This window comes from Canis lupus, chromosome 20 (assembly GCF_048164855.1).
Source record: "Canis lupus baileyi chromosome 20, mCanLup2.hap1, whole genome shotgun sequence".
NCBI classification, from domain to species: Eukaryota; Metazoa; Chordata; class Mammalia; order Carnivora; family Canidae; genus Canis; species Canis lupus.
Genome location: NC_132857.1, coordinates 46,612,329 through 46,725,693, shown reverse-complemented (window position 1 = coordinate 46,725,693; position 113,365 = coordinate 46,612,329). Strand labels below are relative to the sequence as shown.

The 113,365-nt window shown below is 38.7% G+C and overlaps 3 long non-coding RNA genes across 9 annotated transcripts; 2 read left to right on the top strand and 1 right to left on the bottom strand.

Moving 5' to 3' along the window:
* The first annotated feature begins 7,425 nt into the window (after nucleotides 1-7,425).
* On the top strand, nucleotides 7,426-32,964 carry LOC140611939 (uncharacterized). 7 transcript variants are annotated; one of them, XR_012013244.1, is made up of 10 exons: nucleotides 7,426-7,572; nucleotides 8,725-8,825; nucleotides 8,938-9,025; nucleotides 10,414-10,612; nucleotides 15,383-15,507; nucleotides 17,892-18,009; nucleotides 28,441-28,528; nucleotides 29,262-29,340; nucleotides 32,401-32,486; nucleotides 32,585-32,964. It is a non-coding gene; the product is annotated as an uncharacterized lncRNA (long non-coding RNA). The 7 variants fall into 7 exon arrangements; XR_012013246.1 differs by having other exon boundaries at nucleotides 32,705-32,962; XR_012013245.1 differs by lacking the exons at nucleotides 28,441-28,528; nucleotides 29,262-29,340; nucleotides 32,401-32,486; nucleotides 32,585-32,964 and adding an exon at nucleotides 23,912-24,562.
* Nucleotides 24,608-71,312, bottom strand: LOC140611940 (uncharacterized). Its single transcript, XR_012013249.1, has 3 exons — nucleotides 71,024-71,312; nucleotides 58,749-58,786; nucleotides 24,608-24,824 (listed from the first exon to the last, which is right to left on the bottom strand). It is a non-coding gene; the product is annotated as an uncharacterized lncRNA (long non-coding RNA).
* Nucleotides 33,162-35,068, top strand: LOC140612117 (uncharacterized). The gene is made up of 3 exons (XR_012013426.1): nucleotides 33,162-33,461; nucleotides 34,328-34,406; nucleotides 34,961-35,068. It is a non-coding gene; the product is annotated as an uncharacterized lncRNA (long non-coding RNA).
* Nucleotides 71,313-113,365: the final 42,053 nt, after the last annotated feature.

Below are 113,365 nucleotides of genomic sequence, written 5' to 3'. Positions count from 1 at the left end.
TTTTGGAGACATGTTTATGGATTTCAGTTTCATTTGTCAGCTAATAAAATCCTCTATTCTATATTTTTGGTGTTCCTATAATAACAAATTCTTTCTGGACCCTTGAGAAAAAAAAATGTAAAATAGATTCCAAAAACATTTTGACTGTCAGTTATGTTCTGAGAAAGTACAGATTAATCCCCACAGACCTCACAGTTGACAAAGTCCTCATTTAATGTGTTTAGCTATAGTGCTAAGAGGAATTTTGATAACAACACCCTGGATGCCTCATTGCTGTTACATGAAATAATTATCACCCTGGGGTACTGAAGGTAATCAGATACACTGGGTCCCTGATCCTCAAGAAGAAAAGGGACAAGGATGATTATCTGTCTATAATACTAACACCTATTATGTGTCATTTCTTAAATTCATTTTAATAAAATGACACTGTTTTTGTTTTCCTTAAGTGACCATTATTTTTCCCTAGTCTCTACTTTTTTGTTTCATTTTGTTTTGTTTTCAACATGAAGAGAGCCAATTTGCTATTCACAAATTTGACTGTGAAAGAGGAAACCCTGGTGAGTACATGGGACAAGAGGAAGTCTCCTACACTGCCAGTGGGAGTACCAAGGGTTCAAAACACCTGGGAAACATTTTAGGATTACCTAGTGCTAAAAAAGAAACGTCAGGTCCAAAGTGGAGTCAGTTTTCCTAGTCCCCACCAAGACTTCATCCTGAACCTAACTGTAGCTTCAGCCTCTTGAAGGAATGGAATTTTAAACCAGTCTGGAATTTCCTGATCAGCACTAGTGAGATAAGGACAAGATACTCTGCACTTCCCTCTAAGGTAAGGTCACGCAGTGTGAAAGAATTCTTTTTTTTCTTTTGCTAATTATCTCCTTGCTTTGCCATGTTTCTGCCTATAAAACCCTCCCATTTTGTACAGCTCCTCACAGCTCCCTTCTATTTGCTAGATGGGATGTGCCTAATTCATGAATCATTGAATAAAGCCAATTAGAACTTTAAATTTACTCGGTTGATTTTTTTTTTTTGACATAGTAAATTTCATGATATGCATATCTACTCCTAAGGATATACCCCAAAAAGGGGGAAGGGGGTGCTATACATGTACTCCAAGAGACAAATGTGAGAATAAGGATGAGAGTATTATTCATAACGTCCCCACATTGGAGGGAAAGTGTCCCATCAGGAATAGATTCCATTATTTGTAATTACATTCATCATTTGGGGTGTTAAATTGCAACTAAAAGGAGTAAGTGCAGATGATGTATGCAACAGTGTGGAAAACTTTCAAATATGTAACTTTACATAAGAGAAATTAGACCCTCAAAAATACATACCGGGTGGCTCAGTCCGTTAAGGTTCCACACTTTGCTTGATTTCTGCACAGGTCATGATCTCAGGGTTGTGAGATTGAGCTCACATTGGGCTCCATGCTAGACATGGGGCCTGTTTAAAATTCTCTCCCTCTCCCACCCTCTACCCTCCACTCCCTCTTCCTTCTTTAAAAAAAAAAAAAAGGAAAGAAAGAGAGAATGCATACTACCTGTTTCCATTTAACAATGTTCAAAAACATGCACAAGTAAACTTTAGTGTTGGAGGTTTGCATTCTTAGGCTTTAAACTCCAAGAAAAGGAAATTACCATGGAAGTCAAAGTAGAAGTGACTATTTGAGAGTGAAATGATTGACCAAGAATGGGTCTGCCAGGAACCACCAGTGATGTTTAATTCTGGACATGGTACTCAATGTATTAATTTGTTAGTCAATTCATAAACAGTTAAGCTGTACGGTTTTGTCTTATGCACTTTTCCACTTCACAATAAAGATGGTTGTTTTTGTTAAGCAATTTTCCCTAAACAGAGGAAAAGGTATTGACACTTACTGGGTCCTTATTGATCTTTCATATGTACAATTTTTCCTAATTTTAATGGATTGTAATAACTCAGTAAGGGAGTTATCATCTTCCTCACTGAGCAGACAGGGAAAGCAGCTCATGGAGACTCTGGAATTTGCCCAGGGACACAGAGCCAGTGACAGCAGATTTAGTAACTGAACTCAAAGCTTTGATCCAAAGTCCATGTTTTTTATACTCCATCATGCTGATTATATCCACACTCTGCATAATTTTATCAATAAAAATTTCAGATTTTCTAATCAGCAACCTAACTAAACACATACCCAGGATTTGAATATAGATGAACAAACTTATCTTTAAATATTTTAAGTCAAATCCAAGAGATAATTATTTCAAAATATATGTAGCTAATCCTGCTCTAAAGTCAGACCATTCTTTAGAGTAAATATGTTATTTATTGGGCTAAATTATGTATATATTGTTCCTGTTCAAATGGTAAACAATTTTATGAGTCTCTCACTCATACAAAGAAGGTTCAGGAAAGAAGAGTGCAAAGTCAGAATCTCAACTTCTATTCCAACATCTTCTTTATAGTCATTGGCCAGAGAAATAAAAGAAACGAAGACAGAAGAAAAGCTGAAATTTGTACCCTTGTCAGGCTAAGAGAGGCTCCAGATTTCATTAATTTATTCCATGCATTCTTACTGAGTGCTTACTGTCACAATTAGTTCTTGGCCCTAGAGATACAATGACGAACCCATGTGCAAGGTGCTGGTAATTATATTCAATGAGAGAAACTGAGGATAAGCAAGTAAACATGAGGAATCTTCAAGAGTGATAAATGGATATTCCAAAGCAAACAAGAGGTAATAGGATAGACAGAGATCGCAGTCACAATGCAGGTGGGTGGGTAGGTCTGTAGCACTAGCCAAGTCCTCTTTCAAGAGGCAATACAGAGGCCAAAGCCAGAAAGAATACTACCCAGGAATAGAGGGGGAATACTTCAGGCAGAGGCAACAGCAAGTACAAATTCTTGAGTTCAAATTATACTTGATGTTTTCAAAAACAGAGGAGCACAGTACAACAGAAATATGGTATGAGGATGTATCAGGACTTGATTCAGCTTCAAATAACTAAAGTTCTAAAGTAACAGTAGCTTAAATAAAGATCATTGGTCTACAATTGGAAGGGCAGCTTCACAAAGCCATCAGGAACTCAGGTTCTTTCTACACTGTGGCTTCAACATCCTCCTTGTGATCTAAAATGGCCAAGGGAGAGCTCCAGCCCTCATAACTGAATCCCAGTGATGTGCAAATAGGAGGAATGAAAAAGAATGTGCCCTCTCCTTTTAAGAATGCTTCCTGGAAGCCAACACAACACTTTCATATATATCCCCTTAGCCAGAAAAAAAAAAAAAAAAAGTCAAATGGCTAATTTAATGGGAAAATCCCAGCAGGAAGCTAAAAATGTTTGGTTTGGTTTGGTTTGGTTTGGTTTGGTTGGTTTGGTTTGGTTTGGTTTTTTACTAAGAGATAAAAGGAAATATATATTTTATATGACAAGAAATTTTGTCACAGAAGAAGACATACAGGAAATGAGTATGGAGAGGTAGGTAGGGATAACTCACTTAGGTACTTGTAGAATGTAGTAACTGGAATAAGGAAAATGAGGATCTCTTAGTCCTAGAATAATGCCTTGCTTGAAAGGAGGGGTACGAGGGAGAGTACTAATCAATTCAGCCAACATAGTATCTCTTGCATAGAGAATTGGAAAGCTTAATAGAAATATGAAATTTTGAGTCCAATGACCACCTCCAGTGACCTTCAAGCATGAAAGAAAAGGGACAAAAAAAAAAAAAAAAAAAAGCTTTGTTTTGTGTTGTGGGTGTAAGAAGATGGGTTGAATTTCTAACCCCAGTACCTGTGATGGGGACTTATTTGGGAATAAGCTTTATTTTTAAAGCTACAATAAAGTTATGATAAGGTCATCCTAGATCAGGGTGGGCCTTAAATCCAATGACTGTTGTCTTTATAAGAAGGTCAGACGAAGACACAGAGCCATAGAGACACAAAGGAAGAATGCCATGTGATGACAGAGCAGAGCCTGTCAGCTGAAGGCCAAGCATTGGAAACCGCCATCAGGAGCTAGGAAGAAACAAAGAAAGATTCTCCCTCAGAACGTCCAGAAGGAACCAACCTTTCTGATACCTTTGTGTTGGACTTTTAGCCTCTGGAACTGTGAAAAACTAAAATTCTATTGTGTAAGCCAACCAGTCTGTGGTATTTTGTTATGGCAGCCCTGACAAAGTAATACCGAATTTGGTTGAAAACTAGGTTGAGAATTTGATTCTGTATTCTACTTTATTATTTGCTAAGACCTTCCAGGTTAACTTTGGGATCTAATAAAAGGATCTGGCATTAAGAGGAATAATCTGTGTTCATAAGCTTGAGGTCTCTGTTGGTTTTTGAGTAGATCATGTCCCACATCACAATATAAGTCCTCATCACATTAGTTTCTGGACAGATTCCTCTTAGCAGTGGCTTCAAAGGGAAATCATACAGTAAATTCAATCTGAGTTCTCCATTCAAAGCCCTCCACCCACACCCGTAAACTGCGTATGAAAGAGAAATCAGGAGCAACTGAAAAAGACACAGGGCAAAAAGACACAGGCAAACTGGTTCTCCTCGGGCCCTTTGGAAGGCTGGTTTATTGGCTTAGCATTTAAAATCTTGAAGGAAATGTTCACTCTTGACTCACGTTGCTTAAGCTCCATCATGAAGATCTTTGGGCAAACTTAACTGACTGCAGAGGGATTTCCAAAGATAGTCGTCCAAAATTAGCCTAATTTACATTGGTTCTGAATGCACTAAAATGCCCATCCTAGCTTCATGTTTTAAAGGGACAGTGAAAATCACTCTACTTTCACTTACAACCATGATTGGAATCATGCCCTCCAGGTACATACAAGATATATCATACATATCTCTCACACAGCAGGAAAAATTCAGGATCACTGATAGAAGCAAGAGAAGTTAATGATTCGTTTTAACTTGGCATTGTCTTTGTTCTCACTTCAACCACCCTTCACAATATATAAAGTGTATTGTCAGGTCCAGTCATTTGTTTTCATCCTTATGCCTCTAGAATCTGCTCTTTCCATTTCATCCCCTAACAACTTGCATCCAAACCCTCATCACATTGTATCTAAAATTATGATTCTGATCTAATTGCTTTTGAAAAACTACTACTCTCTCAAATGCCTTTTTATTCACTTTTCTTATTGCTTTCCATCCATCATCTGAGTTTTTGTAGACTCTATCTCCCCACAACATTTCCAATTACAAAGTCTATACATCATATATTTGGAAAATGATGCTATGTTTTTCCTTTTAGTTACTGACATATTTTATCCATAAAGCCTCTGATGACTAGAATAGAATTAAATAAATGACACCTTGGTGGTTGGTGGTTGGTGGCCAGAGCCAATGTTCTGAGGTCCTAGCAAGAATGTTAGTGAGAGCTAACCTTTTTTGAGTATTAGTCTGTGCCAGTTGCTATATTCAGCATTTCACATACATTCACTTGTATTTTTTTTTAAGATTTTATTTATTTATTCGTGAGACACACACACAGAGAGAGAGAGAGAGAGAGAGAGAGGCAGAGTCACAGGCAGAGGAAGAAGCAGGCTCTATTCAGGGAGCCTGACGTGGGACTCAATCCCAGGATCAGGCCCTGGGGTGAAGGCTGCGCTAAACTGCTGAACCACCCGGGCTGCCCTCACTTGTATTTTTTTAAATAAGAAATCTATGAACTAAGTCCTATCTTAATTTTTATTTTACAGATCAGGAAATCAAGATACACAGAAAATAAGGTAACATTCACAATTCAGAAAATACCTTCAAATTCAAGCCCAAGATTTGAACCTTGCTCTGTCTGCCTTAAAAGTTAAAACTCTCGGGATCCCTGGGTGGCGCAGCGGTTTGGCGCCTGCCTTTGGCCCAGGGCGCGATCCTGGAGACCCGGGATCGAATCCCACGTCAGGCTCCCGGTGCATGGAGCCTGCTTCTCCCTCTGCCTGTGTCTCTGCCTCTCTCTCTCTCTCTCTCTCTCTCTCTCTCTCTGTGACTATCATAAATAAATAAAAAAAAAAATTAAAAAAAAAAAAAAAAGTTAAAACTCTCATAAGCAAATCATGGGGCAGAAATTTTCCAAGGCAAATTTCTTATGTCTTTATCAATCCTTAAAAACGTGTAGTTACCCATACAGGGAAAAGTAGATAAAAGCCCTTGTCTAACAGTGAGGAAATGTGTTCTGGTGAAAAAAAAATCTGTTCTGTGTTATTAGGGGCTAGTCACTTCTTGTTCAGCTTCAGTGTTCTTATCTGTGAAATTAGGGTATCAAACAATGTTATTGCTAAGGTACTTTTCAGTGATTCTTAGTCTCCCCTCCTCTAGTACATATTTTTGGATATATATCCTCCCTGCTACTACTAAATGTGTGTGTGTGTGTGTGTGTGTGTGTGTGTGTGTGTGTAGAGAGAGAGAGAGAGAGAGAGATTTTGAGAAAGAAATAGGAAATTGTAAGAAGCAGCAGAATGCTGGACATAAAATTTCATTTTTCCTTTTTCCTCTCATAATGACGGACAATTATTAGTGTGATTTAGTACCATAAGGATTTTGAGGGCCTGAATCAACATCTCTACATCTCTATACCTCGGCCACCTTGTCGTGATCTCAAGATGGATATTACAATAAGTAGGGGATGGAGGGAAACACTTTCTCAGGAATTCCCTAACAAGATTTCAGTAAACATCTTCTTGGGTACAACTAGGTTATGTACTTACTCCTAAAAACCTGGGATTGGGTCTGGCTTCCTTGATATTGAAGAATATCTGAACAATCCTGGAATAGAAATAGTAGGGTAGTGGCTTTTGCGATAACCAACCAAATGTGGGCCCCAATCTACATTCTCACATCACAGCTGCCAGAGAAGTATTCTTCCAACATCTACATGGGAAGGTCACTTCACGTGTCAAATCCCTTCTATGGCTGCCATTAAAGAGTCAACTTTTAGGGAAACACTAAACATTTTTTATAATGTACTTTCCTTTTCTCCAATATTATCAGACTATACTCCCTTAAGAGTCATCTTGGGAAACCGATGTTCTCTAAGCATCACACGTGAATTCCAGAGTTAAGAATCACCATCAAAGTGAACTTTGAAGGACAAATATGAGATCAGCAGATGCAGAAATGGATGAGGAAAGAAATAGATATTGTTCTCCATGGAAGAAAGAGAATGAATAATGAAGTGGATATAGGAACTTTGAGATTTACTCAGAAAACAATGAGCTTTTTGCTTTAGTCTGAATTTTAGGCAGAAACTATAAAACAAGCTAAGAGAGGCTTGCCAGAGACAAGATGGTGCCAGAGAGTGGAGAGATGTAGGAATTAGGGCTTTAATAGGTTGCCTTTGGATTGGGGGAATGGAAGTGAGGAAGAGTGATCAAAGGCTGTTAGCCAGGCAGTAACAGGGTCAGAATTTCAGTCAAAACGATGAATCCCAATGTTCTAGAACACAGTAGAACTGGAATGGGGAGACACCACCAACAGAGAGGGAGTTAGAAGACTGGTACAGCACGTGAAGGGGAAGGAGAAAGAGAAATGTATTCAGGCCTCTGGCCAAGCCCCATCGATAGCTGAAACACAGCATGGTATGTGTTGCTTTTCACTTAGCACAGAGGCGGAAGTTACAGAGAGAGAGGAATAGGTGTGAATATTGGATGCGATGGCAGGACATGGGCAACATGGAGAAAATAAGATTAATTCCATTTCTTACTGAGGCTGTGAAGTCTTCCCTGCACCAAGATATTTCCCTAGATCTACTCTCTCTGTTCCAAAATACACACAGGTTGCTCTTCCTTTGCTTCTTTTAATCTGCTGTTAACTCCCTCATCTACTTTTCTGGATCCTACATAAAAATTTCATGCAATTGCTCTTTTTTTTCCATATTATTCAGCTGAGGATCCTATGGCTTCATCATTTCAAACTATGTTCTGAGGTAAAATCTTCTTAGAAATTAACAGTGGTATAGAAGAGACCACAGCAGGGAAACATGTTCCTAGGAGTGATGACCAAGAAGCTACACAGCAAAGGGAAATTTTATTCAAAACCCAGAAAACAAAAGGTTCATAATAAGGCCAATGATTTCAATTAAGAGTTTGTTAAAGGTCTGACTCCTCAGCACTTACCTTTATTACCTTAATTACCTTTATTCTTTGATTCTTTGCTCTGAATATCTGTCCTAAACCACAGCCCTTGTCAATCCCTGGACACAGAGATTTGATAGCTCCCGACTCCATTACAGCTTCGTCTCAGATCAATGAGGTGACCTTGAAAGAACCCCACTCTCCCGTGCTTCAGTTTCCTTGCAGATATCATGGGAATGCTACCAAGTTTTCATACTTGACTAGAAGCACAAGGGCAAAGCCCTCTGAGGACATAAGGTGCTAAGTAACAAACAAGATGGAATATGTAATTCAATCAATCATGTCCCGACACTGGCTGTGCCCATTTATTATTACTTTTCAATTTCTAAAGTGATGGCAAAATGGAATTTCCACTAATTTTTCAAGAACCTAAATCTGATTCTTATAATCCCAGGCTTTATGTTGCTGATATATTGTAGATATAATTTTTGTGTGTTCCAAGAGGCTTTCTGCTCACAGGGCATTGCTGTAAGTTGTGGATAATTTATTTTCCCCTGCTATTATATTGTGTAAATTACCATGTTGGCAATATTTTAGCCTTTCACACTTTGAATCAGTGCCCAGAATAATTCTAACAAGATTTTGATTCTCCGGAAGCAACCTCAAGGAAGAAAGCCCTTCAGAATGCCTGCATATTCATTTAAACTTCAGCTGAGAATAACATCTCCTCCAGGTCAAGTATAAGGTGCCTGTGAAGGGTAAGTGATACTTATCTCATCTCCCTGCTGATACCTAAATCCTCCTCTGCTGCCAGGAACAATTGTAGGACCCTGCCAGCTGAGCGCACATTCTCTGGTATTTCCACCTCAGGATGCAAGTTCTAGAATTGGAGCCCAGTTTGAAGCCTTCCAGAAACCTCAAAGAAGAATTTAATTCAGAGGTCCAGCCACATAACCAAGTCTGTAGCTTATTTTATCACCCAAAAGAGATATTTTGGTTTTCAGCCAGGAAATGCCTCATTTCTTAGTACCAGGAGTAATCAGGAAGGGTTGAAAATGGAAAACAGACTGCCAAACAAGGGCAGACGGGGTGCTACAGAGACAGACACAGAGCCACGTGGTCGTGGGAGGCTGAATAAGGACAAGGGACTCCACGCAACTTTTTCTTCAGTATTGAATAAAGATAAAGACTCATATATAACAATGGGAAGAGAGGAAACAGAAAGCTTCTATTTTGTTTTACCTCCCCCAAACCCACTTCTACCCCCAGTTTAATGGGAAAAAGTTTCTAGAACTCATTACTAAGACCCAGGAACCCAAATCTGCCTCCACCAAACTCTCCAAGTCCAGCAGAGAAGTGCAACAGAGAAGTATGCCCTCCTTAGATGGTCTGTTTTAGTGCTGACAACCTAAGAGTCCTGGGAAGGTATTCTTTCTTAATATTCTTGATTATGGTAATGTGGGGATACTGTTAATAACGTGCTGATCTCATAAGGATGTTGTGAGAATGCAATGAGCAAATGCCTGTGTGCCTTGCCCAGCATATGTCGCAATAAAAGTTATCAACTGTTACCATTCAGAATACAGCGCCGTTCTCATTGATATAACATTAATAATAAGGATATTCTAGCAACATAGGGAAAGAGGCTACATCTCAATATAGATGACTGTTTTTTTCCTTAACAACCTCCCCCTCCAAGTCAGGATTGATTATGAACACCAGGGAAGGGTGGGCCCAGCTAGAGGAAAATAAATAGTTTCATTTCCCCTTCTCATAGTCCTCAGAAATACATATCAACTTTTATTTGTTTTAGCTAAGCTCTTCTTTTATCTATTCATGCTCCTATCTAAAAATGCAGAAGTAGTTTGCAATAGGAAAGAAAAGGCCTTTAGAAGTACTTTTAAATTTCTTCAAGTTTTCTAATGAACTTAATAAGCTCCCCAGATACATCTTACAAAGTAAAGAAACCTTCGGAAATATTAAAGTAATTTTGTTTTCTCCAGTGGTACGGAGCCTTCTAGGTGACTAGTAAGATACATCATCATCAATTTTACAAGTGTTCTGTTAACAGCGAAAGGAAAATCACAAGAGAAAACACTTTCTCTTTGATATCTTTTAATATATTTGGATGGAGCTCTGTTGCAAAATTTTTCATTGGAGCAGTTTCTCTGAGTTTTCACCTCAAATTCCAGTTCAATGATGACAATTCCAAATGTTCCTCCTCTAACTGCTTGGCAGGCCAAGCGATTTTTGACACCACTAGAAACCTGCCAAGATTTTTGATCAAAGGAATAATACACTAAATTGAAATCACTGTCACTCTTTTTGCTCTCTTTACTCACTCAGAGAATGCTCCCATGAGAAGGACACTGCTGTGGGCACCAAACTCGAAGGAACAAGTGAAACAGCTTGAGTTTTGCCATCGACATCATAAATCTCCTCCAAACGGTTAAAGACACATCAGAGTCCAGACCAGAAGAAGCATGAAGGCTGAACCACAGATCCATAGTCAGAAGCAATATCTAAGATGGACTGCATCTTACTGGTGATCAAGTTCATATGACCATTCTTAATGTCCCATTGGCTTTCTGTATACCAGATTTCAAGAATTTCTTGCCCAATGCTGGTAACAGGCAGGAGTGTGTTTTATGCCCCAACTCTCTGGCCAGGGCATAGTTTTATTTCCTAGGCAGCATTTTTCTGATTGCAGTCCTTGAGCTACTTATAGCCATCTCATCCTAGTTGCTTGATTAAAATCCAGATTCCTGGGCTCTCCTTCTAAACTTCCTCAACTAGAGTCCCTGCCATAAGTCCTGAAAATATGAATATTTAATAAAGGATCTCGGTTAGTCATAGGAAAGCATGCATTTGAAATGAGAACTGACATTATAACCCAGAGATATCAAAGCTACATGTATTCCTTACATAGGAATCATTTCCAAGGTAATACTAGGGGGTTCCAAGAAAAAGAAGTCATGCACAACTGCCCTCAGGCAACTGAAATGCAACCTGATATGTGTATCTATAAAGTAACAAGACTGGGGGGCACCTGGCTGGCTCAGTCAGTTAAGCTTCTGCCTTCAGCTCAGGTCATGATCCCAGGACCCTTGGATTGAGCCCTGCATCCAGCTCTTTGATTAGAGGGGAGCCTACTTCTCCGTCTCCCTCTCCCTCTCCCTCTCCCTTTCCCTCTCCCCCTCCCTCTCCCTGCTGCTCCCCCTGCTTGTGCATGCTCACTTGCACACACTCTCTGTCTCTCTACCAAATAAATAAATAAAATCTATTTTTTAGAAAAAGTAACAGGACTGCTTAACCTCGAAGGGGATGAGAGCAAAGTCAGCATCTTCATTAGATGAGTGACCAGTTGCCTGGTCACCGTTGTGTCACTGTTCTCTACTAAGACAATTTCCTGCTTTGCTTTTAGGGCATAATTAAAAAGTTGTGACTCTGGCCTCTGTAGACAATGTAGATCTACAAAACTGAAGGTGCTTTCTTCTTAAATCTCCAGGAACAGCTAGAGTTTATCTTCTAAAAAAAAGTTCTAGCCTTTAAATTACAACTAATTTACAAAATTAAGAGTTCCCAGAACAGGAAAGAAATATAGGAACTTGCATACAACTTCAAATATAGACTTTAAAGCAGCCTTAGTTCATCATCTCCTACACATTACATGCTTCCAAAATTTGGTTTGATTTTTTTTGTCATTGATGTTCGGATTAATGGATGTATTATGGAGACAAGAACTTCAAAGCCTATTTGGACTTCAGGTATGAAAAAGAACACTTGCCCCACAGAAGTTAATAATAAAACAGTACTCTAAGCAGGTGTTTTCCTAAATTACTGATCTTTGAGCCTAGACAGAGTTCCTTCTTTCTGGAACATAGGAAGCTACCTCTGGGCAATATTTCTGGTTCTTGGATTTTTAAATGTGGTGTCAATAACTGTTTGGGCATGTATCTGATTCAGCCTTCTGTTACCAACACTACAGCTAATGTAGATTTGCACTCCCTGCATGGGATTTCATAACTATAGATCAGAAAGCAGAGACCTAATCTGGGATCCCAGGGATCAAAGAGAGCTGCAGGGGCCATGTGACATGCTGAGATGAGCTCTCTGTCCCTGTCAGAGCAGTTCCTCAGTGAGCCAACCTCCTGTCATCATGTGCCATCATTTGTAGGAGATGAGGCAACAATTCTGTAGGAAGAGAATATTTTGAACTATGCCTACAAAAGTGTAAAACAAAGACAAATATTTCTCAGATAAATAAATCTCCAACGTAAGCCAAAAAAAAAAAAAAAGTGAAAATAATGAGACTGATTCTGAGGTAGATACTTAGAGAAAATGAGAAAGGTCTGGACCCTGCTGGGGGCCTCTTCTGCAGGTTTAAACAGGAGGGCCAGAATACTTTTTTTCCCCACCTCTAAACAGTAGTTTCCACGACATCCACTGTACCTGCGAGCATAAATTCTACCCCAAAGGAGACAATCATAAGGATGCTACCTCAAGCTACTACTAGTACTGCATTTTCCAATTAGCTTGAATAATAAATAGAGAACAGCATGGTGTGAGAATACTTAGACTAAGAAGTATGCCACAACTCTTGACACAATCCAAATCGAAATTATTTGAAAGTCCAGTTCATGCAAGCACACTTTTCTTAGCAAGATTGAGACTATGATTGTCTTCCGTTTCTCCAAATCCCAAGACCATTTACTGTTGAGTAATCTAATATCTCAGAGTCTTTACATTAGGATAAAGCACTCATAAAAAAAAATGCTATCATTTTTAATGAAAGAATTTGGGAAACCTATTATTCTAAAGCAAAGAGTTAAGGTCTAATCCATGAACTCTTGGGGGTTCCTGAGACCCTTTTGTGGGCATGTTTATAGGATTAAAACTATTGTCATAATAATATTAAGAAGTTATTTGACTTTCATTGTGTTGACAATGCACTGATTGTACAAAAGCAATAATAGGTGAAATTTTTGTAGCCCTAGCAAGAGTCAAGTCAGTGGTACCAAGTATATTAATAGTCATGGTATCTTCCCCACCAAACAGTTGTAGAAATCAATAAATCAATTAAAAAGAATAAATGCTAGCTTTGCTTAAGAATTTCCTTGATCAAATAGTAAGAAATAATTTCACTAAATCGTGACCCTTGAATATATTTTTTGATATTTTGTGTCATGAAATAACAATAAAATAAGAAGAAGAAGCACACATAAAGCATTTGTGCTGCTTACCAAAGTACAAAGTTTATCTCAAGTGAAAGCACCAGTGTGATTGAGTTGTGAGCTGTCCTAGCTCATAATTTCATGTAAAATCATTTCTACTTGAAAAATAATTGACAGATAAATATGGCTACCTTTTTGGCATTTGGCAATGCAGATTAATGAAGTAAGCTTTCACATCAGGGAAAACAAATGACAGTGTATGTTTTTAATGAGACAGTTTTCAAGTGAATATTGGAATTTTGGAAAATTTGTAGCCATACAAGTTACAAGCCACACAGCTTCCTCATACTAAAGACTTTTCTGCTGAGATCAGTGGTAATATTAATGAATATGTTTTCATTTAATATGGTATCATTTGATGAAATATGTCAATGTCACATTGACATGTGAAGAAATGATCAAAACATGATACTACAACATCATGCATGGATACATGATCCAGTCAAAGTGCAAGATAGACCAGTGGATCATGATAGAACAAAGGATGAGAAAGTTTATTAGTGTTTCAGTTTCATGTTTCAATTAGGCTATTAGAAATTACCACTTGACTAATTTCAGTGTCACAACAAAGAAGAATATCTACAATTATATGAAAAGACATTAAATATTTCTCCTTTCCAAATACATATCTGAATGAGACCAAATTTTCTTCATATAGTTTACCCAATTAACAGATTGAAATAGATTGAATACAGAAGTAGAGTGGAGAATCCAGTTGTCTTCTATTAAGTCAGCCATTAAATAGACTTGAAAAATGCAACATATGTCATTTCTCTCACTATTGTTGTTTTAGAAAACATAGTTAATTTTTCATAAAAAACATGATATTTATACTAATATGTAATAAGCTTATTATTATTTTTAAATAGAATAATAAGGAAATTTTTAGAATTCTTTTTAGTTTTAACTTCTAATGTGGTAACTGTCAATTGGTATAAACCACAATTAAGAAAAAAAAACCCTCTCTGTAGCTCCCAGTCATTTTTAAGAATGGAAAGAGTTCCTTAAACCAAACAGTATGAGACCCATTGCTCTAAGTCAAGGGAAAACCAGCGGGTCTCTTCTCCATTCCAAGAAAATCAAGAGGAGGGTAGAGTAACCAGCATAACAAAGAGCAATGCAGGGCAGCCTGGGTGGCTCAGCAGTTTAGTGCTGTCTTCAGCTCAGGTCGTGATCCTGGCGTCCCAGGATAGAGTCCCATGTCAGGCTCCACGCATGGAGCCTGCTTCTCCCTCTGCCTGTGTCTCTGCCTCTCTCTCTCTCTCTCTCTCTGTCTCTCATGAATAAATAAATAAAATCTTAAAAAAAAAAAAAAAGAGCAATGCAAACAGTTTAAGAACCACTCTTGGCTTATATCCTCTAAACAACAAAGTGCAAAACATCATTATGTTTTCACATGTTTCATTATGTTCTTTCAAATTGTGAAAGAGCTAGACTATGTTTTAATGGCTCAAAGAGCAGCAAATGCTTTTGGAGGTCAAGTCATTCTGGGAGAACATGAAGGGGTAATTCTACTGTAAAATGAGACCTCCTTCCTCTTAGACTATATAATCCATCACCTTTGACAGGAATCAAAGAAGAGGACAATGATTTCTAAGGAAAGAAATAAAGAGGGTCTCCAAAGTAGGGATGACAATGACAGAAAGGGCAGACATGTATTTGAGTGCAAAAGGAAGGCTATCCCAAAGAATGGTAAGAAGAAGGAAGAAAAGGGGTGCCTGGGTGGTTCAGTGAGTTAAGCATCTGCCTTTGGCTGGGCTCATGATACCAGGGTCCTGGGATTAAGCCCCAAACTGGGCTCCTTGCTCAGTGGGGAGCCTACTTCTCCCTCTCCTTTCCGCTCATACTCTCTTTCACTATCCCTTTGCTATCTCTCTCTCTAAAATAAAATAAATAAATAAATCTTAAAAAAAAAAAAAGAAAAAGGAAGAAAAGACAAAATACTAGCATTTGAAGGAGACTTGTTAGGTATAGAATACGAGCTCTACCCTTCACATACACCATCTCATTTAATCTAAGAGGCAAGACTAAAAGGTAGATATTGTTATCACAGAAGCAGCAACCAAACATCCTTCTTCCAGATATCTTCTTCACAAACTCTTCCAAGAGTTCTTGAAGAGTTCTTGAACTATATAAAGATACTATGCTACCTCAACTTCTCTGAACCAGCACAGGGCTGAGATTTAAATGGAACAATGTCTATAAAGTAAGTAAACTACTCATGTTTATTTTCTTAAATACATAGCTACTGGGAATCCCTGGGTGGCTCAGTGGTTTAGCAACTGCCTTCGGCCTAGGGTGTGATCCTGGAGTCCCAGCCTGCATTAGGCTCCCTGCATGGACCCTGCTTCTCCCTCTGCCTGTGTCTCTGCCTCTCTCCTCTCTCTCTTTGTCTCTCTCATGAATAAAATCTTTAAAAAATACATAGCTACTCATAAAAATGCCTTTATATTTTTCCTTTGATATTTTTGATATATATTAAGTGGTATCATTACACTTAACCAATTGTGGGTACTTAGGGACATTTGTAGAGCATGCTAAATTTTCAGAAGGCATAGAGAACAAAACAACAAAATGTACAACATACAAAACATAGTGAGGAATGTCACAAGGGAATGGCACAATATGAACACTTCTTATCAAGGATCATCTCTGCAGCATTAAGCTTCTCAGAACCCATTTTTGGAAATTCATGATTGGTGCAAATGGGATAGATTCATGAAGGTCCTGTTTTGAGAACTTTGAGCTGTTGCGTGCACCAGACTTACAATCATTTAATATAATTCCTACTGAAGGCCCTAATAGCCCAGCACCCCTACACTTGGACCTAGGGTTGTTTCAGCCTGAGGGAGATAAATTTGCCTGTAGCTCTCTGTGGTTTCCTCTATGCTACTGATTATCAATAATAGCAGGACTATGTGAACTGGTTGCTAGCACTAAATGGCATGCCCTCAGGGTACAGAACAAAGCTTACCTAAGTGGTCAATGCAGGGATCAAACATGCAAATGAGTGCTTGCTTAGTACTGAGCTGATACAACTGAAATAAGCAGCCAGTGTAATCAAAGAATCTTATGAAAGTGTATTAAAATCCAACATCTTTTTTAAATACCTACTTGCAGAGGCCATCATGCTGCTCGCTGTCAAGTAATTAAACAGGCATCAACGTTAGGGGTGATTTTAGCTAATGTCAGAGGCATTCCTCTCATTAAAGTCTGACTAATCACTACAGCATGATTGCCCAAAAAAGTAAAATTCAAAATTGCTGAAGGCATAAAAAAAATCTATTTTCATATTGCCTAGTTATCTGAGGTGTGAATATATATGATTTTGCGATTTGGGGAGCAGAATCTCCATGATGATTATATGCAGCAAATTTCTTTTTATAACTGTGAAGGAAAAGTTTCCCAAATTTAGGGGAAAAAGGTTTGTTAACATCTGTATTCACCATGTTGGGAATTCATTTATGCAAAGGTTTGCACATAAGTCCTAAGCACGTTTTGCTGCTTTATTACAACCAAAGACTACTCACATTTTTATCTTCCATTTCCTCTAAAATTCTTCAGTTTTCTTGGTTTAAAAAATGGCTCCTGCATGTCAAGTTTCTTAAGCTCAATTTCACTGCACATGGCAAGCAGAATACATATTTCAGAAGCTTATAAATTTGCCCAAATAGCTGGTAAGTTCAGCACACTTGGTTTGCTGTTTAGTTCTGTATAACTTTTCGTTATGTTAAGAAATATAATAGAAGATAAGTAAGTCCTATTACAAAATGTGCATTCTTCTAGTAACTTGGCAGAAAACTGCATTTATTGAACCACAAATGCCTAAACATCAGTCAATCATTCAGAAGGAATTTAACAAATCCCTACTATTTGTGTATCGTGGTCCTGGGCATTATGAGAGATCCAAAAATACTAAATCTGCCCTTCTTTAAGGAACTTATTGGGTATTGGGTAAGAAGCAAATAGGAGTATGTCAGAATATTTTTAGCATGCTAAATCATCGAGGTTTTTCTATATTTGTGAGTTTTTCTACATACTCTCCACCATTTCTCCTGTCTCCCCAACCACGCCCTCCATATATAAATATTTAGCTAGGCATAAATGCTTCTGATTTTCACTTCCTGTATGAGATGTGATAGCATCAAGTAGAGGAAAAAATACACTTTTTCCTTGTCTTTTGATTTTCAAAAGACTAGTACTTAGGAGAATGTAAAAGATTCATATATAGATGAAAGATTTTGCAAAACACAAATAAAAGTAAGCCTGTACTATTCCTAATCCTCATTCATCCAGGTTAGAATAAAATCTCCAGGACTAGAATGGGGAGGAAGGGAACTGACAAAGGCATAAATATTGATGCATCACAAGGACAAGGATCATATACCCTGCATGAAAACTAGCAAAATTCTAGGAAGGCTTGTGGGATTGGAAAGCAAGATACCTGTACCTCACTTCTCAGATAAAGACACGAAGAGGCAGCAGGACTCCTTCCCAGATGAAGACGAGGGAGAGGAATGGCCACTTGCTGCACATCAGCAGACATGGCCTCCTGCAGCCTCTGGGATTTCTTTCCCTTTCATGGTGCAGGAGCTCAGAATGGTGGCCACATGCCCAAGGATGGCATCAAGGCAGCAGAGAGAGCAATGGACCTGTGAGGGCCATCTTGATAGGACACAGATACATCTCCAAAGCGCCCTAATTAGAGGTGAGTGCTTGCAGAATAAGCCACCCCAAAATATGACTGTAGAAGCTCAGGACTTTTCAACCCAAAATATGCTGCTGTGGTATGTTGATTGTTTTGAATCCTAAGTGCTTGAAAAACAGGGAGAAGCTTTTTCTGAACTCCCCTTATCACCTAAAGACAGATCTTCCAGGGCACCTGGATGACTCAGTGGTTGACCAGCTATCTTTGGTTCAGTTTGTGATCCCGGGGTCCTGGGATTGAGTTCCATGTCAGACTCCCTATAGGGAGCCTGCTTCTCCCTCTGCTATGTCTTTGCGTCTCTTTGTGTGTCTCCCGTGAATAAATATAAAATCCTAAAAAAGAAAAAAGACAGATCTTCCAAAAGAAGCTCAATTGTTACAAATCCCCTCCCCAGTAGTTTGAACAACCAGGAAAAATTGAATCATACCACAGGAAAAGAGACTAGAAGTCAGCATCACACTCAAACAAACCGTGCCACAAACTATCATACCTCCCACCGATTCTTCCAAGGGCCCATGCATCTTTCCTAAAACTCATGTACTGTCTCCTAAGAGACCTTTAATTTATATGCCCCTTTCCCTCTTAAAATGGTATTTAAACTCGAATTCTAAGCTACCTCAGAAACTTAATCATTTTTCCCCATCCCCCATGTATACATGAGGTATACATGTTAATAAACTTTTTTGTTTTTCTTTTGATAGTCTGTTTTTTGTTTGTTTGTTTTTGATAGTCTGTGTTTAACACAGGAGTCTTAGCCAAAAACTCAGAAGGGGAGAGGGAAAAATATTTATTTTCCCCTAAATTGAACGACCAAGGACTTGATGGGGCAATGAATACTTTAGTGGACTTGAGGTCTGGTACAGAACGTTGACTATCTAATGACCCAACATGCACTGAAATACTTCCCAAGGCTTTAGCATCAGGTCCTGGAGAATTTGGACAATACTGTGGGGAAAGGGACAGTATAACTTTTCACTGGAATTATGTGTTGTCCACCCTAGGGAGATAATCAAAAGGGAAATTCACTAAATATAAGAAACGAAGAAAGTTGTACTTTTCCCGTGTTGTAAGTGTGGGTTGAGATTTATAGCCAACATTGTAGAGTAAAATCATTAGCATCTAATTAGATCCTGCCTTACAGATAGTAAGGGCTCTGAGATCTCACATTTATCGAAGGCCACTTATGTACCTACAATGAACATAAGTCACTCTCTAAAAGTAATCTGGGAGGATTTCACAAGAGAGAATAAACCAGAGCTGGCCATTGGAGGACAGGTGACATTGAGGGAGGCTGGATATGAGGAAAGGAAATTTACTCAACAGAAAAGAAAGGGCAAAGAAAACATGGAAAACATGTATGGAAAACATTTGACTAGGAAGAGTAAAATCATATGAACTTGAACAATAATTCATTCTGCATGACCATATGTGATGGTCAGTGAAAAGCTCAGTCTATGTTAAGATTCTCTTAAATATGATCAGTTTCAACCTTTATAAGCAGTCTTAAAGATGAGCTTTCTGAAACTAATTGGCACACCGGATCATTCTTCTCAGTCTCCCAAATGTTTGTGTGGCTAAAGGTACAGATAATAAACTGCAGAGCAAAACAGTGTAATAGGCAAGGAGGGGGACTTTTAAGAAGGGTCTTTCATCACCAGCACTATAACAGAATGGCATTTACATGAAATTGATTTTCAGTGGTAAAATTATGCTTGTGATGCTCCATTGTAAATATTGACAGCATTAAAAGGAATGTCTAAAAGACGGGCACTAAAATGTCACCAGAAAAAGGCTGACTAGTATTTATGCTAAATTCCTCAAATTGCATCCCCTTTTTACATAAGTAGTGATGCCTCAAGAAACAAAGCAGATAATTCTCTAGAGCTATGAAGTGAAAGGAAATGAATGTGCCTACATTCACGTAGGAAGACACCCACTGCCTCTCATCATAATGACACGAAGTTTTTTTCTCCCCATCTTGGAGGATTTTCAGATAAGAAAGCTTACATCTTTCCCATATTGAGCTCAGAGGATAAATAGACAAAATAAATCACCACAAAAATAAAGGACCCTTACAAACATTAAAGGATTTCTAGTATTGTGTAGAGAATCAGTTATTGATGAGACTTTGCATTTGAACTTAGAATCATTTTTATCTATTTAATGAGGAATTAGATGAGCATCTTGCTAATGATGGGAGGGGCAAAAATCAGACTCTGCTGTTGTTCTATTAGTCATAATAAAACAAAGGCTAAAAGGCACAATCTGAGGATTTCACTCAGCTGAATTTCTAGAAGCTTTTAGTTTGTCCTCTAACATCTTCTCCCTTGACATCCTGCATAACAGGCTATCGGTAGCCTGTGTACTGTCTAATTCAAGAAAATAGGCTTCAGTCTTGTGATATCCAATAAAATTTTTAGAATTATATGCAATTATTCTGAAAGAAGAAACTGAAGAACTATCCTGGAATTCATTTTAAGGATGTTATTCCTCACATAGTACATTTATTAAGTAATTTAGAGCAAAATATTTTATTGGCTTGCTAATTATATTACAGAACACTATATTATATTTTTGAGCTTATGCTAAAATATCCTTGGAATGAATCATAATTCTAGGATTAATAGACTTACAGGTTTTGAAAAAAGAAAGGTTCTCTTTGAAATATTGCAATTAGTGCTTTGCATTGCTACTGAATAGCGGAATGTAATTTAGAGTGCTTTGTACAGAATCTTATTATAAATTTGAATTTTTGACAATGACATTTTACATCAAAAGACAAATTTGTTGAGAAACACCAAATACAGAAATCCTAAGACTGCTACAGAAAGTTAAATACCTTCTGCTATGATCAATAACAAGCAGAGGCATAAAGGTACAGTTACTATCTCATAAGGTCTACGGATTTCACAAAGAATCACAATCAGCCATTTATTTGGGGTCAGCTACGAAGTAAAGCTACTTGTTTAAGTTGAGTATTTGTGCCAAAGTGATGGTAGAGCTTATTAAAATAGAATAATTGGCAGAAAATAGGCCTGCTCTTCAAATGCCCTCAGAAAACTTTGAGCTATGAGAAAGTTCAGTGTTCATTTCCTGCGTATCTATTAGACTGTGGCTTTCTAACATGAAGATAGTAGATGAAATCAATGAAGAGCCAATGAAGTAAGCTCCTGGCCTCAGGGAGAAAGTTGGCATGACTTGGCTAAGGTCACCTGGGGCAAAACTGAATTCTGAGTATAGGTTTCCTAACTCCAAAATGAGATCTACACACTTCGATCCTCCTGCTTTTCTCAGAAAGGAAATAGTGGATATTGTAGTGGATTTATTTATTTGTTTAGTTATGTATGTGTTTGCATAAATGCCATGATTGCAGGCTGAGGGTAAATAAACTGACTTACTGGGAAAGAAACAGAGGTTGGGCAGGCTCTGGGCTGCAGACTGAATTGGAGCCTAAAGCCCCAGGTTTAAAATCTGATTAAAGGGTTGTTTTAATGATCAATGAAAATAACGCCTATGTGAAACAGCAAAAGGTACACAAGAAAGGGAATAGAGATATACAGGCTTTAGTTGCAAAAACAGTTAAGTCTGAATGATTAGCTGTCTGGGGGCAAATAACTTAACCCCTAGATCCTGAGCCTGTAAAATAAAGAAATTGCACTAAAATCACCTTATATTACATAAAATCTTTTACATTTGTCCTATTTAGGAAAAACAAAAGATAATTTCAACTTTTCTTCATTTTTTCATCAGTTAAAAACTTCAGGTGTTTTGATTCATCCTTAGTCTAATCGAGGTACTGTGCCTCATAAATACTTAGTTTGCAAAATACTCTGTTCAATGAATACAGTTATTTCTGAACAAGTTAATAAGTGAAAGATTTCATAACATGGGGGATTAATTTTGTAGTTAACAATGAAATCAACGGTAATCACATTGATTTCTTGGGGCACCTGGGTAGCTCAGTCAGTTAAGTATCTGCCTTTGGCTCAGGTCACAATCTGGGGTCCTGGGATTGAGCCCCACAACAGACTCCTTTCTTCTCCCTCTCCCTCTCCCTGCTGCTCCCCCTTCTTGTGCTTTCTTTTTCTCTCTTTCTCTATCAAATAAATAAAAACTAAAAAAAAAATTGATTTCTTATGCTCACCACTGTTTTTTATGACTGTATCTTAGAGGTCTGTCTGAATGTAAATACGGTATCTCTATTCTTCTCAAACTCCATCAAATCCAGAATTTCCTCTTGCCATCTATTTTGAACACTATTGTGTTCCAGGGCTGCAATCTGTTTGTACCATCGATAAAAGTCAGTCCATCCCAAACTTTGTTAGCTTCTAAATGGCAGGGAATGCATCTGTCTAGATATCCCTTAAGCAATTAGCCATAAATTATATGGTTTGAGAAGTTAAGTAATTGGTATGTTTGCTGAAAAGCCATCCGATATAATCCCGAAAATTACCAAACTAAAAGGCCAAAAGTTTGATGTCCAAATATCCTGGTCATTTTGGTTACTAAGTTATACTGTCTAAAAGCATTTCTAATCCATTACTAAGAGATTATCCTAAAGGTAGTTAAATTGACAGGATTACCCCCAATGTGTGGTGAAAACAGAATTGTCCCATTGATCATGGTCAGCATGTCTCTACCTTAACTCATTAAACGGGTCCTGCTTAAACCTGACAAGAGTTCAGAGGAGAGAAAAATTTCACTATCAGGCTAGAAAAACTAATTCAGAGTCCATCATTGTGTTTGAGTTATTCGTAGGATCCTAGGGAAGCCAGGCCACCTTGGCAGCACCAGAAGACCAGACATGGAAACTCTGAGGGGAGAGTAAAGGAATCCTGAAGGCAGTCTTTTCCCATTTTACATTTTTACAAGGATCAGCTCAACTCCTTGTTTGAATACAATTGTTACCATTGGATGAGAACTCTAAAGTAATATTGTAAGGAAGAGAGACAAGTTGTGCATACAATTAGTTGAGGATTAAATTGGGAAGTAAAAACCTCAAATCACTTATTATCTACCTTAATTTGATCTAGCTACCTTTTTTTTTTAGAAATAGATTTTAAGTCAATTCTAAATGAGGGTTTGGATTCTAAATCCAGGTTTGAATCATGTCATAGATCACTGGGCACAGACTCAGAAATCCCTTACAGTCTAAAAATTGAGATCTTGAGAGAAAACTTGAGTTTGTTTTTCCTGTAAGATATTCTTAATATGCTTCAACAGTCGAAGCTATATTTTAGTGTATGTATGAAAGGTATATGAAGGAAATTTTAGCACTGGAGCTGGGTCAGCAGGCTGAAGGTTCGGTTGAAGCCCAACCATTCAGCATTTATGCTACTTAGCAAGTTGCAAATACCTATAAAGGTAATGAGTTTAAGTAGCTTCATCGAACGTAATGGTTCTCTAAACCAATGTCTAACAAAAACTCATTTGGAAGAGAGAGAGGAATCTCTGCCTGACTGGGGACAAAACAATAAGATAGTTTCATCCACAGCTGAGCTAGGAAACAAAGCGATGAATGTGAAGTGAAGCGCCACCAGAAGGGGGAATATACAACCAGCCGCTCTATGTGATAGGATCTGCCTGTGGCCTAAGGTGCCAAGAAAGGTTGTGTTTGGAATGGGTTGGGGCAGGGAATTAATCAATGGAGACCAGGAAGATGAGAGCAGAAAGAGAGAAAAGAAGAGGGGAAATGTCAGGCTGGACAACAAGCAGGAGAGAAAAGCTGGAAGCCAGTACCTGGGGAGGCAGGCGAGGGGCGGTGGCCTCCTCAATTAGCATCACACTCCCACAACTTAGTCAGCTATTTTGATGTCCCAAAATTTCCTCTAAGATCCCTTTACAACCTGCTACCATGCAAATCATTTTTCCTATTTGTCCTCTCTTCCCTTTCTTATTCTAGGGGCCTAATGAAATGAAAATATGGAGGAGAGGAAGAAAAGAGATTTTTTTATAATAAGATTATTTTGGGAATACAGACAAACAGCCACATACCCCCTCAGGGTTGATCCAGCATTTTGCCTTGCCAGCCTCTTTAAACCATTTTAGAACAAATACAGCTCAAGAGTTCCATGAACCACCTAGAATATATAAAGAAAATAGGATAAGAGGCAGAGTACTCTAAAGACCTCTGTAACCCCAGTCATCATGGGTTTTTTTCAAAGCTTATGCTACTCTTTACTTAATTACATTTGCTCCTAAGAAGCATTGAGTGTTAAGAAGTTGGAAATGAAATTGGCTAATCTATATACCTTCTATTGTACCAGAAGAAACTGAGCCCCAAAGCATTGAATGAATTGTCCTAGAACACACAGAAGTCTGGTGATGATAACAGGGTAATGCTCAATTTTGCCAAGATTGCCACAACATCAAGTACGGTATCTGTGCACACTTCTATGAATATCTATAGGTCGGTACACTACTCATCCTTTTCTTACACAACAAAAAACCTTTAGAAAAACACCTATTATATTTCTTTTCCCTGATCCATGCTTCCTTGGTCCCCTGAGACTAATTCAGAGCAAATAAAAAACCTTACAAACAAGTCTTAGAAATGTGACTTCTTTAACACAATGTGTATTAAAATACAATTACCATTAATCTTAAATTGACAACATAATGAAGAATTCACTTTTATGATTCTTTCTGTCTTAATCAGTCAGCTGAATCTTCAGGAGGTTTCTCAAGTGAAAATAAATGGCCGGTTAAGAGTTGAAAAATGTGTTTGAAATTTTGAATATAGTCGTCGATCTCTTGTTTCAAAAAATTTTCAATATTCAGTGAAAATGTATTCCAATGTACTCTCCAATGAGAACCTGAAAGAATAAACTCAAGTTAAAAGGATAACGCCGGGAGGTGCTTGGGTGGCTCAGTCGGTTGAGTGTTAGACTCTTGGTTTCAGGTCAGTCACAATCTCGGGGTACTCAGATGGAGCCCCAAGTCAGTCTCTGTGCTCAGTGGGGAGTCTGATATTCTCTCCCTCTCTCTGCCCCTCCCCTCTCTGCAAGAGTGCTTGCACTCTTTCTCACTCTCTCAAATAAATAAATAAATCATAAAAAAAGGATAATATCAGTATGCCACAGTAATATGAAGAAGAAAGTGTGACAAAAAGTAGCCGTTAATCCTTTGGCTAATAAAAAATATATAACTTCTCTTATAAAGGTTTAGTTCTGTCATTACAAAAAAAAAATCCTAGCAAGTAAAAAAACAAAATAAAACAAAATAGCCAACATAGTGTAATTCTTTTAAAATTTTCACTGATGAAATGTACACTCTGTAAAAGGGTAAGTAAAATGGAAAACATAGGAACCTACTGCCATCTTGTGGATTGTTTGCTATTATATTCCGAAGTGCCTTCTCCCCTTTATTTCCTGGAATGTCATTTTCCGTTGCTATTAGTTAGAAAATGACTCAATAGTTCCCCAGCAACTAACCAGAACTAATATCATTTACAAAACAAGACATGAGAAAACTCATGCATTTTGCATGATGGAGATTTTGATTTTATAGTTGAAGAGTTCATTCCTCAGCACCCCCTGGTTTTTAGTCAGTTACTTATCTGCTTTCCCTGGTAAGGGGATTTCGCGCTTAATTTAATATTTTGTCTTGTCAAGGATTCAGCATGGAAGACAAAAAAAAAAAGATGTTAGCAGAGATAACTGGCAAAGAAAAAATAAGGAGCACATCCCACTCTGGGAAGTCAGTGCAGTCCCAGCATCTAGAGCAACTGTTGCAGAGTCGGTCCCTCCGCACTACCCAAAGCTCTGGGCTTGGGATTGGCATCACCTGGGAGCTGCTAGAAATACAGAAACTCGGGTCCTATTCCAGACCTGCTGAATCAGAATTTGCATTTTTATGAGATTCCCCAATTGATTCACACACACAGTAAAATTTCAGAGGCACTAGAATAGGCTACCGTATTTCACTCCACTTACTTAGAGCAGAATATGCAAGCACGCAAACAGTACACACAATGTCGCTCGGAGTTACGAGAAAAGCCAGGCATCAAAACACCTGGATTCAAGTCCATGTAACTTAATTGTGTGCATCTGACTTCAAGGCCCAGTAATTTCATTTTTGTGGACCTGAGACGTTGTCATCTGTAACGTGGATGAAAGTGTTTACGAGATGATTCTAATGTCCCTTCTCATTCTCAAATTGTTAGATTTATTATTTATGCATCAGTTGTTCATTGGGTTAAACATCTAAACATCCATGCATGAGCAAATTGATGGTCTCAATACTGACTTTGACTTAATGATTCAATTTTAACTTCATAGCTCGCAAACTCTGTTTTGTCCCAGTAGAAATGTTTCATCTGGTAAGCAAGATATTTTACAAATTTGAAATTATTTGCTAACATTTTTAATTTTTATTTATTTATTTATTTATTTATTTATTTATTTATTTATTTTGCTAACATTTTTTAAATTATGATTTTACAACGAACGTTTTGGATTTTCTTCTTCTCTTGAAAAATTAGAAAACCTGCCATGCTTAGCTCACAATTGTTGAAAACAATTACCTATGGTGGGATCCCAGTCTGCCCCAGTCCTACTTAGCTCTATTCTTTATATTGATGCCTGGTCTCTGTGGGCATTGGAGTCAGTAGCCTCTGGCTTTTGGTGGTATTCTCAATCAAGTCCTTTAACATGTCCAAAGCTATAATGGGCTAAATGAAAACTTACCTTCCCTCACAAACTCTAATCTTCAAAGCTGAACGGTGTAATTCTTTGTAGTATTAATCCTCTTATTCAAAGGTAACCACTAGGGGAGCCAGATGTGGCTCAGTCAGTAGAGTGTGGGACTCTTGATCTCAGTTCAGGTCATGACCCTGGAATCATGGGATGGAGCACCCAGGCAGGCTCTGTGCTCAGTGCAGAGTTTGTATGTCCCTCTCTCTCTGCTCCTCCCCACATGGTCGCACTCCATCCCCCCTTCATATAAATAAATAAACAAAATTTCTTTTAAAAAAGAAATGTGCACTGTTGTGTACTGTTTACACAAGTTGAAGCCACATGACTGCCTTTTCCAGAGTGGGGAAAAATACCTTTGATCATAGGGGTTTTCATAACAGCAAATATTTACTGAACAATATATAGGTAGAACAATTTTACACAAAACAGAATAATATCTGCCCTCACTGAACTTAAGGTCTTACACAGTAGAGGTAAAATTGAATGAGTAATTCCAATAACATATGATGGTGGTTCTGATGGAGGATGTGAGTTGGCCTAGAAGTTCATTGTTTATAACAGCCTTTAAGCTGAGACCTAACAGGTATTAGTAGCTAATGACAGAGATGGGAAGAGAAAGGTTCCAGAGAAGGAACAGGGAAGAGCAAAGTCCAACAGGGAATGGAAGCAAGGCCAGAAACTAACTGAAACATAAACAATACTGCAGGAATGAAAAGAAAGAAGCAGAAACCTGATGTGAAATAAGCCTGAAAAGACAGGATAGTTTCTAGATGTTGGATGTTCTAGAAACTGTGAGAGGCCACTGATGGGGCTTAAGCCAATAGTCATCTTTGAACTTTTAAAGTCTCACTCTGACTTAAGTGTACACCTGTGAGGTTGCATATTCACAGAACTTATGGGCATCAAATAAATAATTGTACCACCATCAGCTTCACAACATACTTGGCCAAACTGATTAAAAATATGAATTCCTCATGCCCTAGAAGCACCGTGGCATAGTTATAAGACACATGCTTCACATTTTACAACGTTTTTTTTTATCCTGTTATGAACCTCTGAGATAGTATGTACACCTTCCTTTGGGGGTAATGCTAAAAATCTAAGTTTGTGCCCTGTTAATGGTGAGGCAGACAGATCCCGATGGCCTCCCCGCCCCACTAATACAGAGCTGGAGTTACAGCCAGTGACATTTATTCATGGGTGCACACGACACGGAACGCATTATGCCTTGACCTCCTGGCTGAGAGCCAGTCTTGTCTGCATGATCCTGCTGTTTCCAAGCAGTCCACAGCTGGGTGACTCATTTAGGATGGCACTTCGGTGTTTTTAAAGCATTCCTTCTGTTCAACCTACTTATTTTATCCCGCTTAATGCAAGAGCTAAGCACCGCTTGGGGCCCCTGCTGTTGGACATGACTGCACATTTCAGTCTGAGCAGAGTTAGATTGTGATTACAAATAACAGAGAATGCTGAAGTCTCCAAAATTGATTTGGATTTACTTATTTTTTAAGAGGGGCGCAAATTTTGCCCACCCTCCCCCACCCCCCAAATTCTCTTTCATTACCTGATTTTATAGCCACTTTAAAGTGTAGAGTTGCTTTCCTTTTCTCATCCCATTATTACTATGTTCTAGCAGTTTTCATGCCAATTAGCCATCCTAAGAGCCTTACCCTAGTCATATTGTGAAAGGGATGTTTCTTCAACTACAAAAATATTTTTCTCTGTTGAGCTCTAGATATCTGAACCAGAAAAATCACCGTAAGTGATGAAAGCATGGTGTGCAAATCGACTCTCTGTGTGCCTGTAGAGAGATTCACATCCAGGTAAATAACTCTTCGGGCCCCCTGGTCAGGACTTATCAGCAGAGTCCCTTCCAGGCAGGTAGAAGTTGAGATGGAAGCAAGAGCAGCTGTGTGCAGTGTAGCTTCAAAAGGCAGGCAGATAACTAGACATATCTGCCTCCAGGCAGGTCCTCGACAAGAGAAAGCCTATCAGACAGGCAACAGTTCTTGCCTGCCCAGAAAATAAACTGGAAGCCACAGGGGCCGGGGTTCTGAGTCAGGAAGCTCCCTCAGCATGTGCTGGAAGGCAGGTCAGTGTGAGGCAGGCAGGGCCACTGGGCATGGAACTACAGAAGCCCACCCTTAGGCTCCTTTCAACATGCTTTCTTGCAATGGAACAGTGTCTCTGGAAGAAAAGGAATTTCTTTTAATGAAGTACTGACTTAGACTGCGAGACGACGCTGAGCTGTCTTCCTCTCAAAAGATAAAGCGGAGAATATAAGTGCTCGTGTGTGTTTGTTGTGTGGGGTATAAATGCGGCTGATACATCTGTGCGGGTACTTACGAGTGTTCTGTTCACACACAGTTGCAGCATCAACGTGCAACCCAGTTAATGATTCTTATTATCTTATCTTGAGTGCATAGCCTATGATTTCAGGAAAATTTATTTTTGAGGCGAACACAGAAATCAAATATGAGAAAGGAAACACAGCTGGCAGATGATGTAAAATAGCCACAGCAATAACAACGGTTTAAATATCTTGCATTTCTGCAGGTGTAATGGATGGGAGATAACCAGGCCTTAGAAGAAATCCTGAGTCTGTCTTGCACGCCCCACCTAGGACGGCCCATCGGTTAGTTCTCTCTGTGAAGTCAAGTTAGAAATTTGGGAGTCTCAAAAAAACAGACCATGAAAGAGCTGAGCAGCTAATTGTGATCGACTTAATATCCAGTGAGATGGGCACAATGACGTCTAAGTCAATGGCTTGATATCATGTTGCTCTAAATCTTCTGTCTTTAAAACAAATTAGAGCATGTGAATCTGGTTACGTTACACGGTGTATTTTATAGGAGTTTTTGGCTACCCAGCCATGCCTGAGGCTAATAGAATCCCAGCCCCTAAATGCTAGCAATATCCCAGATCTGGATCTATCTCCACTTCCAACGGAAGCTACAACCATTTCTAAGAGCTTGTCTGTGACTATCAGTTCAAAAGGTGACTGCTTCTAGTAGAGAAAGAGGAGGAGAAAGGTCAGAGAAATAAGAACAATGAGATCTTAGGCCATAGGGAGAGTTAGGAAAGACATGTGAGTAGGAAGTTTAAACACCCAAAAGGCAGTCAAGAATGGAAAGCAAGAAGTATGAAGAGGTCAACACAGATGGGAATTTGTTTTCCTAGCCTGTGTTAATAGCAACGTCTCCAAATGTATAAACCTAATAAAGCATCGTATGACCAAGCAATGATAGAAAGAAGCCAGATCATTGGGTGTCTAAGTATGGAATTGTAGGAGAACATTAAAAAATGTATACAGTCCAAAGTCTGGAGTATAGAGACAATAACATGGAAAAAATATACACACTACATAGTTCCTATCACGTTCCAAGCCATCATTAATCCATCCAACCATCCAAGAAATGTTCACTGAGCATTGCCTCCGTATTAGACTCCATGCTCAGCCCGGGGGAATACAAAAACAAAACAGAATCTATTGTTTTAAGGTACATGCATTCTAGTATAGAAGACAGAGAAAAGACATATAGACAAATGTGTGGCATGAGAGCAGATCGTGATGCCTTTTGAGGTGAAATGCATAGAGCTAAGGATGAGGCAGAAAGTGAAGAGAGGACTGTGGTAAATAGGAGCTCTTCTACACGGGGCTTCGAGAAGTCCTTCCTGAACAACACAGTGGAGCCGGACCAGTGAATATCTGGAGAAAGGTGGTCACATGAAACAAGAACCATGAGGGTCCAGCTCAAGGAGAGTGACAAGCCTAGGGTACTCAAGGAACAGGAATAAGCCACTGAGCAAAGGGAGAAAGCCGTAGGAGCTGCAAGGAACAGATGGGCAGGGCAACCCAGGAGGGGCTTTGGAGGCTGTGGTAGGAATTTCGGATTTTTCTCTAAGTGTGTAATTAGAGAGCATTGGGGGTATGGACCAGAGGAGTGGGGAGTGGCATGATCTGGTCTTAGCTTTTCTTTTTTTTTTTTTTTAAGATTTTTTTTTATTATTATTTATTTATTTATTTGAGAGAGAGAGAAAGAGAAAGACCACAGCTGGGGGCAGGGGCAACAAAGAGAGAGGGAGAAGCTGACTCCCTGCTGAGCAGGGAGCCCATGTAGGCCTTGATACCCAGGACCCTGGGATCATGACCTGAGCAGAAGGCAGACACTTAACCGACTGAGCCACACGGGTGTCCCAGCTAGTCTTTGCTTTTAAAAGATTTTTCCATCTCTTATATGGAAGACAAACTACATCCCAGAAAGAGTGGAAGCAGGAAGAGCCGCCGATAGGATGCTATTGCAGTAACCCTGGAAGAAGATGTTGGCGGGTCAGAATACAGTGATAGGGGAAGTGGTAGGATGTGGATTACGACTTTGGTCTCGGCACCTGAAAGCTAACAGAATCATTATACTTCAATGCACAGATAATCTCGACACAGGCCTCTATAGTCCATCAATTACTTTGTTGCTCTGCAGTAACATTGACCCTGCTGCTGTGTTCCCCAAACTTACCTGATGATGGGGACTGGTTAAGTATGCCAACCGGGCCTATTCCTGGAGTTTCTGATTCTGTAACCTTGATGGGGTCCAGAAATCTGTTTAACGAGTTCTCCAGGAGATTTTAACCATAGGCAAGTTGCCGAGTTCTGGCTTTTACAAGTGAATTTCATTATTCTCCGCATTGGTAACTCCACCTCCCAGTGAAAAATGTAGTCCTCATGACTGAGGGGAGGAGGATGTCACCAAAGACATGGCTTCCAATTCTGAATGTGGTTCAGAATCACACAAAAGCCGTGATAAAAATGCTTTCGGTCAATAGACCAGAGTGGGCATGTAATCTCATTTCTCCTTCACATGTCTTATATTTCTACTTGCTACTACACTGGTTCAGATTCTTATTATTTGTACTTATTTGCATTTTTAAAAAACTCTGTCAGGAATTCCAGTGCCAGCTCGATCTTCATCATTAGGTGTATTGAAAAATACTCTTTCCCTGCTTAGATACCTTCCTTGGGTCACATTTCCTATAACTCCCCAAATGTTGGTCAGATTTTCAGCAAAACCTGCTATGTATGACTGGGACTCTGCATGGCTTTGTAGTTTTGTCAGTCTTTATTCCCTTACAAATCCTCCTGTTCTGACCCTTTTGGCCAAACATAATAAGGACATCACGTTTTCTGTTGTTTGCTAATGTCATTCTTTCCTTCTTTCTAGAAAAGTGCCTATCAAAACTTCCCTCCCCCGCCCCCACGGCCAAGAGTGGGCCGCTATACCCCCATTAACTATCTCGGAGCATGTTAGCCAGCCAGAAATGCTTCTCCTTTACCTCAACTCCTGTGAAGTGACTCTTTGGGCCATTTCTATGGCTTATAAGGCTCCCTACTGCGGCTATGAGTTTATTTTTCAAAAGATTTTATTTGTTTATTCATGAGAACAGAGAGAGAGAGGCAGAGACATAGGCAGAGGGAGAAGCAGGCTTCATGCAGGAAGCCCAATATGGGACTCAATCCTAGGACCCCGGGATCATGCCTTGGGCCAAAGGCAGACAGACGCTCAACCGTTGAGCCACTCAGGTGCCCCATGGCTGTGAATTTAATTTATATTGCTGAGTAATGATAAGTATTCTTTTCCAGGAGAGTCTATCATATTTAATATATATTTATTTGTATCACCCAATTGCTTTGCATAAACAGACATTTAGGTTCTCCATGATGACATCAGAAACCAGAGGAGCTGCCTAAAGTGAAGACCTGGACCCTTACAGCAGCTTGCCATACAGGTAAGATGTATCTCTCCTCTGCAGCCTGCCATGGAAGGCACCAGAACCAGAGCCTACTTCCCTCTCTAGTCTCATTCTTCATCCTTGTCTCCTCCTAGTTGGTGATCCAGCAAATCAGAAGGCTTTCGTTTCCCCCAACACTACTGAAGAATCTCTTATTCATGCTTCAACTGGTACAGTCCTTCTCAGGAAAATCCCCTTTATTTTTCTCTATCCAGCTTGTTCCTTAGCACTCTAAAATAAGTACTCTCAGCTCAGCATCTGCCTTCTCCAAGAAGCCCCTCCTGCCACCAATGGCACCCCTGCCATCACTGAGTCAGAGGACCCCCCCCTTTCTCACATAATTTGAGAACTACGTATAGACATTCTCTTTATTAATCTCCTGAGAGTAAACTGTAAGCTTCTTAAAGTCAAGAAATGCGTTCTTCTTTTGCTTTTAATTTCCAGTATCTACACAAATAAGGCTCTTGATAAAGAAGTACGACACTATAAATATGCATTGTACAAAATAAAGAATGAACATATTGACAATGTGTCCTGAATTTGTTTATATCCTTCTTATTCCCTGGATGATTCTGAGGTGCACTCAGGGTGCAGCATGACCTTAGACCAAATGTCATTGGCACTAAGTAAAAATCACCTGAATTCCCTGGGCTAGACAATGCGGACCACCAGTTCTAATAAAAAGCAAAAATGTCTGAACTGTGCAGCTTAGTCAAAATTAGCGTTCAGGATTGAAGCAACTTCGTCAATAATCTAGAGGTATAAAACTTTCCAAAACAAAGTAGTCTGACTTAAATTGTCCCTATGTTCTCTATAGATCGATCTAACTCACTGAAAAATTAATCTCATTTTTACTTCTTCCAGCCTCAATAGGACACAGCTGCACTGATGTTCATCTCAATTGATGGAATGAAGAAGCCTCATCTTTATTCAGTGTGAAGCAGCTGCCAAGAGAAATGGCCTTAGAGAGAGGTAATAAGTTCATGAGGATCACCTGTGTCGTGCAAAACAATATTTGATTTTTTTGAAAGTTTAAGCCGATTGGAAAGAACATATGAATTAAGTATCTAGCTCGTGGGTGAAAAGTTTTGCTGCAGGGTGACAGAGTGCACCATCAAGGTGATACATTTCAGACATTGCCTTCCTGCGACACAAGGGTAGTATGGAGCAAATGGAACAGAGGAAATTATGACCCACTGGCCAGAATGGATTTGTAACACAGGAATGCTGCACAAATATGCTCTATTCTTATCTCAGAGAATAAGGCTTTGGGCAAATAAAACAAATGCCAAAGTACAGGTTCCTTCTGTTATGAACATACTCTAAAAAGCAAGGCGGTGATGGAAATTTGTGCTGTATTTGGCAAAGGAGTCTCTGCTCTTCCATACATGGTTCACCTTTCCTCTTTATTTTCAAATTATAAATTTCTCTCTTTCTTCCGATTCTATTTGATTCCAAAGCCTCTTGTTTGACTGCTAACAAAACCTTTGTGTTATGCTCCAGAGAAGGCTCTCTCTGCTCCTGTCTGTCAAACAGATGACATATGTTCAGTTTAACAGAATTGCTACCAAGGGAAGGCACATGCTCTCTAAGAATTACGGAGCCATTCTCTTAGACTCATCAAGGTGTGACCTTTTAATAGAAGAGAGTGTTTACTTTAAGTTGCTATTATACTGAAATCAGGAATGAAATATTGAGTTCATTCCACCTGGAAAAAAAAATGTGGAATGAAAATAAACACTGGCAAATCTCCCAACACATGCCATGGGCAGTTATAAGTAATTAACCTATATCAATTAGGTACATTTTCATAACAACCCTTTACAATCCCATTGTAGAGACGAGGAGGTGAAACAGAAATCACAAAGCTGTGATTTCATCCAGCTGATACGTGACACAGCCAGGATTTGAACCCAGGTAGTGTGGCATCGTAGTCTTGATTTAATCTCTTACATACATTATGTTAAACTTCTACAATAGATGTTGGTTGGGCAATGTAAGGATTTGTAGATCCTTGAAAAATTTCTACCCAAAGTGGCAATTTTTCTGATATAAAGAGTTGAAAGAAAATGGAATATGGTTGTCTTTCTGAGATAATTATAAAGTATCTATCTTCTCAACAAGTCATTATACTGTTTTTTTTTTCTTTCTTTATGTCATTTCTGTTGCATTGCAACAAGCAATAGCAAAAACTGCAATATTCTTTCAGCCCCACCTCTGGCTATGTGGTTGGCTTTCATCTCGGGTATATTTATCTTCATTCATAAACTCGAACCCTTCTTGCTCTTGTCCCCTGTTCTAAGCACAATTTAGGTAAAATCTCTACATAAATTTTGTGTTTTCTAGTTCAGAGTGGATTAAGTATCCACTTACTCAGATATGCAGATAAACAAAGCTTTTAGATTACTTTCATTATGATTCATATTATTATGAATACATTCATAGCATGCATTTGTATTATTTTCATTTAGATTATGTTATTGTTACTTTCAATAAGGCCTATATTCATCTACAAGGAGAATCCTGGGCAGGTTGGTCTCAGAGATCTGAGCACAATGCCAAAGGTATGAGACAAACAGGTAGGATAAGTTCCAATTAAAGGTGGTTCATGAATAAACTTGCAAAAAAACAAAAACTGTTATACCAAGACCAAAAATTACTCTCTAAATCTTGAGTAAATTTCCTATAAACCTCAACCTTGGTCACTAAACCAGAAAACATAAAAGAATAAGCTCAATGTTTTCCTCACTGGTGATAGAAAAGCAGCTCACAGTGTGTCTTTTATACCAGGTCATATAACACACATAGATACTCTAGGAGTGGCCTAAAATTTGGCAAATACAATTCAATTGACAGGAATCAGTAAGGCTGGACCCAAGAGAAAGAATAAAGTGGTACCAAAAAAGACTATGCCTTAGGGATACACATGGCATGTATGGAAGGACTGAGCTTCCTTCTCAGACTCATGCCTCCTAACAGGAGGAGAAAGCCACGCATTGGAAAGAAACCATTGATCATATTGCCATTTAATGTCAAGTTAATAAAAGGGACTTGTTTATGTAAGTCATGGTCTGAAAATCAGAGACTAAAAAATGGTACAAAGGTGATTATAAGAAGCCCGCTCCTCTAGGGGTGTCTGGGTGGCTCAGTTGGTTAACTGTTTGCCTTTGGCTAGGGTCATGATCCCAGAGTCCTGGGATCGAGCCTGGTGTCAGGCTACCCCCTCAGTGGGGGACCTTCTTCCTCTTCCTGTCACTCCCCCTGCTGTGCTCTCTTGCGCTCCCTGTCAAATAAATAAGTAAAAAAAAATTTTTTTAAAGAAGAGAAGAAGAAGAACACTCCTCTAGGCTGTGAAACAGCCCTGGGGGACATCCTGTAAGTCAGCACAGTGGAGCCTTTTGCACGTGGGCTAAAGAACTACATAAGGCACGTGGGTAGCTACAGAAGGTACACTACATAAAATACTACAAAAGTGCGCCACTCATGGCACATAGCTTTCCATCCTTTCTGTATCTTTACAAATTAGATGTACCACTAGATAACTTAATTGGAACTCTGCTTGAATTTATTTACAGTCTTCGTGAATTCACATCAGAGGGAATAATGGAAAAGTTAACAAATGGCATCAAAGGGCAGTCACTTTCTGCTACTGTCCCAGCTCTTGTCCCAATCACCCCAACCCCAGGCAAAGAAGATGCCTTTACTGTCAGATACAAGGCAGAGAAGTAACTAAACAGAAGATATCAACCCTTTAATTTTGCCACCTCCTCAGAAAATAATGATGGACAGATTCTGTGGCCCAAGAATGAGTAAGCTGTCACAGAAGTCACAATTAAATACTTTTAAGTTGAAGGCCAGTGTAGACATACAGGGATGAAGGAATTTCTTTGCCCAAGGTCTCCTCATGGCCTACTTCTCATATTCCCATGTTATTAAGCTTCCATGTAATCCCTCCCTTTAAAATAGTTCATTTTGTGCATTGACTTCGTGACCAATCTTGAACACCTTACTTTGCCTTTCCATAAGTAATGTTATTCGCTACTGCAGTAGCCCATTCCTTTCCTGAACTTCCCTCCAAGGAACCACAATTAAATCTTCTCCTGCATCAAACAAGAGATGCCTCTAGGTCATTCTGGTTATTCACCCTAAGACTTACATAGTCAAGAACAAGAAGCAAACCACCACGAAGAGTTGCTGTGTCTGTGCCGTCAGAAGGCAATCTAGTCCTTTCTCTCAAGGGTTGATAAGCCTTATTCAGGGAATACATCATATTGTTATATCATCCAGGGAATACAATAAATTCATAGCAACATTTTCCAAACCAAGACTCTCTGGCCCATCTCTCGCCAGGAGTATAATAACAATAGCACATAGTTCTTCTACAGATAACTACCCACTAAGCCTTTCCATGTAAACATCTTCCTCAGGAAAGTTCCTTCTTCACTAGACACTGCTGTAGGTGACTGTGCAGAGATAAATTCTGTCCCTCGAAAGAAACTTTAGGGACCATTACGCTGGAGTCAGATTAGCCTTAAAACTGTGATTTTTTTTTTAATTACATGGACATTCTACCTGCAGTTAGGATATGGAAGGTCTCATTTTTTTTTTTTTTTGTACTCCTATTATCTCATAGTTTCAAAGTTTCTAGGGGACTTCTAGTCTTATAATATCACAATCTACTTCAGTCTTTACTTTTCTTTGTATATAAGTATCTATATTTCAATCAAAAGTTACAAGATATGTAAAGAAGATTTGATCAAGAAAATGTGATCCTGACTAATAATCAAGAGAAAAGTCAGTCAATAAAAATAGACAGCTCAAATGCTGGAATTACAAAATAAGACATACAAATATCACTGATAAATTTGTATGGGAATCTACAGGATATTATAAATATAATGAGCAAAGAAAAGTGACATTTCAAGAAAGATTTAAAGACTATAAAAGAAAACTAAAATAGAAATCTTGCAACTGAGATGTAAATATTTGAAATAAAATATTGACTAGATGTATTTAAGGACATACTAGACACAACCGAGAAAAAAAATCAATACACTTGAAGACAGAACATTAGAAATCATTCAAACTAAACCACAGATAAAAAGATTTAAAATAATGATTAGAGTGTAACAATATTAAGCAGTCAAACATATATTATCATCCTAGAGAGAAAGAAGAGAAAAAATGACAGAGAAAAAACATTAGCCAAGATAATGGCTGAAAATTTTCCAAAACTGATCATAAACATTAATTCAGACATCCAGGACGGCTAGTAAATATTAAATATAATAAATACAAAGAAAACCACACCCGGGAATACCATACTCAAATGACATAAAACCAAAATAAAGGAAAAGAAATTATATGGGAGAAGAACCTAAGATAGCAGCAGAGGAAGATCCTGGACTCACTCCCTCCCATGGCCACACAAAATCTGCAGTTGTGTATGTATCATTTCCCTCTGAAAAAGATCTGAAGACTAGATGAACAAGTTCTCTGCTATAAAGAATAAAAGAACCATATTGAGAGGGGTAGGAGAGGCAGAGACACAATCTTAGCAAAAGACCTCACCCCCCAGCCCTATGATACACAATAGGGAGGGATCTCACCAGCCCAGTACTTCTCCCAGAGAAGCAAGGGATTAGTTCCCCACATCAGGCACCTCAGTTCTTGGGAGAGGACACGTGAGATGAGCTCCCAAAAATGCCTTGCTTACAAAACCAATGGGGCTGTTATCCAAGGGACCTAAAGTACTATAGGAAACTGAGATTCTCCCTTTAAAGAGCTCACATGCAGTCTCACTTGCCCCAGGATCCAGTGCAAAAGCACCAATTTGAAAACTGCCTAGACTGTATGTGAAGGAAATACATTTTCTGATCCAGAGGCATCTGCTAGAGAGACAGGGACAGTTGGGGTTCCCTCCAAAGACAGAGCCACTGGCAGATGCCATCTCCATACTCCCACCTACCCTGCTAGCACAATTGGGCACACAGGCTGCAGCGCACTCCTGCTGCCTCATTGGGACAAGCAGAGGCGAGGAGCCGTGGTACTGTCCCACTGCCTTGCTGAAGCTAGAAAGCATGGATATTGCAGTGATCCTCAGCTCCCTGGCGAGGACAGAGGAGTGCCAGTAGTCATGACATTCTCCTGCCCTCAACCTGGGGCCTGCAGGTGTGTGTAAACAGGGTACTCTTCTGTATCATTTCTGGAGACTGAGTGCACTCCTAATCAAGACATTTCAGAAAGACATAGTGTCTTTCTAAAGCCAGTGAGCGTGCCCCACCCTTACACTCTCCAGCTGCACTGCTAAAGCCAGTGGGTACACACAAACCACAGAGCGTGGCCACGGGGGCTTGTGTTCCCGAGCTGATTCCAGGACTTACTCTAAAGCCGCAATAATTAAGACAATTTGCCCATACCCATTTGGATATGGATAGAAAAACAGATCAGTGTGCTAGAATTGGCTCCACAATTAGAGCCACATACATATGGTTAATTGATTTCAACAAAACTTCCAAGATATTGAGGAAAAAAATGTATTTTCAACAAATAGTGTTAAAATAAGTAGATATTCATATGGAAAAAAAATAAGAGCCCCACCCCTACCTCATCCTATATACCAAAATTAATTTCAAATGGATCAAAGACCTAACGGTGGAGACTAAAAATATAACATATACAGAAGAAAATCATTACAAAATTATCTTTGTTAAGAAATTGCAAGGATTTCTTAGACAAAAACTAACCACATTGATAAAATAAACTTTATCAAAATGTAAAACTTTTGCTCTTCAAAAGACAAAACACAGATTGAGAGAAAACATTCTAATACATATGTATGGCAAAGAACTTGTATCCAATATATATATATATATATATATATATATATATATATATATATATATATATTTAAAGATTTTATTTATTTATTCCTGAGAGAGAGAGGCAGAGACTTAGGCAGAGGGAGAAGCAGGCTCCCTGTGGGAGATCCTGATGAGGGACTCGATCCCAGGACTCTGGGATCATGACCTGAGCCAAAGGCAGATGTTCAACCACTGAACCACCTAAGCATCCCCTAAAAATATTTTTTTAAAAACCTCCTAGAACTCAATAATGAAGAATGAATAACTCATTTAAAAAAATGAGCAAAAGATTTGAACAGATACTGCACAAAAAAAATATTCCAGGGGCCAACAAGCATATTAAAAGATGCTCAAAATCATTAGTCGTTGGAGATATGCAAATTCAAACAACCAGTGGAAAAAGGCTTCAGTCACACTAAAATAGCCAAAAATGGAAAGACTGACAACACCAAGCGCTAGAGCAGACATGGAATAATCTTCTGGGAAGCACAGGACATGATACAATCCCTTTGGAAAACAGGTAAAAGATAAACTGAGGCATATTAAACTTTTTAAGGGTTTATTTAAGCAAAAATCAACTGAAATTGGGCAGTGCCAAAGCAGAAGTGGTTAAGAGTGCTCTACCAAAGGAGCTCCTGGAGAAATTTTATAGAGAACAGGCAAAAGCAAAATAAGGCAATTACTGATTGGCTATAGTTCAAAGCCTTGTTGGCTATTTGTGATCGGTTGTCCTTAGTTTTCAATTTCGTAGCCTTGAGATATTTATAGGCTAAGGTTTTGGGTTGCCACTGCAGCAATGGAGCCACCTCAGTCTAATGTCCTCCTAATTAATTATTCTAATAATGACTAACCATTTTCTTAAAGAAACAAAAAGATGTTCACACAAAAAATTATATAGGTATATTTGTAGCAGCTTTATTCACAATAGCCCAACACCGGGAATACCCCATGTGACCATCAATTGGTGAATGGCAAAACAAAACTAATAACAAATAAAAAGGAATAACCTATTAATTCACAGAATAGCAAGGATGTATCCCAAAAGCATTACATAGAGTAAATAAAGATGGAAACAAGAGAACTATGTACTTATATGACTATACTATATGACTTAATTTTTATGAAGATGTAGAAGAAGCAACACTAAGCTATGAAAATAGTAATTCAATCACCTCAGAATAAAGGATAGAGAGTATGGGAATTGCCTATAAAGGAGAGTATTGGGGACATTTTGGGATGATGGAAATACTGTATCTCAAATAAGGTGCCTGTAACACGGGCATATTCATTTGTCAAAAGTCATCCAACTGTGTTTCTTACAATATGTGCATTTTATAGTGAGTAAATTATATTTTAATAAAGTGGTTGAAAATTAGAGAGAAAGAGAATAATAACTAGATATTTTGTTTGCACAAATAGACCCCAGGTTGATTTCCAGATGTGCATCTCTAAACTCTTCAGTCCTTTTGTCTGGGGTCCTTGTTATTCTCCAATACTCTGGAAAGGCAATTTCCCATTCAAAGAGTGAACTGGGGAAAACTACTCTAATTGATTTGATCAACAAACCCAAACCCACCTCTATTTAAAGAGAAACCAATTTGAACATTCTATAACTGCATGCAGATCCTGCCTTGCTTGAAGGGGTCTGCCTAGCAATGCCATAACACATAACTCTGTTTCAAATGAGATTGTGGTTACTGAGGCAGAGCAGAAACATTTGCTATGCTTATTTGCATTAACCAATAGTCAGACTGGCCTTGGGGCTCAAAGCTATTTGTGGAAGGCTCTGTGGTCTACTGAGCTGATGAAATGTAGAGGTACGGGCAAAGGGAAGGTGTAAAAAAACAAAGTCGGCATATGTAAGGCAGGATTTTCCTCTCTAGCTTTTTTCCTTTTTGTTCTTTCTTTTTCATTATTTTCACAATGCTACTGAAGAAGTTATATGTACACATGATGAAAATCAGAAAAATAAATCAATAGTGCAGAAGACTACACAGAGAAAAGTAACTACCCCTCCTACATACACCACTTGCCCCTAGGCCTTCTCTATCTAGAGGCAAAACCTATTACTATTTTCACATATAAAGTTTCAGAAATAGTCGATGTATCTATATTTGCTTAAAAATGTAGCAAACATCATGAAAAGCATGAATTCCTGGGGCCAGGCTGCCTGAATGAGCATCCTAGGCCTATTGTTTCCTACTTGGCGATCTCACTCAAGGCGTGGTCTCATTTCCTTCATTTGTAAAACGTGCCAAATAATCACACCAACTTTATGGGGTGTGATTAGTGTTCAGCAAGGCAATCAACAGTGGGTGGTCCCCCAGGATAATGCATATCCCATGTCTTGCTTTTGCCACTTAATGAAGTGCTATGGATGCTTACAGGTCAAGCCATGTAGAGCGTCTCAGCGCTTCTGACCTGCTTCTCTTCTTTCCATTTCACTATTCCTTGTCACATCTTTTTTCTCTCCTCCAGGTTGACCACCAGTAGTTTGAGTTGATCTGTCAGCCTTTTTGTTTCATATTGTCAGTAGGTTAACTTTTCCTATCATAAAGCTTTTGATTTTCTTCTGCTGATACTTGTCCTGGCTTCTCTCACTAATATCTGAAACATTCAAAGTATTTTCTTGCCCTTGCCAGAGAGTTACTACTGAGAGAATTTGCAAACCAGGTTCAGACGGTGTGTCAGGATCCAGTTTTTTCTCAAGCTACTTTTCACTTCTTTCAAATATGATATGTACGTGCTCTTAATGCACATAGTCTGAGAGGCTAAATCAGCAGCCTTCTCCTCTATAATATTTGTACTTTTTTACCTAGACATTCCTTAAGTGCGGTATTCTAGTCCTTGGAACATTTCTGCTAATAATAAGTAACAGATGCTTATAATATGGCTAGTTTCAAACCAACCATTTGGAAACAGATATAGCCAGAAGCACTATGCTTACTGTTGGACAGATAAACCAGGGTTCTCTGGGGACCAAGGCTGAGGCTGGAGATTCTTGAACTACAGCTCTTCATTTAAGGAAAATAGGTCACCATTTTTATGCATTTATTATTATTCTTTAGGCTGGAAGAAGATGCCATTATGGAGAAAAGGCATGGTCTTCATTAACATAGGACCAAAAAGGGCAGGCTCAATGTTAATAACCCTTACCCTTCACAATAAAAGATGAAGTTAGAATCCTAGTGGTGCTTCCATATTAACTTCTTACCCAGGAAATTGGAAAATAAAGGCTAAGCACTATAACCTAAGCTTTACAATGTTGCCTTAAGACTGCTTTCTTGTAGGTAAAATAAAGAGAATAATGGTATCTACCCTCATAGGGCTTCTGTGAAAAGTAAAAGTTAGAGCACCCAAGCACACAGAAAAAAAAAATCACTAAGTACTAGCTATGATCATAAATGTTTGCCAACAGAATCTTCCAGTGATGAGGATTTATCTATTGATCACCTAGGAAAGGAATGAAATGGAGACCTCGGTGTCTAAGTAAAGCTTGGGATGAGGGGCCCCGAAAAGGCGGACTCAATATGAAACAAGCAGGCTGAGCAATAAGTCAGCTGTGATGAAATCAAGACCAGGGAGCAGGTGGGAGCCTCAGGAGAGTCTCCATATTTAGAGGTAGAGCAACCTGGACAGAGTTTCTGGATTACTATCCAATGAAGTAGGTTGAATGTGGGTTGCACACCTTGAGATTAAGTGAATCCCTCAAATTTATGTGGGCAAATCAGTGGCTAAACAGGCTGAGGATTCAGCCCTCCTTTCTTAAGACAAGACCCATTTATCAAACCCAGCAAGGTTCAAGGAGTGTAGTACAGTGGAGGCGATGCTCTTTATTTGGGAGAATGTCAAGGATCAATCTCTCCCTTCATAATGGAGTGAAGGGGAAATGCATTGAGTTGATCTTCTTTCAGGGCTGTGGCCTGCATCTCCTTGCTTGGCAGCCAACCAGCCTCACAGGGCCTGGGTAGGAAAGGGGTAATAAGCCCTCCCCCTCCCCCGTATGTGGAATCATATATTGGAAAGGGGACAGTGGCAGATGACTTTATACCTTTCTCATACACCCGCCCAAAACTTTGCTTATAATTTTTGCAGCCGATCCATTTTTTTGTTCTGTTTTGGTTTTTGTTTTTTGTTTTTTCTTTTTTTTTTTTTTCCAACTGATCCATTTTTTCCTTAACTCTTAGTATGCATCTTTTTTTTTTAACTATCAATAATAAGCTCCTGTTTTAAAGATAATAACCCTATGCTATTCTTATCATGCTTTGATACTCACATATGTTTATATACTGTACATTATTCTTACTTAAGCTTATTATTTCTGTAAACTGGAACTGTTCATGCTTGTTATGACTAAACAAACTAGGAAAATAAAATAAAATAATAAATAAAATAAAATAAAATAAATAAAATAAAATAAAATAAAAAACAAACTAGGTATATAGGCACCTCCATTAGAGTAGAATTTTTTTTAAGATTGCATTTATTTGAGAGAAAGAGCAGGAGAAAAGGGAGGGGGAGAAGCAGACCCCCCACTGAGAAGGGAGCCCAATGCAGGGCTCTATCCCTGGACCCTGGGTTCATGACCTGAGCCAAAGGCATATGTTTAACTGACCGAGCCACCCAGGTGCCCTTAGAGTAGATTTTTGTGTTATGTTCTTGGGCTTCAATCTCCTCACCTCCAATTGTGGGGCATTAGTCTCTACGACTCTTCAAGGTCAAAGCCCTGTAATAAATCCAGAGATACACAGATGATAGGTTGATAGATCAATAGATAGGTAATATAGATGATAGATGGGTAGGATCCTTGTGATTCTACTTCTCCTCCTCTCATCAAATCCTAAACTCCTTTCCTGTCTTTTTATTTTGTATGTTGTTCTCCATCTTATCAAATTCAACTAGGCTCCTTAAGGGCAGAAGGATGCATATATGAAGACTAAATACCTAAATACTTAACACAATTCTGGCACATAGGAAACTGAACCAATGTGTCCTATTGTTAACTGTGTGATGCTTTTTCTTATTACATTTAAATGCATCAACTCCCAGGCAGGTCTTCCTAACCTTGTGGAACATTTCATCTTTTAAAACCTAGTAATTATAGTAGTAGTAGTAGTAATAGTAATGTGTACTTATATGGAGCCCACTAAATGCCACACACTTACATACATTACCTAACTGAGTCTTCACAACAACCCCACGCAGGTCACACCAAGCAGGCTAGCTCTCAAGTCTGTATTCTTAACCGCCCTGCTATCCTGCCTTTTAACGCAATGGTTTATTATATATAGATTTTATACTCCCTAAGATGACGCTAATCAAAATTTCTAGTGAATGAAACTTCTATTTTTAGGGCTTATCTTTTTGAGTCAGTCAAGGTCCCAACAGGAAACAGATGGAACACTCAAAATAGGATAACTGCAGAGGATGTATTTACAAAGGGAATGTTCCCATAATGAAGGTGTAGGGGAACAAGGAATGGTATTTTAACCAGCGCCTTAAGAGCAGCTGAGTCCTTATCATTTGATCTGTAGAAACTAGGAGAGGCCAGTTTCTGGAAGTAAGAGGGAGAAAGAATTGCAAAGTGAGCCACTGTGGGAAGTCAAGGTCACAGCCAGTTTGAGATGACATTGAGGCAAGGACCAGAGAAAGAAATACTATGACTTTTCTCTCCCCTTTCCAATCTTTTCTTGGGGTTTCTCCACTGGTAAAACTCAGATGAAAGTCAGACCGGTAGCAGGGGTCCGTTGATGTGGCCTGTACAGATGAGCCTGGTATAATCAGAGAGCAGGGTGGAGAAGGGTGAGAGGACTGGGAGCATGAGGAAATATTCTAGCACAAGTCCACTTTGAAATGTTACCAAATAAAAGGCATGGGGCAGCCCACATGCTCATCACCATCTTCCTCCCTGGGATGTCAAATATTTGCTTTCAAAGAAGATAAAACCTATAAATTGGGTAGCAGTACAAGTTCTCTGCCAAACAATTAAGCTATATCTAATATATGTAAACTTAATTTTAAAATTTCTCCTTCATCATAGATGAATCTCTGCATAATTTCCAAGATACTACCACATGCTTGCGATTCAGTTCTGCTCCAAGTTCATCCTGATGACAGCTGGTTTTTCCTATGGCTTAACTGTGTCTTTAAAAGCAAATCTCCAGATAACCATGTCACACAGAATAAAGAAAGCATTTCCTTTTTCCCCTCACACTGCAACCCTTTGCTTTCTGATATTGGACACATGCCATGCATTTTGCATTAGCTCTGTGGCAAATGTCTAGTGTTACAATCCAAGCACCAGTGCTCATTAGCCTTTTTAGGAGCTTGGAGACCAGAGTTGGAAAGGTACAACTTGGAGAAATAATTCTCAGTGAGCAAGTAGCAATTTGCCAAGCGGCCAAAAACAAAAACAAAAAAACAAAAACAAAAACAAAAAACAAAAAAAAAAAAACAAAAAACTGAGGAAGGGGGAAGAGGAAACCCAGACAAAGTTGTCTGAGTTAATGAACCAGAGTCTGAACCCATGACAGCAAAGGAAAAATAAAAATAGGCAAAGAACTCCCGCACAGCACTTGCTGTAAAGAATAAAGAAAGGATGCCATGAGTAGGGTTCTGTGAGCTCTTTCTTGTAAATCCACTGATGCTTTAACACCTATGTTGACAGAGAAAGGGCCAAGTGACTGGGGGGTGAACCTGGACCATCTGACAGATGGAGGGGAGGGCAGACCATCAGGAAGCCATATCATGTTGCGAGAGGGCTGGATGCCCAGCCTGGACACCAAAGCCTCTGCCCACCCTGGGCAGAAACACCTCCAATTGGAAGGATAGGACATAGCTAATGCCAGTCTCTATTGAAAGACCAACCCATATCTGCTCTAGTCCCACCCTCGTTCAACACACATACATATAATCATGAACACGCCAGGCACACACATCTCATCTCTTAGGACTTTACTTATATCTTTCACGCTTGCACAAATATTAAAAAGTTACATTTTAGCTGAAGCCAAATAGTTATTACAGAATATTGTATGAATGATGAAACAACCAAGCCTTCTGGGACTCTTTGTCTTTATCTGGCATGATAGAGCCTGAGGAATATTTAAGAGTCTTGCCAAGAATCCACTACAATTCTAATCACAACTTCCAATGTGTGGGTGATTTTTCTCACACCACCAAGTGATACTTGGACACCAGCAGTGTCCTACAATTCAACTCAATTCTAACACTCTTCCTGGAGGTAGTGTCAGATTCTAAGGGTTGGGGCTCAGTCAGATTTATTGTTATAAATTGCAATGTAAAATCCACAAAAGCAAGAAAGAGCTTTTTAATCATAGAAGGCTATAGACAAGCTGGAAACTCATCTTACTCACTATTGATGTTTTTCCTGTTCTTAAAAAGATGTGAAATTCCAAAGTTTTCCCAATCTGTTTAAGGAAGCAAATGGTTGATATAATGATAATCTAGATGGGTCTGTTGGTATGAAGAGCCTCTATGGGAATTCTTTTTTTTTTTAAGATTTTATTTATTTATTCATGATAGACACACACACACACACACACACAGAGAGAGAGAGAGAGAGAGAGAGAGAGGCAGAGACACAGTCAGAGGGAGAAGCAGGCTCCATGCAGAAGCCCAATGTGGGACTCGATCCTGGGACTCCAGGATCATGCCTTGGGCCAAAGGCAGGCGCTGAACCACTGAGCCACCCAGGGATCCCCCTATGGAAATTCTTTTAAAAAAAAAATAGTATCATCTCATGAAACAAGAAAGTGGAGCCTTACAGCTCTATAATGAGAACCTTCATCAAAAAGCTAGGTATGTTCTAAAAATTTTTTTTTTTAATTATAAATAAAGAGCTATGTATCCTCTCCCCTTCCAGGGGCAGGGAAAAGAATTGGGAGCAACATCTAGTTCTATAGTAAGTTTAACAGAGTGCTGTCTTGGTCTCATTTTTATAGTTGGGTGGTCAGCTGCTGTGGCAATAGCTTACAGGTGCCATCACTGGTCTGCAGCTCACCTTTTGAGGGTTGGAGTGCTGGCTTGGGAGCCAACCCTTGGCAGCTTCTCCCCCTCCTGCCATGTATCCCCTGACTTCTCCAAGCCCTAGGCTCGATATGGTGCACTTCCATGCTAAAGGCACCAGCTTCTCCCACATGATGGTTAGAGATGGTGAACTTCAGATGTGGGTTCCACTTTGTTCTTGTGGATTCTAGCTGGCCCTTGAAGACAATAATTTGTTCTTGCTCTTCCCAACTTCATCCAGATGCCCTCTCCACTGCAGCCCAGCTAATACATAATCACTTCGGGCCCAATCCCTGGCATGAAAGGAATAGCCTTACATAGACTTATCCCACCATTTCATCAGGCTTGATCAAACCCCAACTGAGACACTAGACATACTTAGATTTGACAATTAAAGGTACCTTGATTCCTTCCAGTTTAGAAATAAACTCTGGGCAGATAATTCAGTTCAAAGTTCAAGATTGTCTCTTGACTGTCAAGGTATTTCCTTCTCATCAAAGTGAAACCAGAATGCAAGGCACAAGTAATGCACCCACACTGGCACCTCGCTGGTGCAAATTATGGGTCCCTAACACTACTCTAGGCCTCTCGGCATCAATGTATCTACTCACCCTAGAGCACGTGGGACATTTGGATAAGCACACAGAACACTTAGGGAACTGAGCATGTGACCCACAACCCTCTCTAAACCCTTCCTTCTGTCAATTTTGCTCTCTCTTCCTGTGCTTGTTGGCCTCAGCAGCTTGCCAGAAAAGAGACCTTGGGGGAACAGCAGCCCTGATGTCCTCAGAGTGTGCTAACTTACCTGGCTGGCTGCTTTATCTCTAATTTTAGGGAAACTGACATCACAGGACTCACTCTCCTCCCTCCCATCTTTACAGATCCTTCTACAAGCGCAGGAAGCTGATGACCTTCCTTTTATTAGTGGAGAAAAGAACACTTCTGTTTCATCATATACTTTTCCTTCTCCTCTTATATTCTATGACTTCTATAAAAACTCTATTATCTGAGTCAGTCAGGCTTGGTTCTTATTAGAAGAGGGACGCTTTTGGAATTTAGAAAACCCCCTTCCCTCTCAATAGAGCCTCTCTCTGAAGACACTGTCTCACTGGGACCTATAAAATGCCAATTTAAAACTAGAGTTGAACAATAAGCCCTTTGTTCTAGGCTTCCGTGAAGCAAATAAATAAATAATTGCCTCTGAATCGATGTCATTTAGGTCCTGGGGACAATATAGAAAAAAATACATCAGTATAATATCTCAATATTATTCTAGCATTATACTTTTCAACATTTAATTATCCTATGTAATAGTTTATGATGATTAAAGGTGGAAGTGAAGTAATGAATTTGTATATCCATAGATGCTTAAAAATTGAAAAAAGACCACAAAGTTGGGTGGTTGACTATATATGCTTCTGACAGGAATTGCATTTGGCTATTCACGAGAGAGACTGGAAATGCAAAAGGCTATAAAAGATGGAAGTTTTGTGGGTTTTTTTGTTTTGTTTTGTTTTTCAGGGTACAAACAAGAGAAGGTAGGCGGTCCAAGCTGATAAGGCCCTTAGGAACTGAGGTTGTCTCTGTCCTTTTGTTCCACCACACTAAGTGTGCCTCCTTCATCCTCAAGGTCATACCATCATTCTAAGTACAGCTGGAACTACCGCCAACACATCTCCATTTCAGGCAGGAAGCCAGAAGAGAGACAGGAAGGACAAAAAGACTTTGTCAAAAGTTCCATCTGATGATTGCTCCTTATTGATCACACTTATCTGCAAGGGAAGCAGGGAAATGTAATTTTTCATCTCAAACAATAATCCCAGATCCTGTCAGTAAGAAAGAAGAGAAAGGATACTGGCTAAGTGCTGAGCCATCACTGCCATAACACACCTCTACCAAATGGTCATCCAGCTCTGGATGATCCCCTCCCATGACAGGAAAATTCGCCACAACCAAAAGCAAACCAATTTAAGAGCCCGCTGCCTTTTTCCTATGTCTACCTGAAATCTGCTTTCATGATGCTCTCACCTAGTCACTAACTCTGCCCATGGCACAGATGAGAACAAATAGCATTCTTCTTCTTCTTCTACATTTGCCTGTCAGTTGCCTGAAGACACACATTTTTCCAAAACTTCATATTGCTGTCCTTGTTATTTTGTTTTATCGCATTTGTTTCACCAGACTCCATCTGAAAAAGCCTAGATTAATCCTGCTCTGGATTTACCTTCGTTTGCAAGTTTCTCTTAAGGTATAATCTCAAGTGTGAACATGACACATTCAATCTATCAACAAGCTATCTGTTATCCCAGATCTAAGAAAGTGATTGAAGGTTAGTTAGGATATTGAGTCATAATTAACAAGTCTGTACGGCAATAGTGACCTTAATCCAGAACAGTTTCTGTAAAATTGGGATGCACTGACTCTACCTTTGCATTTTAGCATAAATGGTCATTTAGTCTCCTGAAGTGTGGAACTAGCTATAAATATACAGACAGATACAAATGAACAACACTCCATAGCTACAGCATAGTTACATTACCAAGAATATAATCCCATGTCTTAGAATGAGAATAATATGAATAGAAAGGCCAGAAAAAACTCTCTGTCAAACTATTTTTACCACCAGCTCTGTACCTCCCACTCTGGCTTAGTCCTCCCTTCCCCAAGCCTGGACCAGACTCTCATTTTGCCATATGCTGCCTGGAGTTTGAGCAGTACACTTATTTCTATATGACATGGAAATGGCACTCGAGAGGAACTAAGTGCCTCTGACTTACACGACTGAGTGAGAATTTGGAGGGAAAGGGCCCCCAGATGCAGATGGAAGAGGCGCACACATGCGGCTCAGCTGTAATTGCTGGAAGGCTGGGTTTGCTGAGGAATAAAGATGCTGACAATAGATACCCACATAAAAACCAGGAATGTTAGACCTACCCAGCTTTTCATCTCACTGAAGAGACAAAGTGGGATAATATTCTCTACCATATGGCTGCCATTGATCATTCTTCCAGAAAAACCCAGCCAGTCCCATAAATCCAAGTCATCAGAGAGAACAGCAACTCTATCTGTCTCAGGTCACCTGTAGTCCCCTGGCCACCTGAGGGAGGGGTTGGCATTGCTTGTTCATATTATAAGGAAAGTGAGGTGTTCATCAAACCACTCAGAGACAATAAAGAAGGTCTTGCCTATCAGGAAACCAAGCCACAGATCCATATGTTGAAAATTTTGTACATTAAGCATGCCCCAGATGCTCAGAAGACATTTGAGTCTTCATATCAAAGAAATCTGCCTGTTGAGGCTATAATGCTTCCTATGAGTTATCACTGGTTTCCCTGGTGGTTTTGCCCACAGAATCTTGGGATTTTCTATTGACTCCAAACTATTTAATTTGCTGCAAACTACATAAGCAAATTTGTAAGCTAGAGTCCACATTAAGCATTTGAAATATTAAAATCAATAAGACATGATCCCTGTCCTCATGAAATTCACAATCTAGTGGCAGTGAAAAGACAGAGAAATGACATTTGAATATGATAATGTTATTTTAATTTCAAATCAACAAACTAAGATAAGCCAGGAAAAAAAAGAATATTGTGTGTCATGAGAGGGACTTAATTCATTGACAACAAAACTAGATGCACCTAGTTTCTGCCACAGGTGGATAATACAGGTACTTAAAAAATATCATCAGGACTTTGGCAATGCCCTGGACTCTTCAATTTTGTTTTTATTCTTACACTTGATCTCTTTCCAAGATGTCAGCAATGACCCCTCCACAGCACCTGATGATATGAGTCTTATTACCCTCAGCTTTTGAAGAAGAAAAAGCTTCTTAAATGATTCCAACAAATATCCCAGAAAAGGGTTGTGGTAAACTAGCTTAGTTCACATGTTCTGACCAACCTCCGCAAAGGGGGAGGGGTTTGGAGAGACTGCTTCACCTGCGCTACATGGTAGGGAGGAGTTCCTAAATGAGAAGAGCTGTTCCAACACCAGAAGAAGAAATAGACAACTCAACGGACCAAGGCAAGAGAGGATCTTCACACATGCAATCAGATGGAATAAGAATTATGCAAAATAGAAATGCAACCGTACGAAAAATAAAACTAGAGTGCAGAGTATATGAGCTTTGGACGAGCAAGGCTGGATTCACACTGCCAGCGCTGTGACCTTAAGAATGTTACTTCAACTCTCAATTTCCATTTTCCGTGCTGTAAAATGAAGACAATAATCTTATCTGAACTATAGAGTAGTTTGACATATAAGTAGGTACTCCACATAAAATGCTTAGCTCACAGCCTATACAAGGAGAAGTGCTCTTATTCTTATACTTATTGTACATCTCCATCATCATCAATTATTATTATTATTATTATTATTATTATTGTCATTATTTTAAGAGAAAGGAGGAGACTAGGGGCAGGGAAGGGGTAAGAGTTTAGGATAGGCCTGATTTTCTGTGTTGATTAGGGTGGTTTTGGTGTTAATGGACTGAGGCTGGGACCAGACTTTGTGCTGGTTAAGAGACTCTAACTCACTGTATGTCTTGCACTTTGATAACCTAGAGAACCATGAGATGCTCAACACAGGAGGCTGCATCAGAATAGCCTTCAGGACCTCACTATGAGGCCAAAGGACAGAGGCTTGTAGCCCAGTGGCTGCTGGTGGGTACAGGTGTTCCCCCAGCCCAATGGTCCACTTCCCAATCCACAATCTGTGTGTTTTGCCTCAGCAGTGAGAAGATAGGTTCTTCCTGTCTTGATAAACTACTGTCTTGCCACTCACCTCTACCCACCTGCCATCATTGGCACTAACTTTAATGATCACTGTTGGATACCTTTACCTATTCCATGTGTCCCTTACCAGTTTGGGTGACCTTTTTCTTCCTACTGCCATCACCTCTGGCTCTTCAATGTACTGCCCCAGGCTCCTGATGCTGCCTTGTGCTTTCTTACATAGAGCAGAAATTGCCCAGGAATTCATATTTCCCAGGGAAGCCTTTAGACAATGATGAATGGCAACTGTAACAAGATGCCAGAGTCCCAGGCAGGTGAGGCTGAAGCTACCCATCTCAGGACTGTGCCTGAAGCTACACCCTGCGTAGCTTCTGGGACTTCCCTTTCTCGCTTTTCCTGCTTCTCCATCACATTCTTCTGGACTTACTGCCTTAATGAATCAGGATCTACTTCGGGGACTTGACCTAAGAAAATTGCTGACCATCCTACCCCTGGGTAATATTCAGCAATTTGGAAAGCTTTACATGCTGCCCTCTGTCACAGGGGTTTCTTAAGTAACCATAACCAAGGATTTATTGGAAGCTATAGATCTATGGATTCTGCCCAGAGTGGGGGGGGGGCATTTACATGCAATATTTCCCATAATTTCATAGGGTTCCTGAGCTCCCTGAAATCTACCCATGGACCTCAGTTTCCAAAACATTGACTTTGACACACAATTTAAGAACAAAAATATAAGATACCCAAATGCCAGAGGGATTAAGAAAACACATACTTAGTGTTTTTCCCTCTTCTCACATTAATTCTGTATTCTATCTCCTGTCTTGCTTTACTTTTTCTTAATTTCCTCAAGTGGGGCAATTGTACTGGATATGTTTCATTTACCCTTTAGAGCACTTTGCCCCACCTTCTCTGTGCGTCAGTAATTGACCAGGTGGGCTGCTTTGCCCTCCAGCTTTCCATTTGGCCAACAGGAATAATCATCAGGAGGTTGGAGGGAGCAGAGAGGGGAAAGTCTGAGATTTCCTTTCCCTGCTGCCTCCTGCAAAGTAACCACAGGCAGTACTCTCTGACCCAAGCTCGGAGCTCCATATCGTGGGACCCTGTTCACAGGACCCTTCTGCTCTACATTCTGTAAGCCACTCCCTCCTTGAACCTTAAGGTTTAGGATGCTAAAGGTTTAATAATTTTAAATTCCTGGAGTACCGCACTGTCTCCTGTGGTTTCTCTACTGCTAACAGGACTTTGTAAATAGCCCTTTTATTAAATTCACCTTAATTTACTCCATTTGAGTGCCAGCTGTCTCCAGATAATGTTTTAATTGGTGCATAATAATTCATCAAAAGGCATGACTATTTCTCCTTTGTGAGGCTGGATGGAGGTAAGGACTGGGCTAGAGCTCAGATTAAGACTAGAGCTAGGATAGCTGACACTGCTGCATGATACACAGAAAAGTTTTTAAAAGAGAGAATCCTGAGAGTTCTCACCACAAGGAAAAATATTTTTTCTTTTTCTTTTTTTTTTCATCCTTTCATTTTAATTGATGTCGGCTGAACTTACCATGGTCATCATTCCACGGCAAATGTAAATCAAATCGTCATGGTGTTGTCTTAAACTTATATGGTGGGAAAAAAAAAAACTTATATGGTGATATATGTCAATTATTTCTCAATAAAATTGGGAAAAAAGATTAGAGTAGAAGAGATAGTAGCTATAAAGATGTGCCCTCTTGTTCTTCTTTCTCAGCTAGAAATTGCAAGTTCAGACAGTAGCCAGGATGAATTTTGTCTTCTTCCATCACCTACCAGCTCTGCGTGACTATTGAGTACTTAACACAATGGGTAGTGATTTGCTGAAACTGAAAAATCCGACCAAATATTAAAGTGAAGAATGGGGGATTCCTGGGTGGCGCAGCGGTTTGGCGCCTGCCTTTGGCCCAGGGCGCGATCCTGGAGACCCGGGATCGAATCCCACATCAGGCTCCTGGTGCATGGAGCCTGCTTCTCCTTCTGCCTATGTCTCTGCCTCTCTCTCTCTGTGACTATCATAAATAAATAAATAAAAATTAAAGTGAAGAATGGGAAATATCTCAATAATTTTTATATTGACTTCATGTTGAAAGAATAACATCTTGGATGTATTAGGTTAAATATATTATTAAAATTAATTTCATTTGTTTATTTTACTGGTTTTACGGTGACTACTAGGAAATGTTAAGTGACATATGTGGCTCACATTGTATTTATATCAGAGAGCACTGCTATATCATCACCTTGTTACATTTGTCTCTCTTTAGAATTGCATAAATTTCCGTTTCACATCTGGTTACTCTCCATAATGCTCTTCCCTAACTTCCCTGCTACATAGTCACCATTCTACGTAATCTTCTAGAAACTTCTTGTGTCAGTCTTAGTGTCATCTATTTTAACTTCATAGCTCTGATGGAAAGTACATGGTCCATTGAAAACACAGAAAATCAAAAGTATATAACACTCAGTATATAATCACTCCTGTCTTGAACACAGACTCTGCTTCTAATTTACATTTTTCATATGCTTTTGTAGCACTGAGAAAGTAAGAAATGCTAATCCATTTAAAGTGCACATAACCAGCCATTCAAAGTAATAAGAATTTTCACAAGCATTCTACTGAAGGGGGAGCGGATTTAGGTGACAGGGCAACACTTATAAATTATGTTCATATAAAAATATCCCATCTTTTAGTGAGAAAGCAACATACTGATTTCATATTCTTTTATCATGTAAGAAGTATATTCATGATATTTTGAAAATAAAGCTGAATACCAAACAAGTGTTTCACAGTGTGGCAGTCATCTTGGTGCTAGAAATATTAAACCTAATACACAGTCTCGATTAAAACTATGCCATATGACATAATATGAACTTCCAAGTAGACACTCTGTCCTAGCCACTGTGGAACTGAGCAGGATAAATCTGTTTAACATTACAGGAAAGAACACATACCCATACACATACACATACACAAGGCTATTTTTATAAGAACACCAAGATTTTCTTTCAACGTCAATGAATCGCACAGAACTCTCAGTGGCAAATAACCCAAATCAAACAGGCCCTGTTGGAAAGAGGGAGTTTATCACTTTTAATGAAAAAACTTTCAGACAAAGTCCTATAAAAATCTGTTTCTTGCTATCTCTCAGTTCTTCTTTCTTGGGTATTAACTTGTTTTTCAGAAAACCTCTCTCCCTGTGTCGACAACGATAGTGACAAGCCAATCAATGCATAGAGCCTACTGCCTCAGCAACTCAACCAGAAAGGAATCACCTCTTTGCCAAAGGTCCAAGCAGACACCTTAAACCAGACTCTTACTGAGCAGAGCCCTGCCCTTGTGCCCTCATCAATCACTAGGACTCAGGATGGCCAGACTGGAGTCATGAGCCTGACTCTGGAGTAGAAAGGAAGGAAAAATTAGTCTTGTGGATGTGGAAATAACATATCCCAAATAACAAGGGGGGACTCTCTTAGTAGAGTAAAGGAAACTGTATGTGCCAAATTACCAGATATGCAGCAATAAGAAAATAAGCAAATGATAAGCTAAAGTGAAAAATAAAGCTCTCTTTCTTTTAACCCAAATTGCCTATGACACATCACAGGCCAAAATTCTTCAATTCTTTTTAGCCATTGTTAGTGAGAAAGGGAGAGATTTTTTATCAGTGAAAGTTTGAGAAAGAATGTTCTTTCCTCGACCATTAAGTTTAGACTTAATTCTGAATAAGAAATAAGGGGGGGGGATGGAAAGAGGTGCTCTTTTCAATCTAAATGTATCCTGAGGAATCATGATGAGTAGGAGCAGAGGAAGTTAAAATTTTCAAATCTAAAATTTTGAGATTCAACCCAGTCGTGTCACTCAACCTGATTTCTGTTTGGTACTTTGCTAAATTGATGATCTATCTTTGTCCAGCAGCACAGAAGCAGTCCTGCACTAGAATACTGACTATGTTTTAGATTACTATCAATCAACAAATAGGCTCTTAATGTTTACTGTGGGGCTGGTGCAATGCTCAAAACTCCAAGGGATGCTAAAATGTCTTAGATGTGATCCTTGGTTTTAAGGAGCTCACTGTTAAACTGCAGAAATAAAGCTAACATGCATGAAACAAAACTGGACGATATCGAACAATGGCCAAACAGAGGGCTAACGGTATCTGCTGCAGATCAATGTTATGGAAACTCAGGGCAGAGGAACATCACTCACTAGTCATAATAGTAATTATAACGTGAGAGTGAAGAATCCACTGCTTTCTGCACATGCAGACTTGAACAGGAAAGAGTAAGTAAAGATAAAAGACGAAATTATTAAATTCAGACTTCATATCATTTAGCACTTTATTTTCTGATTGTTTATGAGAAATGCATAAACACATGTTTTTAAGCATTCTCTTTGTTTTTGGACTGTTTCTATGCTCTTGAACCTCTTAAATATTTACTAATATAAGATCAAGTGATGTTCAAAGAAACAAAGAATCAAGGATAAAAAAAAAACCTCAGGCATATTGTTGAGTTGTGTAAACATCCAACTCTTTTCTTAGGGTCACCATCAATTCACTAGTTTTCACTTCAAACAAATCCAGTCCTCTGCAATAGCTGGCATAAGCAAAGATTGGGCAACAGGCATGTATTAATTGCATTAAAAATAAGAAAGAATCTGTCTGTAAGAATCGATTAAACTGGTTAGAGTCTGGAGGGTGTTTTGTGTATGTCGTCACATTCACTGGCTGAAGCAGGTGTCTGTTAGGGTCCTCCCAGGGCAGGTCATTTATCTCCAGTCTCTGGAGCTGGAGACAGCCCAAGCTGTTACTGATCCATGTACTAGGCTGATATTCTCTCCAGTGAGTGGCAATCTGGAAATCCCAGTGGGATATAAATAATGTATAAGGTTTGTAAAGGAAATTTACTAACCCAGCAAAACCATAATACTGTTTCAAAGACAATAATTATGACAAATCACAAAAGCTACACTTTACCCTTAATTAGATTTCTATCTCATTGCTAAAGGTGATAAGGAATCCTGGAAGGTGCTTGTAAATACATCATAGTTTTAATAAATTTATTCGGTAAAACACTTGTTTCTAATTTTTCTGATGCACTTTTAAATGCATGATTCTAATTTTCTTTTCCACATTTTAGACAGAAATATGACTCTTCACTTTCTCTTAATTTTATTTTTTATTTTTTAAAGATTTTATTTATTTATTTGAGAGAAAGAGAGCATGAGCAGTGGGGATGGGCAGAGGGGCAGAAAGAGAGAGAGAAGCAGACTCCCTGTAGAGCAGAGAACCTGACATGGGGTTCGATCCCAGGACCCTGGGATCATGACCTGAGCTGAAGGCAGATGCTTAACCGACTGAACCACCCAGGCACCCCGTTCTTTTCATTTTAACCTGTCATGGGAGCTTTTTAAAAGTCCTTTTCTAATTTATTATATCAAATACAAACAAATGTTCAAGGTTAAAACAATTTGATGCTGACAGAAATCAGATACTATGCATTGTTTAATATACAGCCTAATATTATGTCATATATAGCAGCTTGCATTTATGTCTATTTAAAGCAGCACTAAGTCACTAGTAATATCATGTGATTTATATTTTCATGTGTATAGAAAACCTACAATTTTATATACTTAAGGCTTAAGTATGGGTTACAAACTGCAAATGTTCTCCATTGAAAATCATATTATATTAATAAAATAAATATTTCTGTCTTATTCTTAAAGATACACATTAGTTTTAAATCTAATCTCTTGCCCACAGAATTGATGTAGCTTCATTTTTATTTAATAAGCAGTTTCTTTAAAAAATTCTACCATTTTTTCAGTGCTCTGCTGAATTCTGATAAGCAGATATTTCAGCTTTGAGTATTATTTTAACTAGTCTGCTGCCTTCCCATTTCCTCTACTCACAGCTCCCCCACAAAAATACATCAAGACGTGGTTTTTTGTTTTTACAAATGCCAGCCTCCAGCACTAAGGTTAAAGAATGAAGTTGGCTCTTTTTAGGATATTAATAGCTCTAACTTTCCTTTCGAACACTCATACTTCTCAAATATCCTTGAGCACAGCAGATTTAAATTGGGCAAAACTCAACTGATCCAGTACTGAACTCAGTCTCACATTCTAGTGGCAAAAGAACAGCATGAAAAAGAATTTGAGAGGACCCAGTACAAATTACTTACCATTTGCTTTTTGAAACAGGGATCACAAAACTGTGATCTATAAGCCACATTGGCTCACCAACTGCTTTTGTAAATAAAGTTGTTTTCTGGTTTGGGGTGGTTTTTTTGTTTGTTTGTTTTCTTTTGTTTCTTATCATAGCCATGCCCATTTGTCTACATAGTGTCCATGGTGGCTTTTTTGCTGCATCAAAGTTGAGTAGTGCTGATAGACTCTCTAAAGTTTACAACATTTGCTACCAAGTCTTGGTAACATTTGCTACCAAGCTCTTTACAGAAAAAAGTAAAAAAAAAAAAAAAAAAAGTAATAATAAGTACCTATCCCTGGCTTAAAACAAGTATAGTAGTATATACACTGATATTATGTGAATAATAATATTCGATGAATTTATAACCAACTGATTAATTTTATAAGCTTACCTTGATGGTATGATTCAAGCCAGACCACAGCCAGTGAACTGTCATAATAGAAGTAAAGTATAGAAGCAATGTCAATATGTCTGCTTTAGGAATTTTCATACAGGTGGAAGAGTAGTGCAAATATATCTTAAAGCTTCACTTAGAAAAATATAAATATGTGTTATATGCTGAAGGATTAACTATTCATGAACTAAATGGTGGTAATATAATGGCAATTAATGATTACAAAGCAAAAGTAGCCATTGAAAGCCATCACTAAGGCAAGACAATATTGATACCACCCTACTAATATCTAAAAGACCATTCCACCTTGACACATGCATCTGTGCCCAGAAACTTTGCAACAGGGCTTTGAGTAGAGTCTTGAATTCTGGGTGTCAGCAAATACTAGCAATGCAGTAGTTTTAAATTGAGAGATGTTGGTAACTCTTACTAACATTCTGTGTTGGTTACTGGTAGGTGACCATTAGTCACTTATGAAAGCAGAAGTCTTTTGAATTATGAATTTAGTTGCCTCTAAAGATCCAAAAGGACTTGTCCAAAGTCCATAGTTGTTGTGTACTAGCATCCCAATCAAGACAGCTTGACTTACTAGCCCTCAGCGTGCCAGTTGGCTAACCTCAGCAGCATATTTGAGGAAAGACTACAGGAGATCATCCATGATAGGGAAAAATAGACGGACTACTTCAAACTCCTCCTCTGTGATTCTCAGTCATCCCTGTTCATCAAGCCAAGAGAACAGTCTGAGATAAGGAATGAACCTAAACAATACTTTTAACATATTTTCTTTTATTGTGTTTCTTTGTAGCGTAAACTCCAAAGAGCCGAAATCTCTACAAGCCCAGAATGCAAAAGTTATAAGGTTGGGGGCACCCGGGTGGCTCAGTGGTTGAGCATCTGCCTCTGGCTCAGGGTGTGATCCTGGAGTATCGGGATCGAGTCCCACATCGGGCTCCCCACAGGGAGCCTGCTTCTCCCTCTGCCTATGTCTCTGCGTCTCTCTGTGTGTGTCTCTCATGAATAAATAAATAAAATCTTAAAAAAAATGTTTAGAAAAAATTATAAGGTTGTTTGATCCTGCCCTAGTATTTTCCGGATGAGTATCCAAGCCAACAGAAAAGTGGTCTCCTCAACCACAGGTCTCCTGACTCACAGGCTAACTGTTCTTTCTGTTACCAGTGGCACAGTCTTCCAAACAGCTTAGATTACTCAGTACACAGAGAGCAATACTGGCTTTGAGATCCAGCAGGGAGCTCCCTGCTACCCCATTCTCTCTGTCCACCATTGTTCTCCCTTCCCATCTCATTAAACTCAAACTGTTCCAAAATCCAATGAGCCTTGGTCTGTAAAATTCTTTCAGAAGCTCAGCTACAATCTTTTCCTTTGTATTGAGACACTGTGGGCTTTACACTTTGTGTGTCAACTAAAATTATATCTATTTTTGGATTTATTTTCTCACAAAAATTTAGAGTATTTTTTCATTTGGTTTCAGTTCTTCTAAGAAATAGATTCTTATTCTTAAATCCTCTGGTTGATGTTTGATGGCAAAGGCACCTTTGTCTCATGCATTATGTCATGAAGGTTATCTAGAAGGGGCTATGTACATGCCATTGCCTTCAGATGGAGTGCTGCAGATGGAAGGAGGGTGCTCAGGGGGAGAAGAGAAATGAAAAGCTGGATCACACTGTGTATTTCATTAGTATTTTGTAGAAAGATTATGGTTCAGTGGGTTGAGAATATCACATTCATCTATTTTCCTAAATGGTGAATAAATTCAAAGCCTATGCTTAAACTAACTTCAATTTTATGAATATAATTTGAAAGCCCTCTATGTGCACACGGCAGCATATACTTGCACCGCCCTGGATTGAATACATAAAGCAGGAACTCATTTGTGGAAAGCAGCACAAGGTAGTGAACATAACACTGGCCTCACAGACAGAAAACCAGAACTCTAAAGCATGCCTGCCACCACCTGGCTTTAAGACCCTTAGCAAGTCACTTGACTCACCTTGGACTCAGGGTTCTCATTTTTAAGATGAGATAAGTGATTAAAGATAGCCACAATCGACTCTTTCCAACACTAACATTATAGAAATCTGCAAATTATCCGAAAGTCTGTCTTTGCCCTGAAAAAAAAATCCGACTTGACCAAAACAAAACCAGGCAGTGCCTGCTGCTAATATTCCCAGAATCACTGAAATGATACCAGAGAGTCTGAGAAGATAATGAAATTTGTTTCGGGCTAGTGAGGGTCAACGTGAGCCTACTGAGTAGGTAAGTATAATTGAGCAATCACCTTCGAAGCACGAGTAGCCATTTCGATACTGAAACCACATAACTAAGAAGGGAAATCTCTTTTGCTCAGAGCTTCTATTTCAGAAACCAGATAATATTTTAGTAAGATGATCACCTGAATTTCTACTACAATCTTAAGAATCCCCATATGTTCTTTAAAAAAAAAAATAAGATTTTTTTTTTATTTCTTTGAGAGAGCGAGCACAAGCAGGGGCGAGGGGTACAGCACAGAAGGAGAGGGAGAAGCAGGCTCTCCACTGAGCAGGGACCCCCACACAGGACTTGATCCCAGAACCCTGGGATCCTGTCCTGGCCCAAAGGCAGACACTTAACTGACTGAGCCACCCAGCTCCCTAGAATCCTACTACATTCTTAAATCAGAGTCTACATTCTCTCAATTCTCCACTTGGTATAGATGTATGAAGAGCAGCTGGTATAGAAGGGGTGCCTGGTCAAACCAGTAAAGAGCAGACACTCCATGAATATCTGTGGTAAACTGACTAGTGCCACCTCTTTAGAATTTGTGCTGTGGGTATTAAATTTTTGATCCACATCTTTTATTCTCATTCTTACTGTTTGGCTAGGAAATGTCCATGAACCCCAGTGTTGGTCTCGCTGTTGTTCAAGAATGAAGCTATGGGTGTGTTGGCAAGATGGCGGAGGAGTAGGGTCCCCAAGTCACCTGTCCCCACCAACTTACCTAGATAACTTTCAAATCATCCTGAAAACCTACGAATTCAACCTGAGATTCAAAGAGAGAACAGCTGGAACACTACAGAGAGAAGAGTTTGCACTTCTAACAAGGTAGGAAGGCGGAAGGAATGGAGCTATGGGAAATTTGTTCTTTTGTTCACATATTCATTCAAAAAGAAACCCCCACTGAAATGTGCCAGTCCATCATCAGTGCTACAATTAAGATATACAAGATACTGAAAAATCATGGGGGAAGATGCATTTGATTCTTCTTGATGTGGGCAGGAGGGCTTCACAGAGGAGATGACATGTTAGAGAAAGTCAAGGATTCTACACAAAGGGAATAGTGTAGAATTTACAAAGGCAAAGTGGGAACTACCTAAGTGAGTCACCTTTAAAGAGCTATTTGCATTTATCATTGCTGAAGCCTGGACACCATGGTGGCAACCATGAGAGATGAGGCTGGACAAGAAAAGCCCCAGTCGGGAAGGTTCTAGAGATTATGCTAAAGAATTTGAATTCCATTTACCAAAAGGGAAAAGATTTCACAATCCAGTACGTGGTTTAGAAAGAACGTGGAGAGATGTGGAAATCAGATTACAAGAGAGACAGCTGAAGGTATTACTTTATGTCATGTTTATAAAATCAAAAGAAACGGATTCTTTTTCCTGTCACAAAATGACTATGGAACAAGCATTGTCTTTCACTCAGTTTTGCCCAATAAAAAAAAATTACAGCCACAGGATTGGCTGCAGCCCACTTGCTACTATTGATTTTACCCCTATTAAGGATCCTTTGCAGGCTCCTCATTGCCAAGGATGCCCTGGGGGTGTAATGACTCCTGCATTAGTCAAAGGCCCAATCTGAGAAGAGGGAGGCAAGGGGACACCTTGCATTTTGACTCTTGGAGCTGAGATCCAGGAATAAATAAAGAGAAGATAAATAAGAATGAACCAGTTAAGAAAGGAGGAAATTGTCAGCATCTCTCCCCTATGCACACATTCAGCTACGGCTCTTTCCTCCTCCAGAGCATGCGCAGAAGAGGAAAGACTATTTTAATTCCCCCCCCGGGGGCCATTGAATAGTGGAAATAGGCTTGGAACTAATAGCTAGGTGACATTGAACATGATCTGTATAATATGCTCCATCTCCACTTGGGATATATATTCTTGTGTTTGACTATAAAAGTGACTCTTTCTGCATTGAAAGATTTACCCTTTGGCCTCAGAAATATAAAAGTTCTAAGCATAGAAATAGGTCCTCTATATAACAGCGTATACTTTTTCTTGTAACAAAATATACCAAATGTAAGATTTACCATTTTAACCATTTTTAAGCATTCAGTTCATTGGCATTAAGTACATTCATGTTGCTGGGCAACCATCACCACCCTCCATCCCCAGATCTTTTCACCTTTCCAATTTGAAACTCTGAACTCATTAAACAGTAACACTCCATTCACCCATCTCCCCCAGTCCTAACAACCCCCATTCCATTTTCTCTCTCTGTGACTTTGACTACTTCAGGTGTCTCATATAAATGGAACCATGCACTACTAGTCGTTTTGTGGTTGGGTTACTTCATTTGGTGTAATGTCTTCAAGGTTCATCCATGTTGTTGCGTGTGTTAGAATTTCATTCTTTTTTAAGACTGAAGAACTTTTCATTATATGTGAGCCCTGTATAGCCGCATTTAGTTGTCCATTCATTAGTCAGTAGACACTTGGGTGGTTTATACCTTTTGGCTGTTATGAATAATGCTGCTATGAACATTGGTGTAAATAAGTATTCAAGCTTCTGCATTCTATTCGTCATTGCTTTCCAATTCACTTAAGTGGAATTTCTGGATCAGATGGTAATCCTATGCTTAATTTTTTGAGGAACTGCCACGCTGTTTTCTACAATTTCTGCACATTTTACATCCCCATCAGCAATGCACAAAAGTTCTACTTTCTCCACATCTTGTCAACACGTGTTATTTTCTGTGTTTTTATAAATAGCTGTCCTGATGGGTGTGAACTGTTATCTCACTGGGGTTTTGATTTGCATTTCCCTAGTGATGTTGTGCCTCATATTGTATGCTTTTGAGCCATCTGTATATCTTCTTTGGATAAATGTCTATTCAAGTACTTTGCCCATTTTAAAATATGGTTATTTGGGGTTTTTTTTGTTGTTGTTGTTGAGTGGTGGGAATTCTTTAACTATTCTGAATATAAATCCCTTATCAGATATACAATCTGTAAATGTTTTCTCCCAAGTCTTTTCCTTCTGTTGATAGTGTCCGTTAATGCACCAAAGTTTTAAATTTTGATTAAGTACAATTTCTCTTTCTCTTTTGTTACTTATGCTTTGGTGTTGTATCCAAGAAATCATTGCCAAATGCAAAATCATGAAGCTTCCCCCTATGTTTTCTTCTAAGAGTTCTATAATTTAGTTCTTACAGTTAGGTCTTTGACACATTTGTAGTTAATTTTTGTATATGATGTAAGATAAGAGTCCAATTTCATTCTTTTGCATGTAGGTATCCAATTTTTCAAATGCCATTGGTTGAAAATGAATGGTCTTTTCTTCATTAAATGATCTTGGCACCCTTGGAGAAAATCTCTGATGACCTATACTTTTCTATGACTCCTAACTTGATGAAAGTAGCAGAGCAGCAATATTGCTTTTGCTTAGTTTATGCCTAACAATAAGAAAGTAAGTATGTCTCTGGTTAGCTATGGCCCACACCCTGAAAAATGTAGAATACTCATTGCCAGGAAGTAGGAAAGAGAGGATGGAATGATAGGAGAAAGGTTATTTGTCAAAAGATGTCACATGAAAGAAGAGTAAAATTCAGAGCAGAAGAACAAGATTACTTCCACACAACCCACCTCATTCTACTAATTATCAATTTGTCTTCAGGCTATGACTATTGTCTTGGATCTCATCTCCTAGTCTATAAAATGGGGTTAAGTTGATTATGCTACAGCATTAATGGGGCTAAGGGTTCCTGGATATTCTGTAAGAAACAAAAAGCTCCCCAATTTTGATATTATTATTGTTGCTGATTTGTTGATGGTCTATATAAATTCTGCTATCTCGTTCATTATGCTTGTTTTCTTATCTATAAATCAGACACAATAATACTACCTTCTCAATAATGTGTGCCATGTAACTTAGACAAATAGTAAAATGCCTCTCTCATATGTGATTTGAAGAAGCATGTCTACTGCTACTCAATTTCAATTGCACTAATATTTATTGAGAATCTACCTTATGCCAGACATGGTGTCAACCGGCAGAAAAGCAAAGTGGCAAAAGCCAAAATACCTGTGAAATATACCTGCAGTATAATTTAATTTCTTTAGTTTACAAAAAAAGTTTTACTAGACTTTACTATATAAATAAATACCTTAATGTCTTCAAATTTTATAGAAAAAAAAAAACATTATGGGAACCCTGGGTGGTTCAGTCAGTTAAGCATCTGCCTTCAGCTCAAGTCATGATATCAGGGTCCTGGGATCGAGCCCCACATTGGACTTCCTGCTCAACAGAGAGTCTGCTTCTCCCTCTCCCTCTGCTCCTGCTCCTGCTTGTGCTCTCTCCCTCTCTCTTTCTCTCTCTCAAATAAATAAATAAAATCTGTTAAAAAATGAAAAGAAAGAAAACCATTATGTATATTCACAGATACATGCAAATATGCATTTGTAATTAATTGTGACTGATTTCAAACTTTTAATTCTGTATAGTTGTACCAATTCAGGTATTTGTAAATTTTTAGCTTTAAAAAAAAAAAAAAAGAGGGCAGCTCGGGTGGCTCAGTGGTTTAGTGCTGCCTTCGGCCCAGGGCGTGTTCCTAGAGACCCAGAATCGAGTCCCCCATCAGGCTCCCTGCATGGAGCCTGCTTCTCCCTCTGCCTGTGTCTCTGCCTCTCTCTCTCTGTCTCTGTCTTTCATGAATAAATAAATAAAATCTTTAAAAAAAAAAAAAAGAATATCTGCCTATTGAAACAAGTTGTATTGACTTTTTTCTCTTCTGACAAAACAAAAGGTTCATTGATTTCTCTATAGTAGATATATGTAAATGTATTCTGTAAACTTAAAAAAATTTAAGCTTGAATTAACTGCAATGAAAGTGTATTTCCACTTCTACAGAATTTCTTTTTTCTTAAAATAGACTGGGAGGGAAGATTCCTTTCCTGGGGTTTACTTTGAAATCAATCAAAAAGAGTATAAAAATCTAATGCTCTTCATAGAGAAGACTACTGACAGCTGAACTGTATTTTTCCAAAGATTTTTTACAAACAATACAGACTGGGTGCTGTTTGTTCTTTTCCAACATGGGAAATCAGTCTTGAACCCGGGAATTCTCTCTAAATATGGGTGACTAACAACCATTGTTCTACTAGCCTAGGAAAGGACATAAAAGCATGACATTTTTTATTACTTTTAATATCCTTCACCTATCTGACTTTTCTTCTTCGGTCGAGATTCTATTTTTTGAGAAATCTTCCTTGACCCAGAATCATAATAGCCTTTGCCCGAAGACTAAGTATTTAATCTTTCTTCCACTTCTTTGACATTTATGCATTCTTGTCAAATCTTCACTCTCATTTCTTTATGTCTTTCTCCCCCACTAGACCAGAATCTTGTATTTATTTTTCATAGCCTCTGGCACACAGTAGGTACTAGATGTGCTTCCTAATGATCCTTTTATTCCAGGAGGCTCCAGCTGAGATAGAAGGAGAAGAGGTAAGGCAAAGAGCAGCTAACAGAGCATGTAGATAGAAACATAGGTCCATTTATTCATTCAAGTGGTATTTATTAATATGATTTCTTCTAGTGTACCAGACACCATTACAGACATTGGAAATATGTGAGGGAACAGAACAACAAAGTCTCTGTTCTTTTTTTTTTTTAAGATTTTATTTATTTATTCATGAGAAACACACAGAAAGAGGCAGAGGGAGAAGCAGGCTCCTCATAGCGGACCTGATATGGGACTCGATCCCAGCACCAGGGGATCAAGCCCTGAGCCAAAGGCAGACAGTCAACTGCTGAGCCACCCAGGCGCCCCCAAAGTCTCTGTTCTTAAAAGTTAACATTTTAGTGGAGAGAGATGCACTATAATATATGCATATATTTAGGTACACATACACACACATTTTAAGTGCTGATAAGTGCCAGGATGAGATCTACAGGGAGGTAGTATATTGTCAGTGCCTGCTTTGTATTATAAGACACTTGGAGGTTAGACTGAAAGCAGCAAGAGGAGAAGCAAAAAAGACCATTTAGGAGGCCACTGCCTCAGGAGACTGTCATCCAATGAGATGAATCAGACTAGAACAATGGAAATGGTAAGAAAAGGCCATATTTTGCATGTATTTTGATGATAAATTTAACAAGATTTTCTTATTGGATGTGAGATGTGAGAATAAGGTCAGAGTTGACCTTATGATTTTTGCCTGAGCAACTGGAAGGATAGAATTTCATGTACTAAGATGGTGAAGCCTAGGAAAGAAGATGGTTTGGGAAATAAAATTAAGATTTCTGGTGTTACGGACTGAATTGTGTCTCTCCAAAATATGGTGAAGCATTAACTCCCAGTATCTTACGGTGTGACTACATTTGGAGATAGAGACTTTTTTTAAAATTTTTATTTATTTATGATAGTCACAGAGAGAGAGAGAGAGAGAGAGAGAGAGAGAGAGGCAGAGACACAGGCAGAGGGAGAAGGAGGCTTCATGCACCGGGAGCCCAACGTGGGATTCGATGCCGGGTCTCCAGGATCGCGCCCTGGGCCAAAGGCAGGTGCTAAACCACTGCGCCACCCAGGGATCCCTGAGATAGAGACTTTTAAGAGGCAAGTAAGATAAATTTGGTCATAAGGATGGGGCCCAACCCAATCTGACTGGTGTCCTTAAAGGAAGAAAAGAGACACCAAGGATAATATGCACAGAAAAAAAGTCCTGTGGGGACATAACACGAAGGCAGCTATCTATAAGCCAAGGAGAGGCCTGAGAAAACCAAAGCTGACAACACCTTGATCTTGGACTTGCAGCCTTGAGAACTATGAGAAAAGGCACTGCTATTGTTTAGGCCACGTAGCCTGTGAATTTTGTTATGGCAGCCCTAGCAGACTAGTACATCTGGATATATTGCCTCTAATAACTACTTGCAGTTGTTTAGAGGCTAAATGACTTCTGATGCTACCACATTTGTTCACTTGTTTAGTATTTATTCACATGTGCTTGCCTAACTCCCTGGAGGGCCACCCCTATCTATGACATGCCACAGGGAGAGCACAGATACAAAAGCTTCATCTTGTCAAGATGTCTTCCTCATCAGATACCGTGTATTTTCTCTTTTCCTTTTGAATTAGCTGGTTTCGATTTCTTGACCCTCCAGTTGGTAATCATTGTCCTTATCTTCATGGGGTATGGTTTTACAAGAGCATCACACATTTTCCCTGTTCCATTCTTTTAGATAGGTTGCAGGCAAAGTCTTAACACTGAATTCTGGACATCAGCACAAATATCTGGTAAACTTTGAAATCTCTGATTAAATGTCAAAGCTATTGCTCACCTATTGTGTTCTTAGTTATCTCCTGGTAAACGCACACACATACACACACACACAGGCTTTGATTCTTCTGTCTCCCTGTGTCACAATTTGAACTCATATTGGCCCCAGTATTTCTGGCCCCGCAGAAGGGTGTAAACTTTATCTCAAGCAGAAGTCTCACGATAGACATAGGAGGCAAGAAAGGGAGGACAGTATTAATTTTCTACCAAAGTAATTCAATTCTCCACCTCACTTAGCTTGTGCAAACCTGGCTTAAAGACCTGGTTTTTAGCAGCACCGTCAAGGCCATTCCTAGAAATTGGAGCATTTGCTAACCCAGAAGTAATGGTTTCATCCCGTGTGCCTCTTTCAGTATTGCATTCCAGAGAGTGCATAATTGCTTTGGTGAAATATCGCAAAATAATTTTATACTGCGATTAAAATATTTTCACAACTGTTGTCAAGGGAACAGTGTAAATAGATTTTTTACTGTGATCAACTAGATAACCCTGAAGCTTAATGATGTGTCCCTGGCTTAGAGCAGGTTAGCATGAAATTTAATTTGTGGTAATCTGCCTCAGACCAATGGAGGACAAACTAACCTCTAGCTAGAATTTACCCAGCTTCCAGCACATAATAACTCAAGGGTGGCATTTCTCTAGAATGATGCTTCCCTGTGCAAGGAGGCAGAAGGGGTTGTGCCTCCCCATAGGAAATCATTCACCAAATCTTGTCAATTCTCCCTTTGTTATAACTCTCCCATTCACAGTTTCCCTTTACCAAGGCTGTCACCCTACCCGGGGCTCTTGTCATTTTAACTGTGGCTGAGGAAATGGCCTTCATCTTCGTTTACCTACCTTTCCCCATAGTTCCATCTATTCTGCTTATCGCCACCAGATGACTCTCCCTAAAGTATATATTTTACCATGAGATTTCTTCCTGAAAAACATTCAGTGACACCTTTAACCTGGCATTTGGAAACAGTGCATTTCCAGACTTCGCCTCAACGAGTCGTGTTTTTAGCTATTCTACTCTATCCTAAGTGCATATTGACAGTCTACCCAAAATGCAAGGATTTTAACTGTTTCTATGGTCTTTCTGCCATTGCCATGCCTCCCTCTAATGTTCTTTTCTTGCCAGTCTTTCTACTTATCTATAGGACAGTTAAAATTGCATCTTAAAGTTTTTCTAACCCAGGTCTTGGCTAAAAGTAAATTCATCTTCACCCTGACTATGTAAATCATCTTGAGCATTCAGATCACAATGAAGCATTTCTTCTACTACCTTCACCTTAACAAAATACATATATTTTAAGATGTTGATCTTTGTAATTTCAGCAGAATACCAGAAGTTTGTTATCTGGAGTAGGTGAAATAAATAAAGGTCAAAAATGCTGTATTGAAGCCAGAGATTTAATTAATGTTATTAAAATGAAATTTGAAACACTCAAATGGGAAGCGTCAGTCAGCATTTGCTTTCCACATAGGCTATTGAAGGATTGTCTTTGAGAAATCTGGCCAGACCCCAAGAAAAAAGTCTAGATATTCTGATTTGAAGATTCTCCAATGAAAGATGCTAATTAAATCAATATACAGCAAAGACTATGGTCAAAATACCCAACACATGGACACAAAACTTGCAGCTTTCTATGACCCTCTCTTAAGTATAATGATTCAGTTGCCTAACATTTCAGGAGAACTCAACTATTAAAGACAGAGTCTAAACCAAAGAGAGAGAGGAAACTTGGAAAAAAACAAAAGTATGAAACAGAAGAAAAATTCACATACAAATAATTATTTTTATTGTCCTCAGAGATAAGAAGATATTGCAATCATAAGAGGATACCATAAAAATAAAATTATTCAGAGACTAGATTGCAGTTTTTAGAAACAAAAAATAACAGGCACCTGGATGGCTCAGTCAATTAAGCATCTGCCTTCTTCTCAGGTCATGATCCTGGAGTCTTGGGATCAAGTCCCATGTCTGGCTCCCTACTTAGTGGGCAGTCTGCTTCTCCCTCTCCCTTTACCCTTCCTCCCTGCTCACTCACTCTCTCTCTTTCTCAAATAAACAAATAAATTCTAAAAAAAATCTTCAGATGAAAAAAATTAAAACTGAGAAAAATACTTAGGAGATACTTTTGGGGAACTGTGGAAGGAAGGAAAGAAAAGAATAGAGAAAGAGAAATAGAAAGGAAGGAAGAAAAGATGGAAGGAAGAAAGGATGGAAGGAAAGAAGGAAGGAAGGAGGGAAGGAAGGAAGGAAGGAAGGAAGGAAGGAAGGATGGAAGGAAGGAAGAAAGTAAAAAGGAAAACACATTACCAGCACTCAAGACCTAATATTTGAATCACAGAGATTTCAGAAAGGGCAACAAATGAAAACAGAGTGCATCAATTGCATCTAAAAACTTATTAAGCTAATTTCCAGGAACCGAAGGATGTGGAAGGTAAAGTGGAGGTAAAGTGACTTACAGAAAGGAAGAGACCATCCTCATGTACACAAATGCTGCAGGCGGCACAAGAAATAAAAACAGGCACACACACAGTAGTTCATAATTATAACATTTCAGAACCTGGGGGTAAAGAAAAAATGCTCAAATCTTCAAGAAATAAAGATACATATCCTCTACAAAGAATTGAGCAACACTGCTGGAAGAGGTCATCAAAAAGACAGGACCGCAGGTCGACCAGTGAGCTGAACCTCGGCAGCAGAAGTCTCCTCACTCCCTCAGCCACCCACCTTGTGCTTGTGATTTGTGATCAACCGGCCTTCCGGGCTCCCAGAAGCTGCCCCAAGGACACAGCCTTCAGGTAATGCTGTGGTGCTGACCCTCTGCACAGTGTCGGTGACTGAACCCAGTGAAGGGCTCTATGTAATCTTTTCTGATTTGGCAGGGGCAGGTGCAGAGATCTACCGTCCTAAAGCCATCCAAGGCAAGCCTCCTGAGCAAGTTCCCTTTGCTTATTAAAACTGCCACCACCAATCTGGAGTGGCCGGTCTCTTTCTTGGGTCTCTTCCTGTCCCTGGTGTCCAGGGGCCAGTTTCAGATGACACCTGGCAGCTGCTAGGGGGAGTTTGTGAACAAACAATGCACTGGAGGAGCGATGTCTTTGAAATTCTGAGAGAAAATAATTTCTAGTATTAAGCAAAACTGTCAGTTCAGTGTAAGGATGGTATAAAAAAAGAGTTCTGGGGGGCACCCGGGTGGCTCAGTGGTTGAGCATCTGCCTTCAGCTCAGGGCGTGATCCCAGGGTCCTGGGATGGAGTCCTACATGGGGCTCCCCAGAGGGAGCCTGCTTCTCCTTCTGCCTGTGTCTCTGCCTCTCTCTCATGAATGAATGAATGAATGAATGAATGAATGAATAAATAAATAAATAAACAAACAAATAAATAAATAAATAAAATCTTAAAAAAAAAAGGAAGAAGAAGAAGTTATGGGATGTGCAAAGTCTCAAAATGTATCTGTCAGGCTTTCTTTTTTAGGTCTGCTGGAGAAATCCAGGAAACAGGAACAGCGAATCCAGTAAGGAGAGAGAAGATTCCAGGACTACAGCACTACCCAAGGGAGGAGAGGAAACAGACAAGACTGGAGCAGGTAAAAAGGCTCAGGAAACAGCTCTTCAGAAAATGAAAATGACAGAATGTTGATGGTGACTGAATATACTGAATTGCTATTACACATCTGGGAGAGAATTTGGGAGTAAATTGATCTAGGCAAATGAAAAGCTAAACAAATACAAAATAACAGAAGAAGATAATCACCCCGGAGAAATAAAAGTTGATCAAGATGGGAAAAGTCATCATAATCAACTACAGCGCTCAGTCAGGAATCATATTTACATAATCATAATGATGTAAATCCTGCATATTAGAGTAATTATAACTATATTGGGAATCTATTGAAGGTAATAGAAGACAGAGGTGCGTGTGCATACACGTGTGTGTGAACGTTTGTGTGTGGCTGTGTAAGAGGTGTGACAAAATGTGCTACTTTCTCTTCTTCAGCAGTGAGAAGTGAATAGGTAATGGCTACAACAGAAAAATTAAGAGATTGCTCATTTAGCCCCAGAGCTATTCTTTTGACAGACAGATAAAAAGTTTTTTGTGTTTAAAGAGTGGGAAATATGGGAGATGTTTTGGGAGATTGCCAAAATGTTCTACAGAAAAAAGACATGTTCATGTATAATGTGGATAAAAATTAAAACTAAGTTTGAAAATTCAATTATCCATACACACACACACACACACACACGCACACACACACACAAGAATGGAGAGCCTTCTGAGGGCAAACTGGATTAATTCCCAGCATTAGAACAGCTTGTCTCTACAGCTCTAGATCAATGCCCTATCAATTTGAAGTCGGAAAGTACCCTGAGCCCAAGACAGAAATGGCTTCTAGCCCCAGGCCTCAGGCTGCCCTCCGACAGGGGCGGAGTTCCTCAACCTCTAGGTGACAACACACTGATGTAGAAAGATCAATTAACCTGTGCGTCCTAGAGAACTTGTTAATATAATACATTAATTTGTGAATGATTTTCTTTCTTTCTAAATTATTGTAGATGCAAATTGATTCCCATTGCAGATGCAAGCTTTTGCACAATCTTTTATTCTGTTTCCTGGGGTTGCAGAAAAATGTGTGCAATTACAGAAGTTATGGCAGTATATTGGCTTAAGCTGGAACTTACCTGATTAATGTTGCTACCCAAATATAAAGTAGTATGAAAAATCACCCATCATATGTGTTTTATCAATTTTTTAAAAATGTGAGTCTCTTTGATGTAATTAGGTGCATCAGTGTATGGGCATCAATTTTATTTGTTGCGAATGACAGAAATTGCTCAAACTAACTTAAAGCAGGATGCAGGAAAAGATATATTAACTCATGGAAGTTTGGAAGTCAGGGGGTGATACCTTCATGTATGGATGGATCCAGGGACACAGATTAGGTCATTATGACTCTTTATCTACATGCATAAATTTTATCTGTATGTATCAGTGCCAATTCCAATTTCTGTCCTAAAAGAGACATATTGCTTCCATGCAGCTAAGATTGGTGGCAGTTAGATGATTCAGGTTTTCCTGACCTTAATTTAGTAGCTCTAATAAATTTCTTTTCTTTTTTTCTTCATGTGCTCATGGATGAATTTAAGTAAAGAATTCTCATTGATACGCATTAGTGATATGCCTACCACCTGGACCAATCGCTTTTTTCTGGGAGACGAATTTCAATGATTGACCAAGCCTACACTATATACATTCCTGTGGTATATACTAAAATTGACAGTCTCACCAAAATTGCATGGAGTGGGAGTAAAGCATTTCTTTAAAGGCATGGACTCCAATGCACCCTCAATTCTTTCACCTACTCCTTCACTGGTATATGACTATCATCACATCATTAGAACTAAATTTATTTTAAGGTTTTGATTTCTTTTTAAAATATAAATATCACCAAGACAGGAATCTTTTTAACCTACAGACATAAACCCTCTGTTCCAATCAAAGTGCTAAGAGCAAGTTGATGGGTTGAAGGAGGAGCAATGATGATTTTTTATGGTCAATTCCAGAAAGTACATGAAATTATTAGGAGTAAAGACATTTTAAAAATTTGATTTTTTGCCTTGATTTCTGTTCTGCTTAGCTATAAAAGCAGGCAAATGGTCCCAAAACCTCAGGGACATACAATGACAATAACTTTGCTCTTATCTCTCATGGTTATGAGTGTTGATAGATATCTGTGGAAAGATCTGGTATCTGTCATCCGGAGATACTCAGATGGTAGCTGTGGCTGGAGTAATTCAAAGCCCCCACACTTACATATCGAGCACTTGGCCTGGAAGAGCTGGCAACACGTCAGCAACTCTCTCTCCATGTAGCCTCTCCTGCCTATCAGATGCGGGCTTCTCCACAGGATGCAGGGTAGCTGGGGGTAATCACAGTTTTCACGTGGCATCTGACTTCTACTACCATGTGCATTCCAAGAGAGCCACGCAGAGCTATCATTTCTCTTAGAGGCGAGGCTTGGAACTGGTTTGGCATCACTGCTGCTATCAAAGCAGTCACAGACCAGCCATATTTAAGATGACTGAGGAACAGACTTCACCCGTTGATGGCAGAAGGGTCAGCACATACAGGGAAGGAAGGAATTGATGGCAGCCGTGCTGCTAGCTGCTACAACCACCATGTACTGGGATATTTTCTGGAAACAGCAAGAAGGAGGTTACTTCTTACCCACCTACAAGGTACAAAGGACTGCTCACAGTTCATTCACCCATTCTTCAGAGCTTCCTTTCACATTCTTTTTACTTCAGAGAGATAGATGGAGGTTTTCAAAACCAAAAAGATTGAATTGTACAACGTGGTGAAAAGTTGCATGTATCGTGAATTTTAAAATAATGCGATTTTTGGTGGGATTTGGTGTATTTTTGTTTGTTTATTGATTTTTCACCTAGCAAATTAGCAAAAATTTAAAAAGCACATCCAAAATTGAAAGTGTGATATGAAGGATGCAGTTTCATATTTTATAGTTGGAAATATCAGCAATATGGCAATGTAACAATGAGTGTAAAAAATGTAAAGTACCAATTTTCTTTGTCACAATGACTCTTATTTTGAGAAATCTATCCTTAGCTAGTTACTTGATAGGTATGGAGATGAACAAAAAAAAAAAGCTGTATATAAAAAAGTATATTGTTGCATAATTATTTATAATTGCAACACTTTAGAATAACTTTAGTGCCTAAGCAATGAAAATATGGATAATAACCTTGGTACACCAACCTAATGGGTCTTAATTAGCCTATAAAAATGTGTTTATAAATAATTTGTAATATGGAAATGTTTTTGCTTTCATTTTGAAAAATGAAAAGAAAACAGGATACAAAATCATAGCGAGAGCATAATCGCAAGTATGCAATACAAAGGAAAAGCTATACTGAGGAAAAAAAGGACTAGAAACAAAACCATCTAAAGGCCTACAATGTTTAGATAGCTAAATGATCGAGCTCTGAGTAAATCGATTTTTTTTTTCTGATGTTTGTTTCTAAATTTCTTAATGATGCTTGATTTTAGTCAAAAAGCTGAGGTTTTGGGTTTGGGGGAGGGTTGGAGAGACGATACGAAATTTTGCCTTCCTCTCCACCAGGCACCACATATAGGGATATGGGAAAGCTCACTTTGGTAAAAACTCTCACCCTTTGCCAGCTTCTTCCAGTTTCCCCAGGATCCCTGTCTGCAGGCTCTGTAGTGAGTGATCCCATCCCGATCACCAGAAACTACAGAGGAGGAAAAATAACTTTCCCTCCACCCTGAATGGTGAGCGCTGGCTGAGACTCCTTTGCTCTAGGACACCTCATAAATAGATAAGCTTATCTAGGTTGAAACTGTTCCACTCTGACCTCTGTAATTCAAGATTATCCTTGGTAACACTAATCTGCTTGTTCAGCCTTAAAACAGCATTCCCTTCACCTGAGGCTTCACGCTAGATGGAAACAGTCCAACTTACATCAGACCCGGTGGACCCAGTCCATTTCTAAGTTTGACCCAGTCCAACCCCAGCCCATTTCCAGACCCAGTCTGGAAAAAAAGAAATGTTCAAATAAAGTCTGACACAACTCATAATGCAAGAGCTGTGGAGGTCAGGTCTGAGAGGGACTGACCTCCCTGCAAGAAAGCAGCAAGCTCACGGGGCTTAGCTGGCGCCTTTGCCTGGGTGCTTGCCAATCCTGAGGGCCCCTGGGGCTCCATTTGGTTTCTTCTTCTAACATCAGAACTATTAAAAGACAAACTGAGACATTTAAACATTTTATGTGAGCAAAAATCGACTCAAATCAGGCCGCGCCAAATCAGAAGTGGTGAAGCACCTAAATTTCTGTAATGATGAATGTCATTCACATTCCTTAAAGAATGAGTGCAGCCTTTCCCATCTTACCTTGATTATCAGATAATCAGGCACCCTCCAAGAAGACAGCACCTTAGCAAATGAAAAGAGATCATTTTCTCTAATCACTCCAACCAGGAAAAAAAAAATCCAGATGAAGATGTCTGGGCACTTGACCCAACGGGAAGTAGAGTCTCTCCCTCTATATTGAGGCCTACGCCACACAGTGGCCTTTCAATACTGTTTAAAATCATTGAACAGAAACTCCAGGCATTTGTTAAAAGTTCAAAGGCCCTGAGGAAAAGGAGACAGATGGGCTTTAAATCATCAAAACACTATTTCATAGGTTGATAGCAAATCATAAATGATTCAAGAGTCTTGAAAATTTTGCTGCTTTATAGACCTTGGCTATAATTTGAGCAGAACTTAGATGAATTTCTACTGAAAGTTCATTCAATTCGAGAAGCATTTATTAGATAGCGTGAAAACATTTTGTAAACCTGATGTGTTACACACGAGGACTATATTACAAATGCACACTGCGGGGGCAGCTCTGTCCAAGCAACCAAGGTGGGCAGGTGTCATCCAGAAAAATAAGAGTGTCTTTGGTAGCCCTGTGTCCCCATAACCTACGGCAACCAAAAGATGTCAGTGAGGTATTTTTAACCCCCCTGAGAAAGAGGAGTAGAAATAGCATAAGCATAGCACATTATGCCTTTAGTTATGAAAAGCAATGTATTTGGCCTTATCCCAAAAGAAGGTGATAATTTCTTCTTAAAGAAAAGAAGTAGAGATTCTGTGCCATGTGTTCACAGCAAGGATTAAAGCTTTTCTTGTTTTCTTTAGCACCTTAAAATGAAGTGAAACTCGGCTTTCTGCAATTTGCCATCTCAATTTTCCAATAAAAAATTATGGGCTAAATTATAACACCTAGCCTCTTGGCAGGAGATATTCCAGGTCTTAGGGCAAGCATCTAATTGCCGTAACTATCAATATGTGAGTGTCTGTGGGGGTGACTGGCGGCTGTGGTCCATAGGGGCAGTCCCATTCATTCCCACAAAGCAGAGCTGATGCTGCACCCAAGATCCCATGTAATTGTAGGACCAGGTACAAACTAGAACACAGGACCTCTTGTTTTAAAAAAGTATTAAGAGGGAATCCCTGGGTGGCTCAGAGGTTTAGCACCAACTTCGGCCCAGGGCGTGATCCTGGAGTCCCTGGATTGAGTCCCACATTGGGCTTCCTATATGGAGCCTGCTTCTCCCTCTGCCTGTGTCTCTGCTTCTCTCTCTGTGTGTGTCTCTCATGAATAAATAAATAATATCTTAAAAATAAATAAATAAATAAACAAATAAACAAATAAATAAATAAATAAGATTGTTTATTTGAGTTTTTTCTTACTTTTTGAGGTCGGCTCTTAGAACTGCTTTTGCTGCATCCCAGAGATTTTGAAACTTTGTGTTTTTATTTTCATCTGTCTCCCTGTATTTTTTTTTTTTTTTGGTTACTCCTTTGATTGCTTCATTGACCCCAGCTTTTTTTCACCTCTCTTTGCATGGTGAATATTTTTCCATCCCTTCCTTTTGGTCTGTATGCATCTTTAAGTCTGAGGTGAGTGTCTTGGGGGCAGCATATAATTGAGTCTTTCTTTTTTAATCATTCTATCACTCTATGTCTTTTGATTGGAGCAGTTAGGCTATTCATATTTAACTTAATTATTGACAAGTATGTACTTATTGCTATTTTAAAAGTTTGTTTTCTGATTGTTTTTGTAATTCTTATCTGTTCCTTTCTCCTTTTCTTGATCTCTTTCTTTGTGAACAATGAGATTTTATTGTGTTTTGTTTGGCTTTCTTTCTCCTCAAATTTTTTTATGTCTAGGTTTTGGGTTTGTGGTTACCATGAGGTTCATATATAACATCTTAAACAAATAGTCCATATCAATTGAATTGTCATTTAAGTTCAAATACATTCTTTAAAAAAAAGAAATATCTTCCTTATTTTTTCTTTTTCCCTTTCTCTTCTCAGTTTACTCCCTTCTCTCCACAATTTAGGTTTATTTTGTCATATTTTATATATTTTTATTCATATTTTTCTTATGTCTAATTGTGGTCCCTTATTTTTCACTTAAAGAAATCCCTTTAACATTTCTGGTAAGGCTTGTTTAGCGGTAATAAACTTTTATCTTTTGTTTGTCTGGGAAACTCTGTCTCCCCTTCAAATCTAAATGATAACCTTGCTGAGTAGAATATTCTTGGTTGTAGGTTTTTTTTGTTTTTTTTTTTTTTTTTCTTTTAGCACCCTGAGTACATCATGTCATTCTCTTCTGGTTTGCAAATTTTCTGCAGAAACATCATCTGATATATTTCTATATTTTTCCTTGTAGGTAAGTTTTTGTTTCTCTCTTGCTGCTTTTAAGATTCTCTCTTTATCTTTAATCTTTGACATCTTATTATGTGTGTTTGGACTTCCTTGGGTTCATCTTGTTTGGAACTCTCCATGCTTCTTAGAATTAGATGTCAATTTCCCTCCCTAGGTAGGGAAGCTTTCAGTTATTATTTCTTCAAATAATTTTTCTACACCTTTTTCTCTTTCTCTCTTTTTCTGGGACCCCTATAATGCTAATGTTTATTTTCTTGATTATCCAAGAGATCTCTTAACCTATCCTTTTTTAAAAATTCTTTTCTTTTTTGCTGTTCAGTTTATGTGCTTTTCATTACCCTGTCTTCCATATGGCTGGTACATCCTGCTGTATCCTCTAATCTATTGATAATTCCCTATAGTGTGTTTTTTATATCAATTATTGCATTTTTCAGTTATGTTTGGTTCTGGGCTTTTGAGGTGGAGAGAGAGAAGGTTCCTGTAGTTCCTCAGTCCTTTTACATCATGGTGTTTTTTTCTGTGTCTGCATGTAACTAGGGCTGGTGTGGACTCACTAAAATCTTTAGTTCACTGAAACAACTGGATCCACCCATTATGTCATCAAGACCCTGCTCCAATCTAGGTAAAGTGAGGTGGGAACATAAACCCTGCTGATCCCAGTACCTCTGACCTGGAGAGATTTCCTGTAGCTCCTCTGCCACTTGGCAGAGTTCTGGTGTTGTCTCTTTTATATGTTAGCTATTCTATATTTAATTTGCCCAAGAATGGGAATCTGTTCCTGATCCTTCAGTACTATCCCTCCCCACTGCCCTTTCCAGTAGGGGTGGGGGATTCACTTTGTTACTGTGTCTCCATCCATTTCTCTTGCTGTTCTCTCTATGGTTTTTCAGTAGCTGTTCAGTCAGCCCTCAGTTATTTTTCAGGAGAAATTGTTCTATAATAGGTATAATTTGGTGTGCTCTGTGGAGGATGCTCCCATGTTGCCATCTTGAACTGGACTATCCAAGAAGGTGTTTTAACAGGTAGGTCATTCACTGGGAAGGGCCTTGGGATTATATTTAAGGAAGAAAGGAAAAGGAAGAAGGTTTGGGCAGAAGGAGAAATAAAGCTGCAATTCAGGAAAATACCAACTTCAGCCTATCCCATAGGATCTCCAGAACTAGAACTCCCACTCTGGCAAAAAGGCCAGACATTTAAACTCCATTGAGTGTGTGCAATCCTAGTAGGGGATGGCTCTTTTCAACAGAAACAATCCCTAAAGAAACTAACAGGTGCTTTCACTACACCAGTTGTTAAAACATTGAAATACTCTTTGTATGTCTAGTGTTATCAACCACTGTACGGCTGCCTGGGCCATCCCAGCATCTTCCAGCCTCCAAAAATGATCTAACTTTATGATTAGTGTCTGTTCTGACTCATCATGCTCGTGCTATACCAACTGTTAGGGATTTTATTTGTTTTTGTTTCAATAAATCATTTTAATTTTAATTATTTTTTATTTTAATTCCAGTTAGTTAACATGCAGTGTTATTTTAGTTTCAGAAATATAATATAGTCATTTAACGTTTCCATATGTCACCCTGTGCTCATCACAGCAAATGCCTTCCTTAATCCCCATCACCTGTTTAGCCGCTTGGATATCTCCTCTAGACTCCTAAGAATATCAGCTGAGATGAAAAGGTAGGATCATCATAAGGAAAGCTAAGATCTATATGTAGGGCTAGTTGACACAGTCTAACAAGAACTTAAATTTGGTCTTAGGAAGCTAAAATGAATCCTATGAATCCTATGTAAAACACTCTTAACTAAAGGTAAAGTTTATTAGAAATTGACATTTTGGATAAATTAGAGAAGAGAATCTGAGAGAAAAATAAATATAAAATCAGGAGGGAGGTGAGAAGCTCTGGAAATATGTTGAGTCTAAAATATGTTAAATTCAAATTATGAGGAATCCAAGTTTACCACTTCAATTTTAGATGATGAACTCCAAATATAATTATATTTTTTCAGTTACAATTCATTGATTACATGAAGTGCTCTGCATTTCTGCCTTAATTAGAAAGATTGCTTAATTTAATTTGGGCCTGCTGACCAAAAGACGACTGATGGGTATTTGAATTCACAATGCACAGTGACAACCAGGTTATAGGGGTTTTCTCTAGAGTGTTACAAGATGGATTCATTAAATAGCATTCAAAACATTTTGTTAAACAAGAGTTTCTAAATCACAACTAATTTTAAAATTTACATAAAATATTTCAGAAGATTTACAAGGTCACATTTACATTTTGTAATTAACTCTGGAACTGAGGTTAGAAACCAGTTATCCCCATGAGGTTAACTTATTCCTGTGGAAAAAAACATTTAGGAAGATCAGATCAGAGAGGAACACAAGACAAAAAGCCCTAAACACTTCATTGTCTCATTGGTAGACCCCATCGCCTCAATTGCACTGTTCATTCGTTCTCATATTCAACACAGAAGCCCTCCATAAATAATGGGGAAAAATGGAGCCTGAGTCACCCTAAGGCTTATTTCCAAATGATGCTTCAGTGAACTTTAGGAAATCTGCAAGATGCTTAGGGCAGTTACAGAGGGACAAGAAGTGCTGTACAAGGGGCCCCTAGCTTCTACTTCAAATAGACCTGGTCTCTTGTATTTATTTATTTAGAGATCTTTTACAAAATATTTACCTAAAACAAAATAGATTCCATGGTTTTAAAAATGTGTTCAGACAACTACCATAAAGTGGCTTAAATTATAACTAGAGTAAAAAATTACAGGGATGCCTAGGTGGCTCAGTTGGTTAAGCCTCTGCCTTCAGCTGACGTCATGATCTTGGGGTCCTGGGATCAAGTCCCATGTTGGGCTTCCTGCTGGGCTGGGGGAGTCTGCTTCTCCCCCTCCCGTTGCCCCTCCCCCTTTTCATGCTTGCTTTCTCTCTCTCTCATGAATTAATAAATAAAATAAATAAATAAGATTTTATTTATTTATTTGAGAGAGAGAGAGAGACAGAGGGAGAAGCAGGCTCCATGCCCAATGCGGGACTCCAGGATCACGCCCTGGACAGAAGGCAGGCACTAAACCACTGAGCCACCCAGGGATCCCAAATAAAATCTTTAAAACAAAAATTACAAATATGTGTCATTTTAAGACAACTAAATATATGTAAGTTGGATGAATTGAAAACTTGTAAATTGATCATTTATGGTAATTTAATACTATATCACATTGCCCATTTCACTATGTGTGTGTATGTGTGGGGGGAGATAGCTCAGCCCAGAAAAGTTCTGACTAGTCAAGAAGGAAGGTTTAAGTGAGTGACCCAATTTCAAGGTAACTTTGCATATAGTTTGATACTTACAAGTGATTCTGATTAAAGTAAGTGAGATGAGGCCTTATTTATTATTAGTAAAGTCACATTTTTATAGTTGGATTAAATAAAATTGAATGACAGGCCAACATGTCTAATACAGATTTTTTTTTTTTTTACATTGCTGATAGTAACCTTCTTTCAATTCAGTCTGAATTAATTATACCTAAATATGGGCTAACTTGGTTAATAGAAAAAATGTATAGATAAATAATATAATTATACAAGCAAAATTAGAATCACCTGATATTAGCAGCCATAATAAGTCAAGAGGCCCTAAATTGAGGCATGGGAAAAAGATAATTTGATCATAATAATATTTGTTTTATTCAGAAAATATCTGTTGAGTATGACACAGAAGAAAATTAAACCCAGCAGCAAAGTTAAGCTATGTGGACTTCAAATGTCAAACTGCTTGAGATTTGAGATGATTATCCTTTGCTTCAAAATATTTTTCTTTAACACTGAGTTAAGCGGGTGTTATCTGCAAGGAACATTTCACAGGGAAAAATAACAGATAAATTTATTCTTAAAGAATGATTTCAATTCCTTAAAAACAAAAATCATTACTTTTGAACCTAAATCTGGTCATGACTTCAGTTCTAACAGACAGCTCATAGGATAAACAAGCCTCAGAGAAGCATGTTACAATGATACCACGGAGATGCAGACAGTAAAATGCAGAATATGGGAAATGCTGTTGAGCCTGGACTTTTCAGTAAACAAACTGCTAGGAAAAACAAAGAGGGAGGGACCCTATAGATTAAGAGATTTAAGAAACATAGCAATGAATTACAACATACATTTCTTATTTGAATCCTCATTTAAAAACCTAGACAAAATGTAGACAATGAGGAAATCTAAATATAGCTCAGCTTAGGATTCTTAAATGTTAGAGATACATACTAAAATATTTATGAAATATTATAAGATTTCATAAATTTGCTTCAAAATAATCTTGCAAAAGAGAATGGGCATCCCTGGACATGAAACAACACTGGCCACATGTTAAGAATTGTTGATACTGAGTGATGGGCACATGGGGTTTCTTGTGGTATCCCTTTGCTTTTGTGTTGGACATTTTCCATAACAGAAGGTACCAATAAAATGAAATAGCAAGACAAATGATATTTGTCTATGTAAAAATAAAATGATTGAAAGTTGTATATAGTAGAAGGAGATTCTACATGTCTTATAAGTGGTGGAACTAATCTTACTCTGTCTTGATTTCCACTGGTCAGTGGTGCATCAGCTTCAAATCCTATGGCTTCCTTGGCCAACGGTACATAGTATGCAGGACGTGGGAAATTGACATCAGATTTATATCTTCCCATCAATGAAGTAAGCAGTTAAAGGTATAATTCAGACAGACATGCGATATTTCCTGGAGTTCTCTGAACTGGCCTGCCAAGGGACCCTACTACCTACATTAGTGTCCTCAAACTCAATCCATGACTTGGCTGACTATTTTCTCTTGTCCCCTCATTGTTACCTCCCAGTCATTTGAATTCCCTGTGGACAGGTATCTAGCCCAACCAACATTTAAATGTGATTGGAAAGATAAGCCCAAATGACACCATAAAAATATTCTTTAAAACTGTAGTATCAGGTGTAGTAGAAAACACCTTTTCCTTTTCTTCCAACAAAACATCTATATACTTAATTAAAAATCCTCACCTTTCCTCACCTCTCAGAAGAAGGCTGGCCATCTGACAGAGTCCTGGCCAAAGAAATTTAAGTGAAAGGTTTTGAAAGGGGACTCTGGGAATATTCTTTCAAAAATACCCAAGTCAGTTTGTTCTTTCCTTTCCGATTTTCCTGTATGGGTTGCAGCATGATACCTGATGCTGCAACTGCCATACTGCAACAATGGGAACAATAGCCACATGGTAAAGATGACAGAGCATAAGAGCCTCATTCCTTTGACAGCTGGCCAGCCATGACCTACCTACGCCCTAGTCCTTATGACATGAGAAAAATGGATCCTTATTTTATTAAGCTATTGCAATGAGATTTCTGCTATATAGGGCTAAAAGCAACCGCTAACTAATGTATCAGCCTACCGAATGGCCAAAATGTAAAAAATAATATTCGTATTATTAAATTCTCAGGGAAAAATATGGAAGTCAAAGAATTAAATCTATAATGTTTTGTAAATATAAATCAAATTATAGTAAAGCAAAAAAAATGCTGTCCTAAAAATTTCTCATTTTGCTTGATCTCAATTACAAGATCCACAGCCAGATTCCTGAGAATTATGGATGTCTTTTCTACCATTGCTATTCTGTGTGCCTGTCACTCATTTAACAATCTTTTATTGAGAACAAACTATAGCCTCACCTTTTATTTGGGCTAGAAGTGAGAATAGATGTGAAATATAAGCTTCGAATACAAGAAACTCATCCTTTCATTGGAAAGAGAAATGTGTAAAGGTACTGATTTAAAATAAACAATGTGCTCTACCATCCCGTTAACCACACTGTAACATAAAAGGCCTGAATAAGGCAGCAGCACCACTAGACCATATCCTGCTTTTGTGCATATTAGAAAGTTGTGTGTCTTACATAGAACATCTTACTTCTATCTGGTATGTATTACACAAATGTACAAGTATCATATCCAAAATATTGATGCCATTAGCTCCCCTGGAGATATGCAGTGTACAACCTGCACAGAGATCCTGCCCAATGTGAAATAAGGAGAACACTGTGGACTGAAGGAGTCAGAGATGACACATCCCAGAACAGTTTTGAGGTGAGGCCTGAGTATATTAGTAAGACAAAATAGAGGAAGAACCAAATTTTGAGTTTTATGGATTTTAAATCACATTTTCATTACTTTAAAGAATATATACTCACAGGAAACAGTACACTATACCCTCCAATACTGATCCCCATATCCTGCTAAGTCTGAAAAAGTAAAGAACTGTTTAATTTTGTTGTTAGAAATCCATGGATGCCTACTTTCCCATGCCATAAATGTATTCACTCGCAGAGCGGCAGTAAACCAAATTTCAGAGATTTTTATGGTCTTGAGAATCACACGTTTGTAGAGGAATGAACATATGTAGTGGAAGCAGAGTGGTGATTACGCATCCTGTGATACTCCACATGCAGTTGTGAATATCTGCGTGGCCACTGGTGAGTCTGCAGCTTTCCTGGCTGAGACACCCAAGCCAGGGTTTGGTTGGGTTTTGTTCTAAAGAATATAGCTCTTAATCTCCTCCCGAAGAAGACTATAACAAAGCAGAAGCTCTTGCTTTAATGACTTTTTCCAGTAAAATGCTCACTTGATTGCTCTGGAAAATGCCCTTCTGAATATCCCTATGGCTCCTCTCAAATTAAAAAAAAAAAAAAAAAATGGGAGTGATCTCATCCTTGGGTGGAATCAGGTGAAAATTCATTTCTAGGTAGCCAAAGTCAAGAGTACTGAGTTTGATAGAGCATCTAGTCGCCTGAGAAGAATTCTCAGCCCATCTCCCTCCTTTCATTACTGTATGGAACCAAGAGTCTATAATTTTTTAATAAGTCCCTAACATGATTCAGTATTACCATGGCACTGGATTGATAGACCAGTCAATCTTTTAAGAAAGTAAACCGTCTAGTTATCCTGGTTCACATTTATTTTCCTATGGGACAGTGTTTCTCAATCTTTCTTGGGCCATGTCACTCATTGAGAATAAGCATATTTATAAAGCACACTGGCTAAATTGTTGAAGTTGTTCACAGCCAAAGGCAAAATATCTGGGGGTCTTGACACTGCAGTTTGTGACCAGTCCCTCAAAGGTTGAGAAAATCAGGAACCTATAACCTGGTCCTAGGTTTACCTATAAGCCATTCAAGGAACAGGAGGAAATCTCATGACGGGTATTTTTAACTTAGAAAAAAGAAAGAAAGGAGCCAGGACATTGGAGTACAGTTAGTTTTCCTTTCCTCCTCAAGCCCAGAAATGGCTTGAATCTTCTTTGAGCAGTAAGAAAAAAAAAAAAAAATGTATACCTAATGTTGCTCTGCTTATACTATGATGTTTAGAAAATATCTAAGTTCCATTCCCTGTGTGTGTTGAGTATATAAACCCAGCTCCCACTGAAAAGTGGCTATTGAAAACCAAAAACATTGATTTTAGACTATTCTCTAGCTATGGGCTTTAAAACTTTAAAAACTCTACTTTGAAAAACAAAAACTAAGGAAGCTGCTTTGTTCTGGATGGAATCCACCTCTGATTTCCCTGAACAATACATTTCAGCTTCAAGGCAAATGCTTTAACATAGAACACAGTTAGGAAATTTATTACACATTGTATTATTTATTCATCTATTAAGTGAAGAAGTGATATTTCAATAGGATACAAAGACACAAACACAATAAACTTCGATATGAACCAGAAGGCTACATATTCCAGGGCAGAAGAATATGCAAGGGGTTCTCGGAAGTCTTTAAATGAAGTGATTTTTCTAAAAGGCAAAAAATATTTTGGGAGATATTAATCTGATATTTACTCATAAATATTCCTTATAACCACATTATTGTTCATTTCAGCAACTGGTTCTATTTGTACAAGACACAGTAGTGCTCTATTAATTTACCCATTGTCAGTGAACAAGAATTATGGTATATGAATTTTCCAGACAACTATGGCCTACCTCCTAAAAATGTGGTTCTCCTTTATTATTAAATTAAATTTTTTTTCTACCAAATATAAAAGCAAGACATGCTCACTGTGGGAGAAGCAAGGAGGAGAATCAAATCAATAATATAGCACAAAACAAGAAAAAAATACATAAAATCTCACTACCTAAATATTAATAACACTTTAGATGTAGCCTCCACATATCTTTACACACATGGATGTTCATGCACACAGTATTAAAATTTTTTAAGTATTATTTAATATTGATGATGTTTGGTAACTTGCCTTTTATATTAAACATATAGGGCAGCCCGGGTGGTTCCGTGGTTTAGTGCCGCCTTCAGTCCAGGGCGTGATCCTGGAGACCCCGGGTCAAGTCCCACGTCGGGCTCCCTGCATGGAGCCTGCTTCTCCCTCTGCCTGTGTCTCTGCCTCTCTCTCTCTATATATATATGTCTATCATGAATAAATAAATAAAATCTTAAAAATAAATTTAAAAAATAACATAAATAAATAAACAAACAAACATATAGCAGATGGGGTGCCTGGGTAGCTCAGTCAGTTGAGTGTCTGACTCTTGGTTCCAGTTCAGGTCATGATCTCAGGGTTGTGAGATCAAGGCCCCTTATTAGGTTCCACACTCAGCAGGGAGTCTGCTTGAGAGTTTTGCTTTCCCTCTGCCCCTCCACCCAGCTCCTATTCTCTCTCCCTCTCTCTCTCTCAAATAAATAAAGTCTTTGAAAAAAAAGAGATTTTGAAAGTTTGTCCTCACTTATTTAAACAATATTTTTTTAAGATTTTATTTATTTATTCATGAGAGACACACAGAGAGAGAGAGAGAGAGAGAGGCAGAGACAGAGAGGCAGAGGGAGAAGCAGGCTCCAGGCAGGGAGCCTGACATGGGACTCGATCCCGGGTCTCCAGGATCAGGCCCTGGGCCAAAGGCGGCGCTAAACCACTGCACCACCAGGCTGCCCTATTTAAACAATCTTAATGATTATAGATTAGTTTTTAGTTTTTCATATTATAAATAATCTGGCTATGAGTAAGTGTGCATATAGGTTTTGCATATGCCTCAGGTATTCCTATAAAATTCGGATTCCTAGAAGTAAGATCTCTGGAGCAAAATGTGTTTACATCTAATAATTTGATAAATACCACCTAAGTGACTCTTAGGTCACCAGATGAATGAGAGTGATCATATCCCAACACTGCCACCAACCCAACCTTTTCTATTTCGCGAATCTGTAGCAGGTTTTAATTTGATTACTAGCGAATTTAAATATCATTTTCTGCTTATCAAAGTAATTCTACTGTTAAAAAAATTCTTGTTGACCTGTATATCTTTATTTGTTAATTAGAAAAGGTGTCTACAGATTACTGATAATGACTTTTTGTCTGTGATATGTGTGGCAAACACTGTTTTTCATATTTTAATTTGTTTCTGACTTTTAAAATTATTATATGGTAACATCTACAAATATTCTCCTTGCTCTGATATTTGTGTCAGAAAGTTCTCTGACTCCTCAAGGTTATAAAAGTTTTTTATAATATATGATAAAAATAGCCAACACAAGCAACTTTTTAAAAAATTTAAATGATCTTGAATTCATTTATGAAGCAATGAGAAGCAGAAAACATTCCTTTTTAAAATGTCTTGTCAGTTGTGCCAAATCCGTTTGATGACAAACTGTATCTTTTGCCACCAATTTGAAAGGCTTCTTTTATCATACACTAACTTCCATAAATTCCTGCAATAGTGTTCCATATATATGTGTGTATATATATATATACACACACAAACGTACACATGCATATATGTGTGTTAAACCTGCATTTACATATACATATGCTTCTTTTCCTGAATTAAAATTAGAATTTTGATTAAGATTATGTAAGGATATAGAGAGTTATTTGTAGAAAATTAATATTCACAATACTTATTATTTCCATCCAAAAATCTCAAATGTATGGTGCTAGGTAATTCTCACATTATAGTTCTCACAAATGGCACATTAATTACATTAATAAACATATTATATTTTGTTTTCTACTGGTTGTTTTGGATGTATCAGGAAGTTCTTGATTTTGGGAGAGTTTACTTACAACTAATCACTGTACCAGAGGTCTCGTATTATTTATAATAGGTTTCAGTAAAGTCTTCTGCTTTTTCTGGGTCTAAGATCACACCACTCCAAAACTATGATAATTTTACCTCCAACTTTATACAAGTTTTGAGCTTTTTTTCTCTCTATTGTTGAAATTACTCAACTGTGAGACAATTTTTTAAGTTCGGATTTAAGTTCATCTTTGGGGGGCAGGAATGACTATGTTTTTAACTTGCCCCATTTTTCAAGGGTTACATTGATCAGAAAAAAATGAGGGATCCCTGAGTGGTGCAGCGGTTTGGCGCCTGCCTTTGGCCCAGGGTGCAATCCTGGATACCCGGGATCGAATCCCACATCGGGCTCCCGGTGCATGGAGCCTGCTTCTCCCTCTGCCTATGTCTCTGCCTCTCTCTCTCTCTCTGTGACTATCATAAATAATAAAAAAAATTTTAAATAAAAAAGAAAAGAAAAAAATGAGTATACATGTGGGGTTTGATAACTTCTAACCTGATCTCATTTTTTTAAATTATCTTTTTTCCTATGTTCAGTCTACTGTACAACAGCTTTTAATTTTGGTTATTATATTTTTCATTTATAGAAGTTCTGCTTGGTTCTTTTTTTTTTCAGCTTTGCCAACTCACCTTGAAAATATGTTAAAGCTTGTCAACTTTTCTTTAATTACGGTGAGCTGAGTTCAAAATCTGTGTATGAAAATTCCAACATTTGAATTATGCATCAAGCTTTTTCTAAAGCCTGTTATTTCTGCTGGTTCTTTTTTTTTTTCTCAGTTTTCTCAGAACATAAAATATTGTGTAAATTTAACATGTACAATATGATCATTTGATACATGTTTATATTGTAAAATGTTTACCACAATAAGGTTAGTTAGCACTTCTTTCACTCCACATAATTACCATTTTGTTTTGCTGTTGTTATGGTGAGAACATTTAAGCTCTATTTTAACAACTTTCAAGCGTATGATATGATATTAGTAACTATAGTCACAATGGTATAAATTAGATGCCAGGAACTTAATGATCTCATAACTGAAAATCTGTACCCTTTGATGAACATCTCCCCATTTCTCCCACCCCTCAGACTCTGGCAACCATCATTCTACTCTGTTTCTAAGAGTTTGATATTTAAACTCCACATGTAAGTGAGATTATACAGTATTTGTCTTTATCTGACTTATTTCACTTACCATAATTTCCTCAAGTTTCATCTATGTTGTCACAAATAGCAAGATTCCCTTATTTTTTGTGGCTGAATAATATTTCATTGAGTGTGTTTGTCTGTGTGTGTGTGTGTGTGTGTGTGTCTGTGTGTGTGTATCACATTGTCGTTATTCATGTATCCATCATTTGTATTAGGTTGTTTTCTGTCTTCGCGACTGTAATTAATGTAGCAACGCACGTGGGAGTGCAGATATCTCTTCAAAATGGTGATTTAATTTCCTTTGGATATACCTAGAGAAGTGAGATTAGTGGATTACATGGTAGCTCTATTTTTTATTTTTTGAGGAAACCCCACAATGTTTTTCATTTTGGGTAAACATTCCCACCATCAGTATTCTGGGGTTCCCTTTTCTCCACTTCCTCACAAGCGTTTGTTATCTTGTACTTTTGATAATAACTTTTCTAACAGGTGTGAGGAGATGTGTCACTGTGGTTTTAATTTGTATTCCCCTGATGATTTGTGTTGTCAGCCTTTTTATGTATTTGTTGCTATTTGTATTTCTTCTTTGGAGATATACTTACACAACTCTTCTGACCATTTTTAAATCAAGTTGAGTTTTTTGCTATTAAGTTGTATGATTTCCTTATGTATTTTGGATATGAACCTTTTATCGAATATTTGGTTGGCAAATATCTTCTCCCAGTCCATGAGTTACTCTGATTTTATTGATTGGTTTTTTTTTTTTTTTGGCTTTGCTGAAGCTTTTTAGTTTGATTAGTGCCACTTTTTGATTTTTGCTTTTATTGCTTATGCAAAAGTGTCATATCCAAAAAAATCATTGTCAAGACAAATGTCAAGGGACTTACTGCCTCTGTTTTACAGTTTCAAGTCTGTGTTTAAGTCTTTAATCCATTTCAAGTTAATTTTGTTGAGTAGTGTAATATGGGGGGTCCAATCTCATTCTTTTGAATGTAAATATCCAGTTTTCTCTATTCTTAAGATTGCTTTAGCTATTCAGGGTGTTTTGCATTCTCATACAAATTCTAGGATTGATTTTTCTATTTCTTATCTGTATCCACTATAGGTTTTTATTCTGTGGCTATCCTGAGTCTAACTTGAAACATCATATATATATAAGTGTCTATTTTAAGCTGATAACTTACCTTACATAACCTACATAACATACAATAGCTCTACCCTTTTACTCCCCCACATATTGTATGCTTTTGATATCATAATTTATATATTTTATATTGTGTATCCATTAACAAATTATTTTAGCTATGGCTATTTTTCATATTTTTGTCCTTTAACCTTTATACTAGAGTCGGTTGTGAGGACACCACCATATCACAGTATTAGAGTATTCAGAATCTGATATACACTTGCCTTTACCGAGATGTTGCATATTTCCATATGTGTTCAAGTTACTAGTTAGCATCCTTTCACTTCAGCTTGAAGAACTCCTTTTAGTATTGTTTGTAGGTCAATACTAAGTGAAGTAAGTCTCTCACTTGCATGTCTGAAGGAAAAATTTTCTGGATAAAGTATTCTTGTTTTTTTTTTTTTTTTCATTTTTTCTCAACATTTGAGTTTATCATCCCATACACTCCTGGCCTGTAAACTTTCTGTAGATAAATCCACTGATATCCTTATAGGGCACCCTTTGTATGAGATAATTCCTTTTATCTTGCTGCTTTAGAAATTCTCTAATTTTTTATTTTTATTTTTTTAGTTTAAATTCAGTTTAGGCCACATATACTGTATCATTAGTTTCAGGGTAGAATTTAGTGATTCATCAGTTGCATATAACACCCAGTGCTCATTACATCAAGCTCCCTCCTTAATGCCTATCACCCAGTTATCCCCTCTCCTACCCTCTTTTCCTCTAGCAACCCTCAGTTTTTTTTCCTATGGCTAAGAGTCTCTTATGGTTTACCTCCCTCTCTGTATTCATCTTTTTATTTTTCCTTCCCATCCCTTAAGTTCATCCATTTTGTTTCTTAAATTCCACGTTTGAGTGAAATCATGTGGTATTTGTCCCTCTCTGACTGACTTATTTGGTTTAGCATAATACCCTCTTCCATCCACATAATTGCAAATGGCAAGATTTCATTCTTCTTGATGGCTGAGCAATATTCTAGTGTGTGTGTGTGTGTGTGTGTGTGTGTGTACTTTATCCATTCATCTGGGCTATTTTCATATTTTGGCTATTGTGGACATTGCTGCTATAAACATTGGGGTGCATGTGCCCATTCAAATTATATGTTTGTATCCTTTGGATAAATACCTAATGGTGCAATTGCTAGGTTATAGGGTAGTTCTATTTCTAAATTTTCGAGGAAACTTCATACCGTTTTACAGAGTCTTTTTTTTTTTAAATTTTAGTTGGTTTTATAATAATGCATCTTAGAGAAGTTCATCTTGGATTGAAATTATGGGGTGACCTATTAGCTTCCTAAACTTGGATGTCCAAGTTTCTCCCCAAGTTCTTGGACATTGTTTCTTCAAATAAGATCTCTCAGGATTCCTGGGTGGCTCAGCAGTTTAGCACCTGCCTTCGGCCCAGAGCGTAATCCCTGAGTCCCAGGATTGAGTCCCACATCGAGCTGAGTCCCACATCAGGCTCCCTGAATAGAGCTTGCTTCTCCGCCCTCTGCCTCTCTCTCTCTCTCTCTCTCTCTCTCTCTCTGTCTCTCATGAATAAATAAATAAAATCTTAAAATAAATAAATAATATCTCTCTTTTCTTTCTGGGGCTTCAGTGATACAGAGATTGTTTTTCTTAATTGTATCCACAAATCCCACAAACTTTCTTCCCTTTTCATTCTTTTTAGTTTTTGCTCCTATGGATGGATAATTTCAAATAATCTGTCTTCGAGCTGATTGATTCTTTCATCTGTTTGATCCAATCTGTTATTAGAACTCTATTAAGTTTAAAATTCATTCACCTTATTCAGTTCCAAAATTCCTTAGGTCTCTTTTACGTTTCTGTTTGTTGAACTTCTCAACAAATAGATTTTGTATGTTTTGTTTTGTTTTCCTTGTTTTATTAAATTTATCCATGTTCCCTTGAAGCTCTCTGAGGATATTTAAACAACCACAGTGAATTCTTTGTTGGGTAATGCCTGAATCTCCATTTCTCTGGGGTCAGTTAATGGAGTTTACTGTGTTCCTTTGGTGATATGATGTTTCCCTGATTTGTGATGATCCCTATAGCTTGTGTGTCTGCATATTTGAAGAAGCAGCTATGTTTTCCTGACTTTATGAACTCATTTCAGTAAAGAAAGGGCTTCACCTGTAAGTGGGGGCATGCTGGAACATGCTATGACCCAAAGTCTATTGGTGTGGAGCACTAAGTGCAAGAATGTGTGGTGGCTCTGCGTCTGGGGTGGGGGACCTGGTATCTCATCAGCTCAGGTTGCTGGGGTCCAACAGCATCAATGAATGCATGGTCCTTGGTAGTACTTTGGGGTGGTAGTGGAGCACAAAGTGCCTACAAGAGCTATTAGGGTCCTCAGCAGCATCTCCATATCCAGTTGTTAGGGACCAAGGTAGACAGTGGTATTGGCTAGAGTGGGTGCTATACCCATACCAGCTGTGGGGACTAATTACAGATGCTTGTATAGTGGCAGAGACTGGCCACAGACACACATAGTGGTGGGGGCCAGGGACAGCAGGAGGGACCTGGGCCAAATGCAAGTATGTTGACCACTGCAGAGGCTCTGGCTACAGGCATGCACTTCTGTGGCTGCAGGGTCTCCTCACAGGTGTATACTCAGCAGTGGAAGAGGTGAAGGAAATCAGGCCAGGGTGTACAGGTACACAACTGGAGGGACAAGCTGCCCATTAGTCCGATGGCACAGGCCAGTGACTGGAAACAAAGCCAAATCTGGGCCTACAGGCAGTTGTGAGAACTTGGCTGTCAGCAAGTACTTCCATGACTTCAGGATCTCATCACAGGCATCAGCAATAGAGGCCAATGAAGGCAGTCAGGTCAGCAGCATACAGGTGCACAGCTGGAGGGGCTGGACTCAACTGCACACACAGTGGTGCGGGCCCACCATGGTGTCTACACTGGCCACTTGCACTCACTCAGCTGAAGAGGCCTGGCTGACTGGCTGTATACATCCCAGAGCTCCAACTGAGGGAAGGGAGGTGAGGAGAGTCTCAGGTGGCTGGCATCTGTGAATGCAAATGCCAGTGGGGTGGAAACTGATGAAATCTGCAGGAAGCTCATGGTAGATGTGCTGGCCATCAGTTTCTTCAATGGATGGAAGCTGCTGGGGTCCTTTCCAGAGCAGCTCACTGGGAACCGTAGTCACTCCTACTGTGTGGCTAATAGTGGCAGCCCCTTCTTCCCATTCCTAGCTGTCTCTATGTTTCAGCTTTACTGTTTTCTGGGTGGGATAAAACTGACATGGGTACTAATGAGGAGGTGCCCTGAAAGGCTGGGGATGTTGGTCACTTACCCTGCTCTCCCCTTCCAGTCAAGAACTCCTGCTTAGAGAGTTTTCTCTTGGCACCAAGCAGTGTTAGCCTGGTTGATGGGATGATGGAAGCACCATAGAACTGCACTTCCCTCCCTTTATGTGCAGTTATTCTCGGTTTTTGGTTCAAATGTCCTGCTGAAGTTTCTCCTTTTTTTAAGATTTTATTTATTTATTTATTTATTTATTTATTTATTTATTTATTTATTCATTTATGATAAATAATAGAGATAGAGAGAGAGAGACAGAGAGAGAGAGAGAGAGAGAAGGAGAGACACAGGTAGAGGGAGAAGCAGGCTCCGTGCAGGGAGCCTGATGTGGGACTCGATCCCAGGACACAATGATCACACCCCGAGCCAAAGGCAGATACTCAACCACTGAGCCACCCAGGCATCCCCCTGCTGAAGTTTCTTAAGTGGGCTCCTGAGCAATTGCAGAGCTCATACATTATTGCTTTTGGTTGGGTGGGGATGGAGGCTGGGGTCTACTGTTTCACCATCTTGGTGACATCACTCTTGTTTCTGATTCTTTTTCATGTTGCCTTGTTTCCTCATGCTTCTAGTTATCTTTGACAGTTTGCTAATTATTGCTATTGTGGGAATTTCCTGGGACCAGGATTTACTTTGTCCTCTGTCAGCAAGATATTGTGCTTGCTTCCGCCATAGGCCTGAGACCACTATTACAAGTAGCTTTTTAAATCTAAGTTCAAGGGTAGAAATTCCTTGACCAATTCCAGCAATGTGTATCTTACAATCACAAAATCTTAGATGTGCTTTTCATTTGTTTTTATTTTTTAACGTTTTTATTTATTTGTTTGAGGAAGTGAGAGAGCATGAGCAAGGAACAAAGGGCAGAGGGAGAGGGAGAAGCAGACTCCCCACTGAGGAGGGAACCCCAAGTGAGGCTCGATCCCAGAACCCTGAGATCATGACCTGAGCCAAAGGTGTATGCTTAATTCACTGAGCCACCCAGGTGCCCCTTCATTTGTTTTTCTTCTGTTCTACTCAAATCAGGAAAACTTTCTTTGAAGTTCAAGGTATGAAGTCAGGTAATGGCTACATGGTCCAGATTTAGCATTTATAAGTAAAGTATAACCAGTTAAATTTGAATTTCAGATTGCCAAAGAATCATTTTTTAAGTATTCCTCAGATATTATATGGAGCATAATTAAACTAAAAAATTTTTCATTGTTTAGCCAAATTTAAAATTTAACTAGACATCCTGTACTCTGACATTTCTAAGAATAGGTTTAGTCCTTGTACTTATGCTGATGGTACCCCTCAGTCCTCAGGCTTTGGCTTTTCTCCCTCCTGCACCAAAAGGCTGTAAATAAGGTAAAAATACAGCATGGACAAATGCCCCTAAGACAAGTGGCTTTGATGCTTGGATATTCTGCTTACGTACCTGATTCAGGTTGTCTTCTCAAAACTGCTCTGGCAGCAAACCACTATCTTTTTAGCTTATCAATGTCTGTAAAGAAATGGGTTTTGTTTTCGTTGGTGGTAGTGCCTTTAACCACTCACTAATTTATTCATGTTGCTTAAGCAGGAGGCTTGACTTGAATAACCTAGTCCCACTTACCCAGGACATTGTGGGGCCCATTTCAGTCACTGAGGCCTGAACACTGTCTTCTTTTTTTTTATTATTATTTTATTTATTTATTAGTGAGAGACACAGAGAGAGAGAGAGAGAGCGGGGGGGGGGGGGTGGGGGGCGGGGGGAGACACAGGCAGAGGGAGAAGCAGGCTCCATGCAGGGAGCCTGACGAGAGACTCAATCTCATGACTCAGGATCACGACCTGGGCCAAAGGCAGATGCTCAGCCACTTAGCCACCCGGCATCCCTGAACACTGTCTTCTAAATAAGTTCCTTTCGCCAACGATATGCAGTACAATTGCATATTACGTGTGTAAAAGAGGGAGCTGTTCTGCAATAGGCCTATCTCCATCTAGCAGATATTTTTTTCATCTGTGAAGTATAAGTCAGTGGAACATGTAAAACTGTAGCTTTCATCCCAGCTGGAATTAATTACTCCTTCCTCAGGGCTCTCAGAGCAATTTGTAACTCTAATATGGCACAGAAACCTTCCCTTGGGTTATAGATCTGTATATACACATTTGCAGTTCCCTTTCAGTAGAAAGCTTCTTAATGGTAGGGTTGTGTGGCCTCATCTTCAGAGCCACAGAGCCACAGAGCTCTTTGGAGCCCTCAGGATGGTGATGGCTGACATGCTTCCAGTACTCAAAAAATATGTGCTAAATTACATCGAATGAAAGGGAAACCAGTAGAGATTTTATCCCAAAGCAAAAGTAATACACTTTCCAACATCAAAAAAATAGAGATACAAACAGGCAAAACCAAGTTGAAGACAGCCCTTATGTGTGAGTATTATGTGAGACGGGCAGCAGAGCTGATATAGCCTATTAACACCTCATTTTGAACCAATTTGCTAGTAGCCCAGGTGGGGACAGGACTCTGCAGGGATGACACAGAGAACAGATATATGTTAACGAAGTCAGAGAACGGGGGATATTTGGATCCTGGGAACCACATGACCTGTTGGGGTGCACAGTGGGGGACCCAGAAAACCAACTGCCAACACAAGATATGCTAGGAAGCAGGATGGAACAACAGACATGAGTGTATAGAATTGGAAACAGGAACTTAAGAGAAAAACTGTATTTTCGATTGCACCTAGAATGTGTAAGCATCTTCCAGCCAACCGACTTTGTAATGCTGGCTGAGTGAGGGCAAGAGAGGAAGTGCTGATAAGGGCAGGGTCCCAGGAAGCTAGACCGAACCCTCCTTCAGCTTATCTCCCCATAATAAGGAATTTGGGTCCTGGGGAGCTATCTGGTAAGTCATCTGTAAATCTCTCTGCACTAACCGCAGTCCGTTCTAGTCCCCACCTTGATCAGGGGAGTTTGAATGTAAGCTCCTGCTTTAGGGCCTCAGAGACAAGTAGAACAACAAGGTGAAAGAGAGGATTAGTGTCAGGAAAGGGCATCACAGGCAGTGCCCAGAGCAGAGCAGCCAATCATAGTCTGATTTATCATCCTGCACAGGGCAAGAGGAGGCAGGGTACACACCACATTAGCCCAGATAGAAGGCAGCCAGTAGTGCTGGCTGAAAACTTTCCTTTCGGAAAAATGTATGAACCCACCATTTTATGACTGCTGTGTATTTGGCTGGTGTTCTAGGTTCTGTCAAATAAGAACTGCTTTCCTCCGCCTTAGATGTGATGGTTAACTTTATGTGTCAACCTGGCTGGGCCACAGGGTGCCTATATGTTTGGTCAAACATTATTCTGGATGTTCCTGTGAGGGCATTTGGGGATGACATTAATGTTTAAATCAGGGGACTTTGAGGGAAGCCAGTTGCCTGCCATGATGTCTATGGGGCTCATCGTACCAGTTGAAGGCTTGAGTAGAAAAAAGACCAATCTCCTTGGATCAAGAGAGAATTCTCCAACAGTTGGCCTTCAGATTTCATCTGCATCGTTGGCTCTTCCTGGTTCTACAGCAGACTGCCTTCACACTCAAACTGAAACATTGGCTTTCCTAGGCCTCCAGCCTCCCAGCCCAACCTGCAGCTCGGGATTGGCAGGCTTCCATAATTGAATATCAGGAAAGAGCTAATTCTGTATATTAAATCTCTTTATATATGACATCTTATGTTCTGTTTCTCTGGAGAACCCTGACCAATACAGAAGAGGTACTTACAAAGGATGAGGAGATGGCTTATACACAAATAGAATAAACTGGCTCTACCCTGCACCCAAGAGACCAACCGCATGTAATATTTTTGAGTAATTTTTTAAAGTTTTTTTTAAATATTTTATTTATTTATTCATGAGAGACACAGAGAGAGAGGCAGAGACATAGGCAGAGGGAGAAGCAGGCTCCATGTGGAGAGCCCAATATAGGACTCGATCCCAGGACCCCAGGATCACAACCTGAGCAGAAGGCAGACACTCAACCACTAAACCACCCAGGTGTCCCTTTGTAAAGATTTATTTATTTATTTATTTATTTATTTATTTATTTATTTATTTATTTAAGAGAGAGAGCACATGAGCATGTGTGGGCAGAGGGGCAGAGGGAGAGAATGTCAAGCAGACTCCCCTTGAGCATGGAGCTGTCTCATTACCCTGAGATCAGGACCTGAGCCAAAACCAAGAATTGGACACTTACCCACTGAGCCATCCTGGTGTCCATATTTTTGAATAACTTTTATGGTGTATTTCTCCATTTCCTTCTAGCTGTGACTCCTTAAGTCCTACCAGGTCTTTTTAAAAAGCCTATTGTTTAGCACAATGCTGGTGAGTTCATTGGACATGTAGTGTCCATTTCAAGGGAATCCAGTCTCTTACCAAGATTGACTCCAAGAGATTTTCACAATGATTTTTTTTGTGAACATCACCATCCAAAAACACTATCATGTTTTACCACTAGAGAGCCAAGTAGTTTTTAAATATACTATCTTTTGACTACCCTCTCTATGTGATTTATGGTCTTTAAAAAAAAAAAAAGCAAAACAAAACACTGTTTTCAGAAATTTTACCCAGCTGGGATGATTGGTCCCTCACCCTCTGTAAGAAATAGGTTGTCGTGGAAAGATGTGAAAATAACGGAGAAATGCTGGCTCATCCATTAATAAACCTTACACGGAGACCTTGCAATTCATGCCCAAACTTCAGAAGTCCCCAATTTTAAATGTTTTATATATTAGAGAGAGGAAAATAGTCTTTCTTCACTTATCTTACCTATATTCAAGTTTATGGAGGACTCTACCTGAATCCTAAATCTGTACAGGAATGAACCACCTCAACGTGGGAGGAATAACAACTATCAAAAAAAAAAAAAAAATGATGACACAGATACCAGTCCATGCAAAGGCATTGTCTCAATGGCCATAGGAAGTGACAGAGCCAAAGGGCTACCCGGAAAGGATCATTTCATGTCTAGTTATGGAGACACATGTTTATTATATAAATATTATAATTCCACTTATTTACTGCACAACTTTGGAAATAATGATCATCCTGGTTCCAGATGAATCGGGAACCGCAGGACAAATTTGTTTAGCACATATAATATGTATAGCAGTTAGGAGCACAAGCTCTGGTGTGGAACCACTGGGTTCAAATGCTGGATCCAGGGCAGCCCACGTGGCTCAGCAGTTTAGCGCTGCCTTCAGCCCAGGGCATGATCCTGGAGACCTGGGATTGAGTCCCATGTCAGACTCTCTGCATGGAGCCTGCTTCTCCCTCTGCCTGTGTCTCTGCCTCTCTCTCTCTCTCTCTCTCTCTCTCTCTGTGTCTCTCATGAATAAATAAATAAAATCTTTAAAAAAAAATTCTGGATCCACCACTTGCTGGGTGTCTATAGCTAAGTCATTTATCCTAAGTGTCTGTTTCCTGTTCAAGAAGATGCAATGATAAAGTATATACTTCAGAGGATTCCTGTAAGGATTAAACAAATCAACTCATTGCAAGTACTTAAGACTTAGGGAATGTTCAATAAATAGTATTTATTATTAGATCATTATTATTCACAGGAAGTTCATATAAATCAACAGTCCTTGAGCAAAAGCTTTGGATAGACAATAAACCAAAGAGGTAGTAGCCCTGCATGCAGAAGCTGTGTCATGAAAACAAAGACTTGCCTAGTATTCTGTAAAAAAAATAAAATGAAATAAAATAAAATAAAATAAAATAAAATAAAATAAAATAAAATAAAATCACCCTTGCATACTATTTTGTGCTTGCTGCTATACAGAACCTGGTCCATCTGTAGATGGCTTCAGGCCTTGTTCCAATGGGGAGAAACATTAAGGATCATTCAAACCCTGAGTACATCTGGCTTTAACTTCAAGTAAGTCAGATAAATAAACTCTTGACCAATTAGGAGCCAACTTTAGAATAAAAATATTCTGCAAACTCATTTATCAAAGCTGGTCCGAGTCATTGCTTCACAGCCTCTTTATTGAGCTTTTTACAACTATAGAAAACTTTTCTTATTGAGACAATTCATAAATATACTAATACTTTAGTTAGTACTAAGTATCTCTTACTTTTCCCAAATTTAAACTGATGGTGCCTATTTGCAAATGTATCATTAGATACTCATGCGCTAATGCAAATAGCAAAAAAAAAAAAAAAAAAGAAAGAAAGAAAGAAAGAAAAGAAAAGAAAAAGATGTAATGTGAGCTTGTTTTTTGCCATATTTGAAAGAATTGAGTTATGATAGTTCTCAAAAGGCCTCCTTGTTGGGAGAACAAAGATCCAGTGGGAGTTAACAGTATGCATTTGTTCTGTCTGCTTTGTTGTACTTCCAGAACACCCTTCTGTTCCCTATCTCCATTTTTCACTAAAAGAAAAAAAAATAACCTGATAATTTGTCACTCTCATCTAGATACATATATCCTGCCTGCCAGCAAGTGAATAAATAAGTTTGAATTCTCCTATGTACAAGAGAAAGGATTTTGAGGAAAATTCCATTGCAGAGTTTCTCATGGTGCACTGAAAGTGAACTAACTCTGCTATCTGTGGTGCCTATGAATTATTTGAAAACTATCACTACTGGGGTTAATGAAGACTCTGGACCTGCTGCATCAAGTTCAGCTGTGAGAATCTGCTATGAACATCTCACCATAGGGAAAGGTCATTCATTATTTCCTCACCTTCATGAAGGAAAAAATTTGTCCTTCAGCCTGAACATGGCCTTGAGAGGGAGAAATCACACAGAGAGAATCTCTGCTTCCTGATTACGAAGGGGAAAGATATCTTGGAGGCAGGTCTGTGCTAGAGGGTGTTAAGATGGCAATCTTCATAAAGAAGTCTCCCTGCAATTAAGAAAGGATGAACCAATGAAAGGTGCCCTGGAAGATGCCCAGTCCTTCTAAAGATCCTGTGTCAATTTCATTACAGTTTTTCTTGGTATTTCATGAGACTTTCTAAAAAGTTCATATTTGAAAGGAAGAAGTAAAACTATCTTTATTGTCAGACAACATGATAGGGTATGAAGAGCACCCTACAAAATCTACAAAAGCTACTAGAACTGATAAGTGAATTTAATAAGATTGCAAAAAAAAAGTCAAAAACAAAGATTAATTGCCTTTGTATATATTTCAATATATGAAACCTTGAAAATTAGAATTAAATCATAATTCAACTTATAATGGTATTCAAAAATATGAAATACTTAAGGATAAATTTAACTAATACGTGAGAACTACTGAAACTACAAACCATTGTTAAAAAGTTTTAAAGACCTAAATAAATGGAGCGATATACCATTTCTTTGATTGGATGAGTCTATATTGCTAAAATATCAATGCAGTTCCAACCCAAATCAAATCAGATGTTTTTGCACAAATTGACAAGTGAACTCCAAAATTTAATTGAAAATGCAAAGGACCTAGAATAGACAAAACAACTTTTTTAAAAGAAGTACGGGGTACCTGGATGGCTCAGTCAGTTGAGCATCTGACTTAGGCTCCAGTCATGATCTCAGGGTCCTAGGATCAAACCCTGCATCAGGCTCCCTGCTCAGTAGGGAGTCTACTTCTCCCTCTCTCTCTACTTCCTCCCCTCTGTTCATGTTCTATCTCTCTCTCAAATGAATAAATAAAATATTTTATTTATTTATTTATGATAGTCACACACAGAGAGAGAGAGAGAGAGAGAAAGAGAGGCAGAGACATAGGCAGAGGGAGAAGCAGGCTCCACGCACTGGGAGCCCGACGTGGGATTCGATCCCCGGTCTACAGGATCGCACCCCGGGCCAAAGGCAGGCGCCAAACCGCTGCGCCACCCAGGGATCCCAAATAAAATATTTTTTTAAGAAAGTACAGAGTTGAAGGACTTACACTCTTAATTTCAAGTCCTATTCTAGGGCTGGAGTAACCAAGAGACTGTTGTATTGTCGTAAGAATAAACACACAGAACAGAATTGAGAATGCAGAAATGTTACACACATTAATATTTCACAAACTACCAGTAAAAAAAGGAATGCCTTTTCCATAAATGATGTAGGAAGTGAGAACAACCTGAAAAAATTAACCCCAGTCTCCACCTCAGTATACTCACAAAATTAATTCAAATAGATTATAGACTTACATGTAACAGTGCATACTATAAAATTTCTAGTTGGAAATATTGTAATCTTGAGGCAGGCAAGGATTTCTTAGGCACAAAATAAGCACAAAGCATATTAGAAAAATTACATATTGCATTTGATAAAAATTAGAAACATTTGCTCTTCAAAAGACACCATTAAACAAAGAAAAGGCAAATCATAGACTGTGAGAAAATGTTCATAGCAGGTTATCTATGACAAAGAACTTGCATCTATAATGTATTCCAACTCTATTAGCAGACAACTTAATGAAAAGCACAAAAAGATTCCAACTGACACTTCACAAAGCACAAAGTTTGAGTAGCCAGCACTGCTCATCCTCTTTACTCATCCGGAAAATGCAAAATTTAACTTAACTCTTGGTTTGTACCTATACGTATAGCTAAAATTAAAAAGATTGGCAATACCAAATGTTGGCAAAAATGTGAAGCAACCGGAACTCGTAAGCTTTGCTGATAGGAATGTGAAATGGTCCAACTTCTATGAAAACCAGCCTGGCAGTTTCCTTAAAACTTGTACATACATCTCCCATATGATCCAGCCATTCTACTTCTAGGTATCTACCCAAGAGAAATGAAACTATACATCCACAGTCTTGCACACAGATTTTTTTTTAAGATTTTTTATTTATTCATGAGAGACACAGAAAAAGAGGCATAGTCACAAGAAGAGGGAGGAGAAGCAGGCTCCATGCAAGGAGCCTGATGCAGGACTTGATCACGAGAATCTGAGCCAGAGGCAGATCCTCAACCACTGAGCCACCCAGGTGTCCCAACACACAAATGTTTATAGCAGCTTTATAATAATATCTCCAAATTGGATACGACCCAAGTGACTATTAGCAGTTGGATAAACAAATTATGACATGTGTATATACAAAGGAGTACTCCCCAGCCATAAGAAAGGCCAAACTACAAATACCTGCAACATAAATAAATGTCACAATCATGATGTAGAGAGGAAGAAATGAGGCTCAGAAGAGAATATACTGTTACATTTACCTGAAATTCTAAGGAGACAAATCGAATCTGTAATGACAGAGGCAGGTCCATGTTTGCTTAGGAGCTGAGATGTTAAGGGAGTTGATTGAGAAGGAGCAAAGGAATGTTTTGTAGTGATCAAAACATTCCATATTTTGACCGCACTGATTACTACACCTTTATCAAAACTTATTAACCTGTACATTTAAAATGAGTGTGTTGGATTATATGTAAATTATACCTCAGTAGTCAAGAATCATAAATTTCACTGAAACATAAATGTCAAAAGATAACCTCCAAAATATGTTTCTAACCTTCTCTAAAGCAGCCCATCCATAACACTTATAAATATGAGTGCATTGATATTTATTGGAATTAATCAGGTATGCATACAGAAAACTAAACATCATAGTGGCAGGGGGAATCAATCTATCACGAGAGTCGTTTAAATTTTTGGATGCTTAGAATTGATCACCATAAGCATTATTTAAACATTTATTTAACTACATGTCCTTTCTTTTCATTGGTTGTAGAATTAACCAAAAAAATAAAAGGGCAGAAATAGACCATAAATAAACTTTAAATTAAAAAAAAAAATCAACCACCTAAGTGTTTTCAGAGAGAGCCTGATTTCATAAACACTGGAAATAATTCTATAGAATGACTAGGCAAGCTGTTGTACTAACATGAACTCAATCATGGTTTTTGTGCCCCTCAAAAGGGCAGGCAACACAAAGAGGAAAACTGAAATCTCTGATCACCCCCTGCCCACCCCTATCCATAACTTACACGCCAACTGGGGACCTTTGCACTTTCTCATGTTTTCAACTCAGCATGTGCAAGAGATCAGAATGACCATCTACTGTGCAACTGAACCTTAGTTGAGATTTAAAAAAAAAAAAAAAAAAAAAAAAAAAAACAACCCTGAGCAAAATCGGCTACTATTTCTTCTAATTCCCAGCCCCTGGGGCTCAGATTCTGTTAAGACACAGATGCTGGGAAGAAGGTCAGTGGAAATGTTTGCTAGGACAGGATCTAACAAACACTGTTGAGATTCCCACTGTCTGGGAGATAAAACTTTATGCTTGGTTAACTGGGAGAAATAGCAAATATGAAAAAAACAAACTTAAAAATACTAGTTCTCTCTTGCTTTTTTCAGAAGTATGTTTAATCTAGAAAATTACTGTTCAAATGCTCTTCCGACCAGCCTTTACTTCCTAGTGCTAACTTGCAAGCATGTGAAAAATGCAGATACTGGAGTGGCTAAAGGTCACAAAAAAGAAAAAAATTGGAAACCAAGGAAGATCTACAATAGTAGCTGCAAAGAAGAAGAAAAAATATATAATAGTAATATGACCAGGTTTTCAAAAAAGAGCTCAACTCTTATTCTGCTACCAATTCAGGATTGCCCTGTCCCCTCCCCCCTTTGACCAGTATTGTGGACTTGCTCACATTACGGATCCCTCATGCATGTACACACACACACACTCACACACACACACACACACACACCACACATACGGCAATGTTCTTGCACTTTTTCTCTCAGTAACCTGAAGAACAAAAACAACAATCTGCAGAAGTACGGTCACAATTCTGTCCCTGCCATCACATAGATTCCTGCAGCGGATTAACCCCCAAACTAAATCATCAATATATTAATTTCTTTACCACATATTTAAGGATCCATTGGATACCTAACTTGTTTCCAAACATTTTTTAGCACATCAAGAATGCTTCTGGCCCTTGGTTTTATAAAGACAAAGGATGTTTGAAGTTAATAGGTTTCAGGGGCAGCCTGGGTGGCTCAGCTGTTTAGCGCCACCTTCGGCCCCGGGGCGTGATCCTGGAGACCCAGGATGGATTCCCATATCAGGGTCCCTGCATGCTTCTCCCTCTGCCTGTGTCTCTGCCTCTCTCTCTCTCTCTCTCTCTCTCTCTCATGAATAAATAAAAATAAATAAAATCTTGTAAAAAATTAACAGGTTTCATATAAGTGTCAGCATAAGTAGAAAGTCTACTCTGAGGATGAAGAAATGGGAGAAGAGAGAGGAAGAAAAAAGAAAGTGCATCAAAGGACATCAAAGTCCACTGTCCAAGTTCAGTCTTCTGGAACATTTATTTGGGAGAGGGCCTCATTCTGGAATGATTCTCTGGGGAGCATCATCAACTGGAGACTACAGTATGACTTTGTGTGAAAGGTCTCTCTCTCCTTCCACCTGCCTGCCTTCCTCCTCCACTTCTTTCCTCTTTACTTCCTCTCTTCCTCTCGCTTCCTCTCCTTCCTTGCTTCATCTTTTGAAAATTCAAATCACGTGTGAATTCATTTATATCTTTAAAATGCATGTGCCTATTTTGCACTTATTTATATGTTTCTTTGTAATGTTTCTCTGCCATTTTGCTTGTCATGTGATTTTTCTCTCCACCTCTTATAAGTACTTGGAGGACAGGGTCCACAAATTCTTTTTGTCCGTCCCTTCCCTTTTCCACTTACTTCGGAGTCCAATTGACAAATATAGGTAGGATCTTGCAAAAGCTTCAGCTCAGAGTGGTTCTTGGTAAATTCTTATTCTTTAAGTGAAGGGTATTAAATAAACCAAATAGACTTACCATGTGAAATCATGTAGATATATTACAATGATTGCATTAAAAAAACAATACTTTTTCAAATGACACTGAGTTGTCTAAACATAGATTTACATGTATCAAATTTTTTAAAACTGATTCTACATGGAGAATCTTTTTCTAATCCTGTATAATAATGAAATATTCACAGGATTGATTTAGTAGGATGCAGTATATTGCATTAACAGTTAAATGACATCCACTTGATATACACTTCACTCATTGATCATACTAAAATCCTGAGACTAAATTTGAATTACCTGTAATTGTGAGAACTTCAGAAATATTCATGTATTCCACACTTGCGGCTTTCAAGTCTTGAGAAGATCAAAGAGATTTGTTCAAGTGTAAAAACCTTCTTAAGAGCTTTCTAAGACTCTACACATCATATGCATTTTATATATAAGACAAGATTTAGGAGAATTTAGTCCACAGTGGTATAAATGTCAGATTCATTTGCTTATAATATAAATAATGCAAATATTCTTTTATAGCAGCCTTGATCAAATTCTGCTTTTTGATGAAATATAGAAGCAGATGGCCCATTCATGGTGATTAAAGCTAAGCAAAGTATTTTAATATGACTAATTTAGGGAAAGAACTAAGGAGGGAAGGTGGAAAGTTGAGAGAGAGGAAAGAGAGAGGTTCTATTCAAATAATATTTATAATTAAATAGCTGTTGATGATCTAGCCCAAATAAATTTACTTTTTCAGGTGGGGAAACTGAGGCCCAGAATTTAGAAGTAGCTTGCCCCTTTCCTTATATTTCTGTTTGCTTATTAGGATGCCACCTGCCTTATTAAATATATACTACAATATCCTAAGAAACGTCAACTTGTCATCTGCTAGATTTAAAGAAAGATAAGACTCCTTTCATCTTAACTGAAATCCCAACTTAAAGTACTTTCATCCTTGTAAAAACACAAAACAAAACTGGGTATATTTAATAAATAAGAGAAAATAATGAGCCTAGAATCAATCTTTAGATCTCTAATGAACAGGAAAGTGGGAAGCTGGTATATTTACCCTAATATATTAAAGGAAATCATGGATGCAGGCTGAATGCTTCCTTAGGCAAGAGTTCAAGGAGTTCAGGGTAAAATAATGGAAAATAAATAGGCTTTGGAATGAAAATAATAATAATAATAATAACTGAATTTGAATTCCTCATCTAATCCCTAATGGTTATATGTTATGGAGCAGAGAATATAACTAACTTGACCTCTGTTTCTCTCACCCTTAAAATGAGTATAATAATGCCCATGTTGTGCAATTATAGTGCAGATTGCAGGAGACAACACATTTAAAAAGACGGTACACAGTCTAGTGTGTAAAAATCCTCACTCAACTTTACTAATTATTGTTACTTTTATTGCATCTCATCATCTTTTTGCTAGCATTGTTAATCACAATATTATTGGTTCACCTTCAGAATATCACCTAATCTGTGGCCTGATCCTCATCTCTGGAAGAGATTCCATTTTTTATTTATTTTTTTATCTAAAGATTTTATTTACTTATTTATATGACAGAGAGAGAGAAAGAGAGAGCACAAGCGGGGGAGTGGCAGGCAGAGTGAGAGGGAGAAGCGGGCTCTTTGCTCAGCACATACCCTGATGTGAGACTCAGTGTGGGGCTCAATCCCAGGACTCTGGGATCATGACTTGAGCCAAAGACAGATGCTTAACAGACTGAGCCACCCAGGTGCCCCATTTGCAGGAGGTTCTAAAGCTTAATTGTCTCACACTATTCGAACTCACAAGTGATTGATATGAATATTGAAATGCTAATATTTTCATTCAAAATGGAAATTGGTTATGTATAGAGGGAGCCACTATATTTAAGAGACCAAATAATATATCAAGGCGTATTTGATAGACATTGCAAAAGGAGTTGAAAAATAGTAATAAAAGCGAGTATCAGTTAGTGGTTACAATTTGTGGAACAGCTTTCTCATATTCTTTTATTTGATCAGTGTGAACTAGGCACTTCCTTTATCTCCATGTCACAGATGAGTAAATTGAGGAGCAAAGATTCAGTACCTTGCTCAAGTTTATAGATCAAGCAAGCAATGGAGCTGAACTTGAAGATAAGTCTTTCCTGTACCATTAACCTTTATACAAGTCTACCTTCCTAGATCCTAGTATCTATTTCTAGTAAGATAAGATACTCTGATAAAATATCCTGCACATGTGTTAGTTTGTATATATATCATAATAGCAAAGAGACTTAAAATCATGATTCTTCAAAGTTACTTTATTTTTCCATTATATAAAAAGTCCAAGCGAGTGGTTTATAGCTGATGGGGCCACCCCATAATCATCAAGAATGCAGGTCCTTCATCTTCTGTTACTTCATGCAGCCCTTTCATGTACAAGCACATACACCTTTCTCCACATATTCCTTTTGTATATTGGTACAGGTGGCTGCTCCAGCTCCTACCACCACACTTGCTTTTCTACTGATGAGAAGAGGGAAAATGCACAAGAGTTAGGTGAGAACTTTACTTTTCAATGGTTGGCCCAGCCTTTTCCCACACTTTTGTTTCTGTTCCATTGGCCAGCACTTGGTCACATAGCACAGCTGGCTGCAAGAGATGCTAAAATGCACATATATTTGGTTACAGATGGTATGTGCTCAGCTAACATTATATTAATATAATGTTGTGATGTTATAAATGATGCCATTTGCAAGGACATGGATGGAACTAGAGGGTATTATGCTAAGTGAAATCAGTCAGTTAGAGAAAGACAAGTACCATATGATTTCACTCATATGTGGAATTTAGGAAATGAAACAGACAAACAAAGGGAGAGAAGAGAGAGAGAGAGAGAGAGAGAGAGAGAGAGGCAAACCAAGAAATAAACTCTTAACTAGAGAGAACAAACTGATGGTTCCCGGGGGGAAGAGGGTGGGAGATGAGTGACATAGGTGATGGGGATTAAGGAGGGCACCTGTGATGAGCACTGGCTGTTGTATGGAAATGATCAATCACTAAATTGTACATCTGGAACTAATACTATACTGTAGGTTAACTAGCTGGAACTTAAAACTTTAAATTTAAATTAAAAAATTAACCATCACAAGATTGGAGATACCTCAGGATAAAAAGTTAAAAGAGGAGGCCTTGATGAAGGACCTGCCAATTTTTGCTAAGCTGTTGGAAGAGAAGGCAGCAATGTGAGACCAAACCCCAGTCATCTAAACTGCATTGGAGAAGCAACCATCTAGTGAACTAAGACTTACTAGACATCATATCATTAACCTGGCAAATGGGATTATCTTCCTGAAAAAAAAACAAAACAAAGCTAAGGTGAGTGAACACACAAAAGCACTGTGAAACACTATTCTACACTGCCTGCATCATTTTTGTTTTTCTTATTCTCTTAGGCAATGTCTTCAGTGCAAATTCATAAAATCACAACCTAACCTCCTCTTGACTTTGATCTTTAAAGTGATCAAGCTATCTGGTGTCCTTTAAGCTCTGAAAACTCGGAGAATAGCACCACCATCAACAGGATCAACTGCATTACCTGTAGAAAATTGCAAGGTCAAAATGTGGTGATTGTTTCCGTAGCAGAGTTTATTTAGGAAGTAATCCCATTTCATTTTTCCTGCCAGAGTCAGAAACAATGCAAACAGCTCACTTCAATAAGCACCTAAAAATCAAATGGAAAACCACACAAATATCAGAACGGGTTTGCAACAAAGTCTCAGGGTTTCTGGGCCTCACTGGGCACAAGGTTTCCAATATCCACATCACGCTATTCAAAGTAATCATTGCTCTGCAACAATCAATGCACTTCAGGATCTCCAGTGGTGGTGCCTCAGAAGCTGAAGGAGAAGTGACACCTACTCAGCCTCATCAGCAACCCTAAAACAGAGACCTGGGCACATTCCCCACGGAGGGCCCTGCTCCCCTGACGAATACACACAAGCCTTTCAGAAGAAGGATACAGCTTTTCACAGCTTATCGCCCCGACTCTGATAAGGAGAGCTAATTGCACTTGTTTTGCCACCTGAAATCCTGTCTTCTTGGTACACTGTGTATGTCCAGAAGGTCTCTGGTGCTGCATCAAGTGACACCTCTTCCTCAAATGGTAAAGATTCTTCATGACAAATGATGGACCCAGGGGAGGACGGCATCCCACCCAAGTGGAAATTCAAGTAGTTCCTGCTGGAAACTGACAGCAACCCCACACTGAGCCTGAGATACTATTCTACTGAGTGTGGGAGAGAGCATCTGCTCAACAACCTTGAAAACCAAATTACTTGGGGAATGGGGCGCTTTGGCTTATTGGACTTGGTTATCTGAAAGCCCCTGATATTTCAACTCTTATCACTGGAGTTCTTAGAACTTGGAAAAGTCAACTTCCCATCCTAGCATTTTAGGAGTACACTGAACGTGACTGAACTGGCGGATGGGGACTTGGCACTGACACTTGAATTGTCAGGAGCCATGGATGAAAAACTCATGAACGATTGCAGCTGAGTAATACTGACCCCAGGATCTATACCAAAAGGCCGTTAATTCATTAAGCAAATAATTATTCAATTTCTATTCTCTGCCAGGCATGGAGAACAAATATGCCTGAGAGGAAGGGGAGGAATTGACAAAATATTTCACAAATAAATATTTAATAACAGCCAGCTGTGTTGAACACTATAAAAGCAGTGAGCATCTGACAAATTACAAGAGGCCCTTTCTATGCTGGCAGTTATGGAAAGCTGACTTGAGGAGCCCGTGTTTAACCCAAACCGAAGCAGAAGAAATAGCACTTGCAATTAATTTTAAAGCAAATTTATGTTACTTTACACTATTATTATGTCACAAAAAACTACAATATATATAACATCAATATCTTTTCCCATAGTCAAATACTGTGTTCAAATACCACAGCTTACTAGTAAGACGTACTTGCAAATATTGTAATTGTTTTTTTTTAAGATTGATTGATTGATTGATTTATTATAGACATAGAGAGAGAGAGAGAGAGGCAGAGACACAGGCGGAGGGAAAAGCAGGCTCCACGCAGGAAGCCTGATGCAGGACTCGATCCCAGGACTCCAGGATCACGCCCTGGGCCAAAGGCAGGCACCAAACCGCTGAGCCACCCAGGGATCCCCTATTGTAATTGTTTTAATTTGCATTTTTTTATTGTTTGTGAGGCTGAGCATCTATTCAAATATTTATTGGTCAATTGGATTTCCCCTTCTGGACATACCTATTGATACTCTTCATCCATTATTTTGTACTTTCTTTTTTCTTCTTGATTCGGGGGACCCTTCCTGTTCTAGAGATGAGCCCTTTGTCTATACACTGCAAATCTCTCTGATTCTGGTGTTATCATTGTGGGGAGATTTTAATATTAACGTGATCGAAACGAACAATCTTCTCCTTTAAGTTGTGCAAGTATTAGGTTCTGTTTAAAATATCACTGCTTACTCTCAAGTTGTAAAGGCGTTCTGCATATTTTTAAATAAAATTTTAGGAGTTTACTATTCACAATTGCTCCATAGTTACTTTGCTGTTTGGTATGAATAAAGTAGATTATTTTACTTATTTTTTATTTTGGCCAGTAAACCAATCATCAGAGCATCATTTATTGAAAACATTCTTCCTCGTTGATCTGAAATGTCTTCTCTGTCATTCATCCAGTTTCTGTAGGTGTTCCTGGGCTCTGTAATCTGCCCCCCTCCCTTTATTTCCATCTGCTTACCTTATGACCAATGCATATTATCTTAATATTATAATTTTGTAACCAGTCATGCTATCTAGAAGGATTGTTCCCCAACTTTTTTTAAAGAGATTTAAAGAGAAGTTTGGTTATTTTTGGCACTTTATTCTTTTTTTTTTTTAAGATTTTACTTATTGATTCATGAGAGACACACAGAGAGAGGCAGAGACACAGGCATAGGGAGGGGCAGGCTCCTCAAAGAGAGCCTGCTGGGACTCGATCCCAGGACCCCGGGATCACTCCCTGAGCAGAAGGCAGATGCTTAACCACTGAGCCACCCAGGCATCCCTTGGCACTAAATTCTTGCACCTGAGTTTTAGAATCTCCTTATTAAGATCTTGATTGCAATCATATCTCATTGGGGGACACAATAGCTATCCTTACAATATTGAGACTTCCAGTTCATGGCTCTGGTACATACCTCTATTTTCTCATTGTGAAACTTTTTTTGCGACTTGATTCTACTTTAAAAAGAAATACTAAAAAATTAAAATTATGGTTATTTTAGTTTTCAATTATCTGCAGTTTAAGCCTCAAGACACAAAGCTCCTAAAGAGCTTGATGTACACGGTGGCCTGGACTCAGAAGAGTTAAGTCCCTTGTTCTGAAGTGTCTGCAGGTCCAGGAGATGACAGCTCTGGGAAAATCAAGGCTCATAGCAAGTACAATGTTTTCTGAGCCATTCTTAGGGATTACAAACACCATTTTATCTCTGGAATTTCCTTTTTACTGTGATCTTTGTCTGCTGAGTCTTGGGAGAATTTTTCCCTATTGCCTTTCTTATTTCTAAATTGGTTTTAGCCGAGAAGAAAATTGCACATCTGCAGGAGATACTGCTCAGCAGCAGCAGTCTGATTCAGTACTACAGCAGGTATTTGATTTCAGGCCAAAACTTTTAACAGCGAATATAGCAAATGTTGAAAAGAAAATGAAGGTATAGTATAACTTCATTACTTTTATTTACAGTCATTTTGGTTTTGAAATCATCTTTTCAGGCTTTCTCTCCCTGCATACAAATATCTGTTATGTTTCTTTTCCTTTCTGTTTTTCTAGCTCTCTGTTAATTCCGGTCTACATTTTTTTCTGAGATGCAGGGAAAGCACATTCTCTGAAGTTCCAGTAGATGGTAGCATAGAGCTGCTGTTCCAGCCGGGATGTGCCTTCAGTTCTGCAGGGCAGGATCAAGACTGCCTGAGTTGTGCGTCCCGGATACAGAACGTGAGCTCGGTGTGCAAGCCAAGGCCAACCCAAGTGACAAATATAACATCCCCAAATTTCCTGTGCACCATGCAATGGGCCTTCAGAGTGAAAACTATAATATTGCAAGTTGCAAATAAAAGGAAAACAAGTATACTTCTTACACACTGGCTAGTTCGCTGGAATTATTTGGAAGACAGTCAAAAGCACATTTATGAATTTGAATATTCTTTATGGATCAGTTAGGGAAAAGAAACCGTAAGCCTAAGTACTTCCTGCTGATTACTTTGTTACCAGGACTGATTAAAGATAGATAGCTGCTGGTAGGACACAGGGCCCCCAGCCATCAGAACTTGC